Here is a 144,179-nt window from a genome sequence, read left to right on the forward strand (position 1 = left end):
AGATAGAGGATCTGGATCGGCGCAGGCTTGGAGGGCCGAAGGGCCTGTTCCTGTGCTGTAATTTTCTTTGTTCTTTGTTCTTTGTTTGGTGATAGCCCTTTCCGCCCTGGGAAAAAGTCTCTGGCTATCCACTCTATCTATGCCTCTCATCACCTTGTACACCTCTATCAAGTCACCTCTCATCCTTCTTCGCTCCAATGAGAAAAGCCCCAGCTCCCTCAACCTTTCTTCATAAGACATGCCCTCCAGTCCAGGCCGCATCCTGGTAAATCTCCTCGGCACCCTCTCTAAATCTTCCACATCCTTCCTATAATGAGGCGACCAGAACTGAACACAATATTCCAAGTGTGGTCTCACCAGGGCTTTATAGAGCTGCAGCATAACCTCGCGGCTCTTAAACTCAATCCCCCTGTTAATGAAAGCCAACACCCCTGACGCCTTCTTAACCCTATCAACTTGGGTGGCAACATCTTCATGTTGGTCATGTCACCACGCTATTCATGCTCTTTCCCTCTCCCGATCTCTGTATCTTCCTCCAGCCCTGTAACCCTCCGTGATAGTTGCGCTCCTCCAGTTCTGGCGTCTTGTGTATCCCCGATTTTAATCGCACCATTATTGGAGGCTGGCTTCAGCTGCCTAGGCCCTAAGCTCTGGAATTCACCTCCTGAACCTCCCTTTCCTCTCTACCTCTCTCCTCTTTCAAGGTGCTCCTACCTCTCTGACCAAGCTTTGGTCACCTGTCCTAATATTGTCTTATGTGGCTCAGTGTCAAATTTTGTTTGATAATGCTCTTGTGAAGCACCTTGGGATATATTACTACCTTAAAAAGTTGTTGTTGTTGGGCAGCCACCAAACAGTGGCCAGAAAGAAAGGTGAAATCACAGGGTATGTTGCTTATGGGTCATCCTGGTGGTGGCTAGTTCCATGTTGCACTCACAAATTGCCCACTTAGCTCCTCTTTTAGGTAATAGGTGACCTGGGAGGATCAGCAAAAAATAAATCAAATGGTAAATATTGCTAAAACCATCAACCTGCTCCGACTTAATGCATCCTTATTAACATCTTCATATATTTGTAACTCAGTTAACAGTCCACTCTCAGTTGAACCTCAATTAAAAGTTAACACATGTTACTGTTATCGCTGTATTCAATAAACCTCCCTACAATCTACCACATCAAAGCTTAGTGCACTCTGTCACAATTAAAGTTGAATTAAATGCCAACATACTGAATGCTTTAACTGTCTAGTGAATAAAAGCAATGTGTCACTTGAATGCAACATTCATTTCAGCAGCAACTGAGGGAGATGTTTGATTAATTTTCTAATATCCTATTGGGTTCTTTAATTGTAGCAGATCATTGGAAACCACTCAAATGCCTCATTTCTGCACACTGTAAAGCTTGATGGATTCCTGGTGGCCACATTGATGGCCATGTGTTCAGTACCTCCTCTATGAGGTATCTCCTCTGGTATTGATACAGTGCCTTTAATATGGAAAGATGCCCATGGGGCTTACATTAAAACATGGTAAACTAACAGCACAGAAGGTGAGGTGAGGTGAGAGTGACTGCCCTTGACATCAAGGCAGCATTTGACTGAGTGGAGCATCAAGGAGTCCTTGGAAAACTGAAGTCAATGGGAATCAAGGGGAAAACTCTCCACTGCTTGGAGTCATACCTACCACAAACGAAGATGGTTGTGGTTGTTGGAGGTCACTCATCTCAGTCCCAGGATATCACAGCAGGAGATCCTCAGGGTAGTGTCCTAGGCCCAACCATCTTCAGCTTGACATCTGCAAGTTCCCCTCCAAGCCATACACCATCCTGACTGGAACTATATCACCATTCCTTCACTGTCACTGGTTCAAAACCTGGAACTCCCTCCCTAACAACACTGTGGGTGTACCTACACCACGTAAGCTGCAGCGGTTCAAGAATGCAGCTCACCACCACCTTCCAAGGGCAATTAGGGATGGACAACAAATGCCGGCCTAGCCAGCGACACTCACATCTCATGAAAGAATTTTTTTTAAACTTGGTCATGTGCCCTAATATTTGCTTATGTGGCTTGGTGTTAAAGTTTGTTAGATAACACTCCTGTGAGGCTCCTTGGGACATTTTACTATGTAAAGGCATTTGTTATGGTCACAGGGTGAGGGGTTTGGGTGGTTCCCACTGTTCAACTCCCACCTGACCGCAGCAAGAGTGTTTTGCTATTAGGGTTTAACCCCTTGGTGTTTTATTTTTCAAATGAACAGACAGTGACAAGTTTTGTTGTAGGTTTAAAACAGAAAATCAATTATTTATTGATCAATATGCCTGAACCTGAAATATTTGCAACCACATCCACTCACGCATTTGCTTGTGCACACACACAAAAACACAGAGATAGAGGAAAAAGGGTAAGCGATGTTAAGTTGGGGGTAGGTTTCGGGGGAGTCACGGTAAACCTGTTGAATTATTTCGGAAGTCAGGTTCTCGTTGGTTGCAGGCCTGAGGTGTTTGTAGATTTCTCTCTTGGTTGAAAGTTCAGTTGAAGACAGTGGATCACTTTTAATTCACTGTTGTGCAAGTATAGCTGTAGAATTCTCCAGCAGGGCGTGTCCCTTCTGGCCAGCTGGGTTTTTTCAGCCCTTTTAGCTGGAAACAAGCTTTTTGGATGCTTCTTTCTGGATGTTTCTCTCTCTCTCTCTCTATTTCTTTGAGGGCTGCCCTTTTAAGTTAAAAAGTTTGCCACATCATCTCCTGGTATGAGATGCCGTGGTGTCTCCCCCATGGTGATTACACAATGGCCCTGGATGAGAATAATCTGGTGATGAAGGTTCCACTTCACACCTTCTTTGTTTCGGACAAATCCATTCAGGAATATTTCAGGATGGGTGTGGGATGGGAGTAATTGACACCTCAAAGATTTGAAATTATTCCTTTGTCCCCATCAGACAGTTTGAACATACAAAGGCCAAGTCTTTTAAGCTTTGATGGCCATTTTAGAGCATATCATTCACTTTTTAAAAGAAAGGTCCATTTTTTAAAAGACAAAGCCAATTTTAATAACTTCAGTTTTAGTCCATAATTTTTATTGCCACATTTCTTGTATGTGTGGCACACTATACAAATACATGTTATTGAAGAGAGGATTTTTGACTTTGGGTGATAGTGTAAAACAGTCAATATGGCATCAGCTGCCCTTTAAACATCTTTCACAATTTCCATTTCTATTGATTCGGTTGAAGATAATCAACTTCCAGGAAAAGTACAGAATCAATCAGGCAAACTTGTACAGAATGGGCATGTAGATTCACATGCTCCTGGTATTCTAATGCAAAGAATAGTGGAAGGACTAATGATTGAATTACCAATTAAAAGCTTGAATGTCCTACTAAAATGTATTCTCATCTCCTTGTGATTTGCAAGTTATGTAACAAGAGTGTGTAATTAATAAGATTGTGGCTATAATGGGGTTCTTTGCTCCAATACCATTAGTATTTACTCATAAGGCTATGGTGGGAGATGGATTTTGTTTGGCTCAAATATACTTGGGCTTCCCTTAGCAAAAATTCTAGACAAGCTGCAGTAGATCTTGGACAATCTCATTGGCTCAGATTAGCCCATATCCTGGGGTCAGGGTAGTTTAAAAAGGTAGGGTGAATATGGGGAGCAATTATAGCTTTGCAGCAGCACCTGCCTCAGACTTCGTAGTGGTGTCGACTGAAGATCAATTATTTTATACTTGAAATTTGAGTTGGGCACTTTGATTTATTATGAAAATACCCAGATCTCGCCGCTCCCCACCCAAACACAACTCCCCCCCCACCCCCCACCCCTCCAGTCCTTCGGCCTGTAACAATGCTGGATACCAACAACTTGTATTTAAACAAGAAATGTTGGAAATATTCAGCAGGTCTGGCAGCATCTGTGGAGAGAGAAGCAGAGTTAACATTTCAGGTCAGTGACCCTTCTTCAGAACTGGCAAATATTAGAAATGTGAAAGGTTTTAAGCAAGTAAAGTGGGGATGGGGCAAGAGATAACAAATGAGAAGGTGTAGATAGGACAAGGTCACAGAGAATAACCGACCAGAAGGTTGTGCAGCAAAGGCAAACAATATGTTAATGGTGTGTTGAAAGACAAAGCATCGGAACAGATAGGGTGTTAACAGACTGAAAACTAAACAGCAAAAACATGGAAAAAACCAGTGGGTAAGCAAACTGAACAAACTAAGATAAAATAAACCAGGAGCCAATGTGGCTTAGCGAGCACAAGGGTGATGGGTGAATGAGGCTTGTACTGCGAATAAGGGCACAGACAGCAGAAATTTGGATGACATCAAGGTTATAGAGGGCAGAATGTGGGAGGCCGGCCAGGAGTGTGTTGGAGTAGTTAAGTCTAGAGGGATTAAAGGCATGAATAAAGTTTTCAGCAGCAGATGAGCTGAGGCGGGCAATGCTATGGAGATGGGAATAGGTAATCTTAGTGATGGCACTGATCTATGGTCCAAAATTCATCTCGGCATCAAATATGACACCAAAGTTGCGAACAGTCTGGTTGAGTCTCAGACTGTTGTAGGTCGATGAATGGAATCGGTAGCTAGAGAACAGAGTTTGTAGTGTTGGCTGAAGACAATGGCTTTGGTCTTCCCAATATTTAATTGGAGAAAATTTATGCTCATGCAGTACATGATATCAGATAAACAGTCCAATAATTTAGTGACAGTGGAGGAGTTGAGAGAGGTTGCGGTGAGGTAGACCTGGATGTCATCAGCTTACATGTGAAAACTAATGCTGTGTTTTAGATGATGTTGCCGAGGGGCAGCATGTACATGAGAAATAGGAGGGGGCAAGGATAGATCCTTGGGGAACACTAGTGGTAATGTTGTGGGAAAGGGAAGAGAATCCATTGCAGTTGATATTCTGTCTATGATTAGTTAGCTAAGAATGAAACCAGGTGAGAGCAGCAATCCAGCTCGGCGATGGTGGAATATCGTTGGAGAAGAATGTTGTGGTTAACCGTGTTAACGGGCGCAGACAGATCGAAAAGGACAAGAAGGGATAGATTACCTTCATTACAGTGACATAGGATTTCATTTGTGAGTTGATAAGAGCTGTTTCTGTACCTGATAGGAGGGATCCAAACATGGAGTTCTGGGAAAGATGGGAGGTGCCAATACATTAAAGGACTTTGGAGAGAAAAGCGAGGTTGCAGGTGGGGTGGTTGTTTGCAAAGACAGTGGGGTCAAGGGGTTTTCTTTTTTTTTTTGAGGAGAGGGGTGATGATGGCTGATTCAATTAAATGGACAATTCCTGAAGAGAGAGAACTGTTAACAGCTAACATGGAAGCCAGGAAGGGCAGATGAGTGGGCAGCAGTTTAGTGGGAATAGGGTGAAGGGAGCAGCAGGTGGGTCTCATGGACAAGATGAGATCAGAGAGGGCATGAGGGAAGATAGGAGAGAAACTAGAGAAAGATGAGAGTTCAGGGCTAGGGCAATGGGAAACCTTAGATGAAATTTGGCTCTGTGTGCTAGGGAAAGGGGAGGGAAGCAGCAAAGACAGCTGATCAGATGGTCTCAATCTTCGTGATAAAGATGACTATGGAAAGAGGGGACAGGGGAGAGGGGTTTAAGAAGATGGTTTGCAGTAGAGAAAAGAAACCGGGGGTTATCTTTGCATTCCAGGATGATCCTAGAATAGTGAGAAGTTTTAACATACGAGAGCAGGCTCCAATAGTGCTTTATATGGTCCAGTCAGGTCTGGTAGCGAATGGCTAAACCAGTTGTTTGCCATATCCATTCAAGTCTGTGTCCCTTGGATTGAAGGGTGTGGAGATGAATGCTGTACTAGGGGGACCAGCTATAGCAAGATAGAGCAATGGTTAGTGAGAACTATGGCATCAAAGATGGATGTGAGTGGACAGTTGAGTTTATCTGTAGCTGCAGAAATTTCATTGGGAATGGAGGGTCAAAAGCTAAACAGTCGGGATTTTGAAAGTGCAGTTGCAAGTTGAATTGGAGGATAGTTTCTTCTAGGGGCAAACACAGGAGGAGGTCGTGATGGGTTGTGAAAGGGGGATGTGGGTGGAAAGTGATCAGAGATGGCATTCTCTCTGATTGATATGATGAGAGTAGCAAGGCCACATAAAATGGCAAAGTCAAGGGGGTGGCCGTGAATATAGGTTGGGGAGTTTAGGTGGGGAGAGCGATTGAGAGAGGATAACAGGGCAGTGAACCCAGAGGAGAGAGAGCATGATGAGCTGAGATAGAGGTTGAAATCACCACAGATGATAAGTCACTCGATGAAGAGGCAGGGGGAGGAAAGCAGAGAAGACCAATGAAGAACATGAGGTACCTTCACCACGCGGACTGCAGTGGCTCAAAAAGTCAGCTCACCGCCACCTTCTTAAGGGAAATTAGGGATGGGCAATAAATGCTGTCCTAGCCAGTGGTGTCCATATTCCATGGTGAAATTGATCTGAGAAATGCAAACTCTTCCTATCATTTGCATCTTACCATAATATGCGATGTATTGTTCCCACTAAGAAATCTTGGAAACTGAGAGGTGGGAGGTGCCAACGGAATGGCTCCCCTTCTGAATATCCTCTCCTGTGTCCAGTTTATACTAATATTAGGCCGACTATGTGTAACAGACCTCATCCCAACTCCCCTAGATTCGCACTGCAGAACCAACTGCAGTGCTTCCAGCAAATGTTTGAAATTAAAATTGGTTGGGATTTTGCAATTTCAGCTTAGCCAGGATATGTGGAGAAAACAAATTGAATGCAAATTGATCAGAAACGGAGAAGTAAATTAACCACATTGGTAATCCCAAAAATAGAAAAGCCATCCTTTAACAAAGTCCCATTCTTTGGAAATATAATGGTCAAAATAAAAACAAATACTAGCATAGACTTGATAATCTTAACATATTTATTAATGTGTTAAAACTTCTAGGCAATAGAGGAATATGGTTAACATAGAAAGTAAGTATCATACACAGTCAGGAGTCTTAAGGCATTTGGATTAAACAAAATGTTGATGTTAATAAACCACTTTCACTGATCTGATCACAAACTGTGCTTCCATTATACATTATTATTTAAAATATAGAATATTCTAAAATTAATTACACAATTCAAAAATATATATTATATTCTATTGCAAATTGGTCTTGTGAAGAATATTCTGTGATATTTCTTTTTTTCGTTTAGTAAAGCCTGGAGGAAAAGTAGTGCCATGCGCCATATTTTTGTTTGCATATAAACAAACTTGCCACCACATAAAGAATTCAAGGGCCAGTTTTCAGCTTTCGCACTCCTATTGAAGAGCATTGCGCGCTAGGTGCACATATCAGAATTATTGTGCAGGGGATAGTGCACCCATATTGCAGCCTACTCATTTTTGTTAATTTAAATGGATTTAAGTTAACGGATAGAAAATTGGTTGCGCTGGAAGCAGAAAATTGCCCCTTACATGTTACATACCAGAGATAAGCACTCTCCATAAAATTTGTGGTGCTTTCAGCATCAGTCAAAGAAGTCAGAGCCATTGAAAAGTCAAGTAAGTTCAGAATCAGGTACTCAGCCCAATGCATCAATACCAATTTGATTTTTTATAAATTTACTTTCTAAAAGCCAGGAAGGATGTCCCTTATTAGCATATCTTCAGTGAAGGTCGAAGAGTTAAGATGACCTTCGCAATCTGTTTCAATATCTGTAAATACGAAGAAAGCCATTAGTACTGTGTTGTAGAATTGATAGAACTCAATTGCCATAAACAGGGCAAATTAGTAACTGTGTACACCTACTTCCTGTAGAGATAGTTTCATAGTTTTGTCAGATCCTTGTTCAATTATTTTTCTCAAAGAAGATAAAATCCTGAAAAATCAATTTGATCCTGATTAAATGTAACTGACTTAAATCACTGTACATTTTAAACAAAATTACAATAGATGCACCCTTGCAAATAGTCCATGTTAATCTGCATTGTGATGTATTCCCAGCAATTTAATCTGCTGAGAGAGGTGATAAATCACAAATAAGACCTTGATATTCCTCACTGACCAAAGGAAATGGAATGAGAACTCGGAATAGAATTCAACTGGAAACAGCTACATTCTTTATGCTGACCATTTTTATTTCATAGATCACATTCCAATGCTTCGAACAGAACTGGATACACATTGTTCCTTGAAGTATTTGATTTATAGCTGCACTTGCTTATAACATTCAATCTGTTCGTAACCATATATTTATCTAGCTCCTTTGAACTGAGTTCATCAAAATAGCACCAGCACTTTTTCTTTCGAACAGTGTATTCCACAGATCTACGATATAGTTGAGGAAAGGGGGAAATCTGTCAGCTGTGGCTCAGTTGGTAGCCCTCTCATCTCGGAGTTAGAAGGTTGTGGGTTCAGGTCACACTCTTGAGCACAAAATCTATGCTGACATTCCACTGCAGTACTGAGGGAGTGCTGCACTGCTTGACATGCTGTCTTTTGGATGAGACGCTAAGCCGAGGCCTTGTCTGCCCTCCCAGGTGGACTTAAAAAAGGTTGAATGGCACCATTTTGAAGACGAGCGGAGGATTTGTCCCTGGTGTCCTGGTCAATATTTATCCCTGAACTAATATTACAAAAATAGATTATCTGGTCATTTATCTCATTGCTTTTTATGGGATCTTGCTTTGTGCAAATTACAACAGTGACTACAGTTCAAAAGTATTAACTGGCTGTAAAGCACTTTGGGACATCCTGAGGTTGTGAAATATGCTACATGAATGCAAGTCTTTCTTTTCTTTCTTCATTATTGTCTGCATTATAAAGATGAAAGTCATGTTCCCCTCTTAATTTCTTCAAATTGTCAAGTGTAAGTACAGATTGACTTGTAATCATCATAGCATCATAGAATACAATCTGGCCCATCGAGTCTGCATTGGCTTTTGCGAAAAGCTAGCCAGTTAGTCCCACTCCCCAACTTTTCTTCATATCCCTGCAATTTTTTCTTCAATTAGTTATCCAATTCCCTTTTGAAGGCTACCACCCTACCAGTCAGTGCATTCCAATTCCTAACCACCCTTTGTGTGGAAAGGTTTCCCTCAGGTCGCCTCTGGTTCTTTTGCCAATCACTTAGATCTGTGCCTTCCTTGTCTACAACAGCCTAGGGAGCTGTAACATCTTTCTGGCAGCAATTTCAACCCAGTTAATTGTGGGTATGAACGAGCAGAACCAACTGCCCAGAATTCATCACAATTTGCATGAAACTGGCAATCTCATTCAGGCAAGCCACAAACTCATTAAAGCGCAGGATTGGAGGTTACAGTTAAGGCAGCTTTGGGTCATGTCAATGAAACTTTACCTTTTATCGAACTTTCACTATGCCTGAGGTACTGCACCTTTCCTAGACCCTGAGGCACCCAGTTAATCACAAAGAATAGCTGTATTCCTTTCTTCTCCAAAGTGCAGCCACTTTTACAACTGACATATATGGGACAGATACTGCCTCGAGATTGAAATTCATGCACAGAGGTGTTGCAACAGAATGCGTTGTGGAATTTGATTCTAAGGGCATTCATGTATAGTTTTCACCTCCACTACACAGGCTGGGAGACCCATATATCCTTCACTAACTTAGACTGAGAGCAATGCAATGCTGAATCCCAACACTTTAGCTCCATGAGACCCTGAATCCGGTTGTGTGTAGCGTGAAGTCTTGCATTAACATGGCTTGGCACTAACTCTCAATAGTTCCAATGTGGAGCTCATTCTAAAATGTTCCAGCTTGGAAGCTGAACAACTTTCAGGTATCCAAGCTTAGCATTAATAGTAAAATATTACTTCTCCGCAGCAGAATATAAACACATCAGCATGAAACATTACAACATGTTCTAAACTGTACAGTGAACACATCAGGATCGATAATACAGTCCCAGCATAGTGGTGTTACATGCCCCTTGCGTACAAATGGGCTGACCTCATACAAAATTGTGTCAGCTTATTTTGAAATTTAAAAGTTGCTCTAAGCATGTTGTTCATGGCATGCTGGGAGAGCTTGCAGAAGCAGAAACTGCTGTGCCATCAGTATATTAATGGCTGTTCATGTCTCCGGGCTAAAGAATCCTCTTTGAAGAGTAGGACAATAGGAGGAACACACCTAACTAAAAGTAGCCTTTTGAGATGGAACATTTCAGCAGCTGATTGGCCCTATTGTAAGGACAGGTCCATCAATGTAAAACAATTTGCAACATTTTCATCCTCCCCTGCCTCACAGTGCCCGTTTGTAATGGGTGTTGAGTGACTGAAGCAATGCTTCAGCTGCATTATATGGTTTGGGATTCATTAAATAACCTTCAGATCCTTAATGAGCCTTGCACAAAATTTGTGTGCAGGATCTGAACTTCAGCACTGCATTGGGTCCAAGTTTTTCAATGATGGGCGCATTGTGTTGAGCGTAGGCCTCAGGCCTCCTCTTCTGGTAGTACCAGTGCTCTAAGTGGTCAGCTGCCTGCCACTGCATTGCATACCTTACATAGCAGCAACCACCATCATGACAAATCAAAATTATAGCTTTCAGATGAGTAGATGTATTCTTCATAAGCCCTGACTGAATTAGATCAAAGGCTAGAAAAAAGCAGATGGATTTTGATGTTCAGAGTATACTGTTTCGATGATTCAGTTAACATTCACATTGTCCTTCATTACGCAGAAGCAGTGAAATAAGGTGATTAGTTGTGAACAATGTTGTTGAGTTCTCAATCCAATAATCCTGCATAATTTAAAATTATCATAGTTCACTATTGGTTATGTGGAGTTTGATAGTCAGCTTAGGTATTTCTTACATGAATCTCCACTGTGCAGAGTCATGGCTTTTGAATTCAGGAAGAGTAGTAAAGCACATTTTATATAGACTCTTGGTTAAGTATATAAAAGATGAGGAAACCAGTAACATGAGCACACTTCATCATCATTATTAGGGTCCCCTGTAAAGAAGCATATGTGGGCTTGCAATAGTTTCAGAAAAATATAAAAGTAACGGTTATGAAAGCATTTCAAAATGGTTAGGTGAAATGTTTAAACTACTCCCTGGGTAATGGCCTATTTGAAGATGAAGTTAAATAGCCCATTATGCAAGGCACGAAAACACAATGCATACAGTGCAACCTCTGATGGAGGCTAAGTCAAATGGAAATCAATTGCTGGCACCACCACAAATTCCAGTGCTGCAATTAAACTGTTTCAGCTCCTGGTGCTATAGAAAGCACCCTGTTTGCACTACAAAGTAACTTCTCAATAATATCGCCTAACTTCAACCCTACTGCAGCCCATCTGCTGCTGAAACCCTCATCCATGCTTTTGTTACCTCCAAACCTGTCTGTTCCAATGGTCTTCTGGCCGGCATCCCAGCTTCCACCCTCCATTAATGTGAGCACATCCAAAACTCTGCTGCCATATCCTAATTCACACCAAGCTCTGCTCACCCATCACTCCCTGTGCTCACCGACGTATGTTTGTTCTTGGTCCAGCAACACCTCAAATTTAAAATTCTCAGCTTTGTTTTCAAATCCTCACTCCTCCCTATCTCGGTAACCTCCTTCAGCCCTACGACCCCCAAGCCCCAACCCCCACCCAGAGATCTCCTTGCATTCCCAATTTTCATTACTTCACCAAAGCTTCCTGGGCTCTAAACTCTGGAATTTCCTCCTCCAACCTATCTGCCTCTCTACCTTCTTCCCCTCCTTTAAGAAGCTCCTTAAAACCTCTTTGACCGGTCTCCTTTTGTGGCTTGTTGCCAATTTTTTCTGACAACTCTCCTGGGAAATGACTTGGAATGTTTTTCTACATTAAAAATGTTACATAAATGGAAGCTTGTTGTTTCGGCAGCACCAGATTCCCATGTAAACACTGTACGCATGCAAGCTTGCGCAAGCATAGTTGTTTTGAAGATATAAATAATGCAGATTGATTGGGAACCAATTCAGTCGCCATATCAACCAAAGGAACCTTTGTTTAGCTGCTCTATATGAGCTGGGTAGGAGTTCTAACCATTCAAATGATGTGGCTAAATATTTGGAGGCATCCGTTTCCACTGGAAAGCATTTATGTTGCTAGGAGCAGTGCCGCAGTGGTCAGCATGGGACAGTGCCAGCTCAGTCGGTGGTACACATGCCTCTGACAGCACAAGTTTAGCTTTACTGCTGAATTCAGGGTTAACACAAGTGGCAAAGAGAAATAAAAAGGTGTATGAAACATGCGAGACATTAGGAGTTAACGTAACCTAGCTGACCCAGTAGAAAACTGACAGGATTAGATTGTGCGTCTATTGTACACACTTCCCGATTTTACTTTTTGTTGCTTTCAAGGGAAGGTAAATTTGGGCGGGTGTAAGAGAGACTGCTAATCTGACTGCATCAGGTTTCCATCGGGCGAACTAGGTTAAAGTGACCTTCATCTACTTTAGTATTATATTTTGCAAGAAGTGGGAAGGAGTGAGAAAACAGTGTAAGCAGGGGTTATCCTGACAAGATGTTGCTGTGGCATAGTAGGGTAGGAGAGATGGAGAGTTTGTCCACTTGTTTCACACTCCATTATCACTGACAGTGTTTTTGAAGGAATAATGAATGTTTCCGTGCAACTATGACTGAAAGGCAGAGTATGTACAAGAAAATGTGAAGTATATAATTAAGCCCAAAGATTTGTAGCAGATTCAACATGAGCTCTTTGACACTCTGTGCTATGGAGAACTGGAAAGTCGGAATGTGCACGCAGTGTTGCTTTAGCTTTGCATGGAAAATGCTTAGTTCCTCTGAGGGAAGATCCAACACTCCTTCCCCTCTCTAAAAGAATAACAAACTCCAGGATATTAGCAACCATTGTCTCAGTGAAATGCTTTGGGATGTCTACATTAAAAGCACTGTACAAATGCAAGTTATTGTTGTCCATATCACAAATGACACAGTGAATGACAGACATACCTGAGGTTGTGAATTACACTATTGATACTACACATGACGGTAGCAAAAGCCCTGAATGTCTCCAGCCGCTTGGCCCATCAATTCCATGCCATCCCCGGACATAATTCGAGGCAAATGAGCGCCGAATGAAGAGAATCCGCCTTCACCTAGAGACATTTCCCCAGCCCCCTACGCCCCGGCTCTCCGAGCCCTCGAAACGAGACTCCCAAACCGGCCTCGGACTCACGCACTGGAAGCTGCCGAGCCCCCGATGAAGTCAACACGATGCTGGCAGAAGGTGGGCTTGGTCAGCGTCACTTTCCTCAGGCGGTGCCAGTGGCCCAGGTGCCGGCGATGGCTGCTCGCCTCTTTCCCGTGGCCCGACTGCGGGCTTGAGGTGTATTCATTAATCCAGTACATGTCGTAGACGTTGAGGGCCACCAGCTCGTTGGCCATTCTGTCCTTGTCCTTTCCGGCGGCCAGCTGGGCTTTCCCTTCCTCTACCCCACCTGTGGCTTCCCAGCACTATTCTCTCCCCTCTATCCTGCCCTCCTCCCCACCCCACCCCCAGCCCTGCACCCCCCCGCTGCCTCACTGGCCTCCTCATTTCGCTCCGCTGCTTCTCCTCCTCCTCGTCGAGATGCTGGACATCTGAAATAATCAAATGTGCCAAGCCTGCTATACTGTCAGCACTCCATGAACTCCTGCTGGGATGAGGGAGCAGTACCACAGGACATGTGTGATACCAATATCATCACCTGCGGTGACTGCAACAACTACCGTGGAATCTCCCTGCTCAGCATAGTGGGGAAAGCCTTCGCTCGAGTCGTTTTAAACAGACTCCAGAAGTTGGCTGAGCGTGTTTACCCTGAGGCACAGTGCGGCTTTTGAGCAGACAGATCCATCATTGACATGCTGTTCCCCCTTCGCCAGCTACAGGAGAAATGCCACGACCAACAGATGCCCCTCTACGTTGCTTTCATAGATCTCGCCAAAGCCTTTGACCTCGTCAGCAGAAGTGGTCTCTTCAGACTATTAGCAAAGATCGGATGTCCACCAAAGCTACTAAGTATCATCACCTCATTCCATGACAATATGAAAGGCACAATTCAGCATAGCGGTACCTCATCAGACCCCTTTCCTATCCCGAGTGGTGTGAAACAGGGCTGTGTTCTCGCACCCACACTGTTTGGGATCTTCTTCTCACGGCTGCTCTCACATGCATTCAAGTCTTCAGAAGAAGGAATTTTCCTCCACACAAAATCAGATGGCAGGTTGTTCAATCTTGCCCGTCTTAGAGCGAAGACCAAAGTACAGAAAGTCCTTATCAGGGAATTCCTCTTTGCTGATGATACTGCATTAACATCCCAGATGGAAGAGTGTCTGCAGAGACTCATCGACAGGCTTATGGCTGCCTGCAACGAATTTGGCCTAACCAATTTCCAGAAAACGAAAATCATGGGACAGGACGTCAGAAATGCTCCATCCATATCGGCGACCACACTCTGGAAGTGGTTCAAGAGTTCACCTACCTGGGCTTAACCATTACCAGCAACCTGTCTCTCGATGCAGAAATCAACAAGCACACGGGAAAGGCATCTGCTGCTATGTCCAGACTAGCCAAGAAGGTGTGGGAAAATGGCGCACTGTCACGGAACAAAAAAATCCGAGTGTTTTAAGCCTGTGTCCTCAGTACCTTGCTCTATGGCAGTGAGGCCTGGACAATGTATGTCAGCCAAGAGCGATGTCTCAATGCAGTCCGTCTTCGCTGTCTCCAGAGAATCTTTGGCATCAGGTGGCAGGACCGTATCTCCAACTTTGAAGTCCTCGAGGCAGCCAACATCCTCAGCATATACACCCTACTGAGCCAGTGGCACTTGAGATGGCTTGGCCATGTGAGCCGCATGGAAGATGGCAGGATCCCCAAGAACGTATTGAACATCGAGCTCGTCACTGGTATCAGATCCACCGGCCGTCCATGTCTCTGCTTTAAAGACGTCTGCAAACGCGACATGAAGTCCTGCGACATTAACCACAAGTCGTGGGAGTCAGTTGCCAGTGATCACCAGAGCTGGCGGACAGCTATAAAGGTGGGGCTGAAGAGAGGCGAGTCGAAGAGACTCAGCAGTTGCAGGAAAAGAGACAGCAGTGTAAGGAGAGAGCCAACTGTGTAACAGCCCTGACAACCAACTTCACCTGCAGCGCCTGTGGAAGAGTCTGTCACTCTCGAATTGGCCTTTATAGCCACACCAGGCGTTGCTCCACAAACTATTGACCACCTCTAGGCGCTTACCCATTGTCTCTCGAGACAAGGAGGCCAAAAGGAAAGGAACTACACATGATCTAACATTTTGGAAATGCTACTTCACTGAGCGTTGTGATTATTCTGATTGCCCAGTTATGATCATTATAGTTATTGTCTTGACCGTTCATCAGTGGGAAAAATGGAGAATAATCTCTGTGCTCAGTGAAGTATACTGTGCACAGCACAAGTTCAAATGAATATCAGGAATTGGTTTTCCTTTCTGTGAAACATGCATACATACAATAATTTGCTACTCATGGTCTAGTTCTATTGATTTGTAACACAGGTACATATGCTTGGTGCAGAGAAGTGGAATGATAAGGAGTCCGTAGATACCAATGAGCAACACGCGCAACTAAATCAGAAGTGTTATGGCTGGTTGGTTAGTTACAAGATTTATCACAACAGAACCTAGCATTAAATGCTTTGTTTAATGCATTTGCATTTAAACAAAGGACAAGTCATTCTTTTAAAAATTTGAAAACATTTTTATACAAAGAAACTACGTAGTGCCTAGCTTACATCAGTGCACAAGATGGAGCAGGCACACATTCTGCTCAGGGACTTCCATTTTATGCAAATATATTATAATTTGTGAGTATTTTGGGACTGTGGGTAGTAAGTTTCAATGCCTATTGAAGAGGTTATTTCAATTAGGTAGAGTTTTTTTTCAGGCAGTTCACATTTAAACTGCTGGTAACTCCAGACTTCCTTGAATTATATTTTTTTAAGCGATTGGTTCATAAACAGAAACAGGCCCTAATATTTGAAAGAATATATCGCCTTTCACGACCTCAGATTGTCCCAAAACACTTTACAACCAATGAAGTACTTTTGAAGTGCAGTCATTGTTGTAATTTAGGAAACACACAGTTAAATTGCACAGTATGGTCGCACAGTGGGATAATGACCAGATAATCTACATTTTTAGTGATGTTGGTTGAGAGATAAATATCGGCCAGGACACCTGGGAGAACTCTCCTGCTCCTCTTCAAAATAATGCCATGAGATCTTTTAGGTTCACACGAGAGGGCAGACAGGGCCTTGACTTAACATCTCATCCAAAAGGTGACAACTCCAACACTGCTTCAGTACCTTATTGGAGTGTTTTGATCTCAAGTCTCTGGAGTAGAACTTGAGCCATAACCTTCTGACTCAGAGGTGAAACTGTGACCACTGAGGTACATTTGACACCATCACGAGTAGCTTTAGTACTGTAAAGTGGAGGCACGGATCTCTAGGTGTCCACCACTTTGCCACTATGGTCTGACCCAGGATGCTAAGATATTTAAATTGAAATAATATATTTTAGCCGACGTAGCTTGGCTGGTGGTGAGAAGGGCCCTCCCCGTCAGATCCTTCATGCACGCCCGAAGTCTCGCCCCCTCCGCACAATGCCCCCGCAGTGGCAGTAGTGGGGAAGAGACGGTCGCCCACCTCCTCCTGGAATGTGTCTTCGCAAAGCAGGTGTGGAAAGAGATGCAGTGGTTTTTGTCAAGGTTCATCCCAAGCAGCTCTGTAACACAGGAGTCTGTGCTCTACGGGCTGTTCCCAGGGGCGCACACCGAGACAAACATCAACTGCTGCTGGAGGACTATCAATTCAGTGAAAGACGCCCTTTGGTCTGCCCGAAACTTGCTGGTCTTCCAGCGCAAAGAGTTGTCCACCACCGAATGTTGCAGACTGGCACATTCCAAGGTCCAGGACTACGTGCTGAGGGACGCACTAAAGCTTGGGGCAGCCGCAGCAAAGGCTCAATGGGGAAAGACCACAGTGTAAGGTCCCCCCCACCAAGCTGAACTGAGAGGCTGGATCCATGGGAAACCCCTCGAACTGTATCGTTAATATTTTCATTTGCTGTAAATGTAAAACTGTAATTGGCATGACAATTGTGAAATGGAAGGGTTGTGAAGAAACTCATGATAGTATTGAAGGAAACTGATCTCCCTTGCAATGTTTGTATTTTTTGGTGCTGTTTGAAACTGTTTGGCAATGTAATTTTTACAGATTTTTATGAATAAAGTATATTTTGGAAATAAAAAAAAAATATATACTTTAGCCAGTTTGGGGAATATTTCTGCTGTTCCCTATTAGCAAAATTATAAACATGCAGACAAGGAATATGTATGCTTTTTGTCATGAAAAGTCACAGCAGAACTTTTTCCTTTTACTTCTTACATTTGCTTTAAGGTCAAGAACTTAAATAGATTTAGGGTTAATTCCATTGTTTCATTCTTGCCGTGGTTGTGGTTTAAAGTTTGTTTAAACTGAGGCACAACATCGTGATACTGGACTGTGTTCCAACTGAAAAAAATAGCCTCATTAAAAGTGAGATCGCACTGTGCAACATCACACTTGCTGTATAAATTTAACTTTTATAAAACCTAGCTTTCAGAAGGAACAAAAGTAACGAACTGAAATAATCTGTAAATTTAGGAATTCTCTGCCACAGTGCCTCGTGGAATGGAATTAGTTTGCTGTACAACTCCAACTAAATGTTGACATTTATGTTGTGGCTATAAAAATCTGTCTTCCATTAAATTAACAAGGTCCTAATGAAAAAATAGAAGAGACTGATTCAGGATGACAGCAGTTTCTAATCACAACAGAATTTCCCATTGAAAGTACACTTTCCCTGTTTCTAGTCCACTTACAGTGTAATCTTTTAATGATGCATGTAGTTCGTCATGTCAGAATTCCTTGGAACTTTCAGAATTAAGTCTCACTGAGGTGGGACCTAAGTGCTGGGACAAATTACTTTTGCGGAATAGTCTTCTTTTTGTTCCTACCGGCATATCTTTATACAACGTAACTGCATTGACCCTACGAAACAATAGGGAGGATTTTTCTGACATCTGCCCCCGGGGAACATCTTGCATTTATATAGCACCCTTTAACCTTGTAAAATGTCCCAAGGTGCTTACACCCAGGTGCAAAGATCAGGAAAAAAAAAGTGGAGGCACGGATCTCTAGGTGTCCACCACTTTTCCACTATGGTCTGACCCAGGATGTAAATACTGGCAGGTCATGCACAGGAATTCTGCTGTTTTTCTTCAGAATAGCCCCATGGGACCCTTTGTGTCTACCTGAGAAGACAGATTAGGCTTCAGCTCTTTAGACTACACCTCTAATTCCCCTCGGTGCTGCAATGAAGCAGCAACATAGATCATATCATCAAGTTGCCAAAGTGGGATTTGAACTCCTACTCTTCTGATTCAGAAGTGAGAGTATTCACTCTGAGCTATGACTGATATGTCAAAGTACACTACAGATTGATGTAATCAACATTAAATGCTAGTAATGCAATGATTACATCACAATTCGGATTTATTTTTTAGTGACGTTTGGCATAAAGCATCAAATGAATGGAACATGACGGAAATGATGACAACTGCCATGGAAACAAGCCCGCCTCCCATCACCTGGCAACAGCAAGTCTGAATCTGTATATGGTTAACAATAACACAGCTGCATTTATAATGGTTGAATGGATTATTGAAAAATAACTTTCTTCTCAGATTTTAAACCTACTGTCGAGAGATCACCCAGTCATTATACTCTGCATAAAAAAGGTAATAAAATATTTTCCTAGGCTGACCTTCAAAGAAGCAAAAACAACAACTTGTATTAATACACTGCCTTTAACACGGCGCTTCACAGGAGCAATAGTGAACAAAATTTGACATCGTGCCATACAAGAGTTATTAGGACAGATGACCAAAAGCTTGGAAAATAGTAAGCTTTAAGGAGGGTCTTCAAGGAGGAGAGAGCTCTCAGGTGGAAAGGTTTGGGAAAGGAATTCCAGAGCTTCAGGCCTTGGCAGCTGAAGGCATGGCCACCATTAGTGCAGTGATTAAAATCAGGGATGCGCAATAGGCCAGGATTACAGGAGCACAGATATCTTGGTGGGTTGTAGGACTGGAGGAGGTTACAGCAATAGGGAGGGTCAAGGCAATGGAGGAATTTTCAAACAAGGATGAGAATTTTAAAATTGAGGCATCGCTCAACCGGGAGCCAATGTAGGCCAACAGGCACATGCGTGATGAATGAATGGAATTTAGTGTGAATTAGAATACAGACAGCAGAGTTTTAGATGAGCTTAAGTTTATGGATGGTGGGAGATCAGAGTCCGACCAGGAGTGCGTTGGAATAGTCAAGTCTAGAGGCAATAAAAGCATGGATGTTGTTTTCAGCAGTAGAAGAGTTGAGGCAGGGTAAAAGTTGGGTGATGTTACAGAGGTGGAAGTAGGCAGACTTAGTGATGGTGCAGATAAATGGTCGAAACTCACCACTAGGTCAAATACAACACCAAGATTGCAAACAGTCTAGCTCAGCCTCAGACAGATGCCAGGGACAGTGATGAAATTGGTGGGCAGGGAATGGAGTTTGTGGCGGGCACCGAAGACAGTGGTTTCAAAGACAGCATGCTGCACTGATTTGTTAATACTTACTATCAGAAAGCAGGCACCCAGCATAACCGCTTTCACCTTAACATCTAGGTCCACGGGGAACTGGATCCCAAAATTATCCGCATCTGTGAAAGATTCTCTCATTATTCCAGTCCACTGCTTTGAGATTTTGCCAACTGTTTCAGTTTCATCAATGTTTGTAACCTATAACAGGATAATAAATGATACATGTAAATCTATTGGAGTTGTCATTTGTCATGCCACTGATCCCTTTTTGAGGGCATTACCTGGTAGATTTTCCAAATTCTGAATAAGAACAGAAGAAATAAGAGTGGAGTGGGCCATACAACCCCTTGAACCTGCTCTGCCACTCAAAAAGATCATGGCTGATATTCTTACTCAACTGCCATATTTCCACATCCCTTGTTTACCTTCATGTCCAAAAATCTACCAATCTCAGCCTTGAATATACTCAACAAATGAGCATCCGTAGCCATCTGGGGTAGAGAATTCCAAAGATTCACAACCCTCCGAGTGAATAAATTTCTCCTCATCCCACTTCTAATTGCCCACTTGAGACTATGCAAGTTCCCCTCCAAGCCACAAACTGCTCCTCCACTGTCGCTGGTTCAAAATCCTGGAACTCCCTTCCGAACAGCACTGTGGGTGTACCTACCTCACATGGTCTGCCGCGGTTCAAGAAGGCAGCTCACCGCCACCTTCTCAAGGTCAAGTAGGGAGGGTCAATAAATGCTGGCCTGGCCTGCAACGCCCACATCCCATGATACAAATGAAAAAAAATTATGACCTCTAGTTTTAAGCACTCCAACCGGGGGGAAAAGCCTTTCAGCATCTGCCTTGTCAAGCCCTTTAAGAATTTTATATGTTTCAATGAGATCACCTCTCATTGCTCCAAATACCAGGCCCATTATACTCAATAAAACGAGACAAGGTATTTCAAATGTTGCAAGCACACAGTGGAAGACTGTGGGTCCACTGCCCAAACTTTCCAATATGGGTTTGCAGAATGCAAGGAACCTCTCTCTGTGGAAAAACTTAAAAATTCTACCCTTATATGTGAAAGTAAATATAAAATGGTACTCACTTTTAGTTGGAAGCTAATATTCCACTTGACTAACCAGGTGATGGAATAGATTAACTTACCTTAACAGCAAAATGTCGAACTTGAATGCTAATATAAATTGTTACAAAGAAGAAAAAAAGAACTTGTGTTGTCCCCAGAATACTAAAATCCATGTAGACTATATCAAACATGATACACTCATCGACCTTCCTTGTTAGCTCCTTAAAACATTCAATCAAATTAGCTAGACATGACATTGCCTTAACAAATCCATGCTGACTGTGCTTTCTAAATGCCAATTAATAGTGTCCCTCCTAAATTTTTCTAATAATTTTCCCATCACCAATGTTAGGCTGACTGGCCTGCAATTACTTTATCTATCCCTTTCTCCCTTTTTAAACAATGCTGTAACATTAGCTGTCCTCTAGTCCTACAGCACCACACCTGTAGCCAGTGAGGATTGGAAAAAGATGGTCAGACCCTCCACTATTTCCTTCTTTGCTTCTCTTAGAAGCCTGGGATAAATTTCATCTGGTTCTGACAATTTACCACTTTCAAAGATGCTAAACCCTTCCATATTTCCTCTCTCAGTATGTTTATACTATCCAATATTTCACACTCCTCCTCCTTTATTGCATTATCAGCATTGTCCTCTCTTTTGTGAAGACAGATGTAAACTATTCATTTAGAACCCTCTCTGTCTCCTCCTTGAATGCCTCCCACTGCTCTGATACTGATTTACCTTCAAGTAGCTGTTTCCAGTCCACTTTTGCTAAACTGCATCTCAGCTTTGTAAAACTGGCCTTTCTCTAATTTAAAACTTTTCCTCTTGGTCTGCCTTTGTCCTTTTCCATAACTATGCTAAATCAAACAGAATTATGATTACTACCACTAAAATATGCTCCCACTGACACCTCTTGCACTTGCCCAGATTAATTTGCTAAGTCCAGAATAGACTTTACAGGTGCAAGTCCAGGTAATTCAGTTAAAAGTACATACTTTTAAAAAATGAAAAGGTTCTCTGTTGGCTAGGAGAAGCAGCACTATCCCGGTCTCCACAAAACTGGCTACAACTTGCAAACAGATCAGGAAGGTAAAAAAATGCAGTAGGATTTAAAAAAAGACCTGGAAATCGATATCGCTACAACAGTTGCAGACGCAGCACGGCCCGACAATCTTCAAAACAGGCTCTTTCTTCTCGTTTTGAATGGTGAATTTTGGCAGACATGGGTCCCATGTTTGGATGACATATCCAATTGGCTGACCAGGTGGTGCCATCACTTCCATCTGTGAATAAAATGTACAATAGGAAATATATAATACTCTCATTATGGTCATTATTATGTACAAGCATCACTGGAGCAATCCACAGATCAAAGCTAGTGAGGCCTGGGGAAGGAACATTGATAGGGCAAATGTAGGACAATGTGTTTCAGCTTTCAGTGATATATCTTTCACTTTTTACCTATAAATAATAGAAAAGGAGACAGAGAGAAAGACACAGAGAGACAGAGAGAGACAGAGACATAGGGCTGGATTTTAAAGCCTCTCCGACGCTGGGAACAGTGGCGGGGGTGGGGGGGGTGGGGGGCGATGAAGATTGCAAGAGGAGGCCCGCCACCAACCCTGACGGCAGCAGGCCCCAAACCGATCTCGGCGGCAACAGTGAGGCCTTATGGTGGCCGCCCCACCACTCGGTAATGGGACCTGCATTAAAATATGTAAATGGCCACTTGCCGCTAATGAATGTGCAGTCCGCAGCGATTCTGCCAGCAGGTTGGTATCTTCAATCGGGCAGCCGGCAATGTCACACCTTCAAATCCCCGTTCCGGGAAAGGAGGTGCGACTCCTGTGGGGAGGGGGGTGGGGGGGGGGAGGAGAAACTTTTCTCAGTGCGGGAGATGGGGAGCAGGGTCAAACTCTTCGGATTGGTTGGGGGGGCAGGGGGAGAAAGAGAAAGTCCTTTAATGACGGTAGGTATTTCGGGGGTGGGGGTGAAATGAGGTTTAATGCCATTGGTGGGGGGGGGTGGAAGAGGGCATGGGGAGACTTTTCTATTCACTTTTTGAACTTTACAGTAACTGACCCTTTAAAAATTTAAATTCTCAGTTAGAGCTGGAAGCCCTTTAAAAATGGCACCAGTACCTGCGCATTGGTGCCGAACGCCGTCGCCGGCCAGGTCTTGCCCGCTCCCGCCACGTCATCGGGGGAGCGGGGTGGGGGGGGGGCGGCCGCCCCGGACATGGTAACAAGCCGTCGTGCTTGGCATTGCAGCGGTGCCGTGTTGTGGCCCTGTGAGTGTGGTCCTACTTCGGCGGCAGGGCTCTTAAAATGCAGCCCATAGGCAGAGACAGAGAGAGAGCCAGAGAGAGACACAAACACAGAAAGAGATTGAGACAGAGAGAGGGACAGAAAGCCACAGAGAGAGAGAGAGAGCGCGAGACAGAGAGAAAGGCATATAGAGAGATACAGAGAGAGAGGGATGAAGTGAGAGAGAGAGAGACAGACAGTTAGAGAGGGGGAGAAGAAAGAGACAGAGGGTGAGAAATTGCCTTGTGCAGAGCCACATGCGCCTTGTGCCATTCTCCGTGTGTCCCCTGTGCCACCGGTTGCTTTCTGTGTGACCTCACCTGGCGTTCTGCCAGGATACGGGTGCACACAGCGACATCCCCTGCAAGTGCCAGAAGGCTCCAATTTGGCATTATCCTGACGTCACACAGCCTGGCCGGCTGATGGATGCCAGGATCCCAAGTTTGGGCAATGAATGCCCGGGCAGCATCTGTATTATTTTTACTCAAGAGAAAACAACCCAGAAGCTGGAAGATTGGACCTGCAGTTGTGTTATTTAAAGGGCCAGGTACACGGATTGCAGATAAGTTAAAATTTTGGAACTTTTTCTATTGCGAAGTGAAAGTACTCTGGAGTGTTTTATGAGGTGTTTTGGTGAGTTCCTGGATTTGCCAGTGTGCGTTGCCACAACCTTTCTGGAAGTGGTACGAGGTGCACAGGCATAGGTGACCTGTACACACAAAGGCTGCAAGAGGTATGGGGGTAACAGCGGCAGTGCTTCGGCAGTAAGCTCAGGGAGATGAAGTTGAGGCCAGTGTGGGCAAACTCTGCTCCATCCCCGCTGCCAACTTGGTGCCGGACTCCTTCACGGTCCTCGACAGTGACAACAGGCTGTTTGGCAGGCCCGCCAATACACCCAGCATCCCGGTGTGCATGCCCATTCAGTGCTCTCCTGTATGCTGCCCCATTGAGTTCCTCATCTCAGTCCTCTGTAGCAGAACTCATCTGCCACCTCTCCCTCTGGCAAGCTGCCAAATAAACCATCCTTTTCCCCTGGCCTGGCTGTAGGCCATTCGTGCCCGAATAACTCATGCTGATCCCAACTGTATACTAACCTCGAAGGTAAGTGCAGCACCAATATCTGAGCTGGTGGCTGCGTGCATCAGATCAAGCGATGGGGCCTCTTCGTCAGTGTTGTGCTGTTGTTCTCTTTCCTCCTCTTGGGGCTCTTATGGCTAGGCAGTTCTTGGGTGTGTGAAAGCAGGAACTCAGAAGGGGAAGGTTGGTGTTACGGACAGAATGCAGAGAGAACTGAAAGCCCAGTTCTTTTCAGTTTACTGTCTGTAATCAGTGTATTTCTGACAAGAAAGATGTAAGTAGTTCGTAACCGTTGAGTGTGTGGCTAATTTGAATAACCAGCAGCATGCTTTTCGTGGGTTTAAATAAAGAGGATTATTTTTATTCACACGTTCGCTTCCGAAGTCTAATGCTACATCACTCACTCACCACTGACACATACACTCGAGAACGAAAGCCGTTTAAGAGGATAGTGCACTTTTACCTCTTGCAAACAAAGGAATAGCTCATTAGTCACGTGGTTTGGCTTGCCTTGGGGAAAAGGCATGCGTTGCAGGCCCGGAGTAGAAGGCATTTCACTCTTGAAGTGCAGTTAGGTGGATTTGACAGCTGGAGTCATATATCAAAGTCATTGTAGGATTCTTTCAAAGAGGTGAGTTTTCAGCAGGTCACAACGTTAGTTGCTTATAGTCTCAGGAAGTCAGTTTTCTGTACTGGTGGACTTGAAAAAGAACTGGCTTGGCAACCTTAAGAAGTTACAACCTCCAGTTCTTTTAAGGCATAATGGTACTGCCTTGTCTGCTTTCTCTGCAGCTGTTGTTGGCCGACAGGCCAGTTTCTCCCTGGTGCTTGGAGTAATAAGATATGTTATCATGTGACCATCTGATCAATACCTCTATTGCCCATCCAGAATGATTTGAAGTTTGAAGCCATTGCTACATAATGGAGGATGGATGGTGGTCATTCACACCTACTTAGGAATTAACTGCTTTCTTACAGGTCTCTTTGTTAAGTTTCAAGCTCAGAGACAATGAGTCTAGGAGATCGTAGATATTGAGTTTTGGGTAAGACCACAAACAATAAGAGGTGAGAATACCATAAATGGTTTTGTCTTGGTATGCCCATTCAAGGGAGGCACTCCACCCATGGTCATTCAATTGCAAAAGTCACCTGGCCCTCGGCAGCCATCTTATGCAGCCCTTCTAATGCCTATTGTGTTTCTTTTTTTTTAAAAAAAAGGAAAATTCAGTTCCAGAAGATTTATGCTGGATACAGTCCACATGTAAAGTTATGAATAGGACATATCTTTATTGGGCATAACAGTTGGGGTGAAGGGGGTTGGGGTGGGAAGCAGGAGGTCCATGGTCACACCATCTGCAGCTTGCTCATCATACCAGAAAGCAGGACGTGGGTGTGCTGGGACTCGAGAATGGGGCATAAGGCAGGAATAGATCGTCATCCTGAATGTTCTCAGTGATGTCGGATGCTGCGGTCTCTGTTGCTGCTGGCCCTGTGATGCGGGGAATCATCTCCTTCTTAGTGCTCAGGAGATGCAGCCGTCTTGTACACTGCTAGTTCTGCTCTGCTCTGTTCCCCTCTATTGTGTGCCATCTTGTCCTGCAAGAGAGAGGGCAGTATGTCAATGCTTGTGTAATATGGGTGATATTGCCTACCATAGCTGTATAGTTGGAGGTAGTGAGAGGTAGATGTGAGGCTGTCAGCATTGCTAGATCTGGAGTGGGGTGAGGTGGCGTATCGGAATGTTAGGCCTGAGTCGTGAGTGCCAGGGAGTGCTGCTGGGTGAGTGATGAGGATGTGTGTGCATTGAGCAGTGTGAGAAGCTGATGGTATGGTGGGTAGATGATGTCACGTGAGGTTGTTAGATGTCTTCCGGCGCTGCTGCCAGCTCCTTAGGGCCAGACACTGGGTGTTGACCTTCCTGGCTACCTGTTCCCACTTTCTTCTGAGGGTGGTCCTTGAGAATCACCTGTCCTTGGGACCTTGGCATCTCTTCTCCTGCCCAACTGCACCACTAATGTCTCCAGCATCATATCCAGACCTGTGGAACCCTCTAGCTTCCTTGGTGTTCACTTCACAATAATTTATCTTGCAGCAATATCTTTGTGCAGTTTCCCTTTAAGAAACAGCAGACGTCTTTAAGAAGGGCAGGCTGTCTGTACCATTGGGTCAGCAAGTAACACAGCTGGGCCCTCCTGCTGCACGCCATGACTGCAGACAGCGTTCAGGACTAGAAAGCAGCGCGGGACCCACTCAGGCCAATGCTACAAACATTCAGATGAGGTGGGTACTTGAGGTTTGCGCATTGCCCACCTTGATTTGAATGAGAGTGGGCAGGTCGTGAACTGTGACCAATTTCTGGCCCAAAAAGAGAGAGAGACAGACAGAAAGAGAAAAAGAAAGAGAGAAAGAAAGGAAGAAAGAGACAAAGAGCAAAAGAAAGAAAGACATTGTTGACATGAGAAGTGGGTACACAATCTCTTTTGTTTTGTTTTAAACTTTCCTTCAAAGCCCCCATATTTGTCATTTTGTCACCCATCTTATTCCATAGCTTGGCCTTTAAAAAGCCATAAGAAGAAATAAAATAATAAAGGAAGCTGTGCCAGATGCATATAGATTGAGTGGGAAATGAAGGCGGCAGCGAAACTTACAAAAAGTGAAAGAGAGAATATTTGCAAAAGAGTTGGAGTCAGAGAGATATCGACATAAGAAAAACTATGCAAGGCATAGAGAAAGAAAATGGCAGACAGACAGAATGGAAGAAAATAACTTGCTTTGATATACTTGCTTTTTTAAAGGTGCGTTTTCATGCATAAAAAAATCTCACACAGAAACAAAGAAAGAAAAAGGAGATGCATTTCTATAGCATCTTTCATGACCTCAGGATATCCCAAATCACTTTACAGCCAATGAAATACTTTGAAATGTAATCACTGTTGTATTGTAAGAGACGCGGTGGACTACTTGCGTACAGCGAGCTTCTATAAACAGCAATGTGATAACAATCAGATAATCTGTTTTAGTGATTTTGATTGAGGGATAAATATTGCCCAGGACACTAGGGAGAACTTCCCTGCTCCTCTAGTGCCATGGGATCTTTTACTTCCACTTGAAAGAGCAGATGAGACCTCAGTTTAACATCTCATCCAAAAGATGGCACCTCCAAAAGTGCAGCACTTCTTCAGTACTGCTGTGAAATGTCAGCCTTGATCTTTGTGCTTAAGCTGAACAGAAGCTGAGCTATGGAAGGACAAATTAGAAGGAGTGACTGAAAGCCTAGTTGAATGGATGTTTTTTTTGAGAAGATTGAAATAGGAGAGAGAGAGTAGTGGGGTAAAGGGGTTAAGGATGAAATCTCAGAGAGAACGGCTAATGTGGTTTAAAGCTTTGCCACCAGGGATGATAAAAGGGACAGACTGAGAAGTTGAAGGACATCTAAAGTGGGACAGAAGCAGACACAGCGTCAAGAAGAGACTTTTAATTTTAATTTTGTCTATGAGCAATACCATGTGAAACTGGTATAAAGATATTTAGAAACCTTACAAAAATACCACACATGAAATGATTATCTCCAATACTAGTCACTAACCTCCTGCAAACAGCATGGGCAGCAGCAGCCAGCACACCGCAAGGGCCGGTACAAACTCATTATTTCTTGTCCTAAGTTGTCAATAATCTTCATGTCAAAGGAACGCATGTTTCCACAGCAATTCCGATTGCAGAAGTCATTCTCTTCAGCAGCAAAGTAAACCAGTTGGCCAAGGCTGTTTTTAATTTGATATTTGTTGTTGCTCTCAAATCCAGTTAAGACTAAAGTAAACAGAATGATGGATACAGTGGTACATTAGTGAGAAAATGTATTAACTTTAAAGCATACTATTGTGCCAATGATAAAAGATTTTAAAGTTGGGGGACCTTTGGGAAAGCACAAAGCTCACAGCCCAGGACAAAGCAAGTAAGAAGACAATAATATAAAAGCAAAATACTGCGGATGCTGGAAATCTGAAATACAAACAAGAAATGCTGGAACCACTCAGCAGGTCTGGCAGCATCTGTGGAAAGAGAAGCAGAGTTAACGTTTCGGGTCAGTGACCCTTCTTCGGAAGGCAAGATGAATTAAGTAATGGTTTGCTGACAACATTTCAAAAGCCTGTAGATTTTAGCAGAATGAATGAAAGGCAGAGGGAAAGTGTTCACAATTCATTACTTTGTTATTAGGATGATTCCTGGGATGAGGCACTGTAGCTATGAGGAGAGACTTGAGAAACTGTAACCATTTTTGCTGGAACAGAAAGAGGAGCTAAGAGGAGATTCAATGAAGGTTTTTATAGAGCAGATAAAGAAAGACCAATTCCTCTGGTTGGGGAGTCAATGACATGAGGTTGTCAATTTAAAAATTGAGACTAACAGAGTGAGGTAAAGTTATGAGAATTTTCTCGGTGTAGGGATTTGTTAAAGCATAGAATGCCTTGCTGCAGGGAACAGCTGAATTAGAGAACACTGAAGGGACAAGTAGATCAACATTTGAAAGAGAGGGAGATACCAGCCTATGAGGAGAGAGCAGGTCAGCAGGATTAGTTTTGGACAGCTCGAGAAAAGAGCTGGAAGAGGCATGATGGACCAACTGACCTGACCCGATATTGTAAACTTTTACCTTTCTATTATGAATTATTTGGAGCTCATTCATAAGCACAAAATTCCTATGTGAACAGCAGCATTGGCATGAACAAAGTAGCAGAAATGTTCCCAGTAATCAAAAAGATATCCATAATATATGATCGGCTATTATATAGCAGTCTTCTGAAGCAAATTCGGAAGGAATAATGTAGCCCAGGCAATCATGGGACAAAGAACAGGAGTTAGAGATCCAAAGACCTCTGTGTTACCAACTGGTTTGAGAATTACACCAGAGCAGCTGAGAGTCACGAGTCCTGCCTCCCTATGGAGATTAGCTTGAGCTCCTTTTTGAAGTTTATTTGTTGGTGAGATTGTGTTCTGTGACTCCAAGTTTGGAACACATTTGAAAGACAAACTCTGTCTATACATTAGAACTGGAAGCTCTGCCCTATGCATTAGAACTACAAGCTGCCTCCTCGATGTTAGTACTGGGAATTCTGCTTGAAATTACAACTAGATTAAGCACTGGAGCATACAGAAAACTAGTACAGAAACAATTGTTATGTGTAGATAAAACTGGGCATTGAGGTTTATTGATCAGCATAAATACTTGTTATTAAAGTACTTAAAATGTAGGACAGGCCTTGTAATTCTAACATGGACAGCAATACCTGAAGTTGCACTACATGATCTCATCCATATGTCAAACACAAACCGGAGGCAATGGAAAGAAAATTGGGCAGGATGTACAGTCTGTTTTATCTGCTATTGCCCAAGACTGAGTCAACCCTGCGTTTCATCTCTACAGCAACATACCTTCCAACAACTCCACCTGCTGATGAACCAGAAGCTGGTCTACCTGCGACAGAAAAAGAATATTAATTTTCTTTATAAAACAAATGAAAGAGAAAACTGCACTGTAGAGAAGATAGAAAAGAATAGAAAAGAGATAGACATAGAAAATAGGAGCAGGAGGCCGCCATTCGGCTCCTTGAACCTGCTCCACCATTCATTACGATCATGGCTGATCATCCAACTCAGTAGCCTGTTCCGGCTTTCGCCCCATACCCTTTGATCCCTTTAGACCCAAGAGCTTTATCTAACTCCTTCTTGAAAACATACAATGTTTTGGCCTCAACTGTATTCTGTGGTAGTGAATTCCACAGGCTCACCACTCTCTGGGTGAAGAAATTTCTCCTCATCTCAGTCCTGAAAGGTTTACCCCATATCCTTAGACTATGACCCCTGGTTCTGGACTCCTCCACCATCGGGAACATCCTTCCTGCATCTACCCTGTCAAGTCCTGTTAGAATTTTATAGGTTTCTATGAGATCCCCCCTCACTCTTCTGAACTTGGTAGTGACAAGGAACGAACCAGTCATTATATTCAGAATTACTTTGATCAGGTAATTTCGATCATTTGGGGGCATTTGGAGCAGTTAGTGTTGGGACACCTGATAAATGCAAGGGTTGGAATTACGATTAATGTTGTTTCCATAAAATCGCATATATGTCCGCATTAAAATTGTAGACAAGAGTGTCCAATAAGCACCCCAAGTGTTCGGCTGCTAATATCACAAACAGTAACTTTCAGACTCTAGTTTTTCTAAGCTGAAAACCTAGCTTACTGATCTCGGAACTAAGGCTTTCAAAAGGACTGTAAAGAATAATAAGCCAACAACAACTTGCATTTCCATATCACCTTTAGCATTGGAAAAAGTCCCCCAAGGTTGTACCAAATTTGTGTCTCCGCTATATAATGTAGGTATTAAACAGATGAGAACACCACCCTTCATAGTGGGTGCTTTTCTGCTAAGGCCCCACCTGCCCTCCCCATCACCACCACCATTCTCCCCCCACCCCCCTCTCCCATTTATTCCTTTATACTGCTTGTTCCAGATTTCCACAGCTCTTCCGCCAAAGGATCGGGAGAATTCCCACATAAATTAGTTGCAGCCTTTGGTTGACTTTAACTGTAAACTCTAGCTGAGTCAACACCGGCAGGCTCCAGCAGGCACGATCTTGGCACAACTGGTGTTGCAGTCCTTGGACTTTCATGGCTTGCATTGTCTGGGATCAAATTCTGTACCTCATTTCAAGGTGCTTAAGGTGTTATATAAATGCAGATTGTTGTTTGCTTATTATTCTTTACAGTCCTTTTGAAAGCCTTAGTTTTGAAATCCATAAACTAGGTTTTCAGCTTAGAATAACTAGAGCCTAGAAATTACTGTTCGTGATATTAGCAGCTGAACACTTGAGGATGTTTGTAGAACATTCTTTTACCTACAATTTTAATGCAGGCATTAAGTTGCTCATTTCAAGTGGATTAACCCTTGCTCTGCAATATTGGACAAAGCAACATCATGCAAAGGCATCACAGAAAAATATGAATTATTGCATTTTGGGAAAAGGAACACCCTAATCCTGGAACTCCCTTCCTAACAGCACTCTGGGTGTACCTACACCACATAGACTGCAGCAGTTCAAGAAGGTGGCTCACCACCACCTTCTCAAGGGCAAAGGAACAATGATAAAAGTCCCATCAGTTGTGAAGACCAACATAAGCCAAGGATAACAGGGACTTTAAATTCTTCTTTAACACTCCAAATGTGGTTAAGTACACAGAGAAGAGTACAACTAATAACCAAAGAATAAAAATTGATACAAGTCAGCAACTGTACCAACACTATGCCTTCTGTCTCAGTCACTCTCCAAGGAAGGAACCCTTTAGATTTACTTTATAAACCTAATAGCACCCACTTACTCAGAGGTGATAAGAGCATGAGCTCCACATTCCCACAGCCCAGTCCCTCATCAACTTAATTGTATTAACTCAGTTAGACTCTATGCCCATTTATTAAACAAATGGCACATAAGTCTGCCGAACATGTAATCATAATGTTATCCTTTGCTTGGACATCTCAAGAGTTAACCAAATCACACTGACACTTCAGTCACATCTAAAGGTGGACTACCGCCCTTCAAAGTACTAAACACATCACTTGCGCTAACTGAACAAAAGTTCCTGCTTGATCAACAATGCACGCCTGGTTTAGGAAGATATCATCAAACTTTTAATTTACCTGCGTAAGATACTCCAGGCCTGGTGGACAATCTGGGATACCACTTGGCAGTGGCATCATCTGAAGAGCACCTGCTCCTTTTTGTCCTGAAGGAACTTGAGTGCCACTGGCCCCAGGTGGAATTATAACAGGCGGCTGGACCCCAGGCGGATAGGCTCCAGGCGGCTGGACCCCAGGCGGATAGGCTCCAGGCGGCTGGACCCCAGGCGGATAGGCTCCAGGCGGATAGGCTCCAGGCGGATAGGCCCCAGGCGGATAGGCCCCAGGCGGATAGGCCCCAGGCGGATAGGCCCCAGGCGGATAGGCCCCAGGCGGATAGGCAACAGGTGGCTGGGCCCCGGGCGGCTGGACCCCGGGCGGCTGGTACTCGGGCGGCAAATTTTGCTCAGGATCAGTTTCTAAAAACATAACATTGAAAAACAAGAAATATATATGAATGTCTTTACAAATCAAATCTTACCACATCTAATAGAATCATCTATTGACCACAGAAACAGTCTTACTAATCCATCAAACTTGTGATTAACACTAAGCAATGCAATATTAATTGAAAAAAAGGATAATATAATAATTTAAAATAAAAACTTCAGTAAGGTGACAGCAATGAATAGTGTGTAATCATTTTATTATTGAGAACATTGGCAAATCTCTAGAGATTGCACTTTAACCTGAGCAGGCTGGAGGGAATGGGCTAGGCTCAGGTCAGACAGCAGTTTAACACCCAGCCCGATTTTCCACTCCATTCATTTCAGCCCATTCCTGTCTGCTGGGTTTGGTTAAAATTGGGGCTAATCTCTCGCAACATAATTAGCCCAAAAGTCACCATAAATGGTTAAATCCCCAACTTGTTTTCATTTCCCTTTAGACTACTTTGCACTTTTCCCATTACCCTAATCTGAGAGGTGTCAGACAGGTTGTTCTCAAACCTTACTATGTGAACTGGCCAGTAGAAGCTATCCCTCCCTGTGGGATTAAGTCTTTGTACTCCTCCTTATTGAAGGATGATCTCCCCCACTCCATACCTGTGTTCAATTTGAAGTAGGAATACAGCACAAAGGGGATCATATGAAAACACCATATTGTCCCTCTTTGTGACATCCACATGTGAAGACATATGCACAGAAACAGATATTACATTGCAATCCAGTCTGTCATTTTTTGCAACAAGAACTTAATGAGTCACTTTAATTTTAGTACAAGATACAATTAGTGAGGCAATATTACTGGTAATCTAGTGGTGTCTTTTCCCATTTTTATTTAGAGTTACTCAAGGAGTTCTCCAACATTTTACCCCAAAGCTGATGCTCCTTTAAGTTGTAAATATTAATACCAATGGACAAAAAGCTCAAAATGTCAAGGCAACTAATACAGAACAGCTTCACTTTTCCCGTTGCTCCCACATATTTCAAAATACATTTTGTGTGATTTAGCTTCATTTTAATGAGTACTCAATGTTTATGCTGAGGCAGAACCATTTTCAGCTTCCTAACCCACTGTCAACACTAAGCATTTCTAAATTGGATATAGGATATCTTAAATGCAGAATAAAGCTCTCTCCACTCTGCTTTAGTCACCTGCCAACCTCAGATTTTGGCCATTAATGATCAATGCGTGTAGGCGGGGGGTTGGGAGGAATGTGCGTGTAGTCACATTTATGGTGTGCTTGTGCCATAGGCTGCTGATGAATGGATGTCACAAAGCTGGTGGCACCACTAAAGATTTGGTAAGGGGCAGTGGTGGGCACCATTAGGAATGAAGACAGTTTGGCCACGGCTTATTTTGGTGTTGCTGTTAGCTGTAGAAGACCTGTGCATTAGGAGCTAAAGGCATTGGCACAATATAGAATTGGCATGTGTGCTTTGGGAATTTTACATTCCAGGATTTATTTTGGCAGGAAACAAAACCTAAGGAACCAGGGAAGCTGGAACTTCCAGTTTAAGAGTAACTCGAGTAGAAAACATCTGTTAATGGTCAAGTCTGGAAATGCTGCATGACTTCAACTGTGCTAGCCAGCAGATGGTGGTGGTTCATTCTGACGATCAAGGATCGCTAAGTGGGCGATCACGGTGTAAGGACTCTCAAACCCCACATTGCAATGCTCACAAATGCCCTGAGTTGGCAGGGTCCTGGCATAACCAGATCCCTGCTTTTTTTCCCCCCAGTAGGTTCTGCTGGACTCATACAGTTGTTACTGAGAGTCCAGCAGAGTCCTGGAGGAAATTTGGGCCCACTGTATTTACAGTTACAAACAAGAGGCAAATCACCTCCCACTGTTAGGAAGCTGCTTCTTGCCCTTCCTCATTCCCCAGTGATTTCTCATTGTAACGTGGGTACATTAACTACAATGGGGCAAGGGAATCATTGAAGGCAGTGCAAAAATACAGAATCAGTTGCACAGAATATTAAGGGGGCAAAACAAATTTAATGTAGACAATTATAAAGTACTACACATATGAAGGAAAAATGGGCAACACACATGAATGCTGTTGCAATAACCTAGGATGAAGCTGAACGAGACCTAGGAACATTAGAAGACTTCATGCTAAATATGCTGCTCTATTGTTTGGACAATCAGTAAGGATTATAAGAACATAAGAAATAGGAGCTGGAGTAGGCTATTTGGCCGTTCGAGCCAGCTCTGCCATTTAACAAATCTTCCACTTCAACTCCACCTTCCCACACTATCTCCATGTCCCTTAATTCACTTAGTACCCAAAAATCTATTGACCTCTGTCTTGAATACACTCAAAACCAATAGGACTAGCCAAAATTATAGAACATAAGTAGGAGAAAGTAACAATTAAACTGTACAGCATTCTTTCAAACTGAACTTAGAACATAATTGGGGGATGAAAAGGATAAGTTTGCAGGGCAATGGAGAAAGAGCAGGGTTGTGGGGCTAATTGGACAGCTCTTTCATACAGCCAACACAGGCATGATGGGCTGAATGGCCTCCTCATGTGCTGTATGATTCAATACCTGTGTCTAGCCCTGGTCACCAACAAACAAAGATATTCAAGCTTTGGTAGCACTACAGGGTGAGTGAGTGAGTGAGTGAGTGAGTGTGTGTGTGGTGACGTTAGTCTTTCAGGTTGAACGTGTGAATAAAAATATTTCTCTTTATTTAAACTCACGAAAATGTGCTGCTGGTTATTCAAATTGGCCACACAAGTGTTAAGAAACACACACATCGTCCTTGTCAAAAACACACTGATTACGGACAGTAAAGGGAAAAGAACTTGGGTTTCAGTTCTCTCTCAATTCTGTCCATAACACTTCAAGAAAATTGAATATTGGGTGGGGAGTATAACAGATGTCCCTTGCAGTTCACTCGACTAATTCTGGGGATGAAGGTTGAACAGGTTGGGCCTATACCTGTTGGAGTTTAGAAGAATGAGAGGTGATCTTAAGATCCTGAGGGGACTTGATATAATGGATACCGGGAGGATGTTTCCTCTTGTGGGGGAGACTACAACTAGGGGACACAGTTTAAGAATAAGAGGTCTCCTCTTTCAGATGGAGATGAGTTTTTTTTTTCTCAAAGGATCATTAGTCTGTGGAATTCTCTTCCCAGAAAGCAGTGGAGGCTGGGTCATTGAAATTATTTAAGGCTGAGTTAGATAGATTTTTAGATAGAGTCAAGGGTTATGTGGGCAGACAGGAAAGTTGAGTAGAGACCACAACCAGATCAGCCATGATCTTGTTGAATGGTGGAGCAGGCTTGAAGGGCCGAATGGCCTACTCCTATGTTCATATACTGTCCATTTTGCACTAAAGCCAAAGAAGAATTTCTACTCCACTAACTTTAACATATAAAGGAGCTTCATATCTGTCAGTTACAGAATAAATTTATAGACTATAAAACCATCTGTTTTGAAGAAGAGTAGTTATTCAAAACATCAGGCTGTCTTTTCCTTCCCCAGACGTTGTCACTCATGATCAATATATTCTGTTTCGGTTTCAGAATAAATTAGCTGGTACTTTTCTGCTTTTCAAACTAACTGGAATATTTTTCTGGAGTTAAATTTCTAAGAAATTTCTTACCTGGCTCAGCCATCACTCAATGCTCTTTCTTTGACAGTGATCAACTAAAAGGAAACAAAATAAGATTATTATTACTCCCAGCCAATTTTTACTCCTATCCATTTGAGAGACCACTTTTTTGCAGGAGAAGAAACCTTTCAGCAAGCACAATGCTGAGTTTCTTAATCACCTGTTGATATATGGCTGTGAATAATGCATTTTTCTAAATTGCTTTCCACACATGACTCTGAATAGCAAACATACCTGTGAAAATATATCACCAGGCCTACTTAACAACAAGGCTAGACCAAATAAATAACGTACTATTCTACAAGCACTTACCTTAACCTCAGTCCAAATACTCCAGAATGTTTCTTCATTTGAGGAGCTTCTGTTTGCATTAACAGATCAAAATTTGCCGATCTTTACGAATGACACAAGGAAATGCCACAAATAACCTCTCCTTGTTACACAATACATGCAGCAATTGCCACAGTACTTAGAAATGACATATGAAAAAATACAAAGCACATAGATATATGTAATGCAAGACACCAGCAGGCCAATTACATTCCACACATATGTGAGACAAATGAAGTGTGGCAATATAAACTAAATGTTAAAATTTTCTAGGGGATGCAGGAAGAGTGTCCTGGGTATGTATATTCACAAATCTTTGAAGGTGGAAGACAAGTTCTGTAAAAATAAATGCAGTATCCTTGGCTTTATGAACAAAGGCACAGAATATAAAAGCAAGGAAGTTATGCTAAGGGTTTATAAATCACTGGTTATGCCCCAGCTCGAGTATTGTCGAATTTTGGGCACCCCATATTAGGAAGGATGTCAAGATCTTAGAAAGGGTGTAGAAGAGGAGATTTACTAGAATGGTACCAAGGTACCAGAGTCTCATCGACAGGTTTGCGTCTGCCTGCAATGAATTTGGCCTAACCATCAGCCTCAAGAAAACGAACATCATGGGGCAGGACGTCAGAAATGCTCCATCCATCAATATTGGCGACCACGCTCTGGAAGTGGTTCAAGAGTTCACCTACCTAGGCTCAACTATCACCAGTAACCTGTCTCTAGATGCAGAAATCAACAAGCGCATGGGTAAGGCTTCCACTGCTATGTCCAGACTGGCCAAGAGAGTGTGGGAAAATGGCGCACTGACACGGAACACAAAAGTCCGAGTGTATCAGGCCTGTGTCCTCAGTACCTTGCTCTACGGCAGCGAGGCCTGGACAACGTATGCCAGCCAAGAGCGACGTCTCAATTCATTCCATCTTCGCTGCCTTCGGAGAATACTTGGCATCAGGTGGCAGGACTATATCTCCAACACAGAAGTCCTTGAAGCGGCCAACACCCCCAGCTTATATACACTACTGAGTCAGCGGCGTTTGAGATGGCTTGGCCATGTGAGCCGCATGGAAGATGGCAGGATCCCCAAAGACACATTGTACAGCGAGCTCGCCACTGGTATCAGACCCACCGGCCGTCCATGTCTCCGCTATAAAGACGTCTGCAAACGCGACATGAAATCGTGTGACATTGATCACAAGTCGTGGGAGTCAGTTGCCAGCATTCGCCAGAGCTGGCGGGCAGCCATAAAGACAGGGCTAAATTGTGGCGAGTCGAAGAGACTTAGTAGTTGGCAGGAAAAAAGACAGAGGCGCAAGGGGAGAGCCAACTGTGCAACAGCCCCGACAAACAAATTTCTCTGCAGCACCTGTGGAAGAGCCTGTCACTCCAGAATTGGCCTTTATAGCCACTCCAGGCGCTGCTTCACAAACCACTGACCACCTCCAGGCGCATATCCATTGTCTCTCGAGATAAGGAGGCCCAAAGAAGACCAAGGATGAGGGACTTCACTTACTTGGAGAGACAAGTGAAGCTGGGGTTACTCTCCTTAGAACAGAAAGGGTGGCACAGTGGCGCAGTGGTTAGCACCGCAGCCTCACAGCTCCAGTGACCTGGGTTCAATTCTGGATACTGCCTGTGTGGAGTTTGCAAGTTCTCCCTGTGTCTGCGTGGGTTTCCTCCGGGTGCTCCGGTTTCCTCCCACATGCCAAAGACTTGCAGGTTGATAGGTAAATTGGCCCCTATAAATTGCCCCTAGTATAGGTAGGTGGTAGGGAAATATAGGGACAGGTGGGGATGTGGTAGGAATATAGAATTAGTGGAAGATTAATATAAATGGGTGGTTGATGGTCGGCACAGACTCGGTGGGCTGAAGGGCCTGTTTCAGTGCTGTATCTCTAAATAAATAAAAATAAAGAACCTTATGGGGAGATTTAGTAGAGGTGTTTAAAATCCTGGAAGGTTTTGATAGAGTAAATAAGGAGAAATTGTTTCCAGTGGCAGAAGAGTCAGTAACCAGAGGACACAGATTGGCAAAAGAACCAAAGTGAAATGAGTTTTTTTTTTTATGAAGCAGGTTGTTATGATTTGAAATATGCTGCTTGGAAGCAGATTCAATAATAATTTTCAAAAGGGAATTGGATGAACGCTTGAAGGTGAAAAATTTCCAGGGGTCTGGGAAATGGGCAGAGGAATGGGACTGATTGGTTAGCTCTTTCAAAGAGCCAGCACAGGCACGATGAGCTGATTGGTCTTTTCTGTGCAGTATCCATCTATCATTGTATGAATGTAAAGATTGTAGTCATTCCCTTTTTAATTACTCCAAAAAAGAATTGTTCTTTTATATTGTTCTTTTGAGGAGGTGACAGGTGTAGTTGATAGGAGAAATGCTGTGGATGTGGAGAGAAAGCTTGTGACAAGGTTCTGCACTGGAGACAATTGAAGATTAAGGCGGAGGGCAGGTAGTAAATTGGACAAAAACTGATAGGAAAAGAGGAAAGAGAAAGCAAGAGTTAAGGGCAGATTCTCAGAGTGGTTAGAATTGTGTAGCAGGGTGTAACAAGGTACTGTTCTACAACATTGCTATTCATTATATATATCAATGAATTGGCTACATGGTTAGAGGCAATTGTCCAAATGTGTGGACAATACTAAAATGGGGACATAGTAAATAACTCGGAGACCAAAAGGAAGCTGCAAAGGAATATTGATAAGCAGGTGGAATTGGCAAAAAAAGTGGCACGAAGGGTGAGTTGGCATATTTAGTTAAAGAAAATTAATGACTATACTTTGAATGGGAGAAAATAGGTAAATATAGAAAAGCAGAGGGACTTGGGGGTGGGGCTCAGGATGACAAGATATCAAAAGCAAACCATTAAATATTAATGGTATACTTGGTTTGTGGCAAAAGGAATAGAATAGAAGATGTAATGGTGAATCTATATAAAACCTGAGTAAACCACAGTTGGAGTATTTGTGCACAATTTTTTATTCTGCACTATAGGAATGATGTTGAGGCAACATAAAGGTTACAGCACAGGTTTTGCAAGATGTTGCCTGGTATGAGGAAATACACAAACAAGGAAGTACTTCAAAAACTGGGGCTGTTTCATAACTGATAAGATTGAGATGTGATTTGATTATTTTTACACAGTAATGTTTGGCAATTACATGCTGGATGTCTCCACTTTCATTGCCAAGGAAAATGAAACTATTACTAGTTTCGATCAAAAACTTCCACGACCCAACCCAAGTCTCATTACAAATGTAAATCATATATAAAAATCAACCTCGATTTGCTCTTTGCACATTTTTATTACACATTTTGCCCAATTTGTGCGAGTTCTCAGGACATAACCTAAACCAAAAATCTTCCCTATTGAGTGTGGGAGTTTTTTTAATAACTTTTAGATATACCTATAGAATTAAGAGCTAGATAAATACATGAGAGGGCAAGAAATAGAAGGATATATTGTTAAGATGGGATGAAGTAAATAGAATTTTGAGCCAAATGGCCTGTTTCTGTGCTGTAAATTCTATAGAATATGTAATATTGTGTAATACTTAATACTTTTGAGATACTTTGGTGTTGTCTAACAGTATATATATCTGTTTGCCCATCAGTGACATTATCAGAGATATGATGTCAGGTTCCACATGTGTGCTTATGCCAACCAAACTGCCATCTCTCTTGACCCTTCCACTGCCCCAATCTTGGACGAACCTGAATTTCTTCCAATTAAAACATTGGGAAGCCATTGTCTTTGACGACACCTCAAATTCCATTTCCTTGCCATCCATTCCATCCCCCTTTCTGGACACTGTCTCGGGCTATTCACAATTTCAGTGACTTATTTGACTCAGCTGAGCTTCTGACCCCTCATCATCTCCATCGCAAAGACAATCTCCGTAACATCACATGTCTGTGCCCCTGCCTCAGCTGATCTGCTGAAACCCTCATTCATCGTTTGTTACCTCCTGACTCAACTATTTCAACGCTCTCCTGGCCGGCCTCCATTTCCCATCCTCTGTAAACTTGAGCTGATCCAAAACCCTGCTGCTCATATCCTATCCCACACCAAGTCCCATTTACCCATCACTCTAGTGCTTGCTGACCGACAATGGCTCCTAGTCCATCAACACCCCAATTAAAAAATTCTCATCTTCGTGTTCAGATCCCTCCATGGCCTCGCCCCTGCATATCTTTGTATTCCTCCAGCTCTGGGCTCTTGTGCATCCCCAGTCCCTTCTCCTCCGCTTTTGGGGCCTATATGGCTGAAGGTACAGCCCCTAAGCCCTGGCAATCCTATCCTAAACCTCTCCATCTCTCCACCTGCCTCCTTCTTTAAATCCCTCTTCAAAACTGTGTCTAGATTTTTGGCTGGCAATCTCCTAATATCTCCTTCTTTGGCTCTTTGCCAATTTTTGTCTGATTAGGTTCCCATGAAACACCTTAGAAAGTTTTCCCATGCCAGTAGCACTATATACTTGCATGTTGTTGTTGCTGACAGTATGAAATCACAATGCCACCCCTCCACCCCCATCTCCAGCTCACAAGCAAACCACAGGTCTACACATAAAGGTGGGCAGAGGAATCTAACATTTCAACATTTTTTCCAATGGACTTGGTTAATTTGCAATTGATTGAAACACACAAAAAAAATCATATCAGTGGCTGAATCAGGCACTCTTTGCCAGATGCAAATGCAGTAAAGGTATTTTGTAAGAATGTTTACTATGGTAAAGCCAGCCAAACAATATACAAACCCACTAGATATATTTGCCTGCTTAACTCAGAAGAACATCCTGTCAAAGGATGGGCCTAATTTTTCAGGCTCAATAGGGTCAGGCTGGGAGGTGGGAAGGATTGGAATATCGGGACGGAAGGCGTTGGGACGGAAACCTGATGTCTTTACGTCACAATGGGATATTCCAAAGGGCAGCCAGCATGGTGGGAGGACCTCATGCTCACACGTGGCGGGAAGGTAATTAAGTCCGTTAAACAGCCAATTAACTTAATTTTACTGGGGTTTTCAGATTTTTCCAAGCGGGGGTTTCAGAGCCTCATCAGGTATAAGGAGGCAGTGAGCTAGCGGGAGATCAGGTCTGGCTCCAGACGGCAGCCATCATGAATGCTAATGTGGCTTGACAGGGAGGGAGGAACAGCACAAGCATTGGCACGGTCAGTCAGGAGAATGGGAAAAGTGGCCAGAACTGTGGGGGCATACCGCCAGAGTGCCAAATCGGAGCTGGCAATTGTGTGCATAAAGCAATGGGGTGAGAGGCCCTGCAGACTGAGTGTACCTACCTACCATGGGCCTCATTTACTCAGGCTTTGGGTTCTCCAGTGAGGAGGAGCATCAGAGAGGGAGAAAGCTGCAGCCACAAAGGAAAGCAATGTGCACAATCACCTTGGCGGATCGCATGAGGTCATTAACCCACTTGCAGCACTCCAGCCAGGTTCAAGGGACGACCTTATGGCTGCTGACCTCCTCTGCGATCTCCATCCAGGCCTGTTTGGTCTGGTGGGCAGGTCTCCTCCTCCCGTCCTGGGGGAAGAGGACCTTCTGCCTTGTCAAAGCAGCCTGGAGGAGAACCTGCAGGGAGGCATTGCTCAACCGTGGGGCCACTCAGATCCTCCCTCTGCCATTCTTTGACAGGCCTTCTTTCTCAGATCTTCCACTCAGGCTTCTTTATGGTTGAATCGATTTCAATGAGTGCTGCCCAGCCTTTAAATACACTGGCAACACTTCTGGCAACGTGACCTCACACTGCCACCGTCGCCTTACTGGCTGCCTCCTCCACCTATTTTTCAAATTCGTTGATGGGATGGAAGTGTCGCTGGCTAGGCCAGCATTTATTGCCCATCTCCAATTGCCCTCGAGCAGGGGGTGGTAACCTCCCGTCAATTAACTGGCTGGCTGCCACAGAATACTGATTCCCAACCCACGCCCCACCCAAGTGGCAATGGTTCCGGTGGTGGGACATCGGTCCTTGCCGCAAAATTCAGCCTGATATTTAATCATCATGAGTGCAGTTTAGTTGTAGACACTTAACAAAAATAAAACTAACAAACAAGTTTCATTTAAACACAAATGGATGCCTGCTGGTAATATCATTGACGGAAGATTCCTTTTTCATAATTTGTATTAACAAATCCTAAAATGTTTGTACATGCAACAGGATTTCAGTACAAATAGGAAACAAAAATGTCCCCTCTCTCTGACGTGCGTGTGTGTGTAGGAGGGAGAAGTTATTCAAGGGTTGAAAGTCTATTAATTTTGGGAAAAGTGGTAGATTACATATGTGGTATGGAAGCAGAGAAATCTAGCATTTCAACAATACTTTTTCCATCAAATGCTCCCTTCTAATGTTTTTTTCTTTGATTTAACATTTCGATTTTTTTCATTAATTTGACAAGAGTTTCACAACTATTTTTTTTCTCTGTTCCCAATGCATTCACCACGTTAAATTAGCACAGTTACTTTCTTTTACAGACAGTACGAGCCACAGTTGTAAACAAACCTCACTTTTTCTCAGAAAATGAGAAAAAAGTAAACCACATGCAATACTCTTTCTGTAAGCTGCCTGACTAGCTTTTGACATTTCTCAGAGCACCATCTGATTTACTGTCATTAGTGCAGTGGCGTGCTGTAGTCAGAATTGCCAAATCATAGCAAGTTTCTGATCTCGGCCAAAATTCTTCACATGATTGGAGGTAGTTTAAGGAATGTGTACAATGTGAGGCTGATTACTAATCTTGCAACCAGCGCAAAAGGAAAAGGAAGAACTTTTATTTATATAGGTCTTTATGATATCTCTCAGACCATACACCATGCAAGTGTCAAGGAAACCCTATATGCCAAATGAGAAATATTAATTCATCAGTTGGAAACTTACATTAAACTTTTAAATGGAGAAAATCTTAGTTAACTTTTAAAAAAAACTGTCAACCAAGTGGGCCACTGCAATTTGCATTTGAAACACCTTTGCACATAAGGCCCCAACTGGAGCCAGAAGTCTAACACGAAGCCCAGCCAGAACAATGTTTTGGCGAACTGAGTAGATTATCCAGATCATCCTCATTAGCGGGACATTCAAAGCCATCTTGAGGCATTCACAAGTGGAGATGTCCCTCCAGGAGGAGAACACTGACAACACCACCTGAGAGAGCTTTTGAGTTTTCGACTTTGGACCATATTATAAACAAAGGGGATTGAGAGAACCATTTGACTGTCCATCTCTGAAAAAACTGGGAGTTTTGTTACACTCACATGAGACAAGCAGTAACTCAAACTGTGCAGCAGGAAAAGACTCTGTGTCTCCCTTTCTCTCTCTCCCCAGAAAACATCAAGTTTGAAAACTATCTAAGCCTCCAGACTGCTACAGCCAGAGACCAAGGGAAGAGAGCCAACTACCAGTCTGCCTTCAAGAAAACCCTGTGCAAAGCAGACCAACCACAAAGTGCACTTTGACCAGCTAAGGACTTCAAGAATACTGGGTCAACCAGAAGACTACCAGATCATCCACTTCACAGACTGTGTTTTTAAGTTCCATTTATTCTGGACACTAATCCAACCACCAAATCTATTTATCCCAGTGTAATCTATTTGTGTGTGTGTGATTCTCGTGTGAATGTGTGCATGAATGTGTAGCGTATTTTTGCTTACTTTTAAATCAGTGTTAGATTGTTAAGTATAATAAACGTACCTCTTTCCTGTTTAAACTCAAGAAAACCTGTCTGATTGGTTCTTTCACAATCACGTAATGGTAAAAGATAAAACTCTCCCAGAGGTGGTAAGCACAACCACTGTTTAAAAGGAATAAACCCTGTTGTGGTCAAATAAGAGGAAGGGCAAGAGGGGCAACTGTGTCTCCCTCCTCACTTGGCCTTAACACAAGTTAATTATTTGAGTGGGACTGCTCTTTAAAAAGCAGAAAACGTAACAATAACATTCAGTAACAGTATGTTTGGTCACGTGATTGCTAACTGTGGCTCAGTGGTAGCACTATCACCTCACCAATCTGAAGTTTTTGGGTTCAAGTTCCACTTCAGGACAAAATCTAGACTTCCACTGTTGGGAGTTGCTTATTTCAGATGTGATATTTAACCAAAGCCCTGTCTGCCCTCTCAGGTGGACACAAGACATCCCATGGCACTATTTCGAAGAACAGCAAAGGAGTTTTCTACAGTAATATAAAAGCAAAATGTCTTGGAACTCCCCATTACTAGTACTGTAGAAACACCTTCACCATACAGACTGCAGATTTCAAGAAGGCAGCTCACCACCACCTACTCAAGGGAAAACAGGGACGGTCACTAAACACCGGCCATTCTGGTGACACCCAAATCCTAAGAGTAAATTAAAAAAAGCCCTTCCTGTTGAGGAAGTTGAAGGATATTTCTGTAGCAAAGCAATGGTAGATGCCACTGATTGCACCGTGGACTTTGGGAAGGTCAGTAACTCTATAAAACTACTCTGATTAATTCCACAGCCACGTGTGGTAAGCAATCTATGTTTGAATAAACGTGCATAATTTGTCAGGGCAGCTTCCTTGACTGCAAAATGTTAAAAATCTGTTGCACAAAGAAGAATTTCACCTACAAATGTTGGGAGCAAGAATAAAGGGATCTTTACTTGACAGACAACCAAGCTGTACCTGACTTGGGAATGTTTGACTTTGGCACTGGGATACTTTAAAACAGAAAGGTGCTCCATTTCCCAACACCAACATCTTATCGACCAGCACAAGTTTTACCTCAGAAATTAATTTTTAAATACGAGTTGGGAATTGATGACATTATCAATTATGAAAGCATCTCATCCAGAGGGTCCACAAACTGCCTTAATCAGCATTGGACTTTAAATTTAAATCAGAGGGTAAGTGACATCCAACATCTAGGCAGCAACAGTTAGAAGGCCTCAAGCTGAGTATCAATTAATAGTATCTTGTCAGACAATTCCTTGACATTGTGCCAATAGAGAAGAACATTAACATTTTAGGTACGACCCTGAATCAAGACCCTTCATCAGAACCTGAAAACATCAACATGTCTGCTCTGACCTGCTGAATGTTTCTAGTGTTTACTGTTTTGTATCAGATTTCCATGATTTGCAGGTTTTTGTTTTATACTTAAATATATTATTGCTGGAAGGGCAGAATAGAAATAGAGTAGTAAATCATTTTAGATATACAACAGGGGAAAGATCATATTGAAATAAATTTGGTCAGGATATGTTCGAGGTTCTGCATGTTGAGGTAGACAAGAGCTGCCTCAGCCCGATTTGCCTGGCACTTCCTGAAATTGGATACTTATCTTCCTGTTTTATTTAGCCTGCTGAAAAACTTTCTCTTGACCATTTCTTCTAAACCCTGCTACTGCTCATAACCTGCATCAGACCTGTGAAGCACATTTGGACTTTTTCCACATGAAAGGCACTGTCCAGACAAAATTAACTTGCATTTATATAGCGCCTTTAATGTAGTAAGGCATTCCAATCAACTTCACAGGAATGTCATCAGAAAGGAATTGATATTGAGCCAAAGAAGTAGAGACATAATAACAAAAAAAACATAAGAAATAGGAGTAGGAGTAGACCATAAGTCCCATTGAGTCTGCTCCACCATTCAGTATGATCATGGCTGATCTTAGGATTCAACTCCACTTTCCCACCCATTCCCCATATCCCTTGATTCCCTGAGAGACCAAAAAATCTGTCGATTTCAGCCTTAAATATATTCACCGGTGAAGCATCCACAACCCTCTGTTGTAGAGAATTCCAAAGATTCACAACCCTGTGAGTATAGAAATTTCTCCTCTTCTCAATCCTAAAATGATTGGCTCCTGATCTTGAGACTGTGCCCCTGTGTTCTAGATTCCCCAGCCAGGAAAAACAACCTCTCCGTGTCTACCCTGTCAAACAACTTCAGAATCTTGCATTTGTCAATGAGATCACCTTTCATTCTTCTAAACTTCAGAGAATATCGACCCAATTTATTCAGCTTCTCATCATAGGACCAATCTAGTGAACCTTTGCTGTACCACCTCCAATGCAAGTATATCCTTAATTAAATATGGAGACCAAAACTGCACACACTTCTCCAGGTGTGGTCTCACCAAAGCCCTGTACAATTGTAGCACAACCTCTTTATTCTTGTACTCCAACCTCCTTGCAATAAAAACCAACATGCCATTTGCCTTCCTAATGGCTTGCTGCACCTGCATGCTAACTTTCTGCATTCCTTGTACAAGTACACCCAAGTCCCTCTGAACATCAACATTTACAAGTTTCATGCCGTTTAAAAATATTTTGCTTTTCTATTCTTACTACCAAAGTGAATAACTTCACACTTGCCCACATTATATTCTGTCTACCACCTTGTTGCCCACACACTTAACCTGTCTGTAATCGTTTTGCAGCCTCTTTGTATTGAGAGAGAGAGAGAGAGAGAGAGAGAGAGAGAGAGAGAGAGAGGCCTGCACCCAACAAGGACTTGATTTCCAAGAGAATGCAACAGGTTTATCATGACTTCCCCCACACTAAAAGTCACCTTATTTTTTCTCTTCTCTGTCTCTTCTTGTGTGTGTACATGTGTAGGTGTGTGTGCGTGCAAGTGAATGCATAAGTGGATGAGGTTGCAACAATTTCGGGATAAGGTGTATTGAATAAACAATTGATTTTCTGTTTTTAAATACAAAGTGATTGATGACAACGCTACGTCATCAGGATGCGCCGCGGTGCGCACATGCGCACACGGTCTCAGGCCCTCTGCGCATGCGCTGCGGTCCGGATTGCCAGGACCAGTTTGCGCATGCACAGATTACATCATCGCGAACGTCATGTTCCTCGGGGAACACGCCAGGTTGGCCTTTGCGCTTGCGCAAACTGGTCCTGGCAATCCGGACCGCAGTGCATGCGCAGAGGGCCTGAGACCGTGTGCGCATGTGCGTCAATCTTCCGAAAGCTTCGGCGCGAGTTTTTGAAAATGGAAGGAGGAGAGGTTTCGTCGGGCATTTTATCTCAATTATTTAGTCATTTTGGACATTTGCTTCATTTTTTATTAGACAGAGGAGATTGTTCCAAGGTAAGTTGCTCTGAAAATATTTACATTGTCTGGGGCAATGCATGTGCTCCAGTCCCTGTTGTTAAGTTGGTCTGAAAACATTTCAAGAGAGGGAAGGAGGGGGGAAGGGAGGGAAGGGAAGGGAAGGGAGGTCGGGAGGGAGGGGGGCAGGGGGAGCAGCGGAGCGGAAGGGGAGTGCCTTTTTCTGTGCATGCGCCATAAACACAAGGACTGGCTGATGAGATGGAGCCAATTAATTTGCCCAACAATTGCCCGGAAGCACCTTCGGATGGAGGTGGCCATGCGCTGGACATCAGTCGCGTGCCACAATCCATGGATCCTGAGCGTTTCACCCCCTGGCCTAATGATCTGATGGACCATACATACGCCTGCCTGTTCAAAGCTCCACTTCCCCCACCTGCGGTACCCTCTCCTTGCTGTTCAGTTACACAGTCACCTGTTCCTGCACCCATCCAAGCAGTGCACATGGACACACAGCCACATGTTTCCCCATCCGCCCTTGAAACAACCATGCAGAGCCTTGTGAGACTCCGCAATTGCCAGCTGCTGCCTGTCAAGCAGAGAAGGCGTCCAAAGGGGTCAAGCACTTGGGGAACATTCAGCAAGTAGAGACTGAGCACTAAAAGAAACAAGCATGCCGTGTCCAGTGGTAGCACAAATGTGAATGCTCTTGCTGCGTACACAACTAGTGAGGTGGGAGTGCAGCCACACCATTCTCCATCCTCAGTGTTGCTTTAAGGCAAAGGTAGATAAGAGTGAAAGAAATGGAAGATGATGCTGATAGTAGTAGGCAGGATTAACTGGGAATGGATGGGAAGACGCACGGGTAGCATAACCACTAGCAGGGAACAGCTGGGCTAAATGGCCTGCTTTATGTTCATAGTCCAAAAGAAATGTGCTTCTTTTTCCAGCACCCTCACATCATTCATGCTTTCCCTGAGAGCAGCATTGAACCATCACGAGATAGGGGCAGTTACATCATCCTGACTCCTACAGCTGATGTGGGTACTAAGTGATTCATTGGCCTATACTGCAGAGCATAAAGCATGCGCAACAGTAATTTCATTGGAGGGAGGGACGCTCTGACACTGATGTTCTTTCATTATTTCCTTTCATGTAAAATGTGCCCTTGAGAAAGCAATCCTTGACACTGAAGGACGACATTCCAGCAAAGGAGGCAGTGCAGGAGATGACGCAAGGATGTGATGATTCCTGCATCTGAGGTGGGCAATAAGTGCTTCATTGGCGACGTTATCAATTGGTGCCTTCACTGCAGAACTTAAAAAGGTGTGCGCAACAGTAATTTCAGTGGATGGAGGGAGGCAAGCTCTGACTCTGATTTGCTTTTCTTCTTTTCATGTAAAACATGCCGTCGAGAAAACAATCCTCGAGACTTACGGTCAGCATTCAAGCAACGAAGGCAACTGGATCATGCTGCGGAGCTCATCACGATGTGGAAAGGAACATTGCATTTATGGATGAATTGGGATGCGCTTGGGGGAACATTCACCAAGAATAGACTGAGCTCAGACTCTTGTGACTTTGCCTTCTTCACATGGACAATACAGTAGTGGAATAGAGAGCCAAGCGTTCATTCACCACAAGGCTCTCCAGGAACAATCTCTTTAGCTGTGCATAGCAGAGACTCAGCCTGTCTGTCTAACGGGAATGCTGGACACAACACTCATGTATCCATGCACAGCAGTTCCTCGGATACTTAATGAACTTAATAAAACTCTTCAATAATTAAACCCAGAATTGTTGAGGTTTTGTTTTGCATGCTATTTCCCCGACTTTGCAACTGCACTTCAGATATTCAACTATGGTGGAGCGGTGGAGGTAGGGGGGGTAGAGGTGGGGAGAGCGGGGAGAGGGAGCATGCAAAATGCAGGGACCAGACAGTTGCAATGCCTGAAGTACTGTGGAGAAGTAGAGAAAGCAACTGGGTAGGGGAGAAAGCAACTGGATTGGGCATCCGCAGCTGGAGGGAACGGCTGAATGGAGAGGGCCGGAAGCGAGAGGCCGTAGAGAGCCGCGGGGAGTGAGCGTGCGAAGACCTTGGTGTCACCGGGTCCAGGGACTGGCCAGTAAGTCTTTTGCTGTTGTGTTTATGGCGCATGCACAGAAAAAGGCACTCCTCTTCCGTTCCGCTGCTCTCTCTCCCTCCCCCCCCCTCCCTCCCCCCACGTTCGCTCACCCCCCACGTTCTCTCTTCCTTCCCCCCCCCCCCCGGCACCGCTACCGCTGCTCTCCCCGCCCCCCCGCGCTGCTCTCCCCGGCCCGCTCCACTCTCTCACTCCGGCCATTGTATTCTGCCACGTGTTTGTTAGGTTTCATCTCTGATTCTTTGAGCAGTGCCATCTTTAGTCCTGGCAGCTGCTACAGTCGCAATCTGTGACGTTTTCATGGCACATGCTGGATTTGCGCATGTGCCAAAACAGCGCCACCTACCGATCGCGTTGTCAACAATTGTGGTCTTTTAAATATCTACAAGAAAACCTGTCACTGTCTGTTTATTTAAAAAAGAAAACACCAAGGGGTCAAATGCTAATAAAAAATACACTGCAGTCAGGTGGGGAGTTGAACAGTGGGAACCACCTATACCACACCACGTGATTGTAAATAGAAGGGTTCGAGCATGTGATGAACTTAGGGTGAACTATTAGCCCCCAAAAATAAGGTACATCAACAGATGCTCAGAGGAGCAGAGAATAGCAGTCCCTATTCGGCAGAAGATAAAGAGCCTCCTGACACCTTGGCTAGCTGGAGGAGGTGAAAAGATAGAGGGAGAGAGAGAGAGAGAAAGAAGATTATGCAGCTGCAGAGATTGGCTGCATAATCATCTGTCGCGTCATATAATGCATACGCTAAATAGACAGAAGTATATCTAAACTGTTGCTTCTTAATAAATTTAATAAACTATTCCAAAATCCTGTTATGATCTTGACCCCACTTCTTCGGATATCTGTGAATCCCGAACCTAAATCTTAGTGTCTTGCTCACAGCTTGCATTTCCACTTAGCTTTGTATCGTCAGCAAATTTAAGATACAATATACTCTGTCTCTTGGTCTAAGTCATTGATATAGATTGCAAATAGCTGAGGCCCCAGCACCAATCCTTGTGGCACTCCACTAGTTGCAGCCTGCCAACTTGATAATGTCCCATTTATCCCAACTCTTTGCTTTCTGCCCATTAACCAATCCTCTAGCCATGCTAATATATTACCCCCAACTCCATGAGCCCTTATCTTGCATATTAACCTTTTGTGCGGCATCTTATGAGTATCTTTTAGAAATCCTAATTTCCTTACTCTTATTAGCTCCTAGTTCCCCTCTATGTCTGGTATGTAATTCGCATCTTCTACTGTGAGGCTTTACCGAGGCTTCACATTTTAGTCAATATACTCTAGGCGAAGAATTTAATTCCCTTCATTTTACATTAATTTCTCCTAAGGCCAAGATTTGTGTTCACAACATTATGTTTACTCTTTCAAAATATAACATGTAAGAACTCCCGGTGTTAATACTATTGCTTAATAAGTCACTGTTGTTGTGTTACCAGTTAAATGTTAGCTGATGACAATGATAAACATTCTGTAGTTAGCATAGACACTGGAGGAAAATATCAGTAATGAAAGTTGTCAGTGATACTTGAGAAAAGCTCAATGATAAAATATTGGGCCCTGAGGAACTCCTGAAGTGATGTCCTGGAGCGGAGATGGTTGGCTTCCAACAACCACAACCATCTTCCTTTGTATTAGGCATGACTCTAACCAGTGGTGAGTTTTCCTCCCGACTCCCGCTGACTTCAATTTTACTAGGGCTCCCTTGATGCCACACTCGGTCAAGGGCAGTCGCTCTCATCTCACCTCTGGAGTTCAGCTCTTTTGTCCATATTTGGATCAAAGCTGTAATGAATTCAGGAGCCGAGGTACCTGGACATGCACCTGATGTGCTGTAACCTGCGAGACCTGGAGCAGGTGCTGGAAGGTGGGATTAGATTGGACTGCTAGTTTTTCCTCGGCTGGCATGGACACAATGAGCTGAATGGCCTCCTGCCGTGCAGTAATTTTTCTATGGTTCTATGGAGTGGCCTTGTGCAACCCAAACTGAGCATCAGTGAGCAGGTTATTGCTCAATGACACCTTCCATCACTTTGCTGATGATTGAGAGTAGACTGATGGGGCGGTAATTGGTTAGATTGGATTTGTCCTGCTTTTTGTAGACAGGACATACCTGAGCAATTTTCCACATTGTCAAGTAGATGCCAGTGTTGTAGCTGTACTGGAACAGCTTGGCTAGGGGCGTAGCTAGTTCTGGAGCACAAGTCTGCAGTACTACAGCCAGGATGTTGTCAGGGTCCATAGCCTTTTCTGTATCCAGTGACTTCAGCCAATTCTTGATATCACGTGGAGTGAATCAAAATGCAGCAGATTTTGAGTGGGTCCCAGTTCTGATGAAAGGTTGCAGACCTGAAATGTTAACTCGGTTTCTCTCTGGACAGATGCTGACACACCTGTTGAGTATTTCCAGCATTTTATGTTTTGATCTGATCTGTTGGTTGAGGGACTGCTTAGCTCTGCTTACAGCATGTTACTTCCACTGTTTAGCATGCTTGTAGCCCCAGTGTTGTAGCTTTACCAGTTTCACAGCTCATTTTTAGGTATGCCTGGTGCTGCTCCTGGCATGCTCTCCTGCACTCCTCATTGAACCAGGGTTGAAAGGTTGATCTCCTGATTTGATGGTAATGGTAGAGTGAGGGCTATTCTGGGCCATGAGGTTACAGATTGTAGCTGAATACAATTCTGCTGCTGTTGATGGCCCACAGAACCTCATGGATGCTCAGTTTTGAGCTGCTAAATCTGTTCTCAATCTATCCCATTTAGCACTGTGGTAGTGCCACATAACTTGGAGAACATCCTCAGTCTGAAGATGGGACTTCATCTCCACATGGACTATGTGGTGGTCATTCCTACCAATACTATCATGGACAGATGCATCTATGACAAGTATATTGGTGAGGATGAGGTCAAGTAGGCTTTTCTCTCTTGTAGGTTCTCTCTCTACCTGTCGCAGGGCCAGTATGGCAGATGCATCTTTCAACTCTTTTAACTCAGCCAACTCAGTCAGTAGTGGGCGCTACCAAGTCACTCCTGGTGATATGCATTGAACTCCCCACATACAGTATATTCTACACCTTTGCTACCCTAAATGTTTCTTCCAAGTGGTGGTCAACATGGAGGAGTACTGATTCATCAGCAGAGGCAGGGCGATAGGTGGTGATCAGCAGGAAGTTTCTTTGTCCATGGTTGACCCAATGCTATGAGACATCATGGGGCCCAGAGTCAATGTTGAGGATTCCCAGGACCACTCCCTCTTGTATAGCACTGAGCTGCCACCTCTGGTGGGTCTGTCCTGCTGGTCAGATAGGACATAGTTAGGGATGGTGATGGAGGAGTCATTGTAAGGTATTGTAAGAATCCTGATTCAGCGAGTATGGCTACATCAGGCTGTTGCGTGACTAGTCTGTGGGGCAGCTCACCCAATTTTGGCACAAGTTCCCAGATGTTAGCAAGAAGGACTTTGTAGGGTCGAATGGACAGTGCTGGATGGTCTATCCAGTTTTATTCTTATTCAACTCTTCTGTACAGTTTGATACAACTGAATGGCTTGCTAGGCCATTTCAGTGGGCAGTTAGGAGTCAACCATATTGCTGTGGATCTGGAGCCACATGTAGGCCAGAATGGACAAGGATGGGAGATTTCCTTCCCTGAAGGACATGAGCGAACCTGATGTGTTTTTATGACAATCCAGTAGTTTCATTACTGATGCTAGCTTTTTTAATTCCAGTTTTATTAATTCATTTAAGTTCCTCCAGGTGTCATGGTGGGATTTGGCATTTTGCCAACGTTGAAACACCATCCCCTGCCGTGGCTGGGTGGCCAGAGTGCCATTGGAGCCAGAAGCCCCAAATGTGATATACATGTAATAGTTAAGCATTTCGTTATGCTGCCTCTCTGCTACCCTCACTGTTGGGGAGGTGTAAAATAAAGTTCAACAATGGCTGGCTGCTCACAGTAATACCTCATGCTAGAATTGCTCGGTGAATACACAAATAGAAAAAGGATGACGAAATGGGATTAAATTTATTTTTTACATTTCATTCAAGAGATTACGGTCTGAAGAACATTGTGACATACTTTTTGACACTCCCAAAATCGATTTTGAAGAAGTTTGGGCAATTTGAAAGATTGCTTCGGGTGTGTCTGTGCATCCTGTTCAAATACAACTCTGTACGGTATGTAATTGAAAAAAATGGCACTGAAAACATATTTTAGGACAATGGGGGAAATTCAACCTTAACAAAGAGGACTGATGTAATTATGAAAGTTACACATTTATATACAAAACATACAAATTAGGAGCAGGAGTAGGCCACTCGGCCCTTCGAGCCTGCTCTTCCACTCAATAAGAACATGGCTGATCTGATTGTAACTTCAACTCCACATTTCTGCCTACCCTCGATACCCTTTCACCCCCCTTGCTTATCAAGAATCAAAATTTGGCTGAAAGTAAATAAAGTAAGAGATGAGGATAAAGTGAATGTTGTCCTCACCATGATGAGGTCAGATGCTTTTTAGAGGGTGTTTAACCAATGTTGCCCGCAAGACCCCAGTACTTTGGGCTATTCTGAAATTAATGAGATTCTGAACTCATATTATGGCATGACTAAGAATGAAATTGCATTGTGAATTGCATTCCATGGAAGGAAGCAGTTGCAAAGTGAGTCTATTGCAGATTATATTCTTGAATTAAAGAAACTGTCTTGTCAATGTGGGGGTGTGGCGCAAACTTAGAAGTCAAACTTAGAGACCTGTTTGTTGGAGGTCTAAAGAACAGTAAAATCCAGGCCAAGCTTTTTAGTAAATGCAATAAGCTGACATGGAAGGAGGCCTGTGATGAGGCCACAGGCATGGCAATGGCAGCAAGAGATAGTTGCAGATTGCAGGGAGTTATTTTCCTGAGCCGGCAGGGGAGGTCCACCAGATTTCAGCAGGAACCAGGCAATAGCAGCCAAGTCCACAGACTCAGAGTCAGAAATTTAGATGCTACTGTTGCCATGGTAGCCACCAACCATTTAAATGCACCCATTTCCAGTCAAAGTGCTATGCCTGTGGAAAAGTCGATCATATCAGACAGCATGCAGGAGTAGAGGAAACTGTAATGCTCCAGGTGGTGGTAAAGTAACAGGTCACAGCAATGCACTAGGTTGAGATCATGGTAAACCTAAAGCTAGTTCAGGAGCCTGGGAGTCCTTGAATGTGCACATGATAGATATGGAAACAGAGGTTGTTATCAAGAAGGAAGATCAAAAGTTGTACTCCGTCAGAGAGAAAGAAAAACAGCACATGGAAGATGAGAGAAAAAGTGCTGAAGATATAATTCCAGTGCCCACAGTAAAAATGAAAGTCAGAGATTCAGAACTTACTTTCATTGTTGATACAGCTGCAGCAGAGTTTGTTCTCCTAGAAGGAGTGTATGAGTCGACCTTAAGTCACAGTCCCTTACAAAAAACTGGTCTTAAACTGACTAGTTATTCTAGTGTTAGGTGATGTTAGTGTTTGGGTAGAACACAATGATGCATCCTGTTACTTGCCATTGGTAGTAGTAGCAGGGAGCAAAGTCTCCCTGATGGTAAGAAATTGGCTTAAGAAAATACAGTTTAAACTGGGTTGAGTTATTTACAGTATGGTACAGTAAGAGTACATATGACATTGAGGAAGTGAAGACTGATGCATTTTAAGCCAATGAGTTACCTGTGAATTACCTTACATACACAAATGACATGCCAGTGTCAGAGAACTTTCTGAAGAAACTCGTAAGGATGTGGTGCATAGTAAAGTACTTAATTATGTCATGAATAGCTGGCCTAAAGAATGTGATGAAGAGAAATTACAGGAGGTTTCCACATGTAGAAATGAACTGAGTGTTGATTGAGGCTGTCTCCTATGGGGTTGAAGAGTCATTATTCTGCCAAGATTTAGAGAGAGATTGTTAGAGAAACTTCATCAACAGCACATAATGATAGTCCATATGAAAGCAGCAGCAAGAAGCTACTTTTGGTATCCAAAGGTAGATAGAGAGATTGAAGAATTGGTGAAAAGTTGTGAACTGTGTCACAGAATGAGAAATAATCCAACCAAAGTTCTTTTCATTCCATGGTCAAACAAAAGAAAACTGTAGGAACAAATATATGTCGATTTCTTTGAAGTGGAAGGGAAAGAGGATTTTGTTTTGGTCGATAGCAATAGCAAGTGGATAAATATTGAGTCTATGCCCAATACCACAAGTGCCGAAACTACAGTGGTTTTGAGTTTCCAGAGGAGTTAGGGTTAGATAATGGTCCACAGTTTGAAATATTTCTTTGTAAGAATGGAATCAAGCACACTCCAATATCACCAAATCACCCAGCATCGAATAACGCTGCAGAAAGAAATATACAAATTGTGAAGAGGTCTTTGCAGAAGCATTTGCTAGGTGGCAGGCTAGGCAGTAATTTCCATTTTTCTCTTCAATACAGGCTAGATAATTTTCTGTTCTCTAACAGAATAAACCCACAGTCTACAATAAGTTACTCGGCTTACAGGTTAGTGTTTAAATACTAGGCCAAGATTTAGTTTGCTTAAGCCTGACATCAATAGCAAAGTAAGAGAAAAGCAAGACAGAGTGAAGATGAGTCATGATACACAAGGCAAGAAACTTAGAGAATTGGGTGCTGGTCAGAAGGTCATGGTGAAAAACCACAGAGAAAATAAGGAAAAGTATGTGTTTGGAGTTGTAAAAAAACTAGGTGCATTCACATATCTAGTGAGGATTGGAGAGAGAGACTCTGTCAGTGTCATGTAGATCATTCACTTGAAAGAGGAAATCTGACAAAAGGGCAGCATGAGAAACCTCCTATAGTCCAAATTCCTACAGTCCCAAGCAGGTCAGAAAGAAAGTGCAAGTCATGAAGAAACTGAAGTTTGCCTTTATCACAGAATCCACTGGTAGAGCAAAGTGAGTCAGGGTCTTTGATTAAGACCAATCAATCAATTTCACAGTCTCAACCATCAAGTAGAGTTGGTAGTGAAAGTCAAAGTTCAGGATGTTGAGAGAGCAGAGTCACGCGAATGGAAATGGAAGAAGATACCCAGACAGAAAGAGCAAGAAGCCAGATAGGTTAATTGAAAGAAAGTCAGACGGAAGAAGAAATAAAGTTGTTCTTGTCAAGTGATGATATATTTGTTAAAGACATGGGTTGGGACTTTACGTCGGGGCAGAGGCCCTGCCCACTGGCTTAAAAGTCAGGGGCAAGCCTGCATCCGGCAGGCCTGGGAGCCACTCCGAGATTTTATGTGGTCCAGACCCTTAATAGGGCTCGGGTGGGACATCACCCCCACCCCCCCACTGCCCACTAGTCTTGCCCCAAGCAGCTGCCAGCCATATCAATGGGCCGGCAGCGCCTCACTCCCAGTTGCGTCACCGGGAGTGGTGGCCACTGTTGGGACTGCAGCCCGCTTCAGGAGGATCGTGGACGCCAGCACTGTAAAAGGCAAGCGGGGTTTTGTGCCTCGCCGGGGACAATTGGCTGGTCCCTGGCGAGGTGGGTGGGGGTCAATCAGGAGGGCGGTGGGAGGTCCACTAGCAGGGGCAGCAGGAGCTGCTGGGGGGGTCCTTCCGTAGGGCACAAGGTGCCCCATCAGGAGGGCCCCCCCCCCAAACCTCGGGCCTGCAAAAAGGCCGCCTGGTATTGCTGGGTGGCCTCCAAAGCCTGCAAAGTTGCCAGCGGCAGAAGGCCCTTAAGTGGCAATCAATTGGCCACTTAAAAACCTCAATTGGCCTGGGGTGGGCAGGCTGTTAGTCACCTCCCCTGCCGCAGTGGGGGTAGGAAGGCGATGGGAAAGGCACCCCACTCACCTCCCACACAAATGCATGCCCCCCACCAACCCCAACCCCCCACCACCTCCCCTCATCTCCAGCCCGCTCCCGCAGGGGTGGGGTGCAAAATTCCGACCATACTGGTGTTAAAGGAAAAAAAATTCACATCTGAATTACTACAAAAATATTGGCAATATATGTTTTAGTTGTGATTACAGTAACAACGAGCACGCAGCTCAACTTTTTAAATTTCAGGCATTTTTATTATATTCTGGGAAATTATGTACATGTACTATTTTATATTTTTAACGCACGCTAAAAGTGCAATTATGCAAAAATCATGGACTAACTCTGAAGAGTTATGAAAAACGGACTTTGTCTTTAAAAAATGAACTTTTATTTTTAAAAGTAAACGATGGTCCAAAATGGCCACCGACGAAAAAAGGATTAGCCTTTTGGGAATTCAGATTGTCTATCAAAGACAAAGGACAACTCTTCAAAGCTAAGAGATGTCAATTGAACCTATCCTACACCTATCCTAAAAACATTACAGAATTGAATGTCCTCTTCTGAAACAAAGGCCCCCTCCATCACCTATTTTTCCAGTACTTTGATAACTGTATCGGTGCTGTTTCCTGCTCTCGTCCAAAACTGGAAAATTTCAGCAACCTTGCTTCCAATTTTCACCATTCTTTCTTCTTCACATGTAGCATCTTCAACTCTTCCCTTCCCTTCCTCAAACTCTCTGACTCCATTTCTGGGCTATCCCTCCCCACCTCTGCCTTGCTTAAAATCTGTTACAACACTGGGCAAGATTTTTGTTTTGGATCGGAATCCCGACACCAGGATCAAATGTGGGTCCCCGGACCATGTCAGAAATAGTCACCCAACATGATTTTCCAGGAATGGCCAATTAAATGGTCAGAGGGCATGCTTGCCATCCACTTAAGGATGCCGGGCAGGCTTTCGATGCTGGAGGACCAATAGGAGGCCTTCCAGCACTGTCAGCGTGGCAGTCTGCCAATGCAGGTAATGGAGAGAGAGGACGCCTCAAGATGAAAGTGACTTCTGAGCAATTTTAAAAGTTATGAAAATAAAAATGGCCACAGCTGCCAGACTGTCATTTTGGAGGGGAATTCCCCTGCATAGGCCAGTATGTGGCCATCTTTCTGCACCAACACCTGCCGCTTTGCTAAAGAGTGTTTTTGCTAATTGAACCATATGAGTGTTTGTGAGAGTTTGTGAATTGCTGCACCACAAGTTTAACTGTTACAAGCCAAGTATAGCTGGGGAAACAGGGACAACAGACAGCTAGAAGAGAATTAGGTTCTAATATATGAATATTCGGATCTTTAAAAAGTCATGCTTCTTTTTATCTCAAGTTCATGTTGATTTTGGAGCACTGATTCATTTTGGCCTCCAAAACCCAATGGGAGTTCATTAGGATTGGTTTAGGGATTTTGCCATAATTGTTGAGCAGTGCACAAAACAGTTATTAATTTTGAAGACATTAAAAATGAAATTAAAAATATTTATATTATGTCCCGAGAAAGGAACACCAATTGAGGAGTGACTTCAGGTGTGATCAAATTCTTTTCTCCTAACCCTTTGCCCTTTAGAACTATGGAAGACCATATGTGACTTCAAACAGGGGGGTTAAACTTGGCTTTGTGCAATAGTGTAAAATGGGTGATAGAAAATCAACACTCCTTTTTACTCACCCAATTCTTATTTTCATTGAATCAGCAAGCATTTTACATTCTTGCTAAATCAGGATTACAATTCCTCAAGTGCAGCTTTTCACTAAAATACCCATTAAATCAGATTTACAAGGCCTTTTATTATTCAAACACAAAAAAGCAAGATTGACTAAATAAGCATGAGTTTTGCCTTGTAACTGTGCTGGTGATTACTTTCAGTTACAATTTCCTGTCCTGGATGTTCCACTCGGAAGTCTCCTTTTAAAGGCAAGGGTCCTCATCTCGTTTTCCCTTTCCATAACCAGGTTTGCAAACCCTCCCGGATCACCTGGGAGTCTACCGGAATGGGGCAAGGATTGTCTGGACATTGCTGCTATTTAGTCCGGGCAATTGTTGTGCTTTAAATTTCCTGCCTTGGCAATGCGCCGACCCATTTTGTAACATCAGAGAAAGAATCGGGTCCAGCTGGAAACAATCAGAAATTGGTGGGGGGCTCACGGAGAGATGATGAGTGGGGAATGGGGTCAAGGAGAAAGAGCGAGAGAGAGAGAGAGAGAGAGACTGATATTGAGAATGGCGGTCAGGAGGAGAGAGGGAGATTGGGTAATGGTGTGGGTATGGGGACCAGCCTTTTTTGTAGAGCCAGGAGCAGCAACAGCAATGTGGTACATGGGAGTGGCTCCTCTATTAGAGGAGCAGCCAGAAATCAATAAATTAAATCAATGGATTTACTGTGCTCAGAGACTGAGGGTTCCCACTGGAAGAACTAAGGGGGAAAGGCAGAAGGAAGATTCGTAAACTGATGGGGTATTAGAACATGGGATAGTACTTAAAAGACAGATTGCTATTGTGGTATTAACTAGATCATATAAAAAGGAATGGGATAAATATCTGAAAAGGAAGAATATCAAAGGATGCGGAGAGAATGGGGTTACAGAAGAGTGATGTGCTCCATGAGAAGTATCCTAAACCCTGAGCCTGCTGTCGATTTATTAGATCTCTCAGTTTGATTCAGGTTGGTTTAAGCCAGCTGGTTTTGACATGTGAAGTGGAAGTACAGACCGCCTCTGACTGAGGCTCCCAGTTGAGAGCTGTCACCTTCACAGAGAATTCAAGTCCAAAGCAGAGTCCATGGAAATGCGATACCATTTGCAGGTGTCACATGGTCAAATATCATATGGTTCGAGCATCACCTGGTGAACCTCCAGGAATGCTTCAAACCAGAATTGGCAATCCTACCTTTCCCCACCCATTCTTTTCAATAACCTGACTTTTCAGTCATGGCCAGGATTCAGCAACATAGGCTGAATTTATACTGCATTAATGGGAAATCGTTTAGAACCATTGAAAAATTAGGGCACAGGAGGCCATTCAGCCCATCGTGCCCGTACTGGCTGAAAAAAAAAACTAGCTGCCCAATCTAATCCCACCTTCTAGCACCTGATATTTTTTGGAGAGTGGTGGGGGGGGGGGGGGGGGGGGGAAATGGGGGTGTCGAATACCTCAACATTTTAGGACAGTGGATCATCTTCTGATTCACACTGCAATTATTGCACTGATTACATCATAAATTACATTACATCAATGGAAAATGGCAGTGTAAATCCAGCTACAAAGAGCTTTGGGTGGTACCTATAATCCCACACAATTATTTCACAATTTTATTCATGCAAGCCATTGAATAAATTCCATGATTCAGTGGGCTTATTAAAAAAAAACTTGCATATCTATATAGTGCCTTTCACAACCACTGGGCATCCGAAAGCACTTTACAGCCACTTTTTGAAGTGTAGTCACTGTTGTAACAGAGGAACACTGCAGCCAATTTGCACAAAGCAAGTTCTGATAATGATCAGATAATTCTTTTTTTTGTGATGTTGATTGAGGGATAAATATTGGCCTGGACACTGGGCTAACTCCCCCGCACTTCTTCAAAATAGTGTCATGAGATCTTTTACATCCAACTAAGAGAGCAGATAGGGCCTTAGTTTAACATCTCATCCAAAAGACAGCACCTCCAACAGTGCAGCACTCCCTCACTTCTGTACTGGAATGTCAGCTTTGATTTTTGTGATCAAGTAATGGAGTGGAACTGGAACCCATAACCTTCTGATTTAAAGGCAAGAGTGCTGCCACAGTTGACACCTTTGCGTGTTGTTGGCTTCACAAATTCAATTCCTGATCTGCACTAAATTAGGTAATCTCCAACAAGATTGCAGCGAGCACCTTAATATCCCTGGATACGGAAGAGTCAGAGTCAGAGTTGTACAGCATAGAAACAGGCCCTTCGGCCCATCGCGTCCATGCCGACCATTATGCCCATCCATACTAATCCCACAGGCCTGCATTAATTCCATATCCCTCTATGCCTTGTTCATTCAAGTACCTGTCCAGATGTCTCTTAAATGTTGCTACTGTTCCTGCCTCCACCACCTCCTCTGGCAACTCATTCCAGATACCCACTATTATTTGAGTGAAAAATTTCCCCCTTTGATCCCCTTTAAACTTCTCCCATCTCACCTTAAATCTATGCCCTCTAGTTTTAGTCACCCCTACCATGGGAAACAGACTCTGGCTATCTATCCTATCTATGTCTCTCATAATTTTATATACCTCTATCATGTCCCCTCTCAGCCTCCCTCGCTCCAGGGAAAACAGACCCAGCCTATCCAATCTCTCTTTGTAACTCAAACCCTCCAAACCAGGCAACATCCTTCTGAATCTTTTCTGCACCCTCTCTAGCTTAATCACATCTTGCCTGTAGTGCAGCGACCAGAACTGCATACAGTACTCCAAATGCAACCTAACCAACTTTATGTACAACTGTAACATGACGTCCCAACTCTTGTACTCAATGCCTCGGCAGATGAAGGCAAGCATGCCATACGCCTTCTTCACCACCCTGTCTACCTGTGCTGCCACTTTCAGGGAACTATGTACTTGCACGCCAAGGTCTCTCTGCTCAACAACACTCCCTCGGGCCCTGCCACTCACTGTATATGTCCTGCCCTGGTTTAACTTCCCAAAATGCATCACTTCACACTTGTCTGCATTAAATTCCATTTGCCAATCCCTTGCCCACTTTCCCAGTTTATCTATATCCTGTTATAACCTTAGACAACCTTCTTCACTGTCCACGATACCACCAATTTTGGTGTCATCTGCAAACTTACTAATCATGCCCCCTACTTTCACATCCAAGTCATTAATATACATGACAAACATGTTTCCAATGGTTACCTTTCCTGGCACATGCCAGTTGTTCTGATAGTACACGTCTCTGTTTTTGCTGCCCATCTGTTTTGAATGGTTGCATTTTATTTTCTGTAGAATTAGGATTTTTGGACTGAAACCCTGAAACAGACGCTGGCCCAGACACAGCCTTTTCTTGCCAAACCAGGGAGATAAAATTCAGTTGGGATATCCTACTCCTAAACAGCTTTAAGCATATGTGATGTGGACATGCTTGTGTTCAGCTGTAATACCATTCCATATTGTCTGGGTTGATACATAAATAGATACCATTTAGTATAAAATTGGAAAGATATTACCATCTGTGGAGTCTATGCCAAGTGAGAATGAAGGAATAAGACTCGCACACAACAAACAAACAGAAAATGGACTGTTCTGAAAAACAATACACACTAGATTTTCAATGAAGTATAACACTGTCACATGATATAGCCAATCGAAGCACGAAGACACACTATCACAATGTGATTGATGCCACTGATGAATGCTTAATTTTGTTAATATCTACACCATGATGTTTTCTGTAGCCAGCGAGAGATAGGCTTGGGTGTCATTGGTATCACACTCATTCACGAGTGATAGCCAATACAACTTATTGCAATTATCAAAGTAAGGAAGTCAAATCACTGAGGTCAGATACAGACAAAGGTCTGATGTAGGGAGTAAAGCAACCTCTACTACAAGTATACACCTCCATCTTAGTGAGCACCTACCTTCTCCATAGGTGTGACATTTGCATTGCACACACAAACCATCATTACAAAGTGCCGTTAAAGTACTAAATTCTAGACAGTGTATGCTGTTGCATGAAGACTTTAATCTTATGGATGAGTTGCATTTCACTAATGGCCCACATTCTTTGGAAGGAGGTAGGCCTCCCAACAGCATAACAATTCGCATTTCTACAGCAAATCTGACGTGTGGAATGACAACTCAGGACATCTTAAGATTGGAGAACAAAAACAGACACAACAGGAGGGAGAGGATAAAGAGAAATGGGAAAGTAATGTGTCCTGCAGACCCCTACCTGCCAAGAATGAGGCATATTAATTTTGCCAGATGAACATTGATTTTAAACTGTTGCTGAAGTGAAGAAATGTCTTGTCACAGAGATCACCAGACCTTTGACTGGAGGACATTTGCATACAAAGAGATGGTGCTTGGGGAGACAAAGGACTACTCCCTGGTACAATTGACCCAAATGGATTTTGATCACCAGACATTGAAGGTGTAAGGAAGCGCATTCCAGGGTCTGCTAAAATGTTACAATCCACAAAGACAGGACTGGTTAAACCAGCTGGTCACATGACTGACTGGCTGGTCCAGGCTTTTTGAAACAGGCATAGGACAGTTTGATTTGAAGGCAGTTTACAACTTTTTTTTAATTCATTCATGGGGATGTGGGTATTGCAGGCTAGGCCAGCATTTATTGTCCATCCCTAATTGCCCTTGAGACGGTGGTGGTGAGCTGCCTTCCTGAACCACTGCAGTCCATGTGGGGTAGGTACACCCACAGTGCTGTTCCAGAATTTTGACCCAGCGACAGTGAAGGAACAGCGATATAGTTGCAAGTCAGGATGATGTGTGGCATGGAGGGGAACTTGCAAGTGGTGGTGTTCACATGTATTTGCTGCCCTTGTCCTTGTAAGTGGTAGAGGTCATGGGTTTGGAAGATGCTGCCTAAGGAGCCTTGGTGCCTTGCTGCAGTGCATTTTGTAGACGGTACACACTGCTGCCACTGTGCGTCGGTGGTGGAGGGAGTGAATGTTGTGCCTATCAAGTGGGCTGCTTTGTCCTGGATGGTGTCGAGCTTCTTGAGTGTTGTTGGAGCTGCACCCATCCAGGCAAGTGGAGAGTATTCCATCACACTCCTGACTTGTGCCTTGTAGATGATGGACAGGATTTGGGGAGTCAGGAGGTGAGTTACTCGTTGCAGGATTCCTAGCCTCTGACCTGCTTTTGTAGCCATGATATTTATATGACTATTCAAGTTCAGTTTCTGGTCAATGGTAGCCCCCAGGATGTTGATAGTGGAGGATTCAGCGATCGTAATGTCATTGTATGTCAAAGGGAGATGGATAGATTCTCTCTTGTTGGAGATGCTCATTGCCTGGCACTTGTGTGGCGCGAATGTTACTTGCCACTTATCAGCCCAAGCCTGGATATTATCCAGATCTTGCTGCATTTCTACATAGACTGCTTCAGTATCTGAGGAGTTGCGAATGGTGCTGAACATTGTGCAATCATTAGCGAACATCCCCACTTCTGACCTCATGATTGAAGGAAGGTTATTGACCAAACGCATCTTCCCCTGCCTTCCCCTGTCAGCATTCCAAAGGGATCGTTCCCTCCACTCCTCCATTACCCCCACCACCTCGTCCCTTTCCCACAGCACCTTCCCCTGCCATTGCAGGAGGTGTAATACCTTCCCATTTACCTCCTCTCTCCTCACTATCCCAGGCCCCAATCACTCCTTTCAGGTGAAGCTGTGATTTACTTGTACTTCTTCCAATTTAGTATACTATATTCACTGCTCACAATGTTGTCTCCTCTACATTAGGGAGATCAAATGCAGATTGGCTGACCGCTTTGTGGAACACCTCATCTCAGTTCATAAGCAGGACCCTAAGCTTCCGGTTGCTGGCCATTTCAACACTGCCCCCTGCTCTCATGCTCACACCTCTGTCCTCGGATTGCTGCAGGGTTCCAGCGAACATCAACGCAAGCTCGGGGAACAGCATCTCTTAAGAATTAGGCAAGCTACAGCGTGCCGGACTGAACATTGAATTCAATAATCTCAGAGCATGACGGGCCCCCACTTTTTGTGTTTAGTTACTTTTTCTTTTTTATTTGGTTATTTTATTTTAGGTTTTTTTTTAGTGTGTTTAGTTTGTTTCGACTGTGCTTACCCACTGTTTCTGTTTTTAAAAAAACATTTTAACGTCTGTGCTTGTGCTTTACAATCTATTCACACCCTCTCTGTTCTAACGCTTTGTCTTTCTGCACACCATTAACATACCGTTTACCTTTGTTCCATGACATTCTGGTCAGTTATTCTCTGTGACCTTGACCCATCAACACCTTTTTGTTATCTCTTGCCCCACCCCCCCACTTTACTTGCTTAAAATCTCCAGTTCTGTAGAAGGGTCACTGACCCTTTAACTCTGCTTCTCTCTTCACAGATGCTGCCAGACCTGCTGAGTATTTCCAGTATTTCTTGTTTTTATTTTAGGCTGTAACAATTGTTAGGGTTCTGAATGAATGAGAGAGATGCATGTGTGTTTTCCTGTCCTTATCTTCTCTCTAGTCCCTTTTAATGAAACGCTCTTTTTAAAAATCGCATTTCATTCCGCTGGGTGTGGCAGTGTCATGCAGACCCCCACCTGCCAAGAATGAGGCATACTAATTTTTCCATATGAACATTGATTTTAAGTTGTTGCTGGAGTGAAGAAATGACTTGTTGCAGTGATCACTAGACCTTTGACTGGAGGACATTTGCATACAAAGAGACGGTACTTGTGGAGACAAAGGACTACTCCATGGTCCAATTGACCCAAATAGATTTTGATCACCAGACATTGAAGGTGTAAGGAAGCACATTCCAGGGACAGCTAAGATGATACAATCCACAAAGACAGGACTGGGTAACATGCTGGGTAACAGCTGGTCACATGAGTGACTGGCTGGTCCAGGCTTTTTGAACCAGCCAAAGGACAGTTTGAATGCAGACGAAGGCAGTTTGCAACTGAAGCTGGAACAAGGAAGCCTCTCTCCTGGCTGTCTCTCTCTCGCTTTCTCCCAAGCCAACAGACCCACGGAAGACATAGAACATAGAACATTACAGCGCAGTACAGGCCCTTCAGCCCTCGATGTTGCGCCGACCTGTGAAACCATCTGACCTACACTATTCCATTTTCATCCATATGTCTATCCAATGACCACTTAAATGCCCTTAAAGTTGGCGAGTCGACTACTGTTGCAGGCAGGGCGTTCCACGCCCCTACTACTCTCTGCGTAAAGAAACTACCTCTGACATCTGTCCTATATCTATCACCCCTCAACTTAAAGCTATGTCCCCTCGTGTTTGCCATCACCATCCGAGGAAAAAGGCTCTCACTATCCACCCTGTCCAGCCCTCTGATTATCTTATATGTCTCTATTAAGTCACCTCTTCTCCTCCTTCTCTCTAACGAAAACAACCTCAAGTCCCTCAGCCTTTCCTCGTAAGACCTTCCCTCCATACCAGGCAACATCCTAGTAAATCTCCTCTGCACCTTTTCCAAAGCTGCCACATCCTTCCTATAATGCGGTGACCAGAACTGCATGCAATACTCCAGGTGCGGCCGCACCAGAGTTCTGTACAGCTGCAGCATGACCTCGTGGCTCCTAAACTCGATCCCCCTACTAATAAAAGCTAACACACCATATGCCTTCTTAACAGCTCTATTAACCTGGGTGGCAACTTTCAGGGATTTATGTACCTGGACACCAAGATCTCTCTGCTCATCTACACTACCAAGAATCTTCCCATTAGCCCAGTATTCTGCAATCCTGTTACTCCTTCCGAAGTGAATCACCTCACACTTTTCCACATTAAACTCCATTTGCCATCTCTCAGCCCAGCTCTGCAGCCTATCTATGTCCCTCTGTAACCTACAACATCCTTCGGCACTATCCACAACTCCACCGACCTTCGTGTCATCCGCAAATTTACTAACCCACCCTTCTACACCCTCATCCAGGTCATTTATAAAAATGACAAACAGCAATGGCCCCAAAACAGATCCTTGCGGTACACCACTAGAAACTATACTCCAGGATGAACATTTACCATCAACCACCACCCTCTGTCTTCTTTCAGCTAGCCAATTTCTGATCCAAAGCACTAATTCACCTTCAATCCCATACTTCTGTATTTTCTGCAATAGCCTACCGTGGGGAACTTTATCAAACGCCTTACTGAAATCCATATAGACCACATCCACAGCTTTACCCTCATCCACCTGTTTGGTCACCTTGTCAAAAAACTCAATAAGGTTTGTGAGGCACGACCTACCCTTCACAAAACCGTGCTGACTATCTCTAATGAACTTATTCTTTTCAAGATGATTATAAATCCTATCTCTTACATGTAAACTTCAAGAGAGAAAAGACTCCGACATCGAAACACGTTGAAACGTGCACTGGGCCCTAACGAATTGCAGGATTTACCAAGAACAAAAGACTCCACATTGAACTCAAAGGACTGTAATTATAATCCCAATATTGCCTCAAACTTTTCACCTTTATTCTTTTCTACTTTCTCTGTATCTATCTGCCTGTGTGTTTATCGCGTATGCATGCTAGTGTGGTCGCATCACATATTCATAGTCGTCAACTGGATTAGAGTTTAAGATGAATAAACTTCCACCTTTCTGGTTTAAATCTAAGGTAACCTGTCTGATTTCTTTGCCTTACAATTGGAGCAGTGACCAAGGATTCACTGACGGGGAGCTAAAACACAGTGTTTCTAAATTTAAACCCTGTCACTGTTAAAACAGGCAAAGGCTGAGAGGGAACCCCTAGACCCCTCATCATCTGGTCGTTACAAAGGGGATAGAATGCATGCATGAAGAGAGGGTGTTTCCAAGTCTTTTGAAAGCTAGAAGAGAAATGATGAGGTAAAGCCTGGCTACCCGACCCAAACCCGACTACATGTGTCAGGTTCAGGTCAGGTCTATATTCCGACTTCAGCACATGGGCTCAGCTCGGGTCGGGTCGGGCTGGACTGGACAGTGCTGCTTCTGGGAACTCACTGGATCAGGCTCACCCATGGTTCCCCACAACTCCATCTGCAGGAAGAGCCTGCTGCCGGAACGGATGAACGATATCCGGGTCGGGTCGGGCGCGAAAAACAAACTGAAGAACTCGGGTCCGTTTCGGGTTGGATATGGTCGGGTCAGGCCCGGGTCAGGTTTCAATTTTATACCCAAGCAGGCCTTTATGATGAGGTGAGGGTGTGAATTACAGATGTTAGGAGCTTAAGTAACTGAACTGCCAACAGTGGAACAGAGGGAGTGCAGAATTAGCCAGCATCTAAAAAGGGTGATGTGCACAGAGATCAAGGGTAGGATAAAGAGATGATTTGTAAACTAAAAGGACAAGAGTGCCCATACCTAAGATTCCGGCAAATAGCAACCATAACATTTTCTTGCAGACTTTGCATTGGGAGTTCCTATTTTTAAAAGAACCGCAAAAATCTGTTTTTCACCACAGTTGACAAAATTGTATTCTCAGAAATATTTCAATGCTGCCTGAATTTTAGATGATTATTAATTATGCAGAAAGACAGGCATTGTCCCGTCTCTATTTAAAAAAAAAACAGGAACCCACTAAGTCAATTTTAATTTTTTTTCCACCAAAGGCAACCTCAGGATTCTCAGGAAAAAACGGAAACCCTCACTCGGGTTGGTGGTCGAATATTGCAATTTTACAATTCACCTGTTCTCACTCGGGCGCTGCCAGTGTTGACAGGGGAGAGGTCCCTGTTCCTCTGCCCCGAGCAATTAATTAGCTGGAAATGCTTTCAAAATCGGTGACCATTTTGACCACGTGTGCCAACACAACACAGCCTGAGATCCACAAGGAAATGCAGTCTTTTCAGTGCAGTTACCGCGGAGACAAATTGATAAACCAAAGGTCATTTTCATTATTTATAATAGCAGGAGCACCTTCTTACCTGCCTCCCGACACACGAATTGCGACTTCTATACAGCTACTAATGAATCATTCTGTGAAACTACAACGTCACAAGCTCATATCCTGATATTGTTGAGGCAATTTATATGGGCGGTCCTTTCAAGCTCGGTGTCACCTGGTAACGAAGTTGACAATATTACCAGGGGAGAGGATTATAGCCTGAGATAAGGAAACCAACACAAATCTCAAATTTCAAGTCTCGCGTTTTCCTTCATTTGATTAACGCTGTGCCTTGTAGCCCAAAGGTTACTGAACCAGGCAGCAAATGCTTAATCTTTGTCGGTGCAGTAATAGTACAGCAGTTTATCAAATAAAACGTGCCAGAGTTCTTGATCGTCTGAAATAAATATAGGAAATAAAAGCAAAATACTGCGGATGCTGGAAATCTGAAATAAAAACAAGAAATGCTGGAACCACTCAGCAGGTCTGGCTGTAGAGAGGGCTTTAAACTAAATAGTAGGGGCAAGGGATGAAGTGAGGGAAGATGTGATAATTTAGAGAGGAGAAGGCCAGGGAGCAAGATATCAATAAGGATAATGATAACCAGGGTGTGACAGGGAGGGACAGTGTGTACAAACTCAAGAATGAGCCAGCAGCAGATAAGACTAGAGGTTGTGAACCAACAGAGCGTGAGGAGGGTTCGGGAAAGGGGAGATTTAGAAATCCAAAGAGAAAGGCCAAGGCATCAGAACAGTATAGCGTTTTGGGTAAAGCCAAGAAGAATGGGACAGGAAAGGACAGAAAATGTAATAAAAATTGTACATCAGCAAAAAAGGTCATTGAAGGGAATAGAAGCAAAGCAAAAAAATGAAATTAAAGGTTCTGTATCTGAATATGCGAAGCATCTGCAATAAGAACTAGCGGCGCAAATAGTGGTACATGATTTAGATCTAATCACCATTACAGAGACATGGTTACATGGTGAGTAAGATTAGGAAATAAATATTCTAGGGTACACAATATTTCAGAAAGTCAGACAGAATAGCAGAGGAGGAGGAGTAGCACTGATGGTAAAAGGCATTAGTGAGGAAGGATCTGGCCTCAGAAGATCAGGAAGTAGAATCAGTATGGGTGGAAATAAGGAATAGCAAGAATCAGAAAACACTGGTGGAAATAGTTTATCGGCCCCGAACAGTAGTTATACCGTTGGACAGAGCATTAAACAAGAAATTATTGGAGCTTGTAACAAAGGTAATGTGGGGGATTTTAATCTTCATATAGCCTGGGACAATGAAATTGGCAGGACTGCTCTAGAAGATGAGTTTGTAGACTGTTTTTGAATAGTTTCTTGGAGCCATACATTGCGGGGCGAACTGGGGATAAAGCTATCTTAGATCTAGTATTGTGTAATGAACCAGAGATAATTAGCAATGTCATAATAAAAGATCCACTGGGAAACAGTAAACGTAAGACTATTGAATTTGAGTTAAGTTTGAAAGTGACATGCTCCAATCACCAGCAAGAACCTTAAATTTAAACAAAACCAATTACTTCGGCACGAGGGGAGAACAGGCGAAGGTAAATTGGGTAAATAGACTAAAAGGTGTGGTAGTAAATGAACAGTGGGAAACCTTTAAAGAAACAATTCAAAGTGTTCAACAAAATACTTTCCTTTGAAAAACAAAAACTCAGCAAGAAATATCAATCCATGGCTCACTCAGGAAATTAAGGATAATATTCCCTGACGACCATGTGTGCAGGAAGTGCATCCATCTGCAGCTACTGGCTACCTGCATTACAGAGCAGGAGCTGTGGGTGGATTCACTGTGGAGCAGCCGCGATGCTGAGGAAGTCATGGATAGCACGTTTACTGAGGTAGTCACACCGCAGGTAATGGCTGCACAGGCAGAAAAGCGATGGGTGACCACCAGACGGAGTAGTAGGTGCAGGCAGGTAGTGCAGGAGTCCCCTGTGGCCATCCCCCTCTCAAACAGATATACCGCTTTGGGTACTGTTGGGGGGGATGACCTTCCAGGGGAAAGCAGCAACAGCCAGGTTCATGGCACCACGGAGGGCTCTGCTGCACAGCTGGGGAGGAAAAGGGTTGGAAGAGCTATAGTGATAGGGGATTCTATCGTAAGGGGTGCAGATAGGCGTTTCTGTGGCCACAAATGAGACTCCAGGATGGTATGTTGCCTCCCTGGTGCTAGGGTCAAGGATGTCTCGGAGCGGCTGAAGGACATTCTGAAAGGGGAGAGTGAGCAGCCAGAGGTCGTGGTCCATATTAGAACATTAGAACATTAGAACATTACAGTGCAGTACAGGCCCTTCGGCCCTCGATATTGGTACTAACGACATAGGCAGGAAGAGAGATGAGGTCCTACAAAGTGAATATAGGGAGTTAGGCAGAAGGTTAAAAAGCAGGACCTCTAGGGTTGTAATCTCAGGATTACTCCCTGGCCAAGTGCTAGTGAGGGTAGGAATAGGAGGATCAGACAAATGAATGCGTGGCTGAAGAACTGGTGTAGGCAGGAGGGCTTCAGCTACTTGGATCATTGGGATCTCTTCTGGTGCAGAGGTGACCTGTACAAGAAGGACGGGTTGCATCTAAACTGGAAGGGGACCAATATCCTTGCGGGGAGGTTTGCTAGTACTACTCGGGAGGGTATAAACTAGTCTTGCAGGGGGGTGGGACTCAAAGTAGTAGTGTCTCAGATGAGATAGTTGAGGCAAATGTAGAGGTTAAAGCAAGCAAGTCCAGCAGGCAGGTCGGGCAGGGGCAGGACAGGGAGCGTGGAAGGTCTGGTAGGCTAAGCTGCATTTACTTTAATGCAAGAAGCCTTACAGGTAAGGCAGATGAACTCAGAGCATGGATTGGTACATGGGATTGTGATATTATAGCTATTACGGAAACGTGGTTGAGAGATGGGTAGGACTGGCAGCTCAATGCTCCGGGGTACGGATCCTTCCGGCGTGACAGAGGTGGAGGGAAGAGAGGAGGGGGAGTTGCACTATTGATTAGGGAGAACATCTTGGCAGTACTTAGAGAGGATATCCCGGAGGCAATGTCCAGCGAGGCCATATAGGTAGAACTTAGAAATAAGAAAGGGGTGATCACTTTGATGGGATTATACTATAGGCCCCCCAATAGTCAGAGGGAAGTGAAGGAGCATATATGTAGGGAAATCACAGATTGGTGTAGAAATTATAGGGTTGTAATAGTAGGTGATTTTAACTTCCCTAATATTGACTGGGACTGCCTTAGTGCTAAGGGATCAGATGGGGAAGAATTTGTTAAGTGTGTCCAGGATAGTTTACTGAAGCAGTATGTGGATGGCCCTACTAAAGAAGGGGCCACACTCAACCTCCTTTTAGGAAATGAGGATGGGCATGTGGTTGATGTGTCAGTGGGGGAGCACTTTGGGACCAGTGACCATAACTCTATTAGCTTCAAAATAGTTATGGAAAAGGCTAGGACTGGTCCTCAGGTTGAAGTCCTAAATTGGGGGGAGGCTAATTTTGATGGCATCAGACAGGAACTCTCAAAAATTGAATGGGAGAGGCTATTTACAGGTAAAGGGACGTCTGACAAGTGGGAGGCTTTTAAAAGTGAGATAGGAAGTGTTCAGGGCCAGCATGTTCCTGTTAGATGGAAGGGCAAGGCTGGCAAGTTTAGGGAACCTTGATTGATGAGGGATATGGAGGGTCTGGTCAGGACAAAGAAGGAGGCATGTGTCAGGTATAGGCAGCTAGGATCGAGTGAGTCCCTCGAGGAGTATAGGGGATGTAGGACTGCACTGAAGAAGGAAATTAGGAGGGCGAAAAGGGGCCCTGAAATATCCCTGGCAGATAAGATAAAGGAGAATCCTAAAAGATTCTATAGGTATATTAAAAGTAAAAGGGTAACTAGGGAGAGAGTAGGTCCCCTTAAGGATCAGTGTGGTAATCTATCTGTGGAACCACAGGAAATGGGCGATGTCTTAAATGAATATTTCTCGTCCATATTTACCGTGGAGAAGGTCATGGAAGCGAGTGAGTTCAAGGGAGGGAACAGCGATATCCTGGAGCATATCAACATTACAAAGGAGGAGGTATTGGAGGTTTTGAAGCACATTAAGGTGGATAAATCCCCAGGGCCTGACCAGGTGTATCCTAGGATGCTATGGGAAGCGAAGGAGGCTGAGAGGGGACACGATAGAGGTATATAAAATTATGAGAGGCACAGATAGGGTAGATAGCCAGAGTCTATTTCCCATGGTAGGGGTGACTAAAACTAGAGGGCATAGATTTAAGGTGAGAGGGAGGAGGTTTAAAGGGGATCAAAGGGGTAAATTTTTCACACAAATAATAGTGGGTATCTGGAATGAGCTGCGTGAGGAGATGGTTGAGGCAGGAACAGTAGTGACATTTAAGAGGCATCTGGACAGGTACTTGAATGAGCAAGGCATAGAGGGATATGGAATTAATGCAGGCCTGTGGGATTTGTATAGATAGGCATTATGGTCGGCATGGATGCGGTGAGCCGAGAGGCTTGTTTCTATGCTGTATGACTCTATGACTCTATTAGATTAAAAGAAGAGGCTTAATAAGTTGCAAAAAAAGAGTAGCAAGTCTGAGGGTTGAGAGTGTTTTAGAAACCAACAAAGGGCCACCAAAAAGTGGATAAAAAAGGAAAAAAATAGAAGATGAGAGTAAACTAGCCAAGAATATAAAAACAGATTGTAAGAGCTTTTGTAGGCATATCAAAAGGAAGAGAGTAGCCAAAGTAAATGTTGGTTCCTTAGAAGCAGGAGAAATCATCATGGGGAATGAGGAAATGGCAGAGGCATTGAACCAATATTTTGTGTCTGTCTTCACAGTAGAAGATACAAGTTACATACCCCAGAAATAGACAGTAATGTAAGGGCTAAAAAAGTGAGGAAATTCATATCAGCAGGGAAAAAATATTGGAGAAACTTAAGGGTCTTAAATCTGACAAATCTCCAGGACTTAATGGCTTACACTCTAGGGTTCTAAAAGAGATAGTTGCTGAGATAGTGGATGCGCTAGCTATGATTTTCCAGAATTCCTTAGATTCAGGAACCGTCCCATCAGATTGGAAGTTGGCAAATGTTACACCACTTTTTAAGAAAGGAGGGAGAGAGAAAAGAGGGAACTACAGGCCAGTTAGCCTAACATCATTCATTGGGAAATTGCTGGAATCTATTATTAAACAAGTCTTAACAATGCACTTATAAAAGCACAGTGTGATTAGGACAAGCCAACTAAAGGGAAATCCTGTTTGACAAATTTATTAGAGCTTTTCAGGATGTAACCGGTCGGGTAGATAATGGAGAACCAGTAGATGTAGTATATCTGGATTTCCAAAAGGCATTCGAAAAGGTACCTGTCAGGCAAACCCCCCACCTGCCAAAACTGAGGCACATGTTATTTCACCACATGAATAAAAACTTAAAATTGCAAGCCCCGACTGGAAGGACATTTGCATAGTACCAGACAATGTTGAAACAAAGGAATCAGTCCCCGCTCCAATACGCAGAAGAGACGCGGTCAAACTATTTGGTCATGTGACCACCTGCTGGCCAACTAGGGGAGCTTTAAACTGGAAAAACAGGATTTAAAAATCAGAGAAAGCCGTGTGCTCATGGACTGAGAAGATCTCCTCTCCTGTCTGCCTGCTTCCATCTCTTTCCCACGGAACTGAATCTTGTGAAGATATGTAAACTCAGAGAGAGAAAAATCTCCTACGTGAACAATGTTTACGAAGAATACTGGGCTTCAATGAAACGCAAGACCATATCTTCAATCAAGGACTACAGTGAGTTTTAGGAACAATAACAAGATATTACCTCAAACTGTTCTGCTCTTTTCTATCCCTATTTCCATGTGTATATCACATGTGCATGCTAGCGTGGGTGTGTCGTATATCCATAGGCATTAAACGTATTGGAGTTTAAATCTAAGGTTTAATAAATTTCATCTTTCTTCTTAAAACCACAGAAAGCCTGTTGGTGCTAATTTCTTTGCCTTATAATTGGAAAGTTGTGAACATGATTCACAAAAGGAGAGCTCAAAACACAGTGTGTTTAAAAATTAAACCTGTTACAATAAGACCAGGTAAAGACCGCAAAAGACCCCTAGACACATTTCGCACCCGGTCGTAACAGAAATTGGGTGCTAGTGTCTGGATTGTTACCCACAGAAGAACGAGTGAAATTTGAAGTGGGAAGCCAAATTGTTCCCAATCAAAAAGAGCAAATCAATACAGGGTTTCTTGTGGTTGTGTGTGATTGTATACTAACATGTCAGCAACTGAAACAAGTAGCTCTCCAAGCCAGGGTGAAGTGACGTGGGATAAGTTAAAAGCACTGTCTATGGAGGAGTTGAGAAAAATGGCTGAGCAGTGTGGGATCACTGTACGTGGCAAGGCTAGGAAGTCTGAACTCCTAAGGCTAGTAGCCAACCATTTTTCCCTTGAATCTGAAGAAGTAGAAACAGGCTTAGGAGAAGATTCCTGCAGGGTAGTGTTAGCAAAGATGCAATTGGAACAGAGGAAACTTGAATTAGAGGAAAGAGAAAAAGAGAGAGAGAGGCAGGAGAGGGAGAAAGAGAGGGCCTTCCAAAAGGAACATGAAGAAAATGAAAGGCAAGAGCGAGAGAGAGAAAGAATATTCTGGAAAGAATGTGAAGAATGAAAGTTGAAGCAGCTTGAATTAACTAGGGGGCGACAGAGTAACCCTACTGAAAGCATAGCCAATATGGAGTAGCAGAATTCAGGACTGGGTACAAGATTGCTAAACCTCGCCCAACTAATTCCAAAATTCAATGAGAAAGCTGTGGAAACGTTTTTCATGTCCTTCGAGAAACTGGCAAGGCAGCTAAAATGGCCAGCTGAGACCTGGTCTCTTTTACTGCAAAGCAAATTAACTGGAAAAGCCCATGAGGTTTATTCCTTGCTGCCAGATGAGAGTTCATCAAATTATGAACTGACCAAAAATGCTATCCTCGGGGCATATGAATTAGTACCCAAAGCCTATCGCCAAAAGTTTAGAACCCTCAGAAAGCAAGCTAATCAAACTTATCTGGAGTTTGAAAGAAGTAAGCAGCTGGCTTTTGACCAGTGGCTGAGGGCTTTAAAAATACAGCTCAGCTATGAGACTCAGAGAAGTAATCCTGTTCGAGGAATTTTTAAAAACTCCCATACTCAATAAAAACCCATGTAGAGGAGCAGCGGGTTCAGGGAGCCTGGCAAGCAGCTGTTCTGGCCAGTGAATTTGCTTTAATTACTAAGTCGGTTTCCCAAGGAAGAACCTTCCCTAGTCACCCCCACAAATCCGAAAAGGACAAAGGGTGGGAAGGTGGTAACTGCTCAGGCAGTCCTGTAAGAGAAAGGAAAGCAGGAGACACAGGGGGCCCTCCTCCAGCCAAAAAGGAAGGTGCTGTGAGCAAGAGTGAGACCCGAAGACCTGTGTGCTTCCATTGTAATAAGGCAGGGCATTTAAAAGCTGACTGCTGGAAACAAAAGGTGAAACTGGTAGGGTTAATCAGGGCACACCTGCTCAGAGCAGATGGGATCCTGATGGAAAACACAGAATAAGCTGTGGCTTTAACTGCAGTAAGGGTGCAACCCAGAAGTTTATTATGGCCAGTGCAGGAAAAGTTAATAGGATTCTTGAAGGTTATCAGGGTTTTGTATTTGAAGGGAAAGTAACTCCATATCCCTCGAGTGCGGCAAGCAAGCCCATAGTGATTCTCAGGGACACAGGGGCCACCAGATCCTTTTTACTGGGAAAAGGCCTGTCCTTTCCCCCAGAGAGTGCAGTGAACAACAAAATGGTGGTGAATGGTATTGGAGGGCTGTGTATGCCTGTACCAGTACTACCCAGTTTCGGGACTGATGACTGTAGGGATTGTCCCTAGTTTGCCTGTGGACGGGCTTGACCTGCTCCTAGGTAATGATCTGGCAGGGGTGAAGGTGGTAGCCCTCCAAGTAGTGAAAGAAAGACTGCAGGAGGTCAGAGAAACAGGGAGGTGGCAAGAGACGGTCCCCTGCAGTTTCCCTGCATGTGTAGTGGGTCAGGTCGTGAGTAAACCAGCTCCCTCAGAGGAGACTGCATTGGCACTGGAGGTAAATGACCATGAGGTCTGCCTGTCCAAGACTTTCTTTGGAAAATTAGGAGACCCAGGGAATGAATTAAATGGATTTTCCCTAGCTGAGGCTCAGAGAGCCGACTCAGTATTGCAAGAGCTAGCACAGGCTGCCCAGTCTGAAAGTGAAGCAGAGGGAGTCCCTGACTGCTACTATTTAAAGAATGAGGTACTGATGAGGAAATGGAGTTCTCCTCAGAGACCTGAGGGCAAGGAATGGACAGTGGTTCACCAGTTAGTGGTGCCACAGAGGTACTGGGGAGAAATATTAAGAAGGGCCCATGAGACTACAGTACATGCCGATATACGAAAGACCAAAGCCTGCATAAGACAACAGTTTGACTGGCCAAAACTCCACAAAGATGTGGTGGAGTACTGCAGGAGTTGCTACATGTGCCAGGTTGAGGGGAAACACCAACCTACAGTGAAACCTGCACCCCTAAGTCTTGTACTGGTGTTAGGAGGACCCTCCAGTGGAGGGCTGGTGAAATGTAAGGGACCCCTGCCGAGAACAAAGAAGGACAAGCAGGCACATGACTGGCAAAAGTTTAGAAAGGGAAGGGGAAAAAGTGACCAGAAGGGCAAGTTAAAGGAAGTCCGGGAAAAATCCTGGATGAAACCCCTACTGTCTGGTCAACCAACCCCGAAAAATGTGAAAGGTTAGACCCCACATCCTCCTATGTAAATGCAGACTCTAGAAGCATCCCACTAGTGTTGCAACAGCATTTACAGGAACCTGCAGAGACAAAGAGAGACCTCAAGGGGGCAGAGAAACCGTGAGAGTGATGCCTCACCTCGTCGAAGTGATAAATGAGTGTGCAGTGAAGTCTGCACAAATATCTGCAGGTAGGAGTGTCACAGAGAACAAAGAGGAGAGTAATAAAGACTCCTCCCTCACAGTCAGCCATCCCCTGAGGCCACAGACTTTTGCATAAATCAGGGAGTTCAGGATAGACCTGCCCCCCCTACTCACTCTCCTGAGGGAAAAAAAAGGGAAAATTAAAGCAGCCCTGGCACCCAGAACAGACCATTTTTAATAAGCTTACGATTGGTGAATGAATGGAAATGAATGAGATAAATGCATGGTTTTCTTTCTGTATCTTATATTTCTCTCAAACTCTGTAATGAAATGCACCATTTTTCTTCAAATCGCATTTCATTCTCCTGGATGTGGAGGTGTCAGGCAAACCCCCTACCTGCCAAGACTGAGGCACACATTATTTCACCATATGAACAAAAACTTAAAATTGCAAGCCCTGAGTGGAAGGAAATTTGCATCGTACCAGACAATGTTGAAACAAAGGAACCAGTCTGTTTCATCTTTATGTTGGTTCTCATTCCCAGATGTTGGAAAGAATCATACTTTAAAACTTGGAAACAGTTGGAGTCAGTGTTGTTTAATTCAGCACAATGCTCTGTGCTACGGAACCAGATTCTTGTGTTACAAATAACATGACTCCCCAGTGCAGCCGTGAATGAGGCCCCCCCTACTGGAACACTTACACATAACAACTAGTTGCTACCTAAATAGTTCCGAACACTTTAAAGATAGTATAACAATATATACATATATAATATCCCTCTTTCTTTAAAACATAATGCCCCTATATCAATATAACTGTCAATATAAATTTTAAAAATTATCATCCGACTTGTGGAAATAATCTGAACCCCTTTTTATAGTCTTTAAGAGTGTGTATTTAAAAAAAAATATTATTCACGTTACCGCTTGGGTGGTAAGATGTTGTGCCTTCATCTTGTAGATTTGGTATTTGTTGCTCTCAGTGGTGAGTTGGCACACTGTACAGGCGATGTCATGTCACTTGCTGGTGATGTTGTTAATGTTGTCTCGCTGGATAGTGATGTTTCCGGTGCTGTTGATGGTCTTTTCTGTTATTCCAGCTCAGGTGTAGGTCCAATATGGATTCTGTTCCTTTTCATTTGGTTACTGATTTCGGTCTCAATGATATATGATCTTGGAGTCTCAGCTTCACTAACAACTTTTGCTGGGCTCCAGGTTTTCATGATTGGATCCTGTACATGTACAGTTTGTCATTTTAACAGCTCGGGTAGGGATTTAGCATATTTGTTGAAGTGTTGCTCCCCTCTTACCTGTGCTTCAGTGAGTTGTTGTCTCACTTCCTCCTGGTCTCTTGAAGGATGTATTTTGCTCGGCAGAGTTGTCTTATATTTTCTTCCATTTACCAGCTCTGCAGGTGATTTCATGTCAGCCTTGAGAGGGGTGTATCTGAGTGACAATAAGGCCAGGTTTGGGTCTCCCTTCATCCCTTGGCATTTCACAAATGTTCTTTTGACTGTCTGGACGTGTCTATTCTATAAATCCGTGTCCCCGTGGGTGTTGTGGTGATGAGGTGATGATGTTGAACCCTTACTGGTCAGCAAATTCCTTAACTTCTCTGGATGTAAATTGGGTGCCATTGTCACATATTAACCTTTCAGGAATCCCTTGCTCAGCAAACAGAACTCGTACTGCTGAGATTATTGTGTGGCTCTCAAGTCTTTCATCTTCTGGATAAAAGGAAATTTTGAGTAGTAGTCTGCATCTATGAGATACCATGCTTGATTTTGTGTGAATAAATTGACTCCTACAGTATGCCATAGTCTGGGTGGTACTTCAGTATCTATCATCTCCTCTTTCTGTTGTGAGTTTCTGTACTTCTGGCATACATTGCATGTAGACACCATATTTTCGATATCTTTGTATATGCCTATCCAGTACACAGCTGATTTGGCTCTGAGCTTACACTTCTCCATTCCCATATGGCCTTAGTGTATCTTTTGGAGAAGTTCTTTCTGTATTGTTTTGGGTATGATTATTCTGGATCCAGCCAGCAGAACACCATCTTCTCGTGAGATATCATCTCTGATAGATCAGTACTGCCAGGAGTATTGCTGGCTGTGTGTGCTGCATCCTATCAGGCCATCCCTGGATCACTTGCTGAGATAGCGTCTGTAACTCCTCATCTTTGCTGGTCTCATTTCTAAATGGACTCAGTTTCAGTGATGTTACTTTCACTAGGTGATGAATCTTTATGCCTAGATCTTCTACCTCATGTTGCTCCTGTGGTGACAACCAAGGTAGGGTGTCTGCAGTATCATGTCTCTTCCCGGCTTATATTTCCGAATGAAATCATAACTCTGAAGCCTCAAGAGTAACGTCTGCAGTCTTGCTGGTGCTTTACATAGGCTTTTCTTGTAGATCTGCTCCTGTGGACGATGATCACTCTCCACTGTGAACTTCCATAGAGATATGTGTGGAACTTCTCACATTCATACACAACTTCCAAAAGCTTTCTCTCTATGTTGGGCTATCTGGTCTCAGCTGATGTCAAAGTTTTGGATGCAAATGCTATTGGCTTTCCCTCTTGTACCAGGGCTGCTCCCAGTCATTTTGTGGAAGCATCTACTTGTAGAGTGACAGGTTTCTTTCTCTCGTAGTACGACAGACTTGTCTTCTTGCATACTACCTTTTTGAGTTTGTTGAAACTCTTGTCATGTGACTCTGACCACTGGTACTCTACATCTTCTTTCATCAGCTCCCACAGGTTTGCTGTGTGTTCCGACATGTGCAGAATAAAGGAGCTCATGTATTTTATGAGAACCAAGGAAACTTCTCAATTCTCTCTTATCTCTTGGGGCTTCCATCACCGAGATGGCTGAGATTCTTTCAGGGCTCGGCTTAACTCCGTCAGGTGTGTACACCATTCTGAAGAACTGGCATTCTGTCACTTTCACAAGGCATTTGTCTGCGTTTAGCTCAATCCCAGCTTTCCTGGTTCTCTCCATGGCTTCATGTAGATGGTTGCCATGATCGTTTCCATCTACACCATATATCTGGATATCATCAGCTATGCCGACTGCTCCATTGCACCCCCTGTATGTCTTGTCTACTTTCTGTTGGAACACATCCTGGCTCACTTTGAGGCCAAAGGGTAAACGCAGGAATTTGCACTGTCCAAAGGATGTGTTGAATGTTGTCAACAGTCAAGATTCTGCATTTAGCTTCACATTCCAGTAGTCATTTCTGGCATCAAGCTTGCTGAAAACTTTTGCCCCTGCCAGTGCTGGTGTGATTTCTTCCAATGTTGAAATAGGGTAGTGATCCCTCTTTATTGCTTGGTTAAGATCTTTGGGATCCAGGCAAATTCTTAGCCATCCATTTGGCTTCTCTCTCACCACGATAGAATTTACCCAATCTGTAGGCTCTGTGACTCTGGCGATTATCTTCTTTTCTTCCATTTCTCAGAACTCTCTTTCAAGCTTTCCTTTTAGTTCTACTGATACTTTACGTGGGGGATGAATCACTCGTTTCATCGCTGGGTCAATAGTGATGTGGTACTTAAAATCTTCGAAACATCCAACCGTCTCATCAAAACTCTCTGAGTACATTTGTACCAGATCTTCTTTGCTTCTTATTGGAGGGCGCTTTTCAGTGGGTGTACTATCTTCAACCCTCAGTGTCGGATAGCTGGACCATCTGTTTCTGTGATGTAGAACATACAGTTAACATCTTTTCCTTTGTGTGTCCCTCTGATTTGGGTTGTTCCTAGCTGTCGAATCTGTTTTTCCGTATGCTAATAGCAAGACGTTGTTTGGTTTCAGAGCACCTTCCCTTGGATAACCATTTTTCTCCAAATTTTCAGGAAAGATCTGCTGGTATAGTCTGAGCGAGATGATGTTACTCTGCGCTCCAGTATCAATCTTCACCTTCAGATTTATCGTTGTGGGATTATTTCTCAGCCTCTTCCTGATCTGAATGGTTGTGTGAATTTCTTTTCTCTGGGAACTGTCACATCCAGACATTTCGTGCAATTCTATGGTTTCTATGTTTATCACGTTCTCAAACCCATCGTCATCTTCCAGGGTATGGATGTTTTGGTTTCTTTCACTGTTACTTCACCGTTACTCTGGCTCTGATGACTCGTCTACCACCTTCTTGCCTTGTTCTGCACATCCTTTCCCAGTGATTGGTCTTTCCACAAGCTCTGCAGATTGATCCATATGTGAGACATTTCCTTCTATCTGTTAATTCATGTGGTCATCCACAGCTCCTGCACGTCTTTCTCTCTGTTTTGTGTACATTCTTTAGTTATTGTTTCACTGCATCGAACCTGCTGCCTGTCTCTTGGCTTAACTGAAGGCTAGCCATTTGGGAGGTCAGAGTCTTTATCTGTCTGCTCCTGGTTTCATGTGCTCTGGCAGTGTCTAAAGCCTGCGATATTGTAAGCTAGTCCTGTCTGATTAGAGCTTTCTGTACTTTAGGATATGCAGAACCCCAAATGAACTGATCTATAAGCTGTTCATCTGTGTCCTTTAATTTACATTTTCTGGCTGCATTTTTCAATCTTGCTACAAAATTGTCAATAGGCCCATCTAGTTCCTATCTGAGGCCTTGAAATTCATATCAGTATATCCGATGATTTGATTTTGGCTGGAAATGGGTGCTGAATCTTTCAAAAATTTTGTCTGGGTTTCTGCTGTCCTCCTCGCTTAGGTCCCAGCTGTTAAATTAATTTAATCCTTTATCGCCAGCCCACAGAAGGATATAGCTGACCCTCTCCTCTTCACTACTGCCTTTAGGAAACTATTGAATGCCAAATTGCACTTTTGTTTAAACTTCTCAAATGCCTCTATGACATCATCAGCTCCCCAATTCATGATGGGCTGTATCAGTGCATTCATTCCTGTCCCGGCTGACAATACGATCTTTTTTTTTAGAGTTTTCGCATGAGTCACTCCGTTTTTCTGTTTCTCTCTCTGGCACTAATTTGGGTCATTTTTCTCAATCTGATGCTTTTAAAATGTTGTAGGTTTATTCACAGACACTCACTGCCACCATGTTCCCTCTTTATGTTGGTTCTAATTCCCAGATGTTGGAAAGAATCACACTTTAAAACTTGGAAAAGGCTGGAGTCAGTCTTGTTTAATTCAGCACAATGCTGTGTGCTGTGGAATCTGACTCTTGCGTCCCAATACACAGAAGAAACCTGGTAAACCAGTCGGTCATGTGACCACCTGATGGCCAACTAGGGGAGTTTAAAACTGGAAAAACAGAATTTGAAAGTCATGTGCTCATGGACTGAGAACATCTCCTCTCCTGTCTGCCTGCCTCCATCTCTTCATCATGGAACTGAATCTTGTGAAGAAACGTAAACTCAGAGAGAGAAAAATCTCTTACATGACAAGGTTTATGAAGAATACTGGGCCCCAACGATATGCAAGACCATATCTTCAATCAAGGACTACTGTGATCTGGAGAAACAGTAGCAAGATATTGCCTCAAACTGTTGTACTTATCTTTTCTTCTGATCTTTTCTGTCCCTATTTGCATGTGTGTATCGCATGTGCATCCTAGCATGGGCGCATCATATATCCGTAGCCATTAACTGTATTAGCGTTTAAGTTTAAGATTGAATAAATGTCATCTTTCTTCTTTAAACCACAGAAATCCTGTTTGTGCTCATTTATTTGCCTTATAATTGGAAAGTTATGAACAAGGATTCACAAAAGAGGAGCTCAAAACACAGTGTGTTTAAAAATTAAACCCTGTTACAATAAGACCAGGTAAAGACCGCAAAATACCCCTAGACACATTTCGCACCTGGCTGTATTAGTGCCACACAAAAGGTTAATTGGCAAGTTGAAGGCTCAGGGGGTTCGGGTAATATAGTAGCATGAATAGATGATTGGTTAACAGACAGGAAGCAACGAGTGGGCATAAACGGGGCATTTTCAAGTTGGCAGGCTGTGACTAGTGGAGTGCTGCAAGGATCACTGCTGGGGCCTCAGCTATTTACAATCTATATCAATGATTTAGATGAAGAGACAGAGAGTAATGTATCTAAGTTTGCTGATGATACGAAGGTAGGTCGATAGGTAAGCTGTGGGGAGGACACAGAGAGGTTGCAAAGAGATATAGACAGGTTAAGCGAGTGGGCAACGAGGTGGCAGATGGAGTATAATGTAGGAAAGTGTGAAGCTCATAAGAATAGAAAATCAAAATATTTTTTCAAAGGTGTGAAACTTGTAAGTGTCAATGTTCAAAGATATTTGGGGTGTGCTCAGTAATTTGCTGAATTAGTAACCCTACAACCATCATAATAATCATTCACTGTAAAAAAACACAGCAGTGCAAGGAATGTACAAGGAATGCAAAACGTTAACATGCAGCTACAGCAAGCAATTAGAATGGCAAATGGCATGTTGGCCTTTATTGCAAGGGAATTGGAGAACAGGAATAAGGAATAATTGCTGCAATTGTATGGAGTTTTGGTGAGACCACATCTGGAGTACTGTGTGCAGTTTTAGTCTCCACATTTAAGAAAGGATATACTTGCATTGGAGGTGATGCAGCAAAGGTTCACTAGATTGGTCCTGTGATGAGGGGGTTGTCCTGTGATGTGAGGCTAGGTAAATTCGACCTGCAATCCCTGGAGTTTAGAAGAATGAGAGGTGATCTCGTTGAAACATACAAGATTCTAAAGGGGCTGGATAGGGTAGACACTGAGAGATGCTGGTTGGGGAATCTAAAACACAGTCTCAGGATAAGGGGTCGATCATTTAGGACTGAGATGAGGAGAAATTACTTCACTCAAAGCGTTGTGAACCTTTGGAATTCTCTAGCCCAGAGGGTTGTGGATGCTCCATCATTGAATACATTTAAGGCAGGAATAGACAATTTTTTAGTCTCTTAGGGAATCAAGGGATAGGGTGAGCTGGCGGGAAAGTGGAGTTGAATCCTAATATCAGCCATGATCATATTGAATGGCGGAGCAGGCTCGATGGGCCTGCTCCTATTTCTTCTGTTCTTGTGTGTTGAATTTAGGAACTTCCTGTGGACTTCCCTCAGCTCATTGTGGAGATACACATCTGTGTTAACTATGTATAAACACAATTTAGTTATCTTTAATATTCCAGTCTTGAGCATCTTTTCTTTTAAAGTTCAGTTCATCTGACACATTGGACTGCTGTCCTTGGTGGAGATGAACTGCAACATGAGGAGGAAATACTTCAACTCTTTGGGAGAAACACAAGGGAGGAGATGAAGGACGGGGAATTTAGAGTCAAACTACCAGTAGCTTGTTAGTAATGGATGGGTCTTATCTACAGTACAATGAGTTCTTAGAGCCTCCAGATGTAATTAAAAGATCTCCTATTGTTGCTCAGTTACTTCTTCAAAGTCATAAGTGAGAGTCCACCTGCCTAGACATATTGTTTTTATAACTTTTCTCAGTGATGCTCAACATAAAGATGACCAGACTGAAGAGCAGCCTGGTACCTCCAGACAATTAAGTTCTGTACCAGCCTCACTCATTCCAACATGATATTAAAAGGATTTATTTAATGAGGTAGAGAGTTTATCACTGGTGAAGTAATGAGCACAAGTGAACAGGAGGAGATGTTGGAGAAATGACTGTTCTCAGCTGAGTAACCTATGGACTTGATCCCATGGATCGGGTTATCAAGAGAAAATTGATATAGGAGGACCACGGATAATGGCTCTATGCAGGTGATGGAAATGATTGATAAGTTGGAGACATCTTATTATTATTCTTATTCAAGAAGGGTAGTAAGCATAAACCAGGTAATTACAGGCCAGTGAGTCTAACATCAGTGGTAGGGAAAATTTGGAAAAAAATTCTGAGGGACAGGATTAATCTCCACTTGGAGAGGCAGGGATTAATCAGGGATAGTCAGCATGACTTTGTTAGGGGGAGATCATGTCGAACAAATTTGATTGAATTTTCGAGGAGGTGACTATGTGTGTGGGTGAGGGTAAAGCAGTTGATGTAGTCTACATGGACTTCAGTAAGGCTTTTGATAAGGTCCCGCATGGGAGATTGGTCAAGAAGGCAAGAGCCTATGGGATCCTTTAGTGTTGCTGCATCAAAATCTTGAAACACCATACCTAGCAGCACCACATGGATTGCAGCCATTCAAGAAGGCAGCTCACCACCACCTTCTCAAGGGCAATTAGTGTTGGGCAATAAATGCTGGACATGACAGCGATGCCCACACCCAAAAATGAATAAATTAAAAAAGGGTTGCATTCAGCCTGTGGGACCCCAGCTTTACCCACCTCCCATCCTGCACTGTGGACTGGCCTCCTCAAGCCCCCACAGCCTGACTCTTTTTCCATTATCGAAGGTGAATGGAGCAATGGAGCACTTGACACAGCTGGATAAACAGAGGAAGTGTAAGACAGCCGGATAATTAATTACAACAGCTCGTGTAACTTGTGGCAATGAACGGAGTATTCCTGCAACTAAGGATGCCTCAGTTGACTTCATTCTGCATACAATTGAGAAATACAAATCAAAGGTCAGTTTTAACAGCTGGCAGAGAAGGGGCAGTTGGCAGGCATAGTGCGCATGGCTTGATTGTTCTTACCAGGGGAGGCCCGAGTTATTTAGAGGCCTGGGCTTCATTTCTATTCCACTGGTGAGGTGCAGGTGTTCCGCTGCAGCATGCTGGTTCTGAGGGTGTAGAAAATTGGCCAGCACCCACATTGAGTCAGTCAACAGTTGGAGCTGTGGGTTGAAAGGGCTGGAGAGGTGGGAAGGCATCCTGGGGATCCCGGGGATCCCTCGCATGGGCTGGCAGTGGGCTCGATTGTTATATGGATCCAGGAGAAATATGCATGGTTTTGTGAAAGGGAAATCATGTTTAACCAATTTATTGGAGTTCTTTGAAGAAATAACATGTGCTGTGGATAAAGGGGAACTGATGAATGTACTGTACTTAGATTTCCAGAAGGCATTTGACAAGCAGCTACATCAAAGGTTATTGTGGAAAGTAAAAGCTTATGGTGTAGGGAATAATATATTGATATGGATAGAGGATTGGCTAGCTAATTTGGCAGGAAGAATCAAAAAGCATAGTATTACTTAAATGGAGAACGACTGCAGAATTCCGAGGTGCAGAGGGATCGAGGTGTTCTAGTGCATGAGTCATAAAAAGTTAGTATGCAAGTACAGCAAGTCATAAGGAAGGCTAATGGAATGCTATTCTTTATTACAAGAGGAATTGAAAATGAAAGTAAGAATGTGATGCTTCAGTTATACAGGGCATTGGTGAGACCACATCTCGAATACTGTGTGCAGCTTTGGTCTCCTTATTTAAGGAAGGATGTGAATGCGCTGGAGGTGGTTCAGAGGAGGTTTACTAGATTGATACCTGGAATGAGGAGGCTGTCTTATGAGGAAAGGTTGGACAGACTAGGCTTGTTTTCACTGGAGTTTAGAAGAGTGAGGGGAGACTTGATTGAAGTATATAAGATCCTGAATGGTCTTGACAAGGTGGATGTGGAAAGGATATTTCCTCTTGGCGATGAGTCTAGAACTCGGGGCCACTGTTTTAAAATTAGGGGTCGCCCTTTTAAGATAGAGATGAGGAAGTGTTTTTTCTCTCAGAGGGTTGTGTAACTTTGGAACTCTCTGCCTCAGAAGGTGGTGGAGGCGGAGTCATTGAATGTTTTTAAGACGAAGGTAGATAGATTCTTATTAGGCAAGGGAATCAAAGGTTACCAGGGTTGGTACAGGTGTGGAATTTGAGACACAAGCAGATCAGCCATGATCTTATTGAATGGCGGAGCAGGCACGATGGACCAAATGGCCTACTCCTGCTTCTAAATTTATATGTTCGTATGAAAGGTTGGACAGATTAGGCTTGTATCTGCTGGAGTTTAGAAGAGCAAGAGGAGACTTGATTGAAACATATAAGATGCTAAGGGGTTTTAACAGGGTGGGATGTGGAAAGGATGTTTCTTCTTGTGGGAGAATTTAGAACCGAGGTCACTGTTTAAAAATAAGGGGTCGCCCATTTAAGACAGAGATGAGGAGAAATGTTTTTCTCTCAGAGGAAACTCTCTTCCTCAAAAGGCGGTGGAAGCAGAGTCTTTGAATATTTATAAGGCAGAGATAGATATATTCTAAATAAGAAAGTGGGTGAAAGGTTATTGGGGGTAGGCAGGAATGTGGAGTTGAGGTTACAATCAGATCAGCCATGATCTTGTTGAATGGCAGAGCAGGATCGAGGGGCCGAGTGGCCTACTCATCCTCATAATTTGTATGTTCGTATGCATTCTTGTTTGTTATGGATACTGCCCAAAAAAATGTTTCCTAGGCAGCCTCTGGAGGTCCTTTTAAGGACCACGGCTTAGGCTGCTCACTGCCCAAAACAACTGGGCGCACTTGTGCATCAGGAGTTTGAGGTATGTCGCAGGACCCTGATTTGTCTACTTTAATGAGGCTCAGGTCTGATTCAGGTAGACTCATGGGCTTCCTTCAGGAAGGCCCCAAGCAAAATGGTAGCATGCAAGTAGGAACAAAGACTGTAAGTGCAAAATTCCAGGCTTTGTGCTTTGGCTGCCCCGTTCCCGCCAGACAGACTAACATCTGCCCTCTAAACTCATGTTTCATGCAAAGTAAATCTTGAAGTGGTATTGGGGGGTGTAACTTTCACTTTGAAAAATTGACAGCTGCAGATCAGCATCAGCCATCATCCACTCTGTCCAATTTCTTTTCCATTAATGGACGACCCGTCACAACAACCAGCTTTTTGCCCATGCCCAATGTGAAAATGACTCCCATTGTCTTGAGGACAAAATGTCTTTTTTAAAAAAAACTCACCTTGATTGGAGAGGGACAAAAGCTGCCTGTTAGGTTTTGTTTGCCTCAACAATGTGTTGATGTGTCATTTCAACGTGATTTACATCATTGTACTGTGTGCAAGATAAACAAAGGAAAATGCTTCTCAAGCACTATTTATAAAAATAGGCCCTGTGTCCCTTTTAGTTACTGGCATATCAATTGATTAGTTGCAGGAGCTACACATGACTTTATTTGTACACATTCACAAACTGTTGTAATCGGTTCTGAAACTTGCTAAACAAGACAGCAAGACAGACTGCATCAAAAACATTTTGCTTGCCCGTGTGCTTTTTACACAATTCCATCACTGTGATGATATAGAAAAGTGCAAAATTGAGGGATCACTCAACCAGAAATATTGCACAAATATTGCACAACCAGAAATGTTGAATTTCATCCCTTGCGTCACCAGCTGTAACTCTCAGAGGATATTTTCTTTTAGCCACTTGATCAACGAATCAGCCCTGGCTTTGGCAAGCTCCTTTGGGACATGAGTCTCAGATATCAGCAGAGAAAGATGAGCAGGTGGTTGATGAGAGCTCCCAAGGGAACTGAAAATGGATAGTGTGAAAACCATTGAGTCACAGAAGAAAGGAGGTTATTTATTAACATATTAATGTTATTTAATGTGCTGCCTCACAGTGGAAATACATTTCCCCTAGTAGATGTACTTTTGGAATGGATGAGTCACAGTCTTCTTCTTCTTTGGCCTCCTTGTCTCGAGAGACAATGGGCAAGCACCTAGAGGTGGTCAGTGGTTTGTGGAGCAGCGCCTGCAATGGCTATAAAGGCCAATTCTAGAGTGACAGGCTCTTCCACAGGTGCTGCAGATAAAATTGGTTGTCGGGGCTGTTACACAGTTGGCTCTCTCCTTGCGCTTCTGTCTTTTTTCCTGCCAACTGCTAGGTCTCTTCGACTCGCCACTCTTTAGCCCCGCCTTTATGGCTGTCCACCAGCTCTGGCGATCACTGGCAACTGACTCCCACAACGTGTGGTCAATGTCACAGGACTTTTGGAATGAAGTCACAGTAATGAAGAAATGTGCCCATATTTAAACTACAGCTGTACATATTCTATAAAAGTATTGCTAATGAGGAACTCTTAAGTTAACAGGCCAAAAATTTGATTGCGCTATTCCTCAGGTGCAGGGATCACGATTCGTGCCAGTCCTGATGGAGGCAGGCGATATGCAAATTTCGTTTTAGTAGCATTGGGCTGAGAGGTTCGCGTGCTGCTGGCTGTCTCTGTGCTCAGGAAGAGGCCAAATATCATTGTACAGATAGCGCATGGTGCAGCCAGCCTTCTGTTTTTAAAGGCAGCCTGTCCCTCTTAAAGGGAAGCTGCACTGAATGACAGCAGTTGCTGCTGCTGAATACTAATGTTGCATCTCCTGAAGCTCATGGAGGAGATGGTTTTCTGCAACATGGGTACAGCTGTGGCATCTTTCATCGCTGAGAACATTAAGGATGGCAGTATGACCCTGCCTTATATCCCTTCTAAACTCCCAGAACACCCTCGCCCTGCTAACTTGCAAGATGAGCAAGCTGCTGATGGTGTGACAATGGATCTTATGCTTTCCATCCCACCCTATTTCCCTCACCCCAACCTTCCCTTCTGATTGTCAGCTTTCAGGAAGCCAAGAACTGCCACCTGCCCAAACATAACGGGAAACTTTTAAAGAAATAATTCAAAATGTTCAACAAAAATACATTCCTTCGAAAATCAAAAACTCAGCCAGAAAGACCCATCCATAGTTCACTTAGGAAATTAGTGGTAATATTAGAACTTAAGAACTCGGAGCAGGAGTAGGCAATTCAGCCCCTCGAGCCTGCTCCACCATTCAATACGATCATGGCTGATCTCATCTGGGCCTCAATTCCACTTTCCTGCCCATTCTCCATAACCCTTCAACCCATTACTAATTAAAAATCTGTCTATTTCCTCCTTAAATTTACTCAATGTCCCGGCAACCACCGCAATCTGGGGTAGTGAATTCCACAGACTCACGACCCTTTGAGAGAAGTAATTTCGCCTCATCTCTGTTTTAAATCTGCTACCCCTTATCCTAAAACTATGACCTCTCGTTCTAGATTTCCCCACAAGAGGAAACATCCTCTCTATGTCGACTTTGTCAATCCCCTTAATCATCTTATATACCTCAATTAGATCTCCCCTTATTCTTCTAAACTTTAGAGAGTAAAGGCCTAAACTGCTCAATCTCTCTTCATAAGACAAACCCCTCATCTCTGGAATCAATCTAGTGAACCTCCTCTGAACTGCCTCCAATGCAACTACATCCTTTCTCAAGTAAGGAAACCAAAACTGTACGCAATACTCCAGGTGTGGTCTCACTAATGCCTTGTACAGCTGCAGCAACACTTCCCTACTTTTACACTCTATTTCTTTAGCAATAAATGCCAAAATTCAATTTTCCTTCCTTATTACCTGCTGTACCTGCATACTAGTTCTCTTCAATGCATGCAAGAGGGCACCCTCTGCACCGAAGCACTGTGAAGTTTCTCTCCATTTAGATAATAATTTGCCTTTCTATTCTTTCGACCAAAATGGATAACCTCACATTTATCCATGTTAAACTCCATCTGCCACATTTTGGCCCATTCACCTAACCTATCCATATCCATTTGTAAATTTCCTATTTCTTTAATGCAACTTACTATTCCACCTATTTTAGTGTCATCTGCAAATTTGGCTATAGTACCATCAATCCCTGCATCCAAGTCATTAATATAGATTGTAAATAGTTGGGGCCCGAGGACCGAACCCTCTGGCACCTCACTAGTTACATCTTGCCAACCAGATAAAGACCCATTTATCCCAACTTTCTGTGTTGGTTAGCCAATCCTCTAGCCAAGCTAATAAATTGCCCCTAATCCCAAGTGATCTTACCTTGTATATTAACCTTTTGTGCGGCACCTTATCAAATGCCTTCTCGAAGTCCAGATATACTACATCTACAGGATCCCCTTTATCCACTTTGTTTGTTACATCTTCGAAGAACTCTAGCAAATTAGTCAAACGTGATTTACCCTTCATAAAACCATGCTGACTCTGATGGATTGCGTTTTGACTTTCTAAATGTCCTGTTATTACTTCCTTAGTAATGGATTTTAATAATTTCCCAATGACAGATGTTAACCTAACTGGTCTATAGTTTCCTACTTTCTGCCTCCCTTCCTTTTTGGTCTGATTAGTAAGTTTGCGGACAACACAAAGGTTGGTGGAGTTGCGGATAGTGATGAGGATTGTCAGAGGATACAGCAGGATATAGATCAGTTGGAGACTTGGGCGGAGAAATGGCAGATGGAGTTTAATCTGGACAAATGTGAGGTAATACATTTTGGAAGGTCTAATGCAGATGGGAAGTATACAGTAAATGGCAGAACCCTTAGGAGTATTGACAGGCAGAGAGATCTGGGTGTACAGGTCCACAGGTCACTGAAAGTGGCAACGCAGGTGGATAAGGTAGTCAAGAAGGCATACGGCATGCTTGCCTTCATCGGTCGGGGCATAGAGTATAAAAATTGGCAAGTCATGCTGCAGCTGTACAGAACATTATTTAGGTCACACTTAGAATATTGCGTGCAATTCTGGTCGCCACACTACCAGAAGGACGTGGAGGCTTTGGAGAGGGTACAGAAGAGGTTTACCAGGATGTTGCCTGGTCTGGAGGGCATTAGCTATGAGGAGAGGTTGGATAAACTCGGATTGTTTTCACTGGAACGACGGAGGTGGAGGAGCGACATGATAGAGGTTTACAAAGTTATGAGCGGCATGGACAGAGTGGATCGTCAGAAGCTTTTTCCCAGGGTGGAAGAATCAGCTACTAGGGGACGTAGGTTTAAGGTGAGAGGGGCAAAGTTTAGAGGGGAAGTGTGAGGCAAGTTCTTTACACAGAGGGTGGTGAGTGCCTGGAGCTTGCTGCCGGGTGAGGTGGTGGAAGCAGATACAATAGCGACGTTTAAGAGGCATTTTGACAAATACATGAATAGGATAGGAATAGAGGGATACGGTCCCCAGAAGTGCAGAAGGTTTTAGTTTAGGCAGGCATCAAGATCGGCACAGGCTTGGAGGGTCGAATGGCCTGTTCCTGTGCTGTACTGTTATTTGTTCTTTGAATAAGGATGTTATATTAGTTTTTTCCAATCCACTGGAACCTTTCCCGCATCCAGGGAATTTTGGAATATTATAACCAATGGATCCACTATCTCCGCTGCCACTTCCTTTAAGACCCTGGGTCATAGGCCATCAGGCCCTGGGGACTTGTCTGCCTTCAATCCCAATAGTTTGCTCAATACTTTTCCTCAGCGATGATGATTGTGCTAAGTTCCTCCCTTTCTATAACCTCTGTATTACCGGTTACTATTGGGATGGTACTAGTGTCCTCCACCATGAAAACTCAGGCAAAATACTGATTTAGTGTCTCCGCCATTTCTGTGTTTCCCACAATTAACTCCCCAGTCTCATCCTCCAAGGGACCAATGCTCACTTTAGCTACTCTCTTCCCTTTTATATAATTATAGAAGCTTTTGCTATCCGCTTTTATATTTTGCGCTAGTTTTCTTTCATAATTTACCTTTGCTCTATTTATTACTTTTTAGTAACCCTTTGTTGATCTTTAAAAGTTTTCCATCCTTCCAGCCTGCCACTGACCTTTGCAATATGGTATGCCTTAGTTTTTCTCTTTATGTTATCCTTAACTTCCTTGCTTAGCCATGGATGTTTTTTCCCTCTCTTAGAATCTTTCTTCCTCTCCGGAATATATTTTAGTTGGGAGGAATTGAATATCTCCTTAAACATCTGCCACTGCTCATCAACTGTCCTCCCTTGTAGTCTTCCTGCCTAGTCCACTAGGGCCAAATCTGTCCTCATGCCTATGTAATTTCTTTTGTTTAACTCCAGAACACTAGTGTGGGACTCCAGTTTCTCGCCCTCAAACTGAATTTGAAATTCTAGTATGCTACGATCACTCTTCCCTAGAGGATCCTTAACCATGATATCATTAATTAATCCCACCTCATTACACAATACCGAATCTAGAATAGCCTGCCCCCGATTGGTTCCACAATTTATTGCTCCAAAAAACAATCTCTAATACATTCAATGAACTCTTCCTCGAGGCTACCCTTGCCAATTTATAATCCAGTCTCTATGCATATTAAAATCCCCCATGATTATTGCTATACCTTTCTTACAAGCCCCCAGTATTTCCTGGTTTATACTGTGCCCCACTGCAGAACTACTGTTTGGGGACCTATAGATTACTCCCACCAGGGGCTTCTTTCCCTTGCTATTTCATATTTCCACCCAGACTGATTCTATGTCTTGATCTCCAGTGTCTATATCGTTTCTCACTACAGCACTGATCTCTTCCTTTACTAACAAAGCTCCTTTTCCTTCATGCCTATCCTTCCAAAAAACTGAGTACCCTTGGATATTCAATTCCCAAACCTGGTTTCCCTGCAGCCACGTCTCATAATCGCCACTAAATCATACCCATTCATCTCTATTTGCGCAGTTAACTCATTTATTCCGAATGCTTCATGCGTTCAGATACAAAACCTTTAAGTTTGTTCTATTATCAAATTTCCCTACTCTTGTATGATCCTTGGTGGAATATGACGTTCACACGTTCTGTCACTTCCTTAGATTAGATTAAAATTAGATTAGATTAAAAGAAAATGCTTACAATGTTGCAAAAAAAGTAGCAAGTCTGAGGATTGGGAATGTTTTAGAAACCAGCAAAGGGCCACAAAAAGTAGGAAAAAAGGAAAAAAATAGAATGAGAGTAAACTAGCCAGCAACATATAAATGATTGTAAGAGCTTTTATAGGTATATCAAACTGAAGAGAGTAGCTAAAATAAACATTGGTCCCTTGGAAGCAGAGACAGGAGAAATTATCGTGGGGAATGAAGAAATAGCAGAGGCATTGAACAAATATTTTGTGTCTGTCATCACAGTAGAAGATGGAAGTTACATACCAGAAATGGACAGTCACCTAGGGGCTAAAAAGGGTGAGGAAATTAAGGAAATTCATATCACCAGGGAAAAAGTATTTTCTTTTGGGCCTCCTTATCTCGAGAGACAATGGATACGCGCCTGGAGGTGGTCAGTGGTTTGTGAAGCAGCGCCTGGAGTGGCTATAAAGGCCAATTCTGGAGTGACAGGCTCTTCCACAGGTGCTGCAGAGAAATTTGTTTGTTGGGGCTGTTGCACAGTTGGCTCTCCCCTTGCGCCTCTGTCTTTTTTCCTGCCAACTACTAAGTCTCTTCGACTCGCCACAATTTAGCCCTGTCTTTATGGCTGCCCGCCAGCTCTGGCGAGCTGGCGGGCAGCCATAAAGTATTGGAAAGATATAAAAGACTAAAATCTGACAAATTTCCAGAACCTGATGGCTTACACTCTAGGGTTCTAAAAGAGATGGCTGCAGATATAGTGGATGTGCTAGTTATGATTTTCCAAAATTCATTCAATTTGGGGACCGTCCCATCAGATTGGAAGTTGGCAAATGTTACACCACTTTTCAAGAAAGGAGAAAGAGCGAAAACAGGGAACTACATGCCTGTTAGCCTCACATCAGTCATTGGGAATTTATTATTAAAGAAATCTTAACAATGCACTTAGAAAAGCATAGTACGATTAGAACAAGTCAACATGGTTTTACTGAAAGGAAATCCTGTTTGACAAATTTATTAGAGTTTTTTGAGGATGTAATTAGTAGGATTGATAAAGGGGAACTGGTAGATGTAGTATACCTGGATTTCCAAAAGGCATTCGATAAGGTGCAACACAAAAGGTTAATTGGCAAGGTAAGGGCTCATGGAGTTAATGGTAATATATTAGCATTGATAAATTGTTGGTTAACTGACAGGAAGTAATGAGTGGGAGTAAACAAGGCATTTTCAAGTTGGCAGACAGTAAATAGTGGAGTGCTGCAAGGATCAGTACAATCTATATCAATGACTTACATGAAGAGACAGAGAGTAATGTATCTAAGTTTGCTAATGATACAATGGTAGGTGAAAAGGTAAGCTGTGGAGAGGACACAGAGAGGCTACAAAGAGATATAGACAGGTTAAATGAGTGGACAACCAGATAGCAGATGGAGTATAATGTAGGGAAGCGTGATGTTATGCACTTTGGTCATTAGAATAAAAAACTATATTTTTTAAAAGGTGTGCGACTTGTAAGTGTCGATGTTCAAAGATTCTTGGGTGTGCTTGTGCAAGGAACACAAAAAGTTAACATGCAGCTACAACAAGCAATTAGGAAGGAAAATAGCATGTTGGCCTTTATTGCAAGGGGATTGGTGTGCAGGAATAAGGCAGGATTGCTACAATTGTACAGGGTTTTGGAGAGACCACATCTGGAATACTGTGTGCAGTTTTGGTCTTCACATTTAAGAAAGGATATACTTGCATTGGAGGCAGTGCAGCGAACCTTCACTAGGTTGGTCCCTGGGCTGAGGAGGTTATCCTATGATGAGACACTAAGTAAATTGGGCCTGTATTTTCTGGAGTTTAGAAGAATGAGAGGGGATCTCATTGAATCATATATGATTCTAAAGGGGCTGGATAGGGTAGACACTGGGAAATTATTTCTGTTGGTCAGGGAATCTAAAACAAGGGGGCACAGTCTCAGGATAAGTGGTTGATCATTTAGGACTGAGATGAGGAGAAATTACTTCACTCAAAGCGTTGTGAGTCTTTGGAATTCTCTACCCCTGAGGGTTGTGGATGCTCCATCATTGAATACATTTAAGGCTGGGATAGACAGATTTTTGGTTTCTCAGGGAATCAAGGGATATGGCGAGTGGACAGGAAAGTAGAGTTGAATCCTAAAGTCAACCATGATCATTTTGAATGGTGGAGCAGGCTCAATGGGCCATAGGTCCACATCTTGCTCCTATTTCTTGTATTCTTTTGTTCACAACACTCAAAGAAAAGAGAGCAACATCATGCCGCTGATGAAGAAGCACCTCATTTGATATGATGCTTGCAGCTACCAGCTCACATTCTGGCACTGCACATATGGTAAAGGCTAGTATAGAGCTGGGATCATCGCGTGGTGACTCATCGGCAAGAGTGGGCTGCAGCCAGGCCAGTGGGAAAGGATTTTTTGTGTGCTAACTGACTGGAAGGTGAGGTCACACATGAGTTGTGCTACAGGGGTCTCAGATGTGGACCTCGATGGGGCAGCATACAGGAGATCACTGGGCATGCACACCGAGACACTGGGTGCATTGGCTTCTTCTTTCTTTTCTTTTGGGCCTCCTTATCTCGAGAGACAATGGATACGCGCCTGGAGGTGGTCAGTGGTTTGTGAAGCAGCGCCTGGAGTGGCTATAAAGGCCAATTCTGGAGTGACAGGCTCTTCCACAGGTGCTGCAGAGAAATTTGTTTGTTGGGACTGTTGCACAGTTGGCTCTCCCCTTGCGCCTCTGTCTTTTTTCCTGCCAACTACTAAGTCTCTTCGACTCGCCACAATTTAGCCCTGTCTTTATGGCTGCCCGCCAGCTCTGGCGAATGCTGGCAACTGACTCCCACGACTTGTGATCAATGTCACACGATTTCATGTCACGTTTGCAGACGTCTTTATAACGGAGACATGGACGGCCGGTGGGTCTGATACCAGTGGCGAGCTCGCTGTACAATGTGTCTTTGGCTAAGCTGCCAGAAAGCCACCTGTCACTGGTAAGCAGCATGGAGGATGGAGCACGGAGGTTCCGAAGAAGGGTCACCGACCCGAAACGTTAACTCTGCTTCTCTTTTCACAGATGCTGCCAGACCTGCTGAGTGGTTCCAGCATTTGTTGTTTTTATTTCAGATTTCCAGCATCCGCAGTATTTTGCTTTTATTATATGGAGGAGGCTTGCCCTCTCTGCAGCCCCTGCTCCATTTCATAGCCGTGCTGCAGACCCAGAGGCACTGCTACTGCAGGCCCCCATAACTGCTGCTGATTTTGTGTGATAAGGTCACCTACTCTTCTGGCCTCCCCTGTGAAGATGCAGCACCACTCTCTGCCAAATCTAGGAACTCAGAACAACAGAAACACTCTACAGTACACTTTGCCACAGTAGATGTTCAAAAAACTGTCCTGAGCTGCAAGGGGGGTGCCTGGCCATTTGAGTAATGCAAATAACACTGAACGCTTGATCATGTGAGTGACATGTGAATTCATTGATTGGACCTGCAGAGTTCAAATATGGCAAATGGGCACCACCTCAGCCATTAGGAGTTTGTGATGTCACGATAGCATGCATTCAGTTGCTTCCGGCATTCCCAGGGAATGTCTGTGTGAGCATCCTTCTAAAGGGGAAGTACCAATCAGGCCATGCTGGAAGCATGTGGTGTCGCAGTGCGCACCCCCCAGGAGGATGATTGGGCAGGGTTATTGATCCAAATTTCATTGCATACGTGTCCCATGTCTAAATGGTAGAACAGTACTACAATCTAACTGCTTGTCTGTAGCTCTGTCACATTCATATTGAGAAACAATTCTGCATTTGCTGCATATTTATACTGAGATATAAGTTAAATTAAAGAGGATTATGTTCTGAAAAAGAATCATGACATTGCAAACAATTTATTGATATCTTGGTTTCTTAGCTCCTGATTTGGTTTCAAGAATTCCGCTTTAGTTGTGCACCCCTCTACATGGAATATTCAGCAAAATATTCCTGGGCATTTCTTTTTCTTTAATTGGGATATCAGAAGCATCAGAAATCTCTTTGGGAAAGCGAGCTTTTCCCTTTTTCTAGAGGTTAGTGCAAACATAAACTAACCATTTTGAAATGCTCCAATGCTCTTAACATGACCTAAATACACCAGCAAGTAGATGCAGAGGTAATTCAGGTCAGCTGAAACTCAGGTCACATAGGCTCAACAGAGATTACCCTTCAGAAAGAGTCTACACACTCCCATCAGAGCATCCAACTTTTCTCAGATGAATCCATGATTTTCGTACTTTATTATCCCACTGTCTGTTCTATGTGTTGACCAGTGTTTAAGGGGGATTTTGTCTCCCTGCGTTTGGCAGAAACCAGGCTGTGTTGGAGTTAAAATCAAAGTGGTAGACTTAACCACTGCTTCACCTTCCAGACACTGGTTTAGTAGGCACCTGAAGTGCCCACCTGCCTCAGCGGACAGCCTAATGAATACATTTCAATCAGCATCCTGTTACATAGTTAGAAACCAGAAGACATTTTTACACCCTACTGGATTTGCCTTCCATTCAGTAACATCTGTTGGTTAACATCTGATTATAGGCCAAGAAACAGAAGCCCTCAAATGTAGGCGAGAAAAAAAACATGTTTTTGTGGAACTCTTCTTAGCCTCACAAAAATAACCTGGGTCACTGCTCCCCCAGCTCCACCAACACTCCGCTCAGCTATCATGAACCACAGCCCCCAAGACCTAACATGACCAATATTGCGCTGCATTGGGTTTTCTGTTTTGGGATGGTCAGCCCATTGGTTCTATTTAAATGAGACCCAGCACTCATTATAGTCTGGGCTTCTCGATGCACCTCCCAAGCACAAATCCCACGTGTTCTGCCAACGGTCTGTTCCAATCCTAAAATGCCCAACTTTGTGAGAAGAATTTACGGCATCAATGCTAAATTTGCCTATTACTAATTTGAAACTTGTCCTTGCCATGCTCTCACAATTTAGCTTGAAGTGATTTTCTGCATCTACCATTTACCACCTTATTTATACCTCTCAGTCATTTCCTTTCAAGACTGAAAAAGTCAAGATTCTTCCAGTCTTTCGTCCTCCTCTGGGATTAGCCTTAATGTTTCTTATGAAAAATTAAGCTAGTTGACACATAAGTTGAAATGCAGTTAGCCGAAGGTTGACATGTATACAAGCTAAGGGATATGAGCAGTCTTGGCTCTGTCAACCATTCCTGACATGTGTCAGTGACTGCAGCTCAATTGCTACTTGCTCTTTTGTTCTCTAGATTCAGTTAACAATCACTTTTGTTTAGGACAAATAAAACAAAATGTAGTAGTCTCACATCCATGAATAGAATGTACACACTAACAGTGCAGTTGGAGAGAAGATGCTTCACTTTTTGTACTAAGTCAAAGCCAATGGTTACAGAAACAAATACGAATAGAGGCACGGAATTTACATTGCACCACCAAAGAATGTACTTATACATATTGCTTCTTCTGTGTAAGCAGTTCTTGAAATGTAAATTCTTTGCTGTTTGTACTCCCTCCATTGGAAGGAAAGTGGAAAAATGTAGTTAACAACTGAAACAAGAGCAAAATACTGCAGGTGCTGGAACTCTGAAATGAGAACAGAAAGTGCCAGAAATACCCATCTAGTGAACGGTCACAGACCTGAGCTTTTGAATCTGTTTCTCTCTGCACAGCTGCTGCCAGACCTGCGGAGTATTTCTGGCACTTCCTATTCTCATAGTTAACGCCTGATTTGTTTTTGATTTTTCACCTCACAGCTCCTGAAGTGTTTCTCTCCAGAAGGATAGTGTAATTGGAGCCGGTCGCCTTCCAGGACATCAGTCAGGTGGTCATTATTTATGCATGGATCCAAACAGTGTATGACGCCAGGCTATTCGAGTGTGGGAGGCATAATTCCAGCAGGGGTTACAGGATAGCAAGGAAGAATGGGAAATAAAACCAGAAAGTGCTGGAAATACTCAGCAGATCTGGCAGCATCTGTGGAGAGAGAAGTAGAGTTAACCTTTCAGGTCAGTGACCTTTCGTCAGAACTGGCAAAGGTTAGAAATGTAATAGGCTTTAAGTAAATAAAACAGCGGTGGGGGAAAAAGAGAACAAAAGGGAAGGTGTGTGATAGGACAGAGGACTGGAGAGATTATCTGACAAGAAGGTCATGGGGCAAAAGCAAAGAAAGTGTGCGAATGGTGTGGTGAAAGACAAAGCACTAGTGCAGAGAGAGTGTTAATGAAAGAGTAATGAACAACCCTAGCCAAAAGCACAAACATGAAAAACCCAGTTTAAGGCAGGCACATAGTAAAAAATGATAAAACAAAATAAAATAATAAAAAAAGGACCAGTCATGCTGTGAAATTATTGAACTCAATGTTCAGTCCGGAAGGCTGTAGAGTGCCTAATTGTAAAATGAGGTGATATACGGCATGCTTTCCTTCATTGGACGGGGTATTGAGTACAAGGGTTGGCAGGTCATGTTACAGTTGTACAACACTTTGGTTCGGCCACATTTGGAATACTGCGTGCAGTTCTGGTCGCCACATTACCAAAAGGATGTAGATGCTTTGGAGAGGGTGCAGAGGAGGGTCACCAGGATGTTGCCTGGTATGGAGGGCGCTAGCTATGAAGAGAGGTTGAGTAGATTCGGATTATTTTCATTAGAAAGACGGAGGTTGAGGGGGGACCTGATTGAGGTGTACAAAATCATGAGAGGTATAGACAGGGTGGATAGCAAGAAGCTTTTTCCCAGAGTGGGGGATTCAATTACTAGGGGTCACGAGTTCAAAGTGAGAGGGGAAAAGTTTAGGGGGGATATGCGTGGAAAGTTCTTTACGCAGAGGGTGGTGGGTGCCTGGAACGCGTTGCCAGCGGAGGTGGTAGACGCGGGCACGATAGCGTCTTTTAAGACGTATCTAGACAGATACATGAATGGGCAGGAAGCAAAGAGATACAGACCCTTAGAAAATAGGCGACATGTTTAGATAGAGGATCTGGATCAGCGCAGGCTTGGAGGGCCGAAGGGCCTGTTCCTGTGCTGTAATTTTCTTTGTTCTTTGTTTGTTCTATTCCTTGAGCTGAACATTGATGTTCACTGGAACACTACAGCAGGCAAAAGACAGAGATGTGGGCATGAGAGCAGGGGAGTGTGTTGAAATGGCAAGCAACAAGAAGCTTGGGGTCATGCTTTCAGACTGAGTGTTCCGCAAAGCAATCACCCAATTGACGTTTAGTCTTCTCAATGTAGAGGAGACCACATTATGAGCAGCGAATACAGTATACTAAATTGAAAGAAGTACAAGTAAATTGCTGCTTCACCTGAAAGAAGTGTTTGGGGCCTTAGATGATGAAGAGAGAGGAGATAAAAGGGCAGGTATTACACCTTCTGTGATTGCATGGGAAGGTGCCGTGGGAAGGGGACGAGGTGTCGGGGGTAATGGAGGAGTGGACCAGGGTGTTGCGGAGGGAACAATCCCTTCGGATTGCTGACAGGGGAGGGGAGGAGAGGGGAAGCTGCATTTGGTGGTGGCATCACGCTGGAGGGAGGGTAAATGGCGGATGATGATCCTTTGGATTTGTAGGCTGGTAGGGTGGAAAGGGAGGACAAGGGGAACTCTGTCGTGGTTCTGGAAGAGAGGGGAAGGGATGTGGGCAGAATTGGGGGAATTGTTTTGGACACAGTTGAGGGCCCTGTCAACCACAGTGTGGGGGGAATCCTCAGTTGAGGATAAAGGAAGATATATCAGAAGCACTGTTGTGAGAGATTGCATCATCCGAGCAGATGTATTGGAGACAGAGAAATTGGGAGAATGGAATAGAGTCTGTACAGGAGGCAGGGTGACGAAGTGTATTCGAGGTAGCTGTGGGATTTGGTGGGCTTATAATGAATATTAGTGGACAGTCTATCCCCAGAGATGGAGACAGATAGGTTGAGGAAAGGAAGAGAAGTGTCAGAGATGGACCATGTAAAGGTGAGAGAAGGGTGGAAATTGGAAGCAAAGTTGATGAAGTTTTCCAGTTTGGGGGCAAGAGCAGGCAACAACACCGATACAGTCATCAGGAATGGGAACCCTGTCTGATTATTCCCTCTGTCACCCAGGATCCTGAGGCCAATGGCAGTGCCTCTACTGCCACCCTGGCTGAGAGCAGCTACTTCATGGCAGGGATCAAAGCCAGGGCCTGATTGCTCTCAGCTGGATACACTCACTCAGCTATCAGAGGAGGGATGCTCTCTTTTTGATTAGTTCCTTCAAGATTACCCATCAAACAGGTTGGTGCTAAAATCCATGAGTCCCAATCCCAGAATTTATGTCCAGATTGTGGCTGCTTTTTATGCCTGGATTGGCATCGATGCCAACAGAGTGTGTAGGGTCAGTAAGAGGGAACCTAATTTGCATTGAACAGGTTGTCTCAGGGCCTCCTCTAGAAACATGAGCATTGGCCCCAAGTGACCCTCCCCTTTCTAAGGGAGCCAAATTAATCTTATTAAAAAAATGGTTGCAGTCAGGCTGACCTTTCTGCTCTCAATCCTCATGCTGGGGCTCATTTCCACCCATTAGGAGGCTAATCTCCATCGACGTATGGTCTGTAAACTGACCCTGCTATGCTGAGGACACAGCAACTGGCAGTGCAGGATAATATTGCCTCCTTCCCATCAGTGGCAATCAGAGACTCTGCCCCAAACAAGACCACAGGAGACCTCTGGTGCAAGTTCAGAACCTGGTGAGTCCAAATCCCTTCAGAGTATGTGTAGACCCTGCCAGGAGTTATGGTGGGAATTTGCTGAAACAGTCAATCAATGTTGAACACCCACAAATTAACTCTTGTAAAAATAGTAAATAAATGGGCGATGATCTCACAGTACAAATCTTTAATCTACTTGGTGCCTTTGTTATTTATTTCAATGTAACTGTTGTACCACTCTGTGGGCAACTAAATATCCCAGGATATCGATGTTTCAGGCGGGATAGAGAGGGAGGTAAAAGGGGTGGAGGAGTTGCATTACTGGTCAAAGAGGATATCACAGCTGTGCTGAAGGAGGGCACTATGGAGGACTCGAGCAGTGAGGCAATATGGGCAGAACTCAGAAATAGGAAGGGTGCGGTAACAATGTTGGGGCTGTACTACAGGCCTCCCAACAGCGAGCGTGAGATGGAGGTACAAATGTGTAAACAGATTATGGAAAGATGTAGGAGCAACAGGGTGGTGGTGATAGGAGATTTTAATTTTCCCAACATTGACTGGGATTCACTTAGTGTTAGAGGTCTAGATGGAGCAGAATTTGTAAGGAGCATCCAGGAGGGTTTTCTAGAGCAGTATGTAAATAGTCCAACTCGGGAATGGCCATACTGGACCTGGTGTTGGGGAATGAGCCCGGCCAGGTGGTTGAAGTTTCAGTCGGGGACTACTTTGGGAATAGTGATCACAATTCCGTAAGTTTTAGAATACTCATGGACAAAGACGAGAGTGGTCCTAAAGGAAGAGTGCTAAATTGGGGGAAGGCCAACTTTACCAAAATTCGGCAGGAGCTGGGAAATGTAGATTGGGAGCAGCTGTTTGAAGGTAAATCCACATTTGATATGTGGGAGGCTTTTAAAGAAAGGTTGATTAGCGTGCAGGAGAGACATGTTCCTGTGAAAATGAGGGATAGAAATGGCAAGATTAGGGAACCATGGTTGACAGGTGAAATTGTGAGACTAGCTAAGAGGAAAAAGGAAGCATACATAAGGTCTAGGCGGCTGAAGAAAGACAAAGCTTTGGAAGAATATCGGGAATGTAGGACCAATCTGAAACGAGGAATTAAGAGGGCTAAAAGGGGTCATGAAATATCTTTAGCAAACAGGGTTAAGGAAAATCCCAAAGCCTTTTATTCATTTATAAGGAGCAAGAGGGTAACTAGAGAAAGGATTGGCCCACTCAAGGACAAAGGAGGAAAGTTATGCGTGGAGTCAGAGAAAATGTGTGAGATTCTAAACAAGTACTTTGCATCGGTATTCACCGAGGAGAGGGACATGACGGATGTTGAGGTTAAGGATAGATGTTTGATTACTCTCGGTCAAGTCGGCATAAGGAGGGAGGAAGTGTTGGGTATTCTAAAAGGCATTAAGGTGGACAAGTCCCCAGGTCCGGATGGGATCTATCCCAGGTTACTGAGGGAAGCGAGAGAGGAAATAGCTGGGGCCTTAATAGATATCTTTGCAGCATCCTTAAACACGGGTGAGGTCCCGGAGGACTGGAGAATTGCTAATGTTGTCCCCTTGTTTAAGAAGGGTAGCAGGGATAATCCAGGTAATTATAGACCGGTGAGCCTGACGTCAGTGGTAGGGAAGCTGCTGGAGAAGATACTGAGGGATAGGATCGATTCCCATTTGGAAGAAAATGGGCTTATCAGTGATAGGCAACATGGTTTTGTGCAGGGAAGGTCATGTCTTACCAATTTAATAGAATTCTTTGAGGAAGTGACGAAGTTGATTGATGAGGGAAGGGCTGTAGATGTCATATACATGGACTTCAGTAAGGCGTTTGATAAGGTTCCCCATGGTAGGCTGATGGAGAAAGTGAAGTCGCATGGGGTCCAAGGTGTACTAGCTAGATGGATAAAGAACTGGCTGGGCAACAGGAGACAGAGAGTAGCAGTGGAAGGTAGTTTCTCATAATGGAGACGTGTGACCAGTGGTGTTCCACAGGGATCCGTGCTGGGACCACTGTTGTTTGTGACATACATAAACGATTTGGAGGAAAATATAGGTGGTCTAATTAGCAAGTTTGCAGACGACACTAAGATTGGTGGAGTAGCAGATAGTGAAGGGGACTGTCAGAGAATACAACAGAATATAGAGAGATTGGAGAGTTGGGCAGAGAAATGGCAGATGGAGTTCAATCAGGGCAAATGCGAGGTGATGCATTTTGGAAGATCCAATTCAAGAGTGAACTATTCAGTAAATGGAAAAGTTCTGGGGAAAATTGATGTCCAGAGAGATTTGGGTGTTCAGGTCCATTGTTCCTTGAAGGTGGTAACGCAGGTCAATAGAGTGGTCAAGAAGGCATACGGCATGCTTTCCTTCATCGGACGGGGTATTGAGTACAAGGGTTGGCAGGTCATGTTACAGTTGTATAAGACTTTGGTTCGGCCACATTTGGAATACTGCGTGCAGTTCTGGTCGCCACATTACCAAAAGGATGTAGATGCTTTGGAGAGGGTGCAGAGGAGGTTCACCAGGATGTTGCCTGGTATGGAGGGCACTAGCTATGAAGAGAGGTTGAGTAGATTAGGATTATTTTCATTAGAAAGACGGAGGTTGAGGGGGGACCTGATTGAGGTGTATAAAATCATGAGAGGTTTAGACAGGGTGGCTAGCAAGAAGCTTTTTCCCAGAGTGGGGGATTCAATTACTAGGGGTCACGAGTTCAAAGTGAGAGGGGAAAAATTTAGGGGGGATATGCGTGGAAAGTTCTTTACGCAGAGGGTGGTGGGTGCCTGGAACGCGTTGCCAGCGGAGGTGGTAGATGCGAACACGATGTATCTAAGATGTATCTAGACAGATACATGAATGGGCATGAAGCAAAGAGATACAGACCCTTAGAAAATAGACGACATGTTTAGATTTAGGATCTGGATCGGCGCAGGCTTGGAGGGCCGAAGGGCCTGTTCCTGTGCTGTAATTTTCTTTGTTCTTTGTTCTTTGTAACACACAAACAAATAAATAATATTGCACAAAGACAATAGAAATCCAGATTTATTTTATTCTTTTTGATGCACCAATCACATAGTGGTTAAAATCAACATTCCTGCTAGAACAGTAAATTACCATAAGTGTGATAGTTCTTAAAATACAGACAGGACTACCCAAATCATTTAGTACTATGTCATCTAATGAAACCCCCCCTAACATCCCAATCCAACATAACTCCACCCACAGTATTGGCACAGACACGATGGGCCAAGTGGCCTCTTTCTGCGCCTTAAACTTTCTATGAGTCTAGGATTCTGAATCAAATGACGCTAGTAGTGATTCAATAGTACTGTCATATTTGTGACAACAAGTTTAGCTTGGAATGTCAAGGTTTGTTGGCATGTGTTTACACAGGAATCACCACTACATATATGAAATCAGTTTGGATTTTTTAAGCCGTTGGATTAAACAAAGGTTTTATAAAATGCTTCATTTGATTCAGTCACAAATACACCACACATTCAATCCAGCCTGCAAACCTTCAACAGATCAATGTTTTTGACAGATGACAAGTTGGTATGTGGCCTCATAAATTGGCATGCACCTCCCCCTCCTCCCTCCCTCCACCCACAAACTGGCTCTCTTGTCCCCTCAGTGCCTCCTTCCTCTCACACACCAAACACATATCTCGTGCATCTGAGAGGACAGTGTAAGTAACCATTGTTATGAATGATGTTCTCCATATGCCATCAGAAAGCACAAAGATTGACCCAGTTCAGACTCCTTAACTGATGTTAAGGGACATGTGATGTAATTTTGTTAAACCTACATTTTTATTGCCTTAAATATCTTTTTTTGTGTGTGTTTTCTATCCATTTCCCCCACTAGTTATGGATATGCCTTTCCTGAAGGACATTACTGTGCTTTTTGGTTAAAAAATAATTGGTTTGTCTTTGACACCTACTAAGGCAAATTATGACCATGTTGGGGAATGGAACATGCAGCGCGAGAACCAGACAGCCCGAGTCAGGTGTGGCACAGCTTAGTTTGTAGGGTTAAGCTCCCTCTGCACTGCCATATCAATATGCTTCCACCCCTAATGAACTAAAGCAAATCTTCATTTCTTCCACCAGCAAACCCAATAGTCTGTAAGATTAAAGTCACCTTGATGCCAATTTTGGTCCTGAGTAAGCAGTTTAGTGTTGCAGGCACAGTCCCATCTAGAAGTTGTCTGTCAAAGGATCTGATTGAGAAAAAAACCTTTCTCACAGAAGAAGAATAGAGCAGAATTTAAACTAACGTTTCAAGGCGTGAAAGGACCATGTTCTAACAATTTGCACTACCTGGTGCTTTATGCTGCATTTCTTTTGAAACATAGTGAAAGAAATTGCATGTATTAAAAAGGCACGCTCGCCTGGAGCTGTTCAATCAGCGTGACAGAAGAATGGATTACAACCTGTAAAATTGAACATTAGTCAGCAGCTGCACAGTAACTTCCACTTTTAAAAAACATGACCTTGAAATTATGCCTCAGGACACAAGTGTTCAAACACTTGACTCCTTTCTGTGGAAGTTTTTCTTTCACCATTTCTAAATGGGCTAACACCACATTTATAATAGCAGAGGACTGAATTTCATGCAAATCCATCAAGAACACATAAACCAGACTCATCACTGAGTTCAACAATTGCAGATCATAACTTCTGCACCTATTTTTACAGAGAGCCGATGCTGGTACTGGCTTTGCTGTTGCTGTTTACAGCTCCCCTAGACCCATCTTTTGATTCCTTGCTTGTCCCATTACCATTCCCTTTTGCCTAGTACCATCAACCCTTTTGTCATTTAATCATTCCTACCTTCCACCCTATCATACACATTCCCTTTTTCTCATTCCTCCGCTCCCCCTCCTTTCCCTGTCTATATATTTGCTTAAAAACTGTTACATCTCGAACTACTTCCAGTTCTAATGAAAGATGATCAGCTTTAAATTTTTCTCTCTCCACCGATGCTGCCTGACCGATTGAGTATTTCCAGCATTTTCTGACTTGTATGGTTCAATTTCACAATCTTTTTCGCTTGTGAACTTTGGAGAAAAATCATTGTGTGCACTTCCTCTCCAGCACCATCCCTCCCCAATCTCTCAATGCCATACTATTACACGTTCTTCCCTCAGAGCCTCCTTCTTCCCACACACCCAACATGATTATACTTCACCTTAGTGGGCGTCAATGCCAATCAATTAATTATCAATGAAAAAGGACATTCTGAATAATGTCCTCCAGGAAAGGCAGAACATAAGTAATGGGAAAAAAAGTCTTGAAATAGCTTCACAATGTACTTGATACCTGTAAATTTAATTACAAAAGGAACAGGGTTATTGTTTGCAATTGTAACACAGTTGCAAGAATTAATGCTGATAAATTTGTGCGTAAGGAAGAGAGGGGGGGATTATTCATGTGTTTACTTACTCAGGAAATATCTTTTTCAATCTACCACTTTCCAATCATCTGTATCTTATCGCTGGGTATTTTCAAAGTACATATAATCCTGCAAAAGCACAGTTTCATTCAACATCCATTTGAATAGCTCCTATAGAAAAACATCTTCAGGTGCTTCACAGAAACATAATCAGGCAAAAATTGACACTGAGCCAAAGAAGGAGATATTGGGATGGGTAACCAAAAGGAGGTGGGTTTTAAGGAGAGTTGTAAAGGAAGAGAAGGAAGTTGAAACCAGAAGATGTTTAGGGAGGGAATTCTAGAGCTTGAAGCCTAGAAAGCTGAAGGGGAAAAGGGATTTTCGGGATGCACAAAATGCCAGAGTTGGCAGAGTTCTCCTGGAGAAGGTTACATAGAGAGAGGGAGTGTGAGGCAATGAAGGGTTTTGAACACAAGGATGCAAATTTTAAATTTGAGGCATTGGTGGATGCAAACAAGGAGTTAATGGATTAGTGAGATTGTGCAGGATAAGATAATTGGAATAACCAAATTTGAAGGTGACAAAGGCATTGATGAGGGTTTCAGCAGCAGATGAGCTGAGGGAAGGACAGCGATGGGCAATGTTATTGAGCTGGTTTTTGTAATGAGGAGGACTTGGGGTCGGGAGCACAGCTTTGAGTCAAATTGGATGCTGTGCTCGATAACTGTTTCATTTTAAATGTAAACCAAATTGCTTATATTTTTGTAGCGTTGAATAGGAATTGCAAAAGATAAACTGTTCTTTCATCATTAAATCTAGGGATACAATGGGCTGAATTTTACCTTAGGCGGATGGGACGTAAAAGTTAGTGGTGGACCCGTTTCCACCTAGCCTGGGGATCCAACCCGCATTTTACGGGTCCTCGGGTTTTAATTGTCCCGAGGTGGGACTTCCATCCACTTGAGGGAGGATGTCCCGCCTCAGTGAGCTGCCGACCAATCATCGGGCCGGCAGCTCTTAGTCCCAGCAGTGCCAGCGGGAGCGGTGACCACTGGTGAAACCGCAGCCCAGCCGACCGAGGAGGATGCCATGGAGCCGGGACTGCAGATAAGTTGGGGTTGCCATGCCGGGGGTGGTGGAGGGGGGGGGGGGGGTGGTGGTGATCGCTCATGCCGGTGAGGCATAGGTGGTCATTTGTGGGGGGGCATCTTGGGTCCCGGGGGTGGGTTGGGAGGTGGGGGCAGCCCTCAATCGGGCACCCTATGCCCGTCTGCCAGGGCACCCCCCAGGGAAAAGGCCAGCAGCTATCGCTGGACAGCCTTTCATGTCCCCAGCACGCCCGCTTGCCATGAGTAAAATACCCATGGAGATGGGCCAATGCTCTTAAGTGGCCGTTAGGTGGCCACTTAAGGGTTTCCATTAGCTTGGGCGGGGGGGTGGTGGGGCAGGCCGTTTCATCCCCACTGACCGCTGTAAATTTGGCCGGAGGCGGGAAGGCCTCCCAGAGCCTCCCGCTCAATTTTACACCACCCCCACGCCACCATCCGGTCCGCTGGGGCAGAGTAAAATTCAGCCCAATAACTTTGGAGTGAGTTGCATTGCAGTAACACATCATAGAGGATATTCTAAACAATGAATGGAGATAAAATGTTTTATCAATGGCATCCTTGCCCTCAACATATCTCATTTTTGAAGAGAATGACTATGAATAACTGTGCAAATATTATCCTATTGATACAATGAACACATTTGGATGAAAATTCCGATCTAACTCAAATAAAATAAATGGATTAATGCCTCTGTTATAGGGTATTCCCAAGCGCAGAGGCACCTGCCGTAAATATCATAATGTTTAAATATTATTTGAGTAACCAGTAACATATAATATCAGTGAACAGTGAGGAGGTTGCAAAACACCATGGGGCTCAGTTAACTTGACCACATTCCACAGGAGCTGAGTAATCCAATCTCAAACAAAAGGCTAATTAAAATGAAAAGCAGACGCTCTTGTGGAATGCTAACAAAGGTGTAACGAGGTGAAGATAAGGGGGTATGGAAAACATCATGAGTAATCCCCTATCTGTGTATGGGCCGGTCATGCAGCCCCTTTATGCCTAGTAACCGCTTCTATTGGCTCTAATAATCAATGTATATAATCGATAATCGTTGTGATTGGACCATGTCCGGCCGGGATGGGCTGAGTAACTGTTTGAAAATGTATAAGTATGGATGATTTTCCTTTGTTCAGTGGAGAGGCATCTGGACAGTCCAGTGACCTGTTCCCCGCCGGCGTAACTAAATAAACTGTTTGACATTGGAGCAGACCTGAGTGTTGAGTGATTCTTCTAGATTCATTCCCGCTAACAGCCTCAGTTAAAATAATGGACAGAAGAATATATACATGAATATTCTAATAGTGTAATTTCAATGCCATCATGTTCTTTTTATTTTCTCTCCAGATTCCTCCTGAGGTTGCTGATTCATGCTGGGATATAGTTCCAGATGTTTTGAGAGCCCTCTCCATGTCTGACTCTAGAGAGTAAGTGCCATGAGGCTATTCAATCACGGGGTAGGATTATCTGTTTTGGGCTGGGATTCTGATGTTGAGGTCAAATGGGGGTCTTGACCCCGCACTATGTTGGGAACAGGGACCCGCAAGTCATTTTACCTGAGTTGGCCAATTAGTGACCAGAGGGTGCACTCACCATCCAATCAAGGATGGCAGGTGGCCTCTCAAAGCTGGAGGGCCAACAGGCAATGGCTCTCCTGCTATTTCAAGTATGGGAGACATAGGGCTCCTCCAACTTGAGGTGCCCTCTCAGCAACTTTAAAAACTTTTGCATTAAATAATGGCCACAGCAGCTGGGCCACCATTGTGGAGGGGGAGTTCCTCCACAGGATGGCCTGTGGCCACAGTGGCAGGGATGGGGGAGTCTCAAAGACATCCTGGAGCGCTGGGCCCCTACAGTCTTCCTCTGGGAGGCTGCCTCCAGGCAGCTGACCCACTCTCAAAAAGTGGGGGACCCACAGGCTGCATGGAAAGTTCCAGTCGGCCTCTGATAACTGGCCTTACTAGACCTTTAAATTGTCCTAACAAGCTACCTGCTGCTCGCGGGCGGGTACAATACCGCCCCCAAACCGACCTCCAGCATTACGCGCCCACCCGCCTCTGTTCTCACCCCCATATCGGGGTGAAAATCCTGCCCATGATGTCACAGTTGGAGCCTGATTTTATCCTCCCTCACCCAATGTCGTTATGTTCCTGTTCCTAGGGCTACTGGAAACCACTCAGAAGTGGGGGTTTCAAACTACACCTATTCCCTAGCCCTGGGATGCTAAAATCATACGTAGGTATTAACATTAATGATAATTCTTAAGAACTGGCATTAAAAATGTGGAAAGTGATGATTGCTCTTTAAACTTAATTCTGTAACTCTTTTACTTAAGGTACAAGAGGAGAGTAGAATATTTTCCTCGCCTGATCACCAGTGGCAGGCATGAGCCTTGATTTTATCTCAGGGTGGAATTGGGCACGTGGGGGCAGAAGCAGGTAGTAAACTACCTGTGACTCCTCGCGGCAGTAGGTTGGCCTGTTGGGAAAGCCACAATGGCAGCCGATGATATAATTGAAGCCTGATCTGCATATTTAATGAGGCACCTCACTAACTCCTTCCCACCTCCTCAGAAGATTGGGTTAAAACCAAATGCTATGAAACACTGGCAGGTAAGTCCCAAGAGCAATTTTAAGTGCCTGCTGGCCTGGTTACCACCAAGTAGCAGGCAATATTAAAATTGCTCCTATTGAAATTTTAGCATGTATGCTAGGTCTCTCTCAATAGCTGCTTTATCATGCCCACTTTTCCTTCTTTCTCCCCAGACTAATCCAATTCTCCTGCTTTCTCAATCCTCAAAGGCTTTTGTATTCTTCTTCAAGTAATTTTCCTGTGCCTTTCTTTAATGCTGCAATCAATGATCACCATTTATGGTAAAGCATTCCACATTCTGATAACTGTATGAGAAAGATCCTTTTAATTTTCCCCTTTTTCTATTCACTGCTTACGTGAGCTCATAGTCTTCTGACGTGCATATCAATAGACATAATTCATTTGTGTTTCGCCCTCCAATTTCTAAAAATTATTTAAAATATCGCTACTAAAATTTCTCTCAATCTTCTTCGTTTACGAAGATACAGCTTAGTGACTTTTATCTTCCTTTGTCATTCCGACCCTCTCAGCTCTGCTATCAATGTGGTAAATCAGTTGCCGGTTTCACTAACACCTTTATACTTACAATTAAAAAGCAGGCACCAATCAGGGTTGCTTTAATCCTAACATCTAACTTCATTTGAAATTTGATTGCAAAGTTATCCACATCTGTCAAAGCTTCGTTAACTATTCCACTCCAACACTTTCTGATTGTTCCTACTGTTTTAGATGCATCAAGGTTTTTAATCTGTAATTAAATAATAAAAATGGTATCAATGCAACACCACCAGTGATGGTATTCAATGCTATTTCAGACTGAAAAGAAAGAACTTGTATTTGTATAGCACCTCTTATGCTTTCAGGATGTCTCAAAATGCTTCACAGCCACTGTACTTTCGAAGTACAATCACTGTTATGATGTAGGAAATTGAAGAAGCCAATCTGTGCACAGTAAGGTCCCATAAACAGTAATTAGATAAATGCCTAGTTCATCTGTTTGAGGGGAATGAGCTTATGATTTTGTTGTAACATTCCACCTTGAGTCAGAAGGTATTGAACCCAAGCTCCACTCCAGACAGCCCTGGCGAGAAGAGACTGGAATATGGTAAGTACTGTGTTGACATCCAGAGGGGTATCCATGTCCTGATAGAGTGACCAGTGGCTCAGTGGTAGTATTCCCACCTCAACCCTGAATCAGAAGTATAGGGTTTAGGCTCCACTCCAGACAGTTCCGTGAGTGGAGGCGGGAGACTTTGAATTCTACATTGACGTTCAGTGGGATAATTCTGTCCAATGGGGAAGGGTGCTCCCACTTCCACCACCACCACCACCCCCCCACCCCCCACCCACGTGGGTTGCTTGCAGTGGTGCAGTGGGGGGGGGCTCCCTCATTAAAAAACATTGGGAAAGGGGGCCCACTGAGAGCCAACCCCACACCACGAAACCCCTCCCGCTGTGACTTATCGGTGGTCTGGGTCCAGGGCCTCGGGTAGTCCAGTACCAGCAGCAGCCACCGCATCTGTGGTGGTGCTGCCCAGTTAAAGAGCTGCCGGCCTCTAATTGGCAGGTGGGACTTCTGCCACTAGGGTCCTTGATTCTGGGGAAGGCCTGCCATTGTCCACTTAAGTGCCTAATTAGCATTGATTTGGCGGGTCTTCCCCAGAGGGGGGTGACATAGGGTTCTTGCCGGCGCTTTTACCAGTGGTCAAGACTCTTGTCGCCAAAACAAATCCCAGCCACAGTTTGTGGAGATTCACAGACATCACTCCTGCTTTTTACCCCACTGGTATGTTAAAGTTGCAATAGGCTGCAACAGCACACTCCCTCAACATCTCCCCTTTCAAGTATCAGCCTGGGCTCAGTGGTAGCACTTGTGCCTCTGCATCAGAATTTATGGGTTCAAGGCCTATTCCAGAGACTTGAGAATGAAATCTAGGTAGTGCAGTACGGAGAGAGTGCCACACTGCTCTCAGTGCTTCCTAGTCCTTGAAATTGTATTTAGAGGTAAAGGATATATGACATCATCCTATATAAATCCAGTGTTTTGACTAACATTTATTTCCCAATCAACGCTACAAAAAACAGATAGGAGTGATTTTAACTGTACCCACTCAGCAGAAATTGGGCAGGTGGGCATTTAAGCATTGGAAGCTGGTAGGTTACAATTTACACCCATTCTCTTGAGCAGGCAGTGAGGACACTGGAACAAGATTGTGAGGTTCTTTTTAACCTATTTATATTGGGTCCCGATCCAACCACTTCCTGCTATCTCCGGGGGTCCTCTTGGCCACCAACTTTGTGCTTGAAATCAGTGGGAAGTCGTGGCAGAAATTAAATGAGCTCTGGCCATTAAAATCGCCCGGGATCTGGTCATTTATCTCATTGCTGTTTGTGGGAGCTTGTTGTGTGCAAATTAGCTGCTGCATTTCCCTGCATTACAACAGTGACTACACTTCAAAAGTATTTCATTGGCTGTAAAGTGCTTTTGGACATCCTGAGATTCTGAAAGGCTCTGTATAAATCCAAGTGTTTTCTTTCTTATAATGGCTGGAATTTTGCGCCCCCCTCCTCCCCCCCCAAAATGAGCAGGCTGGTGTGGAGGGGATGTAAAATTGAGTGGGAGGCGGGGAGGGGGTGGGGGGGCTATTTCCAGCCCCTCACTGTCCTCACTGCAATTTTACGTGAGGCGGCGGTTGTGGCAAACGGCCCGCCCGTCCCAGGCCAATCAAGGCCCTTAAATGGCCAATTAACTGGCACTTAAGGGCCTCTGCCCACTGCCGTGGCTGGCAGGCGACTGAGGCCTCTAAAAAGCTGCCTGGTGAAACTAGGCAGCTTTCTTGCGGCCTGGTTGGGGGCCCTCCTGATTGGGCACCCTGTGCCCCATGGAGGGCCGCCCCCGAAGCTCCAATTGCCCCCAATGCACAACACTGCCCCTGCTCCCCTATCCGACATCCCTTGCCTCGCGGGGGCCCGACCGATTATTCTGGCGAGGCCCTAAAAACTTACCTTCGTTCTGGGGCTGTCCTTCACCTTTCTTCTGAAAGCTAGGTGTAGTCCCAGCAGTGGCCACCACTCCTGGTGGCGCTGCTGGGACTAAGAGCTGCTGGCCCGCTGATTGGCTGACAGCTCCACTAGGCGGGACTTCCTGCCTTAAGGAGGTGGAAGTCCCGCCCAAGTTCAATTAAGGGCCCAACAGGGCAGATGCAGGAAGGCTGTTTCCCCTGGTTGGGGAGTCAAGAACCAATAGACACAGTCTCAGAATAAGCGGTAGGCCGTTTAAGACTGAGATGAGGAGGAATTTCTTCACTCAGAGGATGGTGAATCTTTGGAATTCTCTACCCCAGAGGGCTGTGGAGGCTCTGTCATGAGTATGTTCAAGACTGAGAGCGATAGATTTTTATATATTAAAATCATCAAGGGATGCAGAGATAGTGCAGGAAAATGGTGTTGAAGTGGAAGATCAGCCATGATCTCAGTGAATGGCGAAATAGGCTCGAAGGGCTGAATGGCCTACTCTGCTCCTATTTCTTATGTTCTTATGTTCTAATGAAGAATAATGTAGAAGATGTTCAGGAAATTGTGCTATCAGGAACCTTTTATCTTACTTAGCCAATATTTAATTTGTACCAGTTGGGCAACACCCTTCTGGCATCTCTTAAAGGACTTACCTTAAAGTCAATTGGACGACCACAGCTAGAAAGACAGCATGGGCCATAGATCTTTAAAACAGAGTCTTTGTTTTCATCTTGAATAACAAACTTTGGCAAGCATGGGTGCCATTTTTGGATAACATAGCCTATTGGCTCACCAGGTGGTGCTTGTACTTCCAACTGTGAATGAAACAGATTAGAGCAAAGGGGATAAAACAAAGCAATGCTAACAGTCAGACATTAGTACTAGATATACTGTTTCATGGGTAAGTAGTTTAGTTTCCGGATCAAACCTCCATCATTGAGATCCTAATTCCATTGACAGGAACGTCAGTGTCATTAATATTTACTTATTTCAGAATAGTTCCGATCCCAGCTCTTTCCATCCACCAGATGTTGACCCTGTCCTAAAATGCAAGAATGGAGTTAATATGACTATGTAGCATGAGCAGCCTATGCCTGTGCCCCTGTATTGTTGGCATTCACCTGAAAAATTAGTGTGCTGCTCAGATGGAGGAGGAGTAAGCCAATGAAGGGCTGAACAATGGAAGTTATTATCACACATGGACTAAATAGGCAAGGTAGCCACTCTCCTCTAAGTCACTGCCAACTGCACTATTTAACTTCCAACTTCCTAGCCTTTGACCCTGCATGCACCAATCCAACCATTAATTTTCTCACCCATTTCCTCAATTTCAATTTTCATGCCCCTTTTCCACAACAAAAGATGTACTATCTCCCAAGCCAATCATTTCCCTTGGAAGGCCCCTATCTCTACTCCCACAAGTCCAAGATGTGCAGACTTGAGCGTATCTGGCACAAAATTGTTGTGGTACTTGGTTCATCAAATTTGTGTCCCATTAAAATGGGAAAGGAATGTCATCATTAGCCGCTCGTTGACTTCTGAGTGTGTTTAACAATAATTAATTTGCAGTTGAACTCAGTATATTCCTATTTTCATCAGTTAGACCTTGTGGGCTTAAAGGATAGCTTACACACAGATTCATATTAGCAGTAGAATTATACGTGGTATGTTGCATGGTAAACTGTCCTTGTAAAGTAGGATAGCCTCTCAATTACTGTGATTAATGGCAAGGGTATTTACCACTGTTTATTATTTTTAGCACTAGCTTGTAGCTTTCAATGTTAAATGCTATTTATCACTTTTCTGCTTATGTTCTTCTTCTTTAGCCTCCTTGTCTCGAGAGACAATGGGTAAGTGCCTAGAGGTGGTCAGTGGTTTGTGGAGCAGCACCTGGAGTGGCTATAAAGGCCAATTCTAGAGTGACAGACTCTTCCACAGGCGCTGCAGATAAAATTGGTTGTCAGGGCCGTTACACAGTTGGCTCTTTCCTTGCATTTGTGTCTTTTTTCCTGCCAACTGCTAAGTCTCTTTGATTTGCCACTCTTTAGCCCCGCCTTTATGGCAGTCCGCCAGCTCTGGCGATCACTGGCAACTGACTCCCACGTCTTGTGGTCAATGTCACAGGACATCATGTCGTGTTTGCGGACATCTTTAAAGCGGAGACATGTACGGCTGGTGGGTCTGATACCAGTGACGAGCTTGCTGTACAATGTGTCCTTGGGGATCCTGCCATCTTCCATGCGGCTCACATGGCCAAGCCACCTCAAGCACCGCTGCCTCAGTAGGGTGTAAATGCTGGGGATCTTGGCCGCCTCGAGGACTTCTGTGTTGGAGATACGGTCCTGCCACCTGATACCAAGGATTCTTCGGAGGCAGCGAAGATGGAATGAGTTGTGACGTCGCTCTTGGTTGACACACGTTGTCCAGGCCTCACTGCCGTAGACCAAGGTACTGAGGACACAGGCTTGAAACACTCTCAGTTTTGTGTTCCGTGTCAGTGCGTCATTTTCCTACATCCTCTTGGCCAGTCTGGACATAGCAGCGGACGCCTTTCCCATGCGCTTGTTGATTTCTGCATCGAGAGACAGGTTCCTGGTGATAGCTGAGCCGAGATAGGTGAACTCTTGAACCACTTCCAGAGCGTGGTCACCAATATTGATGGATGGAGCATTTATGACGTCCTGTCCCATGATGTTAGTTTTCTTGAGGCTGATGGTTAGGCCAAATTCGTTGCAGGCAGTCGCAATCCTGTCGATGAGTTTCTGCAGACACTGTTCTGTTAATGCAGCATCATTAGCAAAGAGGAGTTCCCTGATGAACATTTTCCGTACTTTGGTCTTCGCTCTAAGATGGGCAAGGTTGAACAACCTGCCATCTGATCTTGTGTGGAGGAAAATTCCTTCTTCTGAAGACTTGAACGCATGTGAGAGCAGCAGGGAGAAGAAGATCCCAAACAGTATCGGTACGAGAACACAGCCCTGTTTTACGTCACTCAGGATAGGAAAGGGGTCTGATGAGGTACCACTATGCTGAATTGTGCCTTTCATATTGTCATGGAATGAGGTGATGATACTTAGTAGCTTTGGTGGACATCCTATCTTTGCTAGCAGTCTGAAGAGACCATGCCTGCTGACGAGGTCAAAGGCTTTGGTGAGATCTATGAAAGCAACGTAGAGGAGCATCTGTTGTTCACGGCATTTCTCCTGTAGCTGTAGGGAGAACAGCATGTCAGTGGTGGATCTCTCTGCTCGAAATCCGCACTGTGCCTCAGGGTAGACGCGCTCAGCCAGCTTCTGGAGTCTGTTTAAAACGACTCGAGCAAAGACTTTCCCCACTATGCTGAGCAGGGTGCTTCCACGGTAGTTGTTGCAGTCACCGTGGTCACCCTTGTTCTTATAGATGGTGATGATATTGGCATCGCGCATGTCCTGTGGTACTGCTCCCTCATCCCAGCACAGGCAAAGCAGTTCATGGAATGCTGAGAGCATAGCAGGCTTGGCACTCTTGATTATTTCAGGGGTAATGCCATCCTTTCCAGGGGCTTTTCCATTGGCTAGAGAATCAATGGCATCATTGAGTTCCGATTTTGTTGGCTGTTCGTCCAGCTCATCCATGACTGGTAGAGACTGGGCTGCATTGAGGGCAGTATCAGTGACAACATTCTCCCTGGAGTACAGTTCTAGGTAGTGCTCCACCCAGCGGTCCATTTGCTTGCGTTGGTCAGCAATCATTTCCCCTGATTTAGACTTGAGGGGGGTGATCTTCTTGATGGTTGGTCCAAAAGCTCTCTTAATGCCATCATACATTCCTCTGATGTTTCCGGCTTTGAATAATATCCACCACATCATGCCATTGCCTTTTCTATACAATTTTGTGTTATAACAAACTTAGACATTCTTGCCCCTAAACTTCAATCGACTACTGGGTGGAAGTTATCAGATCACTCCACAAAGAGCCCACAATTTGGGACAGAACCCAGATCCAATGGCTTTCTGTCCAACAACCACCAATCCCTCCCACTCCCTGCCACTTCCATGATGAGAGGAGACAGGGCTCCCGGCACTGGGCCGAAAAGGCTGGTGGAGGGGGGGTGGGGGGATCCCCACTTCGGCCTATTTGTGCCCCCCACCCCCGCAGCAATTCTCCTTCGGTTTTTTGCCTAACTGCCCCGCACTGGGATCCCTGTCCCTTTAAAGCCGGGGATCTTGCCTCCAAGAACTGCTAGCCAATCACAGGGCCAGCAGCTCAGCAGTATCGGCAGCGCCACTGGGAGCGGTGGCCACTGTAGGTATTGCAGAGGCCTTGGATCCAGGCCCAGCGTTGGAACCCCAGACCCAGTTAAGTGAGGTGGTGTTGCCGGGGCCAGTCTAGAAGGGTCCGATGAAGGGGTTTTGGGGAGTGGGCCCATAAAGCCCAGGGGGATGGGGTTCCTTGGGTGCATTTTTTCCCGGCTCAGCCCTCCATAGGCCAAAGAATGCCCACAGAAGAGTGACCAGCCGCTAGCCCGCAGGGTGCATGCCTCATTGCACAAGATGCCCTCCCCATGTAGTGGAGACACTTCCCCGCCACTGGTTAGATCTCAGCGGCGGTGGGAACAGACCCATAAGTGGCCATTAATAGGCCATATAAGGGTCTTAATTGGCCTCTGGATGGGAAGGCTGTCATCAGCCTATCCCACCCCCAGCAAGATCTCTTGGCGATGGGGCCAGTAAGAAAAATGAACAGGAAATCAATCATTGACAGATCAAATGGTCGCTAATATTTGGTTCACTTGACTCCCTGAGTCAAGATTTTTTTTATACCTCTTCCTTTTTCCAGTCTATATTGCTTCCTCTCAGAATGGCACCCTATCACCTGGTGTTCCACTGGCACAATGGGATGGGCACTACTGATGCACCCCGACACATGTGGATTGCTGTTCCCACGTATAGAAATGATCCCATTCCCACAATTATGACTGCAGGTAGCTGGGAGTTGTACTCCCCCAACACTTCTGTGGGAAAAGCATGAACTCAAGAATTTTGGGCCCTTTATTTTAAACACATTGGTCAAGATCATCAAAGTCACAAGTAAATATTGTGAACATCAGGGACCCAAAACCAATATCTTGGGATCTCCACTTGTCACAGTTATGCAAATGGAATAATTGCCATTGACAATGACATCTTTGTTATGATGTAGCCTATTATTAATTCATTTTTAAACATTCCCTACAGCATTCCTAGAGTAGCATGACTCCAGGTTTCAAGCTTGTGAAATTCCTACTTATGAATCTTGAAGGGAGAAGGGTGGCATATCAACCCCTTTTTTTGTTTGCTACAGTACAGGTACAAAACAGAAGGTGTGTGCATTATTTTTATCATACTGCTGTCATCAGCAAATGATAGGCTGCAGAGCTGGGCTGAGAGATGGCAAATGGAGTTTAATGCGGAAAAGTGTGAGGTGATTCACTTTGGAAGGAGTAACAGGAATGCAGAGTACTGGGCTAATGGGAAGATTCTTGGTAGTGTAGATGAGCAGAGAGATCTTGGTGTCCAGGTACATAAATCCCTGAAAGTGGCCACCCAGGTTAATAGGGCTGTTAAGAAGGCATATGGTGTGTTAGCTTTTATTAGTAGGGGGATCGAGTTTCGGAGCCACGAGGTCATGCTGCAGCTGTACAAAACTCTGGTGAGACTGCACCTGGAGTATTGCGCGCAGTTCTGGTCACCGCATTATAGGAAGGATGTGGAAGCTTTGGAAAGAGTGCAGAGGAGATTTACTAGGATGTTGCCTGGTATGGAGGGAAGGTCTTACGAGGAAAGGCTGAGGGACTTGAGGTTGTTTTCGTTGGAGAGAAGGAGGAGGAGAGGTGACTTAATAGAGACATATAAGATAATCAGAGGGTTAGATAGGGTGGATAGTGAGAGTCTTTTTCCTCGGATGGTGATGGCAAACACGAGGGGACATAGCTTTAAGTTGAGGGGTGATAGATATAGGACAGATGTTAGAGGTAGTTTCTTTACTCAGAGAGTAGTAGGGGCATGGAACGCCCTGCCTGCAACAGTAGTAGACTCGCCAACTTTAAGGGCATTTAAGTGGTCATTGGATAGACATATGGATGAAAATGGAATAGTGTAGGTCAGATGGTTTCACAGGTCGGCGTAACATCGAGGGCCGAGGGGCCTGTACTGCGCTGTAATGTTCTATGTTCTATGTTCTATATAGTGATGAATTTTGGGCAAGATCACCACAGTTTTACAGACCTTTTTCCGCCAAAAAGGGTAATCCTTTTTTCAAAAAAGAAAAATGATCTTTGATCCCCACAGTATTGTAAAACTTGCTGCAAAGTACGGCAGGTGAATGTAGGGAAGTGTCATTGCCTGCTGAAGATATTAGATTAACTTCAGTGTGCGAGGAATCTGGTCAGCTCCATTTCCTACTTGTGTTGCCTGAAAATATATTTGTTGTGAGAGTAAGATTGAAGTGGAAGCAGCATTGGATGGGAATTCAAAGGGGATGAAATTGGTCTTGGGTGGTAAATACGAAAGAAAGAACTTGCATTTATATAGTGCCTTTCAAGACCTCACGTGGCCCAAAACACTTTACAGCCACTGAAGATCTTTTGAAGTGTAATTACTGCTGCAGTGTAGGAAATGCAGCAGCCAATCTGCATATAGCAATGAGATCGTGCTAAAATCATCAGTTTTTTTTTAAGTGGTTGAGAAAAATGCTGGCCAGGAGGACTTCACTCGTCTACTTGGAAACAGTACCACGAGATCCTTTAGAACCAATTGAGAGAACAGACAGAGCCCCAATTTAATGTCTCAACTGAAAGACAGCACCTCTGACAGTACAGCACTTCCTCACTGCTATATTGGACTATCAGTTGAAACCTTCTGCTTTTTGCAGAGTGGTATTTGAACCCACAACCTTCTGTGGTAGAGGCACAGATGCTGTCAGTAAGCCACAGCTGAGTGGAATCAAGAAGGGAATTGGGCAGGCTGTAAAAAGTTGCACAATGGCTAGGAAAGGGCATTTGGGGTGCAGATGGTGGAGGGAAATCAATGGCAGGAGCACTTTAATATGTAATTTTATATGGACTAGGAAGTAACAAAAATAGATGAATTACCACTGTCTTTTCAATCAATTACTAACCTTCTGCAAACAGCATGGACACCAGCAGCTTTCACATCGCACAGACCGTCTCATGCATATTACTTCCGTCCCCATATTGTCCACAATATGAATTTTGAAAGATCGCAGCGACCCACAGAGTAGTTTGCAGCAGAAATTAGATTTTTCAGTGGCAAAGTAGATCTGTTGGCCAATCTTGTTCTTAACCTCATATTTGTTGTTGGTCTCATAATCAAATATGACTGAAAGCAAAGAAATATACAATAGCTGCTAACAGAAGTATGCTACTAAGGAACATGTCACTTGAAACATAGGCTGTTGCAGCAGTGGCAATGGGTTTTTGGAGACCTCTAAATTACAAAGGCCACATTCATAAGGAATGTAAGAAGGCCTGAAATTCAATATCCTATTTATTTTATTGGTGATGGGGGTGGGTGCAAAATTATTTGGAGCATTCAGGAAGGATCTGTAAGAACTGGTTCTTAAACAGCACCCAAATGCAAATTATTTTTATCTGCTCCCCATTTTCCCTCTTGTTTCCTGAAAGTAGTGTCTTATGGTTCAGTATGATTCTACAGTTTTCCAGTACCTTTTGTCATTGTCCATGTATGGACACAAGCAGCAAACATTGGAGGACATCAGAGCTGAGCCCAATACACCCTCATCCAACTTGCTCACAAGTCTCCTAGGGAGAGCCTTGGCTGATTTTATTCCCCATTCTATAACAGGGATATTAATGACAATTTTTCTGTCTGTATATCAGCATTGTTCTGCCTGAGGTCATAATCATCATTCCTTGAACTGTACTTAGGCCTTGATTACAACTTTGCACTTGCATCCAGTTTCCTGAACGTAATGCAGTTGTTATGATCCTGTTGTTTTTTTTTCTGGGAAATATGCAGTGTGTCTTTAAGACAACAAAGGATCAGTACTGCTTTAAGACAGCCAGCTTCAGAAAGTGCATCTTGGTTGCCCCGTATACAGCCATTCAGAGACCGAGAACAGGATATACAATGTTGTGATTGACTTTTGAAACTAGCTAAAAAACTGGCTTTTGCAAAGACAGTTGATACACAGACACAAACTGTTCTGCCAGCATGTACTGAAGGAAATAGGAGAGCTCTCCCTCAGTCTATTTAAACCCTATTTATTATACTCTCAGAATTCTGAAAAGTCAAGCCAAATTAATTCTTTTAAAAAAAAACTAATTGTTGATTGGTGTTCATCATTGAAAAAGGAAGAGTGGCACTTCGGTCGCTGAACTGGACTTCTGGGTTTCCCATGGTTGAGGAACTTGTTTTTTTTCCCATCAGGCGGCTGTGAGGACTTGAAGCAGCCTTGGACTGTTCCAGATTGGAAGATTCCACTTCGGCAGGAGCATAAATCTGCAAGGACTTTGTTACTTTTTTAAAAATGTTGTTTATATCTTAGTTTTCTCTAATAAACAGTTTATTTGTTGATCTTAAGATACCTGGTTTGGTTTGCCTCTTTCGGAGGTTAATAGATGGTTCAATTTGGCTGTGGCTTTCTTTAATTTGGATAGTTTAAAGTGATATGTTTGGCGATCTGTGGAGTGACGGGACAGAATTGACAGTGTGTTGTTCCCACCACAATCAGAATTGTATAATTTGATTGGGGGCTTTGCCTTGAGCGGCCGTGTCGTAACAAAGTTTCTAGCTATTGCATTTTTCTGCTGACTGAATATCAGCTGCAGAAAGCTATCACTGGGACTCCAGAATTGATGGATGGAATTTGGGCAAGTGAATAAGCTGGTGACTTTTCTGACCTACTGCCCATTTTGTACTTTTATTCTTCAGTGGAATAAACATGCTTGCTACAGGTCAATATCTGTCGCAAAAGGGGGCAAACAAGATACGAACATGCGAATTAGGAGCAGGAATAGGCCACTCGGCCCCTCGAGCCTGTTCCGCCATTCAATAAGATCGTGGCTGATCTGATTGTAATCTCAACTCCACATTCTTGTGTACCCCCAATAACCTTTCACCTCCTTGCTTATCAAGAATTTATCTTCCTCTATCTTAAAAAATATTCAAAGACTCTGCTTCCACTGCCTTTTGAAGAAGAGAGTTCCAAAGACAAAAACATTCTCCTCATCTCTGTTTTAAATGTGTGACCCCTTATTTTTAAATAGTGACCCCTAATTCTAGATTCTCCCACAAGAGGAAACATCCTTTCCAAATACACCCTGTCAAGACCCCTCAGAGTCATATATATTTCAAGCAAGTCACCTCTTACTCTTCTAAACTCCAGCAAATACAAGCCTAGCCTGTCCAACCTTTCCTCATAAGGCAACCTTGCCATTCCAGGTATTAGTCTAGTAAACCTTCTCTGAACTGCTGCCAATGTATTTACATCCTTCCTTAAATAAGGAGACCAATACTGTACACAGTACTCCAGAGAATATGAAGATTGTTGGGTTAAACAATCACTTGGCAGACTTTAGGGTGTCTAGGATTGTGTACACAGTGATTGCGAGGGGTTGGGGGGGGGGGGAGTGCGGGTGGTGGTGGAAATACAATTTTTGTGTGGAAGTGCTATTTATCCCAGCAAAAATAAGAGTTACTCAATTAAACCCACAAATATTGTGGAGATTCTGGTCAGTATATCTAAGCAGTGGTAATGTCACCAACAGCTACAGTACAACAGATTTAATTTTACTGTCAATACAGTTAAAGCTGATTTTAAAAAAAACCTTGTTACATTCTCAAAATACCTCACAGCATTTCACTCAGCAGAGCACAGTGACAGTTGTTACTTAGGAAAATGCGGTAGACCACACTTGCAGCAATAAATCGTTGAGTGGAGCAATGGTTGGCACCACAGCCTCACAGCTCCAGTGACCCAGGTTCAGTTCTGGGTACTGCCTGTGCGGAGTTTGCAAGTTCTCTCTGTAACCACGTGGGTTTCCGGTGGGTGCTCCAGTTTCCTCCCACAGCCAAAGACTTGCAGGTTGATAGGTAAATTGGCCATTATAAATTGCCCATAGTGTAGGTAGGAGAATGGTGGGGATGTGATAGGGAATATGGGATTAATGTAGGATTAGTATAAATGGGTGGTTGTTGGTCATCACAGACTCAGTGGGCCGAAGGACCTGTTTCAGTGCTGTATCTCTCTATGACTATGACATTCTGTGCCAGTGTTACGACTGACTGCTCCAGTCAAAGCCCCAAATCAAAATATACTGATTCTGATTGTGGTGGGAGCAACACACTGATAATTCAATCTTGTCCCTCTGCAGATCACCTAACATATTATTTCAAACTTTCCAAATTAAAGAAAGACCCAGCCATCTATTTACCCCCGAATGAGGCTAACCAAACCAGGTGTCTTTAAATCAACAAATTAACTGTTTAATTAGAAAAACTAAATTCTTAAACACTATGAAGATATAAACAACATTTAAAATAGAAAAAAATTAGAGTCCTTGCAAATTTACAGTCCAATTTTGTTTGAAGTCCTCACAGCTGTCCGATGGGGAAAAAAGGTTCTTCCACAGTAGAACTGTGTCTAACTCCAGCAGTAAGTGATGCTTCCTTCTTCAGCGATGGATTTCAACGGTGAACAACTTGTGAACACTTTCAACAGAATCAATCTGATTTTAGAGTTTTTGAGAGATAAAAGATTGCCACAGTCTACCTTCTCTTCCTTCAGTTCAAATTATCAGAGATCGCCGTTTTGGCTTGACGTTTTTAGACTTTTGAGAGATTATAATAATTAAACAGACTAAGATTCTCTTCCTTCAGTTTAAATGGCTGAGAGCTCTTTTTTCAGGTACTAACACCACAGTTGTCTGTCTGTGTGTGTTCTCTGTTAGAACAGACTATCTTCAACTAAAAAGCCAGTTCAAAATTGAATTGTAGCAAATGTATCACTTGATGCTCACTCCCATATCCATGGCTATATCCATGGTAACAAGAATGCACCTTCTCAAACTCTGGAGGCCTGCTGGTTCTTAAAGCAGTTCAGATCCTTTGCAAGCTTTAAAGGTTCACCGCATATTCCCAGAAAAAAAAACTACAAGACCATGACAGCCAGTAACATTTGACAAACAACAATGAGATGAATGACTTGTCAATCTGCCTTTTATTGGTGTTGATTGTGGAATGAATGTTGGCCCAAATTCTGGGCGGGGCAGGGGGTTGGCAGGGGGTTGGTGGGGGGGGGGAGCTCCCTGTAGAGAGGATTTTGATACTTTTGTTGAAAACTCATATATACAAGCTATTTCAATTTTCAGGCAACGAAGGAATTGCAGTTGATGGGTTCATGTCAACTCTTCTGCCCCGACAATCACTTACCTTCCAGTAGCTCCAACTGTTGATAAATCAGAAGCTGGTCTATCTGTGAAACAACAGAGTTTAATTGGTTTTCTATTTCTTTCATAAGTTGCACAAAGTGAATATGGCTGCCATGTAGTGGGTCACTTTGTGGAATACAAATTTATTCAGTATAATTTTTGTACTTGATTGTTTTTTCTGCTGTGTGATATCAAATGCTTTTCGATGCTCTTTCTTGCTTCATTTCTCTCATGAGATTGCTTTGCATATTTGAAAGATAGTGAATAAAATACTCCAATATTTGGAGATGTCCTCTGCAAGGACCTCATGGTCAGTATATAATCACACTGGCACCTTTGTGTCATCTTTTAAATGTACCAGCAAAGCTATGGGGAAAAGAGGTGCTTAGTGGCCAGTGTCATTCCCTTTAGCACACAGTGGGGTCATTTTGTCAAATGATGATCTTGAGGACAAAGCAGCCTGTTTAATTGGCACCCCATCGACGACCTTAAACTTGCAGTCCCTCCATCATCGGTGCACTGTGGCTGCAGTGTATACAATCTACAAGATGCACTGCAGCAACTCGCAGCTCCTTCGACAGCACCTTCCAAACTAGCGACCTCTACCACCTAGACGAACAACGGCAGCAGACACATGGGAACACCAGCACCTGCAATTTCCCCTCCAAGCCCCACACCATCCTGACTTGGAACTATCCCTTCAATGTTGCTGGATCAAAATCCTGGAGCTCCCTTCCTAACAGCACTGTGGGTGTACTTTCTCCAGGGCAATTAGGAATGGGCAATAAATGCTAGCCTCGCTAGTGATGCCTACACCACATGAATGAATAAAAAAAAAGTCTTGGCCGCTGCAAGTGCATGTCGAGGATTTGGACACAGTCCCTGCGATTCTCTATCTTTTAACACGAATGGACAGAAAATCATAGGAAGCAGCATCAATTCCTTGTTTGATGCTCCTGTTGAGCAAGGATCCATGCCAGGAGTTCGATTTCATACAATTCCTACCATTATTTCCAAAATAGCCCCACAAATGATTGATACAGGAACAACTTGCTTCCAACTTGCTTCCAAGGGCGGCACAGTGGCGCAGTGGTTAGCACTGCAGCCTCACAGCTCCAGTGACCCAGGTTCAATTCTGGGTACTACCTGTGTGGAGTTTGCAAGTTCTCCCTGTGTCTGCGTGGGTTTCCGCCGTGTGCTCTGGTTTCCTCCCACATGCCAAAGACTTGCACGTTGATAGGTAAATTGGCCATTATGAATTGCCCCTAGTATAGGTAGGTGGTAGGGAAATATAGGGACAGGTGGGGGATGTGGTAGGAATATGGAATTAGTGTAGGATTATTATAAATGGGTGGTTGATGGTCGGCACAGACTCGGTGGGCCGAGGGGCCTGTTTCAGTGCTGTATCTCTAAATAAAAAAAAAGCTATGATCAAAACCCATATATATGACAAGCCTTTCTGTCAATTTTTTCTGACTGATTTCTGTCAATGATCATACCCAAATCCTTTTTGCTTTCCTCCTTTGCTAGTCAATATCAGGGCTGACTCTGTCCATTATCAAGCCCTCCTGTTGAGGAGGTTCTGTTCACATGCTCGTTGGGGAACTGTAGGATTGCAGCCACTGATTTTCATTTCACTATTTTTAAGGTGGGCTTACAACCCTATGCTCCCTGCCTGGGCCAGTCTTTATTGGAAGTGCGCAATCAGAGAATCAGTCTTCTTGTGTCCATTAGAGGCAAATGTCTTTGCCAAGACAGAGCAAAGCACCATTACAAAGTGCACCATGATGCCATCCATTACTGTCCACTCTCAGTTTGCCAAAGTGATATCAAGCATACCTCTGCTCTGATCTATGAGGAGACAGTTTTCCTGGAAAAATGCTGTGGCAGGGCAGAGAACAGCAGCAGTGGCTAGGCTTCCCACGCTACACCCTGCTTAGCTTAGAGATACGGCACTGAAACAGGCCCTTTGGTCCACCGAGTCTGTGCTGACCAACAACCACCCATTTATACTAATCCCCTACATTAATCCCATATTCTCTACCACGTTCCCACCATTCTCCTACCACCTACCTACACTAGGGGCAATTTACAATGGCTAATTTACCTATCAACCTGCAAGTCTTTGGCTGTGGGAGGAAACTGGAGCACCGGGCAGAAACCCACATGGTCACAGGGAGAACTTGCAAACTCCGCACAGGCATTACCCAGAACTGAACCTGGGTCGCTGGAGCTGTGAGGCTGCGGTGCTAACCACTGCGCCAATGTGCTGCCCTATGTAGTTCTTTCTATTGAAGGAAATTCAGGACAGGAATGTAGCAGATGGCCAACCTGATATGACCCTTTAGTACCATCGACAACAGTTAAAATAAGCAATTTGCTGAAGTGCCTTTTGTACCTCTAGAAGATACTCCAGTCCTGGTGGACAGTTTGCAGAATATATTGAAAATGGAGACTGTGGTAGTTCAGCCATTCTGAGTCGCCCTCGTGGTATTTGAAGACCAAGAAAGTTGGTGAGAGACAGTCCCAGGCAGCTGGATTGAAGCAGAATTCCTGAAGTGTTAGTTGTTGCAGATAATCTTTGTTACCATAGAACATATTAATCTTTACACAACTCAAATATTACCACAGATAGAAGGATATAGAAGTATCCAAATCCAAGGAAATCTCTGAAGATTAGAAATAGGATTGAGAATTATAAATATAAGTAGCGACAAAGATCGGGCAGGGTGCAAAAAACACCTGATCCCATGGGTTTCCCATCCAGGTGAGTGAGGTGAAGATGAACCCCCACCCCCCACCCCCCACATTGAGCATCAGCATGCTTTCCGATGATGCAGGTGGAGGAGGGGGGAACATCCAGGATTGACTGGAACGTGACTCACTCAAAGCCAGCATTAATATTTAAATAATACAGCACAAACATGTTTACCTGGTGCCTGGGACAAATCCACCAGGGAGAGCTTAGCATCTGTGTACTGCCACACAACGGGGGTGTGCATAAAAACAATAAAGTTGTTAAACAAGTTGCTGAGATCTGCTGATCTGATGCAGCTGGAATTCTCCCCTTTTTTGTTACGGAGTATAAACCCAATGACAACAATTAAAATATATTGTATACACACAGAAATATTTTTTAAAAACAACATATTGCGCAACCAATGTGCCAGTTGTTACTGCCCAATCTCCACTGCATAAATACATCAAAATAAAAATGTTTCTCCGGTCACATTCCAACTTTGGAGGGGAAATTGGAGGTGAAAGTGTTCCCATGCATTTGCTGCCCTTGTCCTTGAAGGGAGGGTGGCAGGACGCAGGGGGAGGCTAGCATAGGGCAGGCTGCAACATTTTCTGTGGGGCCCAGAGGAGCATTCCTGCTTTACCTGGCTGCATGAAGGAACCATTTCCACTTACCTTGGAGAGCCCTTTTGTTGTCCCGACTGTTGCCAATGTGCCTTCACCTGGTGGGAAAGCTGTGGGCCCAGGTTGAAATACAATGGGGATCCCATCGATGTAATGGGATTCCAATTTGCATAAAGTTATGAGGCTCGCACTTGCTTCTGGCAGGTGTCAGCAGTAAGCTTGAATGTTCTGTTTCAAAGGCCACCCCATCACCTCTCTACCCGCTAAGGGTTAAAATTCCTCTCCTCAAACCCCCCACCCAATAAAGAATATGTTCAGCCAGGAGGTTCCGAATGTCATATCATTATGGGCCTCTTTTTTACCCTGTGGGCCACAATGAAGGAATGTGTTGCAGTTTGGTTGCAGTGCCGGAGGGGCTGCTGCTTCACTACGGCAATGTGCACTACTGGAACACTAACCTCATCATGTTCAAGTTCTTCTCATTGCAATAATTAGGATGTGCCATGTGACCAGATTGGGCCAGCTGTGTGTGGCACATTGATGTGGAGAGATTAGCTGTCTGGCTTGATCCAAAAGCCCTTAAGAGCTGCTGGGAAAATTTAAAAGGATGTTGTCACTTAAAGGTGGCATTATGTGTGGTGGGGAGTGGGGGTGGGGTGCGGGGGGGGGGGGGGCGGGGGTGCGGGGGAATGGAATCTTCCGGCCTTTTGAATTATTTTAACAATAGTTATCAGCCTTTTTAAAAATGGATGGAGTGGGGGCAGAATTCAGGTGGGGGACATGGCACCCCAAAACAAACCCAATGTTGAGGCATGAAAATGTCTGTGGATACCCGATGGAGTAGTGGAGCCCTGGCTGGCTGGTGACATGCAGGGGCTGGTGCATGAAGTTGGTACAAGGAAAGTGATCCCCTGTTTTGGTACTCCAGTACCTGGCAACAGTGGCTGCAAATCTCAAACCTGGACACAGTATTCAGAACCAGGATTAAATATGGGAGAAAACTTTAAGACTGGCAGCAATACCATGTTTTCTGTAGATGGCCCAAGACTCAGTGTCAAACTATCCCTATTCTGTTGCTGGCCCATGCCAAGCCCTCATCAAAACCTTACAATGAAAGCATTGCATAACAAGTTGGCAGCTAATATTGAAAGCCTTAGAACACATATATCTTGCAAAGGTACTTATTGGCACTCAGGATGTTTAGGTTGATCATTCGCCATCAGTGACTGTATAGACTTTGGAAAATTCTGCAGTGCACTGCCGTTGATATAAGATTATCATGGATTGATTTGCTTAACTAGTATTTGTCTTTTTTTTAATTCATTCGTGGGACGTGGGCATCGCTGGCTAGGCCAGCATTTATTGCCCATCCCTAATTGCTCTTGAGAAGGTGCTGGTGAGCTACCTGCATTGTCCACATTGATATGAGAACCGATGCAAATTTAGAAATGCAGTTGCTTGAGGGACTTTTAGAGTGCAAACCGCATGCGTAGACAGTGGGGGATTTTATAAGAGTACTTCTTTCTTCTTCTTTGGGCCTCCTTATCTCGAGAGACAATGGATACGCGCCTGGAGGTGGTCAGTGGTTTGTGAAGCAGCGCCTGGAGTGGCTATAAAGGCCAATTCTGGAGTGACAGGCTCTTCCACAGGTGCTGCAGAGAAATTTGTTTGTTGGGGCTGTTGCACAGTTGGCTCTCCCCTTGCGCCTCTGTCTTTTTTCCTGCCAACTACTAAGTCTCTTCGACTCGCCACAATTTAGCCCTGTCTTTATGGCTGCCCGCCAGCTCTGGCGAATGCTGGCAACTGACTCCCACGACTTGTGATCAATGTCACACGATTTCATGTCGCGTTTGCAGACGTCTTTATAACGGAGACATGGACGGCCGGTGGGTCTGATACCAGTGGCGAGCTCGCTGTACAATGTGTCTTTGGGGATCCTGCCATCTTCCATGCGGCTCACATGGCCAAGCCATCTCAAGCGCCGCTGACTCAGTAGTGTGTATAAGCTGGGGGTGTTGGCCGCTTCAAGGACTTCTGTGTTGGAGATATAGTCCTGCCACCTGATGCCAAGTATTCTCCGAAGGCAGCGAAGATGGAATGAATTGAGACGTCGCTCTTGGCTGGCATACGTTGTCCAGGCCTCGCTGCCGTAGAGCAAGGTACTGAGGACACAGGCCTGATACACTCGGACTTTTGTGTTCCGTGTCAGTGCGCCATTTTCCCACACTCTCTTGGCCAGTCTGGACATAGCAGTGGAAGCCTTACCCATGCGCTTGTTGATTTCTGCATCTAGAGACAGGTTACTGGTGATAGTTGAGCCTAGGTAGGTGAACTCTTGAACCACTTCCAGAGCGTGGTCGCCAATATTGATGGATGGAGCATTTCTGACATCCTGCCCCATGATGTTCGTTTTCTTGAGGCTGATGGTTAGGCCAAATTCATTGCAGGCAGACGCAAACCTGTCGATGAGACTCTGCAGGCATTCTTCAGTGTGAGATGTTAAAGCAGCATCGTCAGCAAAGAGGAGTTCTCTGATGAGGACTTTCCGTACTTTGGACTTCGCTCTTAGACGGGCAAGGTTGAACAACCTGCCCCCTGATCTTGTGTGGAGGAAAATTCCTTCTTCAGAGGATTTGAACGCATGTGAAAGCAGCAGGGAGAAGAAAATCCCAAAAAGTGTGGGTGCGAGAACACAGCCCTGTTTCACACCACTCAGGATAGGAAAGGGCTCTGATGAGGAGCCACCATGTTGAATTGTGCCTTTCATATTGTCATGGAATGAGGTGATGATACTTAGTAGCTTTGGTGGACATCCGATCTTTTCTAGTAGTCTGAAGAGACCACGTCTGCTGACGAGGTCAAAGGCTTTGGTGAGATCAATGAAAGCAATGTAGAGGGGCATCTGTTGTTCACGGCATTTCTCCTGTATCTGACGAAGGGAGAACAGCATGTCAATAGTCGATCTCTCTGCACGAAAGCCACACTGTGCCTCAGGGTAGACGCGCTCGGCCAGCTTCTGGAGCCTGTTCAGAGCGACTCGAGCAAAGACTTTCCCCACTATGCTGAGCAGGGAGATTCCACGGTAGTTGTTGCAGTCACCGCGGTCACCTTTGTTTTTATAGAGGGTGATGATGTTGGCATCGCGCATGTCCTGGGGTACTGCTCCCTCGTCCCAGCACAGGCATAGCAGTTCATGTAGTGCTGAGAGTATAGCAGGCTTGGCACTCTTGATTATTTCAGGGGTAATGCTGTCCTTCCCAGGGGCTTTTCCGCTGGCTAGGGAATCAATGGCATCACTGAGTTCCGATTTGGTTGGCTGTATGTCCAGCTCATCCATGACTGGTAGAGGCTGGGCTGCATTGAGGGCAGTCTCAGTGACAGCATTCTCCCTGGAGTACAGTTCTAGGTAGTGCTCAACCCAGCGGTCCATCTGTTTGCGTTGGTCAGTGATTATGTCCCCCGATTTAGATTTGAGGGGGGTGATCTTCTTGATGGTTGGCCCAAGAGCTCTCTTCATGCCATCATACATTCCTCTGATGTTTCCGGTGTCTGAGGCCAGCTGAATATGACTGCATAGGTGTTGCGAGTAGTCGTTTGCGCAACGCCTAGCTGTTCTTTGTGCAGAGTACTTATGATTGATGATTGACCTAGTTCTTTGAGCTGCAGAAGTGGTAGTTGCAGTTTGTGGCCAGCTGCAAAGCCTCGTTGTAAGCTAGAAAACTAGAAGGCTCAAAAGAGTGGGACAACAAGGATTTTGCTCAAGATGAGTCATAGAGATAAGGGAGATGTGAAAAGCATAAGTGCAGAGGGGCAAGCACAGCAAGAGAAAAGAATGATTGATCTATCAGAAATAAAAACAAGAAATGCTGGAAATACTCAGCAGGTCTGGCAGCATCTGTGGAGAGAAAAGCAGAGTTAACGTTTCAGGACTGTGACCCTTCATCAGAACTGAAACGTTAATTCTGCTTCTCTCTCCACAAATGCTGCCAGACCTGCTGAGTATTTCCAGCATTTCTTGTTTTTATTTCTGATTTCCAGCATCCGCAGTATTTTGCTTTTATTTTAGTGATTGATCTATCAAGTCAGGTGATTTAAAAAAACATGTAAGGGAGAGTGGATTTCTAACGAAAGTTGTGGAGATAGAAAAGTTCCATAGCCTGAGAACATAATTGCAGATGCTGGCTGAAGCCTAATGCTTTCCTTGCTATTGAAACAAGGACAGAGAATAGAAGAGAAATGAACAAGAGCGGATGGTAAATTGCTACCTAAACACTGTAATGTGTTGATCTTTGTTTGCAGTGTGGCAAAGAAAGAGAATTGCTACAAATTTTTGTTGTCAAGTCCGAATCTCTTGCACAAAATTAATCTTACATCGGGCAGCTGAGCCATTGCTATTCAGTGAGAGGAAAGAAAAATGTTACTCGTGCCGACACTTGTTTGATACATGTTATTGTTGCTCAACCAGTTCCACAGCATGCTACCTACCACAACCTCAGCACAATCCTAGCCCAACATGAGATCGAATAGGCCATCCGACAGCTAAAAAACAATAAGGCCACAGGGGGAGACGGAATTCCCGATGAAATTCTAAAATACGGCAGAGAGGCACTCTTGACACATATACATGGTCTCATCTCTCTCATCTGGAAGGAGTAGAGTGTGCCAGGGGATCTCTGAGACGCTGTAATTGTGACCATCTTCAAAAAAGGTGACAAGGCCGACTGCTGTAGCTACAGAGTCCTTCTCAACCGCCTCCTCCACGTGGCTGAAGAGCTCTGACCGGAATCACAATGTGGATTCCATCCATCAAGAGGCACAGTGGACATGATCTTCATGGCAAGACAACTCCAAGAAAAATGTAGGAAGCAGCAGCAACCTTTATACATGGCCACCTCTGACCTCACAAAGGCCTTCGACTATTAACTGGGAGGGATTATGGAATATCGTCCTCAAATTTGTCTGCCCGGAGAAATTTGTCACCATCCTCCGCCTGCTGCACGACGCCATCCAAGCTGTCATCCTGGCCAACAGATCTGCCACTGACCCAACCTGAGTGCAAACTGGGGTCAAGCAAGGCTGTGTCATCACACTAATGCTCTTTTCCATCTTCCTCACTGCAACACTCCACCTCATCTCCATGAATATGGGAGTAGATGTACTCTACAGGATGAGCGGCAAACTATTTAACCTACGTCGCCTCCAGTCCAGGACCAAGGCCACTCCAACCTCTGTCTTCGAGTTGCAGTATGCTAACAATGCTTGCGTATGCGCACACTCAGAGACTGAGCTTCAAAGCCTCGTTGATGCATTCACAGAGGCACATGAAAGAATGGGCCTTAAGCTAAACATCCGGAAGACAAAGGTCCTCTACCAGCCTGTTCCTGCAGTGCAACACTGCCCCCCCACTGTCAAGATCCATGACGAACCACTGGACAATGTGGATCACTTCCTAGACCTGGGAGCCTCCTCTCAGCAAGGGCAGACATAGATGATGAAACTCAGCATCGCCTCCAGTGTGCCAGCGCAGCCTTCGGTCACCTGAGGAAAAGAGTGTTTGACGACAAAGATCACAAATCTGGCACCAAGCTCATGGTCTGCTGGGCCACAGTGTTACCTGCCCTCCTGTATCATCAGAAACATGGACACTGTACAGCAGACATCGCAAAGCCCTGGAGAAATATCACCAGCAGTGCCACCACAACATCCTGCAAATTCAGTGGTGGGACAGGCGCTCCAATATCGGTGTCCTCTCTCAGGCCAACATTCCCAGTATCGAGACACTGGTCATGGCTAGTCAGTTACGTTGGGTGGGCCACAGCGTCCACATGCCTGTGACAAGACTCCCAATACAAGCTTTCTACTCTGAGCTCCATCACGGCAAGAGGCTACCAGGAGGGCAGAGGAAATGCTCCAAGGATGTCCTTCAAGCTCCCTGAAAAAATGTTACATCTCCACTGATTGGTGGGAATCTCTTGCCTGAGACTGTCTAAAATGGAGAAGAAACATCCGCGAAGGTGCCAGTCAGTTCAAACAACATCGAAATGCCCAGGCAGCGACCAAGCGCAAACAGCGGAAGGAGCGTTCAGAAATTCGAGCATCCCATCCACTCGCATCATCAAACACCACCTGTGGCAGTGTGCGGATCCAGAATTGGACTATTGAGTCACCTAAGGACCCACAACCCTGGAGTGGAAGAAAGTCATCCTCTTTCCCAAGGGACTGCCTAAGAAGACATGCTATTAGCTGATGTTCTCGAGTTAGCCTGCAATTAGCACAGGCATAGAAATTGAGGAAAGCAATATCCACAGGAGTGCCATTGCATATTGCAACTTGGCTGCAGGTGTCATTACTGCAGGTGACTAAACTAGCTGTAGAGTGCTTTGGGATGTCTTGAAGTCATGGAAGATCCTATACAAGTGTACTTGTTTCTTATTAAAGGAAAGCTTGACTATTGGCTTCCTGCTGACAAGCTAATATGGTTGTCCTTGGCCTCCAGGTAAAGGGCTGGGATATTGGGGGAAAAGATAGGCAAATCAAGCAGCAATGCCTACAGCTGCCTTCTCACCTGGACCTCAATTTGTGCCCATCCATCTCATAAAATCAAGAGCTGTGGGCCCATAGATTCCTGACCAGGGATCCCAGCTTTTTGCCAGGGATGCCTAATCAAGGCAGCATCATTAAAAAAATTTCATTCTTGGGATGTGGGTGTTGCTGCCAAGGCTGGCATTTATTACCCATCTGTAGATGCTTGGTGCCCCGATAAGGTGGTTTGCTCGGCCACTTCTTCAGAGGGCGGTTAAGAGTCAATGATATTGGTATCAGGCTGGAGTCACATTATAAGGCAAACCAGGTAAGGACAACAGGTTTGCTTCCCTAGAGGACATCAGTGAACCAGTCAGCATTTTATTACAATCGTGCAATGTCCATGGGTCACTTGCCTGATGCCAGCCTTTTATTTCCAGTTGGTGAGCTTTTAGCTCATGTTCTCTGGATCATTAGTTCAGTAAACGTAACCACTGCATTACCATACCCACATGCTCCCAAATAAACACAGTCAAGAACCAAATAAACATTGTACAAAAGCAACATTCTATATCCAAATAATTAGAGCTATGTTAAAGATAAGGATAATAAATGGATAGTGATAATTGAGTAAATTAAACATTAATAAAAAAATAATAAATGAATATGCCAGCAAATGAGCACTAATAATATCAAAATATTAGCCCATGGTAACTTACAAATACGTTTTCATTCAGCCCTGCCTGACTGGCAGTTTAACTGACTCACTCAGAATCCCTAGCTGGAACAGTTCAAACCTGTAACTGGTCTGGAATGCATCTCTGTGTAGAACATTGATATCACTGCTGTCCATGGCGACTAAATGCAGCAACAGTGTGATACTGAACCAGCAGCTAACACTTTCAAACCTGGTCTGTGCTAATTTAGCTGATCTTAATGAGGGAAACAGTTGACTGAAGTTATCCTGGGCGAGGGAGTGTGAACATTAACCGGGGCCCCCTTAGTACAGACCACTATCTGCTCAAAATCTGCTGGAATGATGTGGCATTGTGTGGGGCCAGGATCAGGCTCAACTACAATTCCTTCTGCAGTTGAATGGCTAGCTGACATTCAGTGGGTGGACGGCAGGGGGGGGGCGGGGCAGGGGTGTGTGGGTGTTGTCGGGGATGGTGTAGATCTTCCTGCTCTTGCTCCTGAACCTGGGTTATTCCATTGATTGGCTGCAGAGAATACAGGAAATGTGGATGGGCTGGGGTTGGGGGGGGAGGGGGGGGGTGGGTGCGGGTGGTAAGGTAAGGAAAGACCTTGATACAGGAAACCCCCTGTAATAGTTCAGTTCCTTCACCAGAGGGCAGAACAAGAGGCACCAGGAAAACAGATACACTATGGGGGTGGGGGGTGGGGCGGTGGAGTTGCGGGGGAAAGCAAAAGATGCCTTCAAATCCTGCCAACGCTGAGATGTAAAAACTTCCCATAGGTGTGAACAATGTGTAAGTGACCACCATCCAGCTCATGAACTGTATGCATCCTGGTATGTGGGGAAAGTAGCGTGTGTGACTAAAAGTGGTAAACAAGTCCACAGCGGGGACGTTGGATATGTGATGAGACAGCAATGTGGTGAACTGAACTGCTGAAGGAGAAGTGGATGTACTAATACCTGCGAGGTCTGATTTACTGCTGAATTTGTAACAGACGCGCCATGTAGGCTGGTTGCTTGGAGACCAGGGGTCAGCAGAATGAAGTAATGCCTTGTTATCAGACAAGGGCTGGAGAACAGAGAACTAGCTATGCAATATGGTTGAAACTTGAGGGATGCGGCTACCAAAAATAAGCAGATGTCAACATCGGTGAAAGGTTGACCGACTGTGGCTGACGTAGTGCACCCGCAGCATTAGCAACAGCTGACCAACCAATCACTGTGCATCGGGTAGTCAAGTCCGGCCCATCCCGAGCTGATCATGCAGGTAGCATGCACGAAACAGGGTATAAGAAAGTGTGCTCCGACGTGCTGGCTAGCCATCTCAGGACTAAGTAGTCTGATCAACTACTTGGAGAATCGGAAGGGGAGGACTGATCACCTGCTGTGTTCCCACTCTCAGATTAACTTCAGTAACCTAGCTTACAGGGATGCGTGAGTATAATCTCTGTTGAAGATAAGATTTTGAAATGCTGAATAAATGTGCTATGTGTGAACAATAATTCGGTAGTCTTGAGTTGTTGATACCCAGAGTAAACCTCTGGACCAGTAGTGGGGATAGGCTACAAATGTCATGCCAATACAGCAGAATGCTTTTATTGCAGAAAAATAGGGCATTTCAGTAAGATGTGCCAAAATAAAATCTCGACTACCTCAAGGTCTAAAGGAAAAGTAGTTAAGAACAGACAGGTAAATGAAGTTAAGCAACCTCCTGCAGCAGACCAATCAAAATGTTTTCTGGGCAAGATCCATGATTTAAAACAAGCATTTTGGTCAGCAGACGTTATGTCAATGGACATATCACTAATTTCAAACTCGACACTGGAGCAAGTGTGACAGTCCTATCAAGTAAAGAGCTATGGCTATCCACACACGTTCTGCAACCAATAGAAACTCAGTTACATGGCCCAGGAGATGTTGAAGTAAAGGGGAAGTTACAAACAACGCTTTAATATAATGGAAAGCAGATAATAGAAACAATGTATATCCTAAGAAATCAGGAGTTCTCACTCTTAAGTAGAAGAGCTTGTATTGAGCTTCATATTATAAACAAAGTTGAAATTGAACAACAAGAATCCAGGATCCAGGACAGAGGGAGAGCCCCCACTCTGACCTGAGCACTGCAGAGAGTCCAGATTCCACCAGAGAGCCCCCACAATGTGGCGAGAACCCGCACAACACAACACAGCCTGCCATGCTGCTCAAAGACTACCAGAGCGAGAAAGAGAAATGCAGCAAGTTCCTATAGGAACACTACACAACGGAGAACTCGGGAAGAAGCAAGTCCAACAAAATTGTCAGGGACATAGACAGACCAAAAAGAACCACTACTTTGACCCAATTCCCAACTAGTCCATGGGAATGGTTGGCGAAAGATTTATTCTTCTTTAAGGGAAGATCCTAACTAATTATAGTTGATTGCTTTTCAAGATGGATCGAAGATAAGTGGATGTACACCACAACAACTGAAGCAGTCATCAGAGTTTTACAAGTCGTTTTCGCAACACATGATATACCTGATTAGATAGTATCTGATAATGGACCACAATTTGTAAACGATTACTTTACACACTTCACAGAAGAATGCGGATTTGTTCAACTAACAAGCTCTCCTAAGTATCCACAATCAATTGGAGAAGCTGAGCGAATAGTCAGAACCATTAAAACTATGTTGATGAAAAATCAAGATTTCCAATTAGCACTACTGACATACAGAATTATTGTGCGGATTAGCACCACCAGAATTCTTAATGGGAAGAAAACTTGGAACGCAACTTCCAATTCTACCATAGGAATTACTTCCAGGATTATCAGAAAGTACAAGACAAAGGATAAAATCAATGTAAAAGGTATAGAGGACACAATATCCTTAAAAGGCTCTCAGGAAAAAATTTAGCCAGTGTATAGCAAGTGCAACAAGAGAAAGGCCAGTTCTGGACTTAGTTTTAGGAAATGAAGCTGGGCAGATGGAAGGGTTACCAGTGGGAGAGCATTTTGATGGTAGTGATCATAATTGAGTTAGATTTAATATAGTTTTAGTAAAGGACAGTGATACACCAAAATTAAAAGTTTTAACTTGGGGAAGAGTCAGTTTTACTGAGCTGAGATGTGATTTAGCAAAAGTGGACTGGAAGCAGCTACTTGAAGATACATCAGTGTCTGAGAAATCAAGAGCTCGATACTGCAGAAATCTGCGAGGATTATAGAAAATGCAGGGCTGAAATTAACAAGGAAATTAGGAAAGCAAAAAGATGACATGAAAAAATATTGGAAAGTACAATAAAGGAAAACCCAAAGATGTTTTGTAAATCTTGGAAATACTGTTATGAAAGTTATTTTTGTTAAAATATTTTTTGAGGAATTTATAGTTAAACTGAATAAATGTTGGACCAGTTTTCTTAAAAAGAGAGCCATCAAGGGGACACTGAGGGAGCAGGATTGGCAACAATGTTACTGGTTGTCACATGACTCAAGTTAAAGCTAGAACAGAAACCCTGGTAACAAGGGCAGAGAAGTGACAAATGCCCCTTTGATTGGACAAGCCCAGTAGCAGCAGAGCGCACCTGGGATGGGCAGAAAAAAAACTCTCAAACTTTTTGATTGTGTGTCAGCATATGGTTTTACCTACTGGAGTGAGAGAAAGTCAAGTCTGCTGCTGAAGTCTCAAGGTAGGACAGAAGACCACAACCCAGCTCACTTTCCAGCAATTCCCTAATAGGCCCTGTGAAGTCCACTGTGTCGATTCATCTCATCTCCTGTCTCTGAAGAAAGTCTGCTTAAGTTAGTTCTCGGCGCCACCTGAAAAGAGCTGTTCTGGAGGATCTCAATGACCTGTCTACTTGTATTCAGATGTTAGACTGCCAGTTTTGGAACAACATATCTCATCTGTTGTTTTCTTCAAAAATCAGCAAGTAATCTGCCTGGGTGTTTTTTTGTCTGTAACAGAGCTCTGAATTTATAAAAATCCCTTTTATCTTTTTCTGGTTAACCGTTGTCTATGTGTATGTGTGAGTGTGAAGGGGCCAAGGTGGAAAGGGAACTTTAGAATTTAAAATCTGTGTGTTTATGTTTTACTTCATTATTAGTTAAGACTGGTTTTATAATAAACTGATAATGTTGTTCATTAAAGAAACCTGGTTAGTGTGTTCTATTCTTATGTTAGGATGAGACGTGAAGGCTCAGTTAGGGCGCTTGAGAGTTACAAGCTAGCCAGGAAGGATCTAAAGGGAGAGCTAAGAAGAGCAAGGAGAGGACACGAGAAGTCATTGGCGGATAGGATCAGGGAAAACCCTAAGGCTTTCTATAGGTATATCAGGAATAAAAGAATGACTAGAGTTAGATTAGGGCCAATCAAGGATAGCAGTGGGAAGTTGTGTGTGGAATCAGAGGAGGTAGGGGAAGTGTTAAATGAATATTTTGCATCAGTATTTACAGTAGAGAAAGAAAATGTTGTCGAGGAGAATACTGAGATTCAGGCTACTAGGCTAGATGGGATTGAGGTTCACAAGGAGGACGTGTTATCAATTTTGGAAAGTGTGAAAATAGATAAGTCCCCTGGGCCAGATGGGATTTATCCTAGGATTCTCTGGGAAGCTAGGGAGGAGATTGCAGAGCCTTTGTCCTTGATCTTTATGTCGTCATTGTCGACAGGAATAGTGCCGGAAGACTGGAGGATAGCAAATGTTGTCCCCTTGTTCAAGAAGGGGAGTAGAGACAGCCCTGGTAATTATAGACCTGTGAGCCTTACTTCGGTTGTGGGTAAAATGTTGGAAAAGGTTATAAGAGACAGGATTTATAATCATCTTGAAAAGAATAAGTTCATTAGCGATAGTCAGCACGGTTTTGTGACGGGTAGGTCGTGCCTCACAAACCTTATTGAGTTTTTCAAGAAGGTGACCAAACAGGTGGATGAGGGTAAAGCAGTGGATGTAGTGTATATGGATTTCAGTAAGGCGTTTGATAAGGTTCCCCATGGTAGGCTATTGCAGAAAATACGGAAGTATGGGGTTGAAGGTGATTTAGAGCTTTGGATCAGAAATTGGCTAGCTGAAAGAAGACAGAGGGTGGTGGTTGATGGCAAATGTTCATCCTGGAGTTTAGTTACTAGTGGTGTACCGCAAGGATCTGTTTTGGGGCCACTGCCGTTTGTCATTTTTATAAATGACCTGGAAGAGGGTGTAGAAGGGTGGGTTAGTAAATTTGCGGATGACACTAAGGTCGGTGGAGTTGTGGATAGTGTCGAAGGATGTTGTAGGGTACAGAGGGACATAGATAGGCTGCAGAGCTGGGCTGAGAGATGGCAAATGGAGTTTAATGCGGAAAAGTGCGAGGTGATTCACTTTGGAAGGAGTAACAGGAATGCAGAATACTGGGCTAATGGGAAGATTCTTGGTAGTGTAGATGAACAGAGAGATCTTGGTGTCCAGGTGCATAAATCCCTGAAGGTTGCTACCCAGGTTAATAGGGCTGTTAAGAAGGCATATGGTGTGTTAGCTTTTATTAGTAGGGGGATCGAGTTTCGGAGCCACGAAATCATGCTGCAGCTGTACAAAACTCTGGTGAGACCGCACCTGGAGTATTGCATGCAGTTCTGGTCACTGCATTATAGGAAGGATGTGGAAGCTATGGAAAGGGTGCAGAGGAGATTTACTAGGATGTTGCCTGGTATGGAGGGAAGGTCTTACGAGGAAAGGCTGAGGGACTTGAGGTTGTTTTCATTGGAGAGAAGGAGGAGGAGAGGTGACTTAATAGAGACATATAAGATAATCAGAGGGTTGGATAGGGTGGATAGTGAGAGTCTTTTTCCTCGGATGGTGATGGCAAACACGAGGGGACATAGCTTTAAGCTGAGGGGTGATAGATATAGGACAGATGTCAGAGGTAGTTTCTTTACTCAGAGAGTAGTAGGGGCGTGGAACGCCCTGCCTGCAACAGTAGTAGACTCGCCAACTTTAAGGGCATTTAAGTGGTCATTGGATAGACATATGGATGAAAATGGAATAGTGTAGGTCAGATGGTTTCACAGGTCGGCACAACATCGAGGGCCGAAGGGCCTGTACTGCGCTGTAATGTTCTAATTCTAATTCTAATTCTAATTCAAAGAAAAGTCGCATCGAAACAAACAGATCCATAATTATAACAGAAGATACTGTATAAGAAATCTACCAAAGTTGTCAGAAGGGCAAAAAGTATGGGTATGAGACCAAAATAGAGAAGGGGTAATTCTCCAGAAAGACAAGAATCCACAGTGGCTTTATCTAGTACGAACTCAAGAAGGTTCTATATGGAGAAATGGAAGGAATTTTATTCCTTTACATCAAAGACGTCAATCGGTCATATATCAGATGATGAACCGAAGATTCAAAAAGCACCGAATGCCACAAACCTCAATGAAGGCCGTCCAAGTCGAGAAACAAGGGATCAGAGAAAGACTACCAATCTTCCACATCTGACAACAACAAGATCAGGGAGAGTTGTGAAGCCTCCTGATAGGTTGAATCTATGAAGTCAGAGACGGGGGTGGGGGGGTAGATGGGGTAGTATGTAAATAAAAAAGTGAATGTATGTAAATATATATTGGGATAAAGAATTGGGGGAAGATGTAGTATACGGGTATCAAAGGACTAATCTTGAGAGAATGTAAAGATTATCGCCCACCAGGATGAGGTAAAAGATCATGTGGGAGAGACTCAAGAGCAGTTACAGTGTGGCTTTTGAAGGAGACACACAGGCCAGTGTGGAGTGTATATAATTACTATACAATAAAGATTAATGTTTAAACACTACAGTCTAAGAACCTCTCTGGCTAGATTCTATACAATGGCAACATAAAGAACCAAATATATAACAGTGAGTGTCACTGGCAAGGCCAGCATTTGTTGCGCATCCGTAATTGCCCTTGGGAAGGTGTTGGTGAACTGCCTTCTTGAACTGCTGCAGTCTATGTCGTGTACGTACACCCACAGTGCTGTTAGGAAGGGAGTT

At 43.9% G+C, this 144,179-nt stretch overlaps 2 protein-coding genes across 4 annotated transcripts; both read right to left on the reverse strand.

Annotated features, from left to right (window-relative positions):
• Nucleotides 1-6,932: 6,932 nt before the first annotated feature.
• On the reverse strand, nucleotides 6,933-69,022 carry LOC137375414 (phospholipid scramblase 2-like). 3 transcript variants are annotated; one of them, XM_068042602.1, is made up of 9 exons: nucleotides 68,870-69,022; nucleotides 35,863-35,906; nucleotides 31,819-32,216; nucleotides 29,552-29,594; nucleotides 27,708-27,928; nucleotides 21,860-22,021; nucleotides 19,693-19,854; nucleotides 7,796-7,865; nucleotides 6,933-7,701 (listed from the first exon to the last, which is right to left on the reverse strand). In XM_068042602.1, exons 2-8 carry the CDS (start codon nucleotides 35,873-35,875, stop codon nucleotides 7,836-7,838), a joined length of 1,029 nt encoding a protein of 342 aa, XP_067898703.1. In that variant the 5' UTR covers nucleotides 35,876-35,906; nucleotides 68,870-69,022; the 3' UTR covers nucleotides 6,933-7,701; nucleotides 7,796-7,835. The 3 variants fall into 3 exon arrangements, with proteins under 3 accessions (XP_067898703.1, XP_067898701.1, XP_067898704.1); XM_068042600.1 differs by having other exon boundaries at nucleotides 68,878-69,021; XM_068042603.1 differs by lacking the exon at nucleotides 68,870-69,022 and adding an exon at nucleotides 36,184-36,233.
• Nucleotides 69,023-108,331: 39,309 nt separating this feature from the next.
• LOC137375061 (phospholipid scramblase 1-like) lies at nucleotides 108,332-130,122 on the reverse strand. Its single transcript, XM_068041688.1, has 8 exons — nucleotides 130,028-130,122; nucleotides 129,012-129,192; nucleotides 126,615-126,657; nucleotides 122,320-122,540; nucleotides 115,836-115,997; nucleotides 112,754-112,915; nucleotides 108,514-108,592; nucleotides 108,332-108,390 (listed from the first exon to the last, which is right to left on the reverse strand). The coding sequence occupies exons 1-7, from the start codon at nucleotides 130,120-130,122 to the stop codon at nucleotides 108,560-108,562; spliced, it is 897 nt and encodes a 298-aa protein (XP_067897789.1). The 3' UTR covers nucleotides 108,332-108,390; nucleotides 108,514-108,559.
• Nucleotides 130,123-144,179: the final 14,057 nt, after the last annotated feature.

Source organism: Heterodontus francisci, chromosome 11 (assembly GCF_036365525.1).
Source record: "Heterodontus francisci isolate sHetFra1 chromosome 11, sHetFra1.hap1, whole genome shotgun sequence".
Lineage (NCBI taxonomy): Eukaryota > Metazoa > Chordata > Chondrichthyes > Heterodontiformes > Heterodontidae > Heterodontus > Heterodontus francisci.

Coding starts and splice junctions, on each gene's coding strand:
- LOC137375414 (XM_068042602.1), bottom strand. Junction 27,929..29,551: donor GCAGGTGGAGTTGTTGGAAG/GTATGTTGCTGT, acceptor TGTTTACTTTAG/TCTTAACTGGATTTGAGAGC. Junction 7,866..19,692: donor TGGGTGCCTGCTTTCTGATA/GTAAGTATTAAC, acceptor TTGATTTTTCAG/GATTTTATCTTCTTTGAGAA.
- LOC137375061 (XM_068041688.1), bottom strand. CDS start 130,122: ATGGGATCCCCATTGTATTTCAACCTGGGCCCACAGCTTTCCCACCAG. Junction 126,658..129,011: donor GACTGGAGTATCTTCTAGAG/GTACAAAAGGCA, acceptor GTTGTTTCACAG/ATAGACCAGCTTCTGATTTA. Junction 115,998..122,319: donor GTCCATGCTGTTTGCAGAAG/GTTAGTAATTGA, acceptor TTTCATTCACAG/TTGGAAGTACAAGCACCACC.